At 36.1% G+C, this 121,701-nt stretch overlaps 13 protein-coding genes, 2 non-coding genes and 1 pseudogene across 22 annotated transcripts; 4 read left to right on the top strand and 12 right to left on the bottom strand.

Annotated features, from left to right (window-relative positions):
* Window positions 1–6,786: 6,786 nt before the first annotated feature.
* On the top strand, window positions 6,787–12,615 carry LOC132177212 (auxin response factor 18-like; annotated as a pseudogene).
* Window positions 12,616–13,452: 837 nt separating this feature from the next.
* Window positions 13,453–18,281, bottom strand: LOC132179008 (aspartokinase 2, chloroplastic). The gene is made up of 13 exons (XM_059591613.1): window positions 17,670–18,281; window positions 17,500–17,582; window positions 17,334–17,374; window positions 17,040–17,194; window positions 16,805–16,954; window positions 16,590–16,685; window positions 16,292–16,408; window positions 15,629–15,748; window positions 15,452–15,544; window positions 15,234–15,350; window positions 14,028–14,144; window positions 13,812–13,874; window positions 13,453–13,728 (listed from the first exon to the last, which is right to left on the bottom strand). Exons 1-13 carry the CDS (start codon window positions 18,081–18,083, stop codon window positions 13,573–13,575), a joined length of 1,722 nt encoding a protein of 573 aa, XP_059447596.1. The 5' UTR covers window positions 18,084–18,281; the 3' UTR covers window positions 13,453–13,572.
* A 979-nt stretch (window positions 18,282–19,260) lies between these two features.
* LOC132176890 (pentatricopeptide repeat-containing protein At5g13270, chloroplastic) lies at window positions 19,261–27,770 on the top strand. Of its 2 annotated transcripts, XM_059589049.1 has the most exons (11): window positions 19,262–21,226; window positions 22,593–22,596; window positions 24,266–24,349; window positions 24,580–24,643; window positions 24,833–24,879; window positions 25,578–25,632; window positions 26,046–26,084; window positions 26,278–26,446; window positions 27,007–27,067; window positions 27,164–27,220; window positions 27,449–27,770. In XM_059589049.1, exons 1-11 carry the CDS (start codon window positions 19,546–19,548, stop codon window positions 27,693–27,695), a joined length of 2,508 nt encoding a protein of 835 aa, XP_059445032.1. In that variant the 5' UTR covers window positions 19,262–19,545; the 3' UTR covers window positions 27,696–27,770. The 2 variants fall into 2 exon arrangements, with proteins under 2 accessions (XP_059445031.1, XP_059445032.1); XM_059589048.1 differs by lacking the exons at window positions 22,593–22,596; window positions 24,266–24,349; window positions 24,580–24,643; ... (5 more) ...; window positions 27,164–27,220; window positions 27,449–27,770 and adding an exon at window positions 21,989–22,418 and having other exon boundaries at window positions 19,261–21,857.
* A 235-nt stretch (window positions 27,771–28,005) lies between these two features.
* On the bottom strand, window positions 28,006–31,300 carry LOC132176891 (serine carboxypeptidase-like 45). The gene is made up of 10 exons (XM_059589050.1): window positions 30,958–31,300; window positions 30,742–30,843; window positions 30,535–30,630; window positions 29,959–30,051; window positions 29,780–29,856; window positions 29,319–29,600; window positions 29,076–29,200; window positions 28,527–28,619; window positions 28,304–28,421; window positions 28,006–28,204 (listed from the first exon to the last, which is right to left on the bottom strand). Exons 1-10 carry the CDS (start codon window positions 31,295–31,297, stop codon window positions 28,055–28,057), a joined length of 1,476 nt encoding a protein of 491 aa, XP_059445033.1. The 5' UTR covers window positions 31,298–31,300; the 3' UTR covers window positions 28,006–28,054.
* A 6,195-nt stretch (window positions 31,301–37,495) lies between these two features.
* LOC132178588 (coiled-coil domain-containing protein SCD2) lies at window positions 37,496–44,054 on the bottom strand. The gene is made up of 17 exons (XM_059591038.1): window positions 43,485–44,054; window positions 42,870–43,039; window positions 42,317–42,392; window positions 42,119–42,160; window positions 41,953–42,015; window positions 40,980–41,029; window positions 40,866–40,893; window positions 40,525–40,599; window positions 40,285–40,395; window positions 40,146–40,206; window positions 39,716–39,832; window positions 39,470–39,591; window positions 39,211–39,280; window positions 39,036–39,077; window positions 38,612–38,652; window positions 37,943–38,069; window positions 37,496–37,863 (listed from the first exon to the last, which is right to left on the bottom strand). Exons 1-17 carry the CDS (start codon window positions 43,863–43,865, stop codon window positions 37,745–37,747), a joined length of 1,695 nt encoding a protein of 564 aa, XP_059447021.1. The 5' UTR covers window positions 43,866–44,054; the 3' UTR covers window positions 37,496–37,744.
* Window positions 44,055–45,043: 989 nt separating this feature from the next.
* LOC132178495 (protein NETWORKED 3C-like) lies at window positions 45,044–46,686 on the bottom strand. Its single transcript, XM_059590923.1, has 2 exons — window positions 46,587–46,686; window positions 45,044–45,669 (listed from the first exon to the last, which is right to left on the bottom strand). The coding sequence occupies exons 1-2, from the start codon at window positions 46,684–46,686 to the stop codon at window positions 45,044–45,046; spliced, it is 726 nt and encodes a 241-aa protein (XP_059446906.1).
* A 1,735-nt stretch (window positions 46,687–48,421) lies between these two features.
* On the bottom strand, window positions 48,422–55,318 carry LOC132177547 (RNA polymerase II C-terminal domain phosphatase-like 3). Of its 2 annotated transcripts, none has more exons than XM_059589914.1 (12): window positions 54,307–55,318; window positions 54,041–54,173; window positions 53,850–53,905; window positions 53,696–53,753; window positions 52,152–53,585; window positions 51,060–51,680; window positions 50,802–50,948; window positions 50,440–50,708; window positions 50,233–50,344; window positions 49,895–50,152; window positions 49,600–49,646; window positions 48,422–49,461 (listed from the first exon to the last, which is right to left on the bottom strand). In XM_059589914.1, exons 1-12 carry the CDS (start codon window positions 55,023–55,025, stop codon window positions 49,398–49,400), a joined length of 3,918 nt encoding a protein of 1,305 aa, XP_059445897.1. In that variant the 5' UTR covers window positions 55,026–55,318; the 3' UTR covers window positions 48,422–49,397. The 2 variants fall into 2 exon arrangements, with proteins under 2 accessions (XP_059445897.1, XP_059445898.1); XM_059589915.1 differs by having other exon boundaries at window positions 51,060–51,671.
* A 1,790-nt stretch (window positions 55,319–57,108) lies between these two features.
* Window positions 57,109–59,396, bottom strand: LOC132177770 (acyl carrier protein 1, chloroplastic-like). Its single transcript, XM_059590218.1, has 4 exons — window positions 59,165–59,396; window positions 58,070–58,168; window positions 57,611–57,733; window positions 57,109–57,511 (listed from the first exon to the last, which is right to left on the bottom strand). Exons 1-4 carry the CDS (start codon window positions 59,231–59,233, stop codon window positions 57,386–57,388), a joined length of 417 nt encoding a protein of 138 aa, XP_059446201.1. The 5' UTR covers window positions 59,234–59,396; the 3' UTR covers window positions 57,109–57,385.
* Window positions 59,397–61,388: 1,992 nt separating this feature from the next.
* Window positions 61,389–67,812, bottom strand: LOC132179924 (uncharacterized). The gene is made up of 14 exons (XM_059592733.1): window positions 67,538–67,812; window positions 67,227–67,281; window positions 66,974–67,096; window positions 66,079–66,176; window positions 64,994–65,077; window positions 64,701–64,834; window positions 64,499–64,571; window positions 64,360–64,405; window positions 64,117–64,226; window positions 63,900–64,007; window positions 63,715–63,774; window positions 63,372–63,433; window positions 62,310–62,625; window positions 61,389–62,136 (listed from the first exon to the last, which is right to left on the bottom strand). The coding sequence occupies exons 1-14, from the start codon at window positions 67,613–67,615 to the stop codon at window positions 61,927–61,929; spliced, it is 1,557 nt and encodes a 518-aa protein (XP_059448716.1). The 5' UTR covers window positions 67,616–67,812; the 3' UTR covers window positions 61,389–61,926.
* Window positions 67,813–69,294: 1,482 nt separating this feature from the next.
* On the bottom strand, window positions 69,295–69,367 carry TRNAK-CUU (transfer RNA lysine (anticodon CUU)). Its single transcript has one exon. It is a non-coding gene; the product is annotated as a tRNA-Lys (tRNA).
* Window positions 69,368–69,479: 112 nt separating this feature from the next.
* Window positions 69,480–73,826, bottom strand: LOC132180045 (uncharacterized). The gene is made up of 7 exons (XM_059592891.1): window positions 73,547–73,826; window positions 71,471–71,560; window positions 71,094–71,194; window positions 70,707–70,753; window positions 70,491–70,567; window positions 69,825–70,407; window positions 69,480–69,741 (listed from the first exon to the last, which is right to left on the bottom strand). Exons 1-7 carry the CDS (start codon window positions 73,748–73,750, stop codon window positions 69,551–69,553), a joined length of 1,293 nt encoding a protein of 430 aa, XP_059448874.1. The 5' UTR covers window positions 73,751–73,826; the 3' UTR covers window positions 69,480–69,550.
* Window positions 73,827–76,115: 2,289 nt separating this feature from the next.
* On the top strand, window positions 76,116–77,414 carry LOC132179024 (uncharacterized). Its single transcript, XM_059591636.1, has one exon. The coding sequence runs from the start codon at window positions 76,252–76,254 to the stop codon at window positions 77,146–77,148; it is 897 nt and encodes a 298-aa protein (XP_059447619.1). The 5' UTR covers window positions 76,116–76,251; the 3' UTR covers window positions 77,149–77,414.
* A 3,808-nt stretch (window positions 77,415–81,222) lies between these two features.
* LOC132179626 (protein LAX PANICLE 2-like) lies at window positions 81,223–90,028 on the bottom strand. 2 transcript variants are annotated; one of them, XM_059592367.1, is made up of 4 exons: window positions 88,908–90,028; window positions 88,695–88,745; window positions 88,473–88,545; window positions 81,223–81,491 (listed from the first exon to the last, which is right to left on the bottom strand). In XM_059592367.1, the coding sequence occupies exons 1-4, from the start codon at window positions 89,714–89,716 to the stop codon at window positions 81,333–81,335; spliced, it is 1,092 nt and encodes a 363-aa protein (XP_059448350.1). In that variant the 5' UTR covers window positions 89,717–90,028; the 3' UTR covers window positions 81,223–81,332. The 2 variants fall into 2 exon arrangements, with proteins under 2 accessions (XP_059448350.1, XP_059448351.1); XM_059592368.1 differs by having other exon boundaries at window positions 81,223–81,488.
* A 12,947-nt stretch (window positions 90,029–102,975) lies between these two features.
* On the bottom strand, window positions 102,976–113,067 carry LOC132179259 (putative pentatricopeptide repeat-containing protein At5g13230, mitochondrial). 5 transcript variants are annotated; one of them, XM_059591943.1, is made up of 7 exons: window positions 109,899–113,067; window positions 108,115–108,182; window positions 107,796–107,911; window positions 107,555–107,631; window positions 105,362–105,441; window positions 103,612–103,806; window positions 102,976–103,330 (listed from the first exon to the last, which is right to left on the bottom strand). In XM_059591943.1, exon 1 carries the CDS (start codon window positions 112,478–112,480, stop codon window positions 109,976–109,978), a length of 2,505 nt encoding a protein of 834 aa, XP_059447926.1. In that variant the 5' UTR covers window positions 112,481–113,067; the 3' UTR covers window positions 102,976–103,330; window positions 103,612–103,806; window positions 105,362–105,441; window positions 107,555–107,631; window positions 107,796–107,911; window positions 108,115–108,182; window positions 109,899–109,975. The 5 variants fall into 5 exon arrangements, with proteins under 5 accessions (XP_059447926.1, XP_059447924.1, XP_059447928.1 ...); XM_059591941.1 differs by lacking the exon at window positions 105,362–105,441; XM_059591945.1 differs by lacking the exon at window positions 105,362–105,441 and having other exon boundaries at window positions 103,661–103,806.
* LOC132180143 (small nucleolar RNA SNORD36) lies at window positions 112,962–113,043 on the top strand. Its single transcript, XR_009440037.1, has one exon. It is a non-coding gene; the product is annotated as a small nucleolar RNA SNORD36 (small nucleolar RNA).
* Window positions 113,068–114,796: 1,729 nt separating the features above from the next.
* Window positions 114,797–117,460, bottom strand: LOC132178525 (protein TIFY 9). The gene is made up of 6 exons (XM_059590962.1): window positions 117,197–117,460; window positions 116,936–117,101; window positions 116,750–116,837; window positions 116,535–116,637; window positions 116,262–116,319; window positions 114,797–115,218 (listed from the first exon to the last, which is right to left on the bottom strand). The coding sequence occupies exons 1-6, from the start codon at window positions 117,297–117,299 to the stop codon at window positions 115,182–115,184; spliced, it is 555 nt and encodes a 184-aa protein (XP_059446945.1). The 5' UTR covers window positions 117,300–117,460; the 3' UTR covers window positions 114,797–115,181.
* Between the last annotated feature and the right edge of the window lie 4,241 nt (window positions 117,461–121,701).

Raw genomic sequence — 121,701 nt, 5'->3', positions numbered from 1 at the left:
GGTTATTTTGTAGAGCCATGTAGCTAAGAACATACCCCAGCCGGGCTCAACAAAATATTCAACTATTTTTTGAGGAGTTACAGTATTAAGCAAATTTGCTGAGTAATGTATATAATATATCATAGAAAAATCGTCCACTATCTCTCGTCTAATTAAATAATTATTTTACCTTCTCTCAAGAGTAGTACAAATTGACGATTAGGGCGAGCCGAATGTGTGTGCTTTAAAAAAGTAGGTAGCTAAAATAGATAAATATAGTCTTTTGACAAAAATATAGCAAAATATTTACTGAGCAGAATGTGAATACTCTCACTAATTTGGTTTAAACGAATAATGCCACGTATTGCACCTTATTTTACTGAGTTGATATGTCTGTATATCATTGCTCATCAATATTTGTTAAGTCATTCAATATATATATATTTGTTAAGAAAATAAAAAAAATATTCTTACCCTTCTTGAAGTGTAAGCATTTTTTACAATCATATCCTTCAAATTTTAAAAATTATAATGTTAGTATCCCAATAATTTTCTCTTTTCAATTTCAGGGTTTAAAGATGTCAAAATCTCCAAAATCGTTTTAAAATAAATTTTAAAAAATAGAACACAAGTAGTGGGTCATGTGACCCACGACCAAGGCCAGGAACTAAGGTCCGTTGTGGGTCAACATGCCCATAGCCATAAAGCTTTTTAAAAAAAAAATAAAAAATAAAAAAAAATAATAATAATAATGATAATGAAAATTTAGTATTTTTATTAGTTTTATAGGAGTATAAGGAAGATTTTACCTATTTACTATATGATTTAACCCTAAACCTCGATAGTAAGGATGTAATTAAAAAAAGAGCAAAACATGAGATACTGACATTATAAATTTTTAAATTTTTAGAGTATGATTGCAAAAACGCCTCTATGCCTCACTTATCCTAGGATTGCTTAACAGCATAAATCTTTTTCAAGTGAGATAAATAAGATAGGAGTGAGATATGAATGTAATATCACGACTCATCTAATTTTTGAGTACTTATGCCTCACTTTTATTTCATTTTGCTGATGTGATATTATCAATCAGCTTTTAATTTTTTTTTTTTTTTTAACAATAACTTATCCAAAGACTGCTTGATAGCATTGCATTAATAAAAGTGTAATAAAAGTATTGTGTATGAAATTTCTCTAAATTTATTCTTTTGGTTGCTAGTCTAACATGTTTACTCTAAATTTATTATTTTGGTTGCTAGTCTAACATGTTTAGCTTCAGCTATTTATGAAGGAGCCAAGGACTCATTGATTGGCTGGTGGATGACAAAATTCACAATAGACCAAGTTCATTATCTCACGCTTGGATTATAATTTAATTCTCATGGACAAATATAGTTTTTCAAAATGTTTTCAATTCATCACTTGTTGTGTTTGATGTTTTTATAGTTGTCCTTAATTTTAGTGATATATTATGTTGCTGTTGCTGTGAAATTTTAATTGGTTGTTATAATTAGAAAGCACCTATTCACTGTTTGTTTTTTTTGTTTTTTGTTTTTTTTTTTTGACATGTCCACACAAAAAGGGAGAAGGAGATTCGAATTAGTGACCTCCACTTCATTAAGTATGGTCCCAGTCGATTGAGCTACCTCTTGGGAACACCTCCTTCTAACTGTTATTTGAGGTTATTGAGCAATTTTTAGCACGACTACTCCTAACTTAATTTGATTTTACGTTTTTTTTTTTTTCTTCTTCTTTTTAATATACATATATAGATCATTTAAAATGAAGGGACTAAATTAAAGTAATTGCAGGCATGATAAGATGGCATCTTAAATGAATTGGTGCTCGCAGTCCTTCCTTGCCACAAAAGTAGTTCCTATATGTTGTGATAATAATAGTATGCATAAAGAAGGCAGACAAGGAGAAGACATGATAAATAAGATGGCATGAGCGTACCATACTAACATATCAAAGCTTATCTTTCTATGGGGAAGAAGCTGATGCGCAGATCCATCACATCATGTGCCTTTCTTCTTATGAAATTTACTTGTTCAAATATGTTTTGAATAGTCCACCGCTTGATTGTGCAGGTAATTTTTTAAAGATTTTTTCACACTAGTAATTCAGACAATAAATTACTGAAAATCTCAATCCATCAACTATCTAGTGTCTTATTCTTGTTGCAATTCAATTTAATTAGGTATACGGAGTTTTTTGTTGTTGTTATTTATACCAAAAATAACTATATTTTAATTGAAGTTTCTTAATAATTTACTAGAGATTTGAGATTGAATCTGGCTTTCATTCTAACTAACAAAATTATGGGATAAGAAAAATAAAGGCAAAAAGGAAAATAACGCTTGGAAACGGATCCATGTACAATACAGTACAAAAAAACAAAAAGAGTACAAAGTAAAAATAAAGGCAAAAAGTAAAAGAACGAGTAAACAGTTTCGGCTTGGTAAACGGATCCATTTACAATGAATCCACTGCATGGTCCGTACCTAGACAGTTATGAGACTCTTTTTTTTTTTTTTGCTTTTTAAGGTAGCATTTGAGACTTTGAGTGCAGTGATCATCTCCCTTTGATTGAAAAGAGAGCAAGAACAAGAGTAATGTTTATATATATATATATATATATATATATATATATATATATCTTTTGACAGTTTTAGTTAACTTTTTGATAGGTCACTGGTAAAAAAAAAATCAAAGGATTAATTATGATTTCAACGTCAATATTATAATATAATTGTGAGATAAAAATGTTATATCTAATATTATACTATTTAATAGATTGTTATATGACTACCATACAACTTAGATGATGTAACAATGAAAATTAGCCTTTGAATAACTAAGACTTGTAAAAAAAGAAAAATCAATAGCTATTTTTACTGTCACGATATCTCAATTATATGACAAGTATATAACAATATACTAAATAGCATTTCTCATGCTCTAATGGTCTCCCTTAATTACTAGGATTAAAATCATTTTGACAAAACCTTTGGCTTAGATGAGGATCTCCACATTGAAAATTCAAGTAATTTAAGAGAAAAATATTGCAGGGCCTACATGTTCTAGATAAGTGGGCTCCGCACCCTAGGTGTTATGGCCCTTATGGGGCAATGCATGTAGGTGTTGCAGTTTCCTTCTCTTAAGCTGCTAGAGCTTTAATGACGTGGACTTCCGTTAAGTCAACTAACGGTTAATGAACGGAATGACTAATTTAGTCTTTATCAAAATTACAGGTATCTCTTATAATAAAATTCAAACCCTAAGAAAAAATAAAAATAAAGAAATGAAACCCTAAAGAGATATTAGGTATTTAACCAGTAAAAATTCGAACAAACTAATTTGAAAGAAATATAGCAATTTTTGTTTGTTGGTGTCATTTACTTTTCTTTGGGAATGGAATCCACTCCCCAAAATATAGAAAATGCCATGCCCGTTCGGTGCCTTAGAATGGACAAACAGAGATGAAAACTAATTGACAAGTGGGATTATGCTCATAATCATGGTCGAGAATAAAGCTATAAAAGAGATAAAAAAAAGGTCGTAACTGAAACCGATTTTCTTGTAGCGCTTTTTACAAAACTGTGCGCCCAAGCAGTGGCGAAAGTAGGATTTTCCCAAATCTAGATTTTCCCAAATCTAGGATTTTCCCATTGGGTGATGATGACGGATCACTAACGCTACAAGACGAACCCAACGGACCCGATCCTTTAACTTACTCAATGAACCATCTTGCGTACGTTGCGTGAATATATATATACATTAATACATGGCTCACAGCTCACTGACGCTTGCTCATCGTCTAGTCACTAGTCAGCACCAGAATTTGGTCATATTTAGCGTGATAATGCTTCGTCAACACAATTATTGGTAACCATTCAAGGTTCAAACCTTCGAAGCTTCGTTTCATATGCTTTTTGTAAAGTGTGAGCAGTGTTTACATACATATAGTATCATTTTTTTAACAATCCCTACAAAACTAAACTATCATTTTCACAATATTCTAGGAGGAAAATTCAACTTCAAATTGCATATATATGAGAATTATATGTTTCATATTAGTTTAATAAATAAATAAATAAAAACTTTGTCCACTTATCAGCAAGTTTTAAGTGGAATATTTTACGCACTCCCATAATTGATAATGAAAATCGTTGCTAAAATTAAAATTGTTGAAATGTTAATCCATAATATCTTGCAAAAAAAATTACATTACTGGTGATTCATAAATAATCGCCTTAACAGCCTTGACACAGAAGGCGATCATGCTATTAGATCATATTTTCCTTTATAAGAAAAAAAAAATCGAAGATCTTTCTAAAATGAAAATTATACACTCACATGACTACTAATGCTATATACATGGTAAATCGACATATTTTAGAAGTCACTCTTGTGTCCCTCAAAGAATGATGTAACTATTAAAATCACTATTTGATCAAAATCTAATAATGATCAATCACAAGATCAATGGAGATTTTAATAGTTATATTATTCTTAGAGAGACTCAAGAGGAACACAAAAGAAACTTTTAGTATTACTCTGGTAAATCATGCCCGGTAAAGAAAATTATATTTTATTGGTATAAATACTACCATATTAGGCAAAAAGTCTCTTCTGTTAAAAAAAATACACACCAGTAGGCTATAGTGTAATAAAAAGACAATTTTAGACCTATAAAAGTTCTAAGTGGCAAGAGCTCATTAGTCCATAAGTGGGTAGGGCCATAGCAACTATGGATGGAGCCTATGACCTCTTACCACCTAAAACTTTTATGAATAAAAAATAATATTTTTATTATACTATAACATTTCTCATTTCTTATAATCTCTTTGTTTAGTTTTTCTCTCTCAAAAGGGACTCTATTTTTTATTTTTTATTTATTTTTTAATCTTTTCTCTTAATCAAAAGGGACTCTATTAACTTAAGCGTAAGATGTTTTCCACCGGCCCTCCAAGGTGATGTCACCTCAATAACTCTTCCTTTATCTTAGGGTGACTTGTCGTCGGTCTGAAAATGAAAAAAACTGCATCAACAATTCTCACAAATATCAACCATGAAAATAAAGTAGATTTAAAAATTATTATTGACTTAGTGATCAATTATTATTGGGAAAACTGCTATGCGGTCCATTTCCAAAAGCTAAGTATTACAGCAACAAATAGAAGATGTACACCTAAGCTAGATACAATTAGTAAAATAGGACCTCCAACACCGGAATAAAAACACTTGACAAACTAAAGACACGCCCCTGCCCAAGCCCAACGCACAAGCCTTTGCCGCCCCTGCTCAAAGCCTCACTCAATTACTGTCACCCTTGCCCAATGCTCAATCGTATTCGGTAGATTTTTTTTGTTGGTTTGTTCCTTCCAGCAATGTGAGTTTGTTGCAATTTTTTGTTCCATTGCCTAAGCTGCGTTTTTTCAATTTTGTTGAATGCAATTTTTTGTTCTACTGCCCAAGCTCTGTTTTTTCCATTGCTTGGACTTGCCTCTATTTGATACTCAGAGATTAAATTTAGTGGGTCATTTTTTACCTTTGTAGTGATAGTCATTTTTGGATTAAACGAATGAATTTTTGTTTACTCAGTGTTGTTGTTATTCAAAATTTTAAGGAAATTCCTTTGGGTTTGTTGAAATTTGAAGAATGTATGAAGTTAAGGAGCGACAAAATTTTAAGGAAAATTCCTTTGGGTTTGCCGCCCAACCTAGAACGCTGTTGCCACCCAACCCAAAACACCCAGAACATTGCAGGCCAGCATCCCGGCGTGGGTTTGGAACACTGCCACCTAGAACACCCGCCCAAATCGGGCAGCATCCTGCCCAGAACGCTGCCAGTTGCACACAATGCTGCCCGGAATGCCAACCCAGAACGTTGCTGGGCGTTCGCCAGACCCACGGCATCGCAACCTATTGTGTGCGCCATAATCCATTATGTACATGAAAAAATCGACGAACATGGAAAAAAAAGAGAAGAGAATAGTGTTTCAAATAGAAGAAGAATAAAAGAAATCGGAACCCATTTGATTATTAAAAAGAAGAAAAATTTATTAGGTGTTTTAGTTTTATTGTGTATTTGTGTAGTAAAGTGATGTGTCATTCAACTATTGGATGCTGCAAAGGCGTTGTTTGCAGATGAATTGCATAATAGGGGCACTCATTATTATTAAATTTTGATAAAATTATAATTTTAAAAATTATTTATTTTTAAAGTGATATAAAAGGTAAATATAGAATTACTAAAAAAAGGATATTAACCTCCGGACACGTCTGTTTCCCACTGTGGCACTCAAGGGAGCTGTGTTATCTTAACGAAGATGAGCGCTGATCTGATCACCTCACAGAAGAACAGCGAAAAATTCAAAGCAACAACCGTAGGTTACTTATTTTCTACGCAAAGGCAATATTTTATTGGCGGGTGATCTACCAACCAGGTGACTTTATAATCTCCCTCTTTAATTAAACCACTGTTCCTGTCTCTAATCCTGCCTGTTAATAACAAGACAAATCTTATTCCCGAAATCGGAAACAACTTTCCGTTTGGCTTGAGACAAACGTCGTCTCATGCTAGCCAATTGAACCTCGATACCCCATAATGGCGTCAAGAACGGCCGTGAACCCTTCACGTTTAACATCTCCATTTGCTGCTAAACTAGAGGACAAAGCGGTCAGAGAACAGAGAAGGTACAGTACCGGTTGCCCACGGCTCGACAATAATTCCGTTTCAGGCTTGAAATAAAAAAAATAAAAAAAGTAAATAAAAAAGAGAGAGAGAGTCAGTGACACTCGCTCTAGAAAACGAAAAGGGCGTAATAAAGGTGTGGTGCTCGGACACTGTACGAATAGTAATGGCAGCGAGTAGTAATACCGCAGAGACCGTCGCAGAGGAGTCAGAGAAAAAGGATGGAGATGATGAGAGCCCAAATAGACCTCCAAAAAGCGGTTCTTCAATCGAGGAACTGATATTTTCGCAGAGCGACACCTAAGCCTCTTAGTTTGCTCCTAACCTAGAGTTAGAACACTTAATTATTATCGTTATCTACCAAGGTGTTTTAGAGCGTTTGGATGGTGATGATCATCGATCGGTTGCAGAGGAGGAGAGGCCTGCGTTGAGAATTCTTTGAGAAATGGCGTCTTCGAGTTTTCCGTCGGCCGGTAAAGTTTAATCTTTCTAATTCCGAGGGTTTTGAATTCTATGTTTCGTTGAATTCCGGTGTTTATGACTGTAAAGCAATCTGGAGAGTTAAATCAGTGTTTTTTGTGGTGGTCGATGGTGTAGATTCTGAGGAGGATGCGCTGTACAAGGCGCTGTGGTATGCATGTGCGGGACCTCTGGTCACCGTGCCTCGCCAAGGGAACCTCGTTTTCTACTTTCCCCAGGGTCACATCGAGCAGGTACTCCACAAATTTCTTCAGTTTTTGTGCAATCTCTTTTGCTCATCTCTGATTCTCAATTTTGAGCTGCAATGCGTTTCGTTTAATCCTTATATACATGTTTGTGTGTATGTACGTATGGATAGGTTGAGGCGTCGACAAATCAAGTGGTTGAGCAGCAGGTGCCGGCGTATGATCTTCCTGAGAAAATCCTCTGCCGCGTGCTCAATGTTCAGTTAAAGGTAAGAGCTTGCGGTCACTTGCAAGTTCTTCAGAAGCATATTTGATTTTGGTTTGCTGTTTCCACACATAATCTCATTTACTATTTTTTCTTTTTGTTCTTGTTATTCGATTGGAATTTTAAAATTCAATTGAGGAAGGCTGAACCGGACACCGATGAAGTGTATGCTCAACTTACTTTGGTTCCTGAACTCAGTGTATGTAATTCTGAAAGTGAATGTTTCTGGAACTTTGAAAGTGAACTAAAAATCGTAAATAATGGTAATAATGATGTGAATGTGTTTTGAACAGAAAGGAGAGAATTCAGTGGAGAAGGAGGCTCAGTCTCCTTCCCCTCCTAGGCCTCGTGTGCATTCCTTTTGTAAGACCCTTACAGCCTCGGATACGAGCACTCATGGTGGTTTCTCAGTGTTGAGACGCCACGCCGATGATTGCCTACCTCCACTGGTTAGTTGGACTTTCGTCCCGTGTCTTTATATCCTATTGCTTGGTTTATTTGGTTTTCATTTGAGTTCTGAGAATGTTGGCAATTGCTGGTTGGGTTCTTTTGCAGGACATGTCCAAGCAACCTCCAACTCAGGAGTTGGTTGCCAAGGATTTGCATGGACATGAGTGGCATTTTCGCCATATTTTTCGAGGTATTATTAAGTTTTATTGGCCACATTTATCGAATTCCCTGGTCCATTTCTTGTTTAATGACATTGCTAATAAAGTTCCCATTGTTGTAAGCTTTGATAGTTGATAAATTTTGTCATGCACTGTACTTATGAAATGGTGAAACGTGAATGTTAAATGCCAGGTCAACCAAGGAGGCATCTCCTTCAAAGTGGTTGGAGTCTTTTTGTCAGCTCGAAAAAGCTTGTTGCTGGGGATGCTTTTATTTTCCTCAGGTTTACTGTCATCTTCATTTCAAACCAGTTTCCATGACTCTGGTGTTGGAGTCTTCTTTGTTTGTTTGTTTGTTTGTTTGTTTGTTTTTTTTTTTTTTTCTGTTTTGGTGGCCTTTTTGTATACTTCCCATATGCTTAAGGGCACCTTACACTTTTTTAATGATATTTCTTTGATTATATATATATATATATAAAAATCAGTTTCCATGATTCTAAATCCCAGTTAAACAAATTCTTTGGTTCACTAATGACTACCGGTTGCACAATGTTGTAACCATAGGGGATGTGGCCTTGCCAATTAGTTATTTTAATCATTAGTCATTCATGTCTGATCAGTTTTTATATAATTTTGCTCTCAGAGGTGAAACTGGGGAGCTTTGTGTAGGGGTAAGAAGAGCTATGAGGCATCCAAATAATGTTCCATCTTCTGTCATATCTAGTCACAGTATGCATATTGGTGTTCTGGCAACAGCATGGCATGCTGTTAAAACGGGTACAATGTTCACTGTCTACTACAAACCAAGGTATGTAATTTTTCTTTATTTACATTTTTGTGGAGTGGATTCATTTCTTTTATCACTCAAAGAAATGTATTGAAATTGAATTAATGACATGGTAATAAGTTAGTAAGGTCTTTGTTTGTCCAGATTTTTTAGGATAGATTAGATATCCACGCACTTTATCATTTGGTTGTTGGGTATATAAATTATGATTTCAAAAGTGTTACAGAATGGTGTTGCATTTTTTTTTTTTTTTTTCTTTTTTCCCCCTTATGAGTAATATACATTTTACCATTAAAACTGACAAATGTTTTCTAAATATTAGGGAAAGGAAAAAAAAGAAGAAGAATCATATTCAACCCTGATAACCGGAGTTCATGTGTCTAGAGCTTTACTGCCACCTTCAGAGCTGCTGAAGTAGACGATGAAAATATTGTTGATTGCAGAAATCTTTTGTCAAAATTAGACATTACATGTAAACTAATTGTCTGTCTGTATTATGTAACAGTATATGGTTTTCTGGGAATTCTGATATTTTGATATCATCTAAAATGTATGCACCATCGGGGTATCCATTTTTAGAATATCATGCCCGTGTAAAATTTCTAAAATATGAAGCTTTATACATATTCATGATCACAGAAATGTCATGCAAATTGAGTCTGTGTATGGTGTAATAATATTGCAATTTTCTTTCAATCTTGGCATTTCTAGTTTTTCAATTGATGGCATTCTTGTAAATAATCTGAGTTTATTGTTCCCTTTGATAAATATGTGGACTCCGTCAAGAACAACTGCTCTATAGGGATGAGGTTCAAAATGAGATTTGAAGGTGAAGAAGCTCCAGAACAAAGGTATGAAAAATCTTGAAGCATGCTATTCTTTTTTTTTTTTTTTTGAACTTCAACAACAAAGGAGGAGGAAAACTTGAAAAGACAAATTTGCTGACAACTCTCCTGACATCCCTGTCTTTGTGGTCTAGGTTCTCAGGCACTGTGGTTGGAACTGAGGATGCTGATCCTATAAGGTGGCCTGGATCAAAATGGAGATGCCTGAAGGTACCATATTATGGTGCATAAGCTGTACAATTACGTAATCTCTTACTGCAAAACCTGGTGTTCTTTTGCAGGTTCGATGGGATGAAACTTCTCCTGTTCATCGTCCAGAGAGAGTTTCCCCTTGGAATATAGAACTTGCTTTGACTCCTACTCTGGATCCCCGTCCAGTGTGCCGACCAAAGAGGCCTCGTGTGAGCATGGCATCATCATCTACTGACTCCTTTGTTCCTGCAAGGGAAGGTATAGAACAACTTGCTGACATGCTTCAAATCTCCTTTTATCATCTTATAGTGTGCTTGTAGTTTGTTTAGGCACTAATATAAAGCCCCATCATTTATATGACCAGGTTTGTCCAAAGCTACTATAGACCCGTTGCCAGAAAAAGGTTTATTAAGGGCTGCGCAAGGTCAAACAATGTCGGCCATGGGAGGTTTCTTTGCTGAGAATAATGACTCAGACACTGCCCAAAACCCCACTTCTTTGATTCAATCACAAGGTAAGAATCAAACTGAAACTATTTTGGGTGAAAGAGTGGGACCATATGAATCTTCCTTAACTGATTCTTGAAATTGAAGTATATGAATCCAATTTCAGGTTCTTTGACCCTGCATGAATCCTACCGGTTCAGTTGGCCCTTTATTGATCAAAATCCTGACAATACTGATCAATTGAAGAAGAATGTTTTAGATCAGGATCAAAGATCCAATTCCCTTGCAAGTTCGCAGTTGATGATGTATCCCTCGCATAACATGTTGGAGCGCAGCATGGAACTTGCTGCAGTAGCAGTTGAGCAGTATCCAGGAAACAGGTTGTTACCTCTGCTGCCACCAACAAATATTGAGGATTCTCCTTATCCAACTTTTCTGAATTCACAGCCTCTATTCTTGCGAAAAGAAGAAGTTGTGAAATCTAAAAGAGATGGCAGTTGCAAACTCTTTGGTATATCCCTCAGTGGTAATCATGTGGCAACAGAAACAACCTCGGTACATGCAAATATTATGCATAGGCCACAAAGGCAAATTGTTCTTTCCCCAGGCCAGCCGCAAGCTTTGGTGTCTGACCTACCGTCTCAGCAAGTGGAGTGTCCAAAATCTGCAGAAATAGCAATTAGAGATGATGAATGGGGGAAGCCTTTTCAAGCTTTAGAGCAGCCTTCTAGAAATGTTCAGGGCAGGCTCCAGAGCAGTTCAACAAGAACTTGCATTAAGGTTTTCTCTTATCCATTTAATTTGCAAGCTTAATTTAGATGGTGTTTCTCTTTTTGGACAAGTGAATGCAAAATTTCACTTGTGTTTCCATCTAGAATTTGATCATTTTATATCTCTAATGAAACAGGTCCATAAGCAGGGGTTTGCTGTTGGGCGGTCTGTGGACCTTACCAAGTTTGAGGGCTACAATGAATTGATAGCAGAGTTGGATCACATTTTTGAATTTAATGGAGAATTAATTGCTCCCAACAGGAAGTGGCTGGTGACCTTTACTGATAATGAGGGTGATATGATGCTTGTTGGAGATGATCCTTGGCAGTAAGAACTTGGACTTCTGCCTTTTCTTGGTTTTTCTATTCCCTCCTCTTCCTTTCTGTCCCTCAATTGTGAAATTGTTTTTCTACTTAGCATATCATCATAAATGTGAAAAAAAAATTGAGCTTCTATAATTTTGCTTTAGTTCCAATCACGTTTCTGTTTCTGGATGAAGCAGAGAATTCTGTAGCATGGTCCGTGAGATCTTTGTCTACACTCGCGAGGAGGTACAGAAGATGCGCCCACGACCCTTGAATCCAAAAGTAAATGAAAGCTCATCCATTGAAGACAAAGAGAGGGGTTCAAAATTAGTTGAATGATTGACACACCTTCAGGAGTAGGTCCCAATACAGGTTTGTTATTGCCTTTTTCATTGTTGTGAATAAGCTTAGAGTCACTCAGATTTTTTTCAGTCACACGACTCACACCTTATAGATGGCTGTTCTTTTCAAAGTTACTCGCACAATGGAAGTTTGGTTCAGCTCTAAACTCCGAAACTATTTTAATAAGCCCATAATATTTCTGATGTTTTTTTTTTTTTGGGGGGTGGGGAGGGGGAATCTCATTTTTCTCTGTACGTTCTCAATTCAGAAGTCAGGTTGTGTTTTTTCAGGTTATGAAGCTGGAAAGTGGGATGTGCTGGCACTATCAGGCAACTTTTGAAGCCCTTATCTTTGGCGATGGCTTTATCACCTGTTTACTGCATGGAAAGTGGGATGTGTTCGCACTATCAGCAACTTTTGAAGCCCTTTTCTTTGGCGGTGGCTTTATCGCCTGTTTACTGCATGGATATTTGGTTTAATTCCAAATAGTACATAGTCTTTGGTCTTTCATTTTCTGGGTTGTTGTGGGGTGAGAGAAGGAAAAGTGAAGTGTCTGTGCTAAGAAGCTTCAGGAAGCTTTTCACATTCTGAATCTATGTACAGATAATTGCTTGTATACCTCTTCACGTTCAAGCGTAGGCAAGAGCTAAAATGTAGTTTAGAGATCCTTGTGGTGATCTTTTTGCAAGCATTATCCCCTAATTCTCTTCTGCCTGCTTTGATTTAAGACGTCGCTTCCTTGCTTGTTCCATCTGCTTTGATATTGACTTCGCTTCCTCACATCACATTAGTTTTATGACCTTTATATTATTAACTTCACGGGGGTAAATGCTGGTAACATTTTGTCTTCAGGGAATTGCTACGATTGGAAAATTGTTTCTGGGATAGTCTTCTCAATGCAGTTTCTTATTATTCAGCGGTGAGGGGAGGGGAGAAAAAAGAAAAAGAAAATAATGAGGTCGGGGGGATTGATGAGGACAAGTGCCATCAATTTGAGAGGCTTATGATTTTTCTTTTTCCACGGCTTTACAGTACCACATGGCAGCTTCCCAATCATTTTTCCTCAATTTAGGGAATAAAATTACTTTTTGATTTTCCATAAAAAAATATTTCACAATAGATTTTTTTATTTTCTCTATATGAATTAAATATTATTATTATTTTTTATCACTGCAACCAATGAGAGAGGAGAGAGAATTGTTGAGAGTCTTGGGACATACGAAAGAAATGAGAGAAAATTAGTTTTTTATAATTTAATAATACATGGGCATCTACAGTAGTTTTCAATGCATTGAAAAACACTGTAGATATCATTTGATGTTGGTTATATTTAGGGCTTTTAATATGGATATCTTTTTGTGGTTTTTTTTTTTAGATTTTTCCTAAACATAAGGAAAAGAATGGGCTATGGGTAGTCTCTGCTAGTGCTCTTAGGGGTGAGGATGAAACTAGGGAAATTAAAGGCTAATGTGAAAGAGAAGATTAAAGTTGTGTGGTTAACGTGACATAGTCACCATGCCAGTTTATAAGAGGATGTAATACAATACATAACAAAACCAAACATTTGCCTTGAAATTCAAAGGCGTGGTTTAATAGATGGCAATGGCCAATAGAGATGTTTGAGAAAACAAAGAATCATTGGAAACAAGAATATACTAGGAGAAATACTCAATGACTTTCTACTCGGCGAGACATAGCTGAGCCATTTCCAAATTCACCATCTAGTACTAGTTCAGATAGATCACCACTCTCAAAAAAGGAGTAGTGAAGGGCCTTCACGCATTGTACAGCTTCTCTGTCATTTACTATTAATGAAATATTTACCTGGTTGATAAACCAAAAAAAAAAAAATGTTAGAAAACTAAACGAAAGTACATCAGTATTCATGAGAATTATGATTAAGAGACCTTGGATGCACCCTGTGAGATCATCTGGACATTAACTCCATTGGTTCGAAGAACACGAAATACCTGCCATAAATGAAGCCAATTATGTGATGTAAAAGGTAAAAAAGAGAATCTGTTATGCAAATGACCCAATCTAAAAGCCCCCAAGACTCCAAACATACAAAAGGAACATGACTCGGGATAATCTCTATTACATTACGCAAGGAAATACAACACCTTCTCCAGTATCAACGAGGAACGCTGAACGTTGCCAATAAGAGAGATGATTGATCTGTGCTGCAGTAGATTCACGACTGCAATTTTCTCAAGCTCTTCCACTACATGGTCAAGTTCCTGAACAGATAAGACATCAGTGTAACTGGATTTGGTACTAAAGCAGACAATCCAATAGGACTCAATTTAGACCAAGAGAGAGACACTCAAATAAAGTTTCAATAGGGCAGGTAATTGCGTTCATTGAGTATGTTGGAAGTCCCACATTGCCTGGGTATTAAGGAGATTGGTCATTTATAAGGGTGAGGGGAAACCTCAACTCTTGAGCTAACTTTTGGGTTGAGTTAGGCCCAAGACCCATTTCTAACATGGTATCAGAGCCTAGCCCAATTAATTGGTTGTGGCCTACCGTCACCCATTGTAGCACGTGTTGGGCTTGGATGTCCTCCCGCCACACGTGAGGGGGCGTGTTGGAAGTTCCACATTGCCTGAGTATTAAGGAGATTGGCCATTTATAAGGGTGAGGAAAAACTTCAACTCTTGAGCTAGCTTTTGGGTTGAGTTAGGCCCAAGACCCATTTCTAATAGAGTAAGCCAAGAAATGGTTAGACCACAGTTCTATGTTGCAATTCAAGAATGAGCTTTGCATGAAAATGAACAAAAGAAGAGGGATATTTTGAAGATACATCACTGAAACAAAAATTAAAAAAAAAAAAAAAATGTAAAACCTTGGCTCCATGAAGCTGGTGCAGTGGCACCCAATTATCATTATCAACGTTGATAGTTAATTTAGAGTCCACTATTGAATTTGAGTATAAAAAGACACCAATAACTACAAAATATCATCAAAAGAAGCTGTCCAAATAAGATAATATTAATTAGATACTCAACCGGGTGGCTTTTTTCTGAACTCTATCGTACTGAGCACTGCAACACATCTCACCATTACATATTCACACAGCCACAAATTCACCAGGAGGGTGTGCTTGGCCAGGGCGGAATCAAAAATTTTGATGGGGGAGGCAAAATTATAAGACTTTGTTTCTTTTTTTTTTTGGGGGAGGCGGGGAGGAGCTACTACCTAGGTCCGCCCCTGCACCTCCAACAGGATTGACAGGTAAATTAGTGCAGAATGTTACGTAAACTGCAAAGTAAGATGCAAACTGAGAAAATAAATAACAATAGAAGAATATACGATCATGCACTTGCCTGCTGAATCAGTTCTCTGCTCCAAAGTTTGGATGGATCTAATGTCAAAGATATACTAACTTCACTAGTAGCAACAACATCCACGGATATGCCCAAATCTTCAAAGATTGAGAACACCTACTTGGAGGAAAACACCAAGCAAATAGCATTTACAACTAGCATCAGCCGTGAATGCAACAAGTGACGGAACAAAATCAAATCAAGAAACAATTTCTCACCTTTGCGAGGAAGCCAAATTGACCAAGCATGCAGGTACTAACTATATCCAACATGGTAACATTCTGCTTCAAAACTATGCTGGTCAGCACAGCCTGTAATTCATTTAGGTGAAGAAAATGGTCAGTACTGTTGGATTCCTCCAAAGCTTGGACGGCAAAGTTTCAGCTGCTACAAACCTTCCTCATATCTCTTGTTTTAGTGATGAGGGTACCAGGAGCTTTAGGGTTGTATGAATTCTTGACCCTAACAGGGATATTTCCCTCTCGGGCTGGTCGCATTGATTGTGGGTGTAGGACCTGCATACAGGGTGTGAATATGAATATTTCCCATGTGCCCTTGTTTTCACCCAAAAAAAAAAAAAAATAGCCGAGTCTCAATAATATAGTTTCATCACAAATCTATATATAAGTGCAAATAAAAGTAAAACACAGATATTACTAACTACCAAGTTTGTCCACTGAACAAACTGAACCCTAAAACTGCCTGCAGAGAACTTAGTCGCATCTGGTATTTTAGGATCCAAACCAGGAGTTGGAAAAAAGATGATCATGAAAGAATGCTATATTTACATGTAAAAACTATATATATCTGTATCCATAACAAATTAATGCTCTAGAAGGCCCCTCACATATGCACATATGTGTAAAGGATTGATATGTCCTATACATGAACATCAAAGTGAATAAGCAAGGATCTCTCTCTCTCTCTCTTACATACCCAACTTCTGCATGATATGCATAACAGATATTCTCTAAAAGCTGTGACGCTTTAACCCACTGGTCCAGTCCAGCTTTAATCACAAACAATATCTAAACAGCAAGAAGCAATATAAATATAACCTGAGCACCAAAGTATGCAAGCTCTGCTGCCTCATCGAATGACAAATAAGGTACAGGTTCTGCACGTGGATAAATACTAGGGTCGCAGGTCAAGACACCATCAACATCTTTCCAGACCTGTTGAAATTGTTAATTACGCTGGTATATAAGTTTGTTAATATCTATCAAAAGAAGATGTTCATAAAGCTCCCAACTAAAAATGCTATTTAGATCCAGACAGATAGTATGAATACATGCATGAATCCACACGTGTGCCTATGAGTTCTTGCAGTACATACACTAAGGTTCTTATTCTGACCTGAATTTCCCGCAAGCCTAAGGCTTTGCCAATGGTTGTAGCAGTCAGATCACTACCACCCCGACCCAAGGTGGTAATCGCACAAGATTTCCAGCCCTACAATAAGGGAAGACGTATATCATGCTCACAAAACCACCTATACGCTGATTTAAGTAAAACTAAAACAATATTTACTCCTCAGCAGGAAAATTAATGCAGCAGCAGTTCACTAGGACCTTTCCAAGGAAGCCAGTAACAACGGGAATTGCAGGATCATTGATCCAATCACCATGTAATCTCTTGGCAACAGCTGGGTAAGTTGCTTCCAAGATGTCCGCATTTGTGAAATCGTCCGTGGTTATGAAGCCAATATCAAACGCATCATACTACAAAACGTAACGTAGTTTGCTACTGCTGAAATTAATGGGTTGTCAAACTAATAATGCACAATTGAAGAAGAATATTACGTACTTGGTGTGCTTTAATACCAATTTTATTCAAATAAGCCACAAAGATTCTCGTGGACATGCACTCTCCAAATGAAACCAAATAGTCTCTCGTGCGGAGAGTTAACTCTTTCATCACAGCTATTCCTTTCAGAAGTTGCTCCAGTTCTTCCAAGTGAGCTATCAAATGTCTCCACACAACCCCCAAAAAATCCGATTTCCCCATTAGGATCAAAATATTGGGGACACTGACAAAGACTAATTGAATTTCATAAACAACAAGAAAGACATTTCATGCACTTAAATTACGAGTCCTAACCAGAGATAACAGAGCGATCAACTCCAAGTTCATCTACCGTCCTGAATAATCAAACACCACACTTGCTTATCACGCAGAAATAGCTATAGAGCATCATTTCAATCTCTTATAACATCTAGGATGCAGCTCTTTTAAACAAAAGAAAAAGAAAAAAAACGAAAGAAACCTAAGATGCAGCTCTTTCACAAAGCTCAACTCTTCGATTTCCGATGCCTTATTGACGCCACAACTGACAGCCTTCTCTCCAGCCTTCATCACAACCATTCAATTCCATAATTATTATCCCTCTCAATATAACAAAATAAAATATTTTGTGTGTGCGTGTGTGTGAAATACCTGTAAAAGTTTGTTAGTGGTTTTTCCCATAGCAGAGAGAACAACGGCAGGCCGTTCCTCAGGGAAACTGAGAATAAGAACGGCGATCTCTCTCATCCTCTTCGCCGATGCCACCGACGATCCTCCGAACTTCATTACGCACGTGAAAGCCTCCGCAGTTCCATCGGAGAATCGCTCCTCTATCTCCTCCTCTCTGAGCACAGCCTCTACTCCTCCTTTTATCATCGCTCTCCTCCTATCACTCCTTGAAGAATCTTCAATTGCCTCACATAGCAATCTTGACTGCGAGGCCACGGAATCTGAGAATCTGAGCCGCTTCAATGAGATAGGCATGTGTTGTGGACACAATTTGGAGCTCCTTATAGCTCCATGAAATGGAATTTTGACACCGTGTACGTGCAACGAAGCCGCCATTGTTGCAGGGTGAGGAATTTTACTGATTGCATCAACGAATTTCGCAGTCTAGGGTTTCACCGATTCAGAGAGTACAAACGCGCACAATGTCAAGAGCGAACATGTTATAGATTTTTGTCTCGATTATGATCAAAGAAATGAGAGAGAGAGAGAGAGCCTGCGATGCGGCGGAGAGACGTTTCATTATTCGGTAAAATAGTTGACCGCGGTCCGTGGTCGTCGCTTAGACCCCTTCGATGATATATTTTCAATCAGTTACCGCCAGAATTGGAGTTGACCGACCCAATCTTTTTTTTTTTTTAGTAGTTGAATCAGTTATAGACCATGCCTTATGAAGCAGATATCACTAGTTCGAATCCTCTTTCTCTTTCTCTTATGTGGACATGTAAAAAAAAAAAAAAAACGCTTGTTTATTTATTTATTTTTATAGGCAAGTAATTGAGTGCTAATTTTGGATGTGGAAATGAAAGGAAGGATCCACCATCACAATTAGATATATTTTTATAGAAAATGTTGGTGGTTTTTTCTTTTTTTTTTTTTCTTTTTTTTTTCGAATATTATTTTTTTAGAAAGTAAAAACAAAAAAACATAAAAAAAAAAACTAATCCTTATTTTCCACCCAATTTTTATAAAATAACACCATATAGAAAAACACTAAGAAAACATCTAACATTTCTCTTATATATAGTTTCATGTTGTTTAACATTTTTAAATAATATAATATAATATATATTAGATAGTGTAAAATTTAATTTTAATCCAACTGATATGGCAATTCCATTTTTATGTAATCAATATGACAATATAATCCTATAAAGTTCCAAGGAGTAGCTCAATTAGATGCAAACGACTCTCACGAAGCAAACATCACTTAGTTCGAATTTTCATTCCTAGAGACGGGAAAAAAAAAGAAAAAGGTGGAATCACTTTGATCACTTTCTTACTTGGTCATTTGTGGGTCAAACATTGTGGAAACAACAAAATGTGAAACAAATTGTTAGAAATGATAGATTGAGAGGGATGGTCAGAATAAATTTGATCAGGAAAACTAACTCAAGTTTCCCCGTAAATCCTAAGTGTAAAAAGCCAATCAAATCCTCTTTCCTACCATACATTAACATGCCAAAGTAGTTTCAACGAATCAACTTTTGGGAGATGTGGGAGCACGTTGACATATTGAGGCGACATGCGCGCCGTTTGGAAAAATCGCTCTGTTAAGAAATATTTGAAGAAAGAAACGCTACGAAAATCAATTATTGGGTTATAATCGCAACAATTGTCGCCTTAACACCAGGCTGGGACGCCGGAGCAAAAGCCAGTTGGTGCTTGAAGAACTTGGGAAATATCGGAAACAAGTATTGAGATTTCCTACTTGTTCTGTTCCTCCTCTTGTGAAAAATTGGCTTTTGTTAACGAGTGACCTTATAGCATTCGAAAGCTTCAAAATTTACGAGCAAAGTAAATGTCTTCAATGAATGCCCAAAACCTTTTGCTACCTCCCCGATGTTCTCCTGTGGTAGGCGTAGCTCATGACAAAGTTCCGGCGACAGTAAGATCTGCAAGTTTTGATGAAATCCCTTCATGGGCCACTCTCAAATGCAACCCATCTTCGATTAAAAGCCACCGAATCCAACAAAGCCAAGTTGAAAATGTTCACTTGATTTCTTTATCGAAACAAGGGAAGCTCAAAGAAATTGATGAATTTCTTGAACGCATGGACGAGGCCGGCGTTCCCGTTACTCCCCACTCGTATAAAAGCCTCCTGGAAACATGTGGCAGGTTGCGAGCTTTATCGGATGGGAGATTGATTCACGAGCGGTTGCGAAGAACGGTGAAGGACCCAACTGGATTTCTTGAGAATTACGTTCTTCAGATGTATTGTGACTGTCGTAGCTTCGCGGACGCACAGAAATTGTTTGATGAAATGCTAGAGAGGAGTTTAGTCTCGTGGGCAATAATTATATCTGCTTACGCGAAGGAGGGGCTTTTGGACAAAGCTGTTCGGTTGTTCTCGCATATGCAGAGGTCAGTATCAGGAATTAGACCGATCCCGTCTATCTATATTAGCCTCTTCCGGTCCTTGAAAGATTCTTCTCTTTTAGAGCTTGGGAAACAGATACATTCTCACGTGATAAGAAATGGGTTCGGTTCTAATGTTCCGGTTGACACGGCAATCATCAACATGTATGTCAAGAGTGGTTGGTTAGAAGGTGCCGAGCTTGCTTTTGATCGGATGGTTGAAAAAAATGCTGTGGCTTGGACTGGGTTGATGGTGGGGTACACCCAAGCTGAGAAACTGGAGGATGCCCTGGCATTGTTTGCTAAGATGGTTAAGGAAGGTGTTCCCATGGATGAGTTCGTGTTCTCCATAATTCTCAAGGTGTGTGGCGTTCTGGAGTACTTGAACATGGGAAGGCAAATTCATGGTTATAGTGTTAAACTTGGAATGGATTCCAATTTTTCAGTAGGAACTCCTCTTGTGGACCTTTACGTCAAATGTGGGAGTTTTGAATCTGCTTGCCGAGCATTTGAGAGGATAACTGAACCGAATGATGTTTCATGGAGTTGCATAATCGCTGGTTATTGCCAAATTGGTGAATTTGAGGAGTCGGTCAAGATTTTTAAATCTCTAAAGAGTAAATGCGTGGTTTTAAATTCATTTGTATACACTAGCATTTTCCAGGCCTGCGCTGCACTTGCAGATTTAAATTTGGGTGCTCAAACTCACGCTGATGCAATTAAAAGAGGCTTAGTTTCCTACCTATATGGAGAGAGTGCTATGATTACTATGTATTCAAGATGCGGGAGATTAGACTATGCCTACCGATCCTTTGAATCACTAGACAAACCTGATACTGTGGCCTGGACTGCTATAATTTGTGGTTACGCTTATCATGGCAATGCCACTGAAGCTTTAAGGCTCTTCAATAGAATGTGGGACTGTGGTGTAAGGCCAAATGCAGTTACATTTATTGGGGTTTTAACCGCTTGCAGTCATTCAGGCTTGGTCACAGAGGGCAAGAAATACTTGGATTCAATGAAGGGCGAGTACGGTGTGGACCCAACTGTTGATCATTATGACTGTATGGTCGACATATACTCTCGTGCCGGGCTACTAGAGGAGGCACTTGAATTGATAAAGAGCATGGCTTTTGAACCTGATGCAATGAGTTGGAAAAGTTTATTGGGTGGGTGTTGGACCCATCAGAATCTTGAGCTTGCAAAGATTGCAGCAGAAAACATCCTTCAGCTGGAACCAGAAGATCCTGCTACTTACATTGTCATGTTTAACTTATATGCTTCATTTGGGAAATGGGAAGAAGCTGCTCATTTTAGAAAGATGATGGCCGAAAGGAACTTGAGAAAGGAAGTCGGTTGCAGTTGGATTACTGTGAAGGGTAAAGTGCATCGGTTTATAGTAGGTGATAGACACCACCCACAAGCAGAACAGATTTACTCAAAATTAAGGGAGTTCACTTCATCCACTGAGAATGCTGAAACTGCCCTTTTAACTGAAGAGGAGGATGTCTCCTCTGTATTGCCTGAACGGAAAGCACAGCTTCTTGACCATAGCGAGAGACTTGCTATAGCATTTGGGCTCATATCCACACCAAGCAACGCTCCAATTCTGGTTTACAAAAACCTCCGGGCGTGCAAAGACTGCCATGATTTTGCAAAGCAAGTGTCCTCGGCAACAGGACGCCAAATTGTTGTGAGAGATTCCAACAGATTCCATCACTTCAAGTTAGGGGAGTGTTCTTGCAATGATTACTGGTGATGTGTAAATTAAATTACTCAATACTTGCATGAAAATACCAAGTCATTTACCAATTTTTGCTATTAAATCCTCGCACGTTTTTGGGGTTGTATTTATTTCAACTAATTTTTTGCCGCCATTGGACCAGAACCCAGCCATCAATCTCATGCATAGATCATCACACAATTGGTATAGATTCAGCAAATCCAGCAGAGCAAGAGCACAAGGTTTTTTTCCCTTGAGGCAAGTGGTGGGAACTGTGTGCTAGCCGCCGCTGTATTCACGTGCACGCGTGGCTGCGTTGCACGCTTGGTCACCATTAGTGTGATTCGGGCGTGACGGAATCAATCGGGGCTTGATACAATAATACATCACGATAATGTGGACTAATGCACTTGCGTGTGATTACAGAGATAAAGTTGAATATATTTTAGTAGCATTAAAGTACAAGTGGGCAGGGGAAAAGGTATGGATGGCGAGCTCTTGTGCCTGTGCATGAGTATGTCCAGATTTTGTGTATGATTGCAGTGACACGAAGAGAATACTCTCATTGGCAGAGTGGCTATTTTTTAATCGAGTTGATTATATTAGAGTGATTTTTTTATTTACCACTACAATCCGACATGCATCATGCATGTGTAAGTTTGGTAAGTCGCAAATTTCTATTTAATAATTTTTTAAAAAAAATACAAGTTGTTCATTAAATAAAGGTTGTTTTTGCCCGATAACCAAACAGGGTTCTTGGAATCTAGATATGTGTCGGCACCAAACCAACCACCACATATCCATCATACGTAAGAATATATTGTGTGTCCAATAAATTGCTATTAAAATATTTTTTTTTAAAAAAAACAGTAACACAACAAAACTTGCAAATTGCAATCCAGCTTCCCAATTTATTGTGCCCGCTAAAAGGCTAAAATTGAGAAAAATGGTACGAATTATGGATATTTAGAATATATTTAATGAAGCTAGGAATTAGGATCCACTAAAGCTGATTTGGGCCGAATTTTTATTTTACAACAAAGAAAAATCAGATCCCCTGTCCAATTCCAATGATTGTGTCATTTATGCCATACAGAGATCAGAATCCAACTTATCGGATTAGAAATAGTATAAATGAATAGACAAAAAGATGAAAGAAACAAAGAGTATACCTGTGAGCTGTGGCCGATGGGGATAGTGTTATTGTATATTAAGTTGGCGCCAAAGAAGAAGCTCGTGTATTTGGTCCTTTTGGAAATTGGGATGGATAAATCTTATCCGCTTCTACGGCTACTGATGCCTCACCTAGAGTGAACTAAGTAACTAACCAACATCCTCTGTTGGTGTCTCTACCCTCCTTAAATTTCCTTACCTTTTTTCAGTTCACTCGCTCTCTTTCAATATTTTCACGCAATTTGTCTTCTGGGTCTCATTCTTCTTCTTTGGATTCTAGCGAAAACATAAGTGCGGAGTTTTGTTGGGTGCAGTCGTGGCTTTGTTGTGTTCATTTTTTGAAGGTGGGTTTTGCTAATCTCTGCTTCTGTTCAACATGAACTGGTTCGATTCTACTTATGTCACTCACGCATGTTCTAATTTGGACTTTCTGATATCTGTTGTCTTGTGATGGTCATTCGAGTGTTGTTATTCTTCTTCTCCTTCATTTTTATCATGCTTATGTTGAAGCGTACAGACTTGGCTGAATTCTGTAGATGAGTATGTCTGAAATTGTCAGAATAAATCGAATGCAACAATTCCTTGATTTTCATGGAACCCATTTTATGAATTTGTAGTCTGTGACTCAGAGACCCAGAACTAAGCCAATTACTTCGAAGGCGAAGATGGAAATTATCAAATCCAAGTTTATCTGTTTTTATGTCGACCCAAAACCTCAATTTTCTTAAAGCCTTTAAATTGGGTGTTAGGAATGTCTTGTTTGCTAGATGACAGCCTAAAGATCGCATTTACAGTGTCATGTATATGGCTGCTGGTTTCTTTAGGAGCTCTCTGTATTTTCAAATGGCAACTCTATAAGGCAGTTCAGCCATTTGTGTTTCTGCTGATGTTACATATGGAAAGAAAGAAAATAGATGGTATTCCACACATATGGAATATATCTTTTCATAAATATTAAGCGTACCTTTTCTTCTGTTTGTTTTGGTTTTTACTAGGCATCCTGTGTGGATGGAGAGCAAGTCACTTGAATTTGCTATGTTCTAACTTTGCTTTCTGAGAATTTCGTTTCTTCAAAGTATATATCTGAGGCCATGGACGTTGGAGAAGCTAAATGTTCCAAAGGCTACGGCAAGGCCCCGTGGATATTTAAAGGCAGGCAAGTGTCCAACCCTTTGGTTATTTAAATTCCCATTCTCTGGTTGATATTGTTCTTCTTCTTTCTCGAACAACAAAAACCAATTTGCTTAATTATCCGGTTTCTTCTCAGTGCCTTGTACCAGCTCCATCTTGTGAAAGCAGAAACGGCTCGAGCATGCATCCCGAAAGAGTTTAAATTAGTTGAAGCTTTTGGGTATTGATATTTATTACCATTGTTGTTTTTATGTGAGGCAATAAGAGATATTAGTGGGAGCACTGTATAAATGATGACATAAACCAACTATTTTATTTCCTATCCTAATAACACCAGCTAAATATGGAAATGGTTGCTCCAACTATTACTCTCCTGTAAAGGATAGGGGTGATTTCAGACTTTAAGAATTTCATTTTGCATAAGAAAAATTCTGAATTTACACTTTGCAGGTACACTCTTGGTGGCTTCTTTCTTGCCAGCTATGATGACAGTCCAGCTGGAGTCTTTGATGAGGTTCGACATTATTATTTCTTTAGGAAGTTGTTGATTCAGTTTTTGGAAATTACTTGAAAATTGAGATCATTAATAAGAGTAATCCTGTGGCCGGAAATGGTAAACTTTCCAATGTTTGCTTCAGGAAAAGAATTGATCTTTAACTAAATTCATTTAGTCGTATAACAGTGTGCGTATTTTTTTTACCAGCTCGTGGTGATTGCGGGGCTTGTATGGAACCGACCAACATCTTGCGCGTATGTTTCGCATCCAAATCTTACTTTATAATAAGAAAACATAATTATCATTTCATAGAACTGATTGACCTTCTTCCTTTTTAGCTAGGCACACCCTATGTGCAAGCACACCGACAGCCTAAACTCGTGTGTCCTAGAAATTGATCCTGGGACCTCAAGTTTGAGTATTATGCTAACTGACACCGAAACCAAAGGCCTTTCACGAAATGCACCATTAATTGGTCTGTTAGTGAAGTATCTTGTTGAAAGATTTTCCTAGTCTGGCAGAACACTCTGATAAGTCCTAATGAAGCTAGCAAACTTTACTTTACTTTAACAAATTAGCTGATTTCCACCACTGAAGGCTGGTTTTTTGAATGTGAGACACTTATATTGGACTACTCAACTTTGCAACTTGAATGTGCCATTGATTCTATATACGTATTAGTAGAGGAATCATTGTCTTGCTATGTACAGTCATGTTTGCCATTGCATGACAGAAACAATTGAAACAAGGCTTTCAGCTCACATAAAGCACCTGCTTTTCTTTTTAGTTGGTCTAAAAGCAATGCTTAGAGATTGCAGCCAATTCATAATTTAACCATGCCTCAGAACAGAATTCAAATTTGTTGCAGAAAAAAGTTGGCTGTTTGTACACTATACCATCATAAGTTATTTACTTGAAAGTGAGCATTCTTAACTTTGGCTTTTGTCAGCAGATGGGCAGCTAAGGTGCTTGTGAACAGCAACGAGGCTTGTACTCATGGAAGAAAGGTGGGAGCAAGATTGCAGACTTCTTCTTTGTCCAAATTTAAGATCCTTAAATTTATTACAACTCAAACGTCATGAGTATCTGAACAAAAGTATTGCACTGTTCAGATATTTTAGACAATGTTGGCTGATCATAAAAGTACAATGATGTAAAATTTGAAAAGGAAATGCTTTTAGAACAATCACAGGTTTCTTGAAGCAAAAAAGAAAAATTTTATGGCCCTTGGGAATTGATGATTAATTTCTTTACTTTTTATTTTCTTTTATTAGCCACCTTCCGATATAGGCTAGCACACTCCATAACATTCCTGCCTCCCCTAGCATGGATGTGCCTTTGACACTAAAAAAGTCACATTCTTTCTTTAATTTCCATCCATAAATCTGTGGTCTTCTTTTTTGTTTTTGTCCCCTTGCAGGAAGTAGGGCTTCCAAGTCAGGTTGCCAGGATTTCAAAGGTAGGACCTGGGCCTTTTACTTTCCTATTGCCTTCATGATACTTACATATTCGACTATAGAACCTTTTGTCCATTTTTGTAATGTTCAAGGTGAATGCCTATATGGTTTTCCTGTTATGTATGCATATGAGCATTCATTAAAAAATCAACAATTAATTTATATCTTGTACAATATGATGTCTGTTCAAACCAGAGAATCACAGCAATCACAAGGCAACCAAAGAGTAAAGACATTGGATTTTTAGACGTGATTGGTATGGGTGCTACTTTCAGAAGCCGGAGTGATCATATGAATGTTCAAGAGACCGAAATCAAGGGTCTTGATACTAAAGATACCTGCAATATCAACCTTACAACTATTGGTGAGTCGGTTAAATTGATATTATTGTGTAGTGCTAAGTTCTGGCTACTGTAGTAGTTAACATTGGTCCTTTATCTTTTAGTACAGTATGTCATTTTTTTGATAGGAGAACCCTTAATAGACAAAAAAAAACTTCTTGTAATTTGAAATTCCAGCTTTATAAAATTCACTGTGTAAAATATATAGAATTTCGACTTCGCAGCCTGGTATCTCTCCTCCTGAAGTTGAGCTACTTTGGCTGGAGTTACAAGATCTTTCGAGTGGATTACATGAACAAGGATAGCTAGGCCTCATGACAAACTCTATAGTCCTTGTTGGTTCTTAGCCGATGTGGGACTAAGTCCCATGATTTATGGGACAAGCTTACCTAACCTATTACTTATGTTCTTCCTTTTGTTGGCTAGACGCCTTCTCCTCGTCCTTTGTCTTCCTCATCTAAAACAATGTGTTGCACATCGAAGGAAATATCACATTCCATGTTTATCTCTTAAAATTATCCTCATTCATACTTGTCAATGAATTTGTCATTAATTTTCTTGGTCACGAGCTTGGTGATGGCAGGGCCTGCATCTAATTACAAGTGGAAGGGGCCAGCCATCAAAATGTCTCTTCCAAGTTATAGGTAAGTTTTGCCAAGGGATTTGTTGTAGGAGTTGAGATTTTATTGTAAGAGTCCCAACATCGTGACGGCTAACATTTCTGTGGTGTAAAATTGCAGTGGCCGTACCGAGCATAATCCCAACCTTCTCAAGTATTCTTGCCAGATTGAATGCAGGTTCTTTTTTCCCCTTTGGTCTCCAAATTACTCTTTTGTGCTCGTCAAGCATCACTACGGTCTATCGTTAAGCCTAAAAATATCATTGAGTATGGACAATCCTCATGTCTTATATTATAAACCCACCAAAATTAAAAGACTAATTTGGTTGAATAAGTTAATATTCATGATTTTGATATAAATACTTGCATATAATCGTGGTTGCTTCCGGACTAATGTATGATATAGGGTGCGAGCAGTGCAGCCAGTTGTAGTGTCAAGACCAGGTCCTAAACTCAATAATGACAGAGAACATTATTCAGTACAACGTAGTTACAATGTCGTGGAGTCTACATCTGAGGAACACAGAGATAATGGAGAAAACATCAGCATGTCTGTCATGTTGTCAAAACCCATATTGGCTTTGGAGTTCAGTTGTTTGAAAATGAAGGTAGAAGCTCCCATTGTAGTTTTCCCTTGCTCTACAAATTCTTAGGAGCACAAGTATTGCAGAAATTCTTTCATAGTGCTGTGTACAAGAATATAAATGAATGAAGTTCATTTCCCTAAATTGCCTCCATTTTTTATTTTCAAGTGCGTTTTGCATAGTAGGAATGTGACAACAGCTTCTAGCAATATTGATGAAAATTCATACTAAAAATTACCAAAAAAAAACACTTCCTTTCCCTTTTACTTGAGAACTTTACAAAATTCTTCCACATTCAACAGCATGGACAAATCCAAGGATCCAACAAACAAATAAATGCAGTTTTCACTCTCATATGACTAACCTTTTGCAATCAAACACTACTTACAAACTTGATCTGGTATCTGATACAAGAACTGATCAGTAGATCAGAATACTTCAGGAAGAGGCCGGCCTTGTAAAAATGATTTGAACAGCACAAGTGATCTCTCAGGCTGAGAGAATGGGGCTTCGTGGGATGCTCCTCTAATGGTGGCAAATGAAAGAATATTACCATAAACTTGAGTCCAACCACCGACCTGAAGGTAAAAGACAATGAGAATCTGTTTAGAACAACATACTTCTTAGTAGTAACACTTGGTAGTTATTGAGATTAAGTAGTCTTCAAAAAGATTCACCTGCTGCCCTTCAAACCATACCCTGTAAGGCACAGTGGTTTTCAGCCTTAATTCCTCTGCTAGTCCATGAACTAACTTTCGACTTCCAGTCAAAGGGATGACAGAATCTTGATCTCCACTGTAATTTGAAAATTTAATATAGAATCAACTACAATAATCTTCAAGATAAGTCTTTTCATTCATTTATCCCACTGGAAGATTGTTAAAGGTGAGATGCATTTACCTATAAACCAAGACTGGGATTCCTGCCTTAACGAGTTTTCCCACAATTGAGATTGTTGGTATCTCCAAGTCAAGCAGCTGATAATCGAGGATACTGCAGTGGACATAGAGGAAGAGAAGTTGTTAAAGACCCGATAAAAGAGAGCACTGCACCCGGACAGTCCAAGATTTAAAAGAAAAAGAATGTGTATAACTTCTACACTTCATTTTTCTTCCAGACATAAGACTCTTCTTGTTCTGTCAAATTATTTTTTCTTGCTTACACTTGAATAAGGCACTTTTTCCCACAAAGTATTGGTTTTCTTCTTATAAAACAAGTCCTTAATGAAAATTTAGCAATCTTGAAAGCTACACACTAGACCACTTGATCCACACTACTTGAGTTAATCATCGACTTTATCAATGTGCAAATTCACATCTTAGAACAAGATACTACAAAGTCTAGATAAGTAAAACACAAGATCAACTAATCGATATTCCCTGGCACTATCTCGTTACTTTCAAATTAGCACAAGGTGCATTAAGTTGATTTCTGTTGGAAGAGAATTACGTGCTGCAAACAGCCCATCGGCGAACTCCTACAAGACGTGCATGAAGAGCCATCTGCACATCTCTCCTGTTTAGATAATTAACTGTTTCATCTTCCACACAGACATCTATTGTCTCGGCAACTTGCTATTAGGCAGAAAAACACATAATGAGTTATTTGTACTTGATCATAAAGTAAGACAATTTAAAAATGGAATCAGATATGGAATGGACGGAAAAGCCAACAAATGATAGATGTGCTCACCTGGGGACTAAGGTACTTGGACTGTGAGAACACAGATGATATACAGACATCAAGGGTAACATCATACTTGTCCACAAATCTACTGGTTTCTCTACTCACTTGGCTCATCACCCTTGAACAAATAGGAGAAACATTTCCTCTGTAATATTCGTTCACATATCGCGAATAGTTACAAACAGAAGTGAACAATTTATATGTGGAGTCTGATATCAATCCATGGGACCAGAAGAACTCAGCCCTTGAATTTAAGTCCGTGGCGAATTCTAAAACTGGATTACCCATCTGCAATTAGAGTAAAGTCATGTTTCAGAACAATAATTTACTTGGCAAACTCAAAAGTCCCAGAAGGACTTGAGTGTGTTCATCTGTTTAAAGAACCATGTAGCAAAAGATCAACATTCAGTATAGCATGAGTCGGGCTTTTAAGCGAAAAAATTGAAATTTTAGGAATATATGCTTACAGCAATGCCTTTCAAATTGAATAATTTCTCCTTGTTGAATTGAAGCATGAGTTCTGCTAGTTGAGGAACATAATGACCTGGATATAGGCAGGAAAAGAAAAAGTCACTCAGTTCCCATCCCTCATTATCTGGTTTCATTGAGAATAACATAAAATCGTTTTTGTGCAACAAATGAATACCTGCATAGCTTTCCCCTGTAATGAACAAACTTCTGTTCCTATATAGTGGGAATCTCTCGTACCATTTTTGCAAAAACACCAGATTGTCCCTGGCTATTAACAACAAAGACAAAGATACAGAGTTTCAGAAATCAAAGGTAGCTAGTAAAGATGACCTTTTGTCAACTCAGAAAGTAGAATAAAACAAAACACATACAGTAAGCATTGAACATGGCATATCTGTAAAGTGAAACAACATAGTGCTACACTATATGATATAATGTAGAGAGCCTATCTGTCGAAAAGAATTTTTTTTTGGCTATGTCCTTTTCTGTAGACAGAAATCAAAAGAGTTCCGAGGGAATTGAAGGATAACCCAAAAAAATAGAAAAGGGAAGAAAAAGAAAAAGAAGTTGACTTGAATCTTCGGTATAGAAATTCTGTTTCTTCTTCAATTATGAAATTATTTTTATCTTTCTTCGCTTGCAAGTTTCTACAAGGAAAACTGGGGGAGAAATTCAAGAAATTAGAAAAAAGAAAAGAGAAAAGGAAGTAGTTTCACAGTAAGAATGGAACAATCAAATTGATGAAACATGCCTGTGATCTTGTCATTTACAGCCTCATAAGAGGAGGTATCAGTCGCATAAGAGAACCCAACTCCAATTGGTGACTCCAAATACAACATGTTTGCTTCTGCAAATCAGAGAGCATATATATGCTTAAGAATCAGAAAAGCACTTCACCCAGTAATGCAAACAACAAATACAGAAGAAATGTCTAATGCTAATCGCTGGATTTACTTACCTCTATTCCAGCTATATTGGTTCCTCACCAGTACCTCCCCACTAGGCCTAAAGGGCCCATTTTCAGAAAATGCCCCAACTCCCAAAGAAGAACAACCAGGCCCTGCGTACAAAAAACCAGACATTCAAAATCCAAACAGGCCTAATGTCTCTCTTTGTTGCAAGGACTCACAAAAAAAAAAAAAAAAAGTTACGTTGGTGAGGGAGAAATGGGGACCTCCATTTAGCCAGAGAACAAGCGGCTTGGAAGCAGGATCCACTTCTGCTTCAGCAAAGTAGTAAAACAAAGCTTTCTGTTTTTTATCATCAACGGTCACATAACCCGAATACTGCTGGAACCCGACTTGGGGTTGACCCGGTAACTGTACAATTCTATCAACCTCAGAGGGAGAAGATTCTGCTTCAGTTAGAAAATATAGCTGAAGCAAAGCTACAGCTATTGCCATGGTTTGCCATGGTACAGAAAGCATTGTCAAACCCAGAGAGCGAAGCACCTTGAGAGAGTTTGAGAATGAGAGAATTGAGAACGGGCAACGATGTCGCCCACTGGGGGGCATTATATCAAGAGAGGACTTCCTTTTTTTTTTTCAAAAAAGAAAAATTATTATTATTATTATTTAAACTTTTGTACCTTTGTAAGAATTGGACTCAAGGCATGAAAGTGATGTAAGAGACTCAGATGACAGATAGTGTGAGTGTGAGTCGGGTCCCCCTCCCTCTGTGTGGTCATGATTTGGGCTGAGTCAGCAAATGGGTGTGAGCTGTTCCTGAAAATGGAAGGACATAAATGTGTTTTCAAGTCATCAAGTCAAAGAGAGCACTCCATAGCGTGTGGGAAAGGCATTTGGATCTCTCTGCTCGGGCAACACTATTCGGATAACCCAGCAGAGATTGGTACTTCGGAAATAGTAAGCTCTTATTTAAATATTCATTTTTATTGTCACATGTATACAATTATATATCAGTCTATTAAGAATAATAACGCTATATAATTTGATTATTTTCATTTTCTCATTTTTCTTTTTAAGAACATTAAGGTAGAGTCATCTCCCATAACATTTAATACATAAAATTAATATATATTTTTTATTAAAACTAAAATTACTTGTCTATTAAATAATATTACTCATTAATTTGGACAATACAAATTATTTGTTGAACAAAATGAGACCCGACGTGATTCACGGACGTTAAGAGGGCTAGTTATGGGGTTAGACCAAAAAAATTAGTAATAGTATCGATGTACTGCTTAGGAACTGTGGTAGGATAGGACACATTGATATATACAGTGTAGACTGTTCCACGTAAAGGAGCTTTGTTGAATTTTCTCATCAAATGGTTGAATGTGACAATGAGTATAATTATATCTCTAAGGAAAAAGAGTCAGAAAAATGCTTTTATTTTGAGGAAAAGTATGGCAGAATCATGGCTTACGACGGCTAATGTCAGTTGAAAGAAGCAAAGCATACGTTCTTTTTGGTTTTCCTAGAACAATTTTGGCTTCAGTGACAGACTACACAGCAAATCCACCCACAAGTACAAATCCCAAATCTTTTGTTTCTCACCCCTTTTAACTTTCTTTCTCCACCAACACAGTGATTATCAGTGAATGAATTGAGTGCATGTGTACATACTTTCAACTCTTCTGTTCTTTGTCCTCTTATTAATTTTTGTCTTCAAACATAGAGCTAGCGTGGGCAAAGTGTATGCTTCAGTGAACAGGCTTTCGGGCATACGTATTGTATGTGCAAATACCTGAATATCTAACTTCTAAAAAAAGAGAAAAATTAACTATTAATAAGAATCCATAAAAATCAAAATTAATATATAGCACACACAATTAAGACTTAAGAGAAGAATTATGCTCTTAAATTAGCCAAAAATTGGGCAAGTATATGCACCATGTTAGTTGCAATTTTGGTGAGGAAAGCAAATGATTATGACATGCTGGAGAAAGCAATACTCTTTGCTAGCTTCAGTACTATATGTCCGATTAAAATCTTACGGACTATTTACTTTGTTTGACTTGTCCAATTGGCCTTTTGTTTTATCTCATTTCTGAAGATTCTTTGCCTCATGCTCAAGCACCTTCACAACTCTCTCTCTCTCTCTCTCTAAGAGGAAGTGGAGTGATGGCAGAAAGCATTTTGAGAGAACGTACAGCTTTTTCATTATTATCTTCACTTTATTACCTAACGCATAAGAAACTTTTCACCATTTTTAGTAATCTGGTATAAAATTCTGTTGCATAAACTTGGAGATTACAGACCCATAGTATTATGTAAGCATTTTTCAGGCTACCTCTTTGCAGTTATATGTTCTAAGTTTCTTTTCCACATAATTTTTATTATGGCATCAATGCCTTCAAAAATTAGTTTTGCTATTAACAAGAGTCCTGGCCTGCTTCATTCAAGCTCTATTAATTCCTTTTACTTTAGAAATACTTCCATTTTACTTTTACCCCTCTTCCACTTTGTACCAAGTGAAAAGATCTTGGGGTGTAACCATTAGGTTAGACGTCAGGGGTGGTTGCAATCGCTTCTCTCGATGGCTTCAAGGGTGGTACAATTACCTTCAAAGATTCAATTAGGACAATTAAGAAAAAATTTCTTTTGACTAAAGTGGTAGTGCCACATACATAAATTTTTTGCAAACTAACATAACTCTATCACATCGCACTGCCACGTTAAGGTGTAAGGAGAATGAAAGTAAAATAGGAGTAACTTTTCTTAACCTTATCAGGTGCAATACGAATAATGTAAAAGGGAAATGTTAGTGTAAGTACTTTGTTGTGTTTGGGCCACTCATTGCTTGATTCTCAGTCTCTTACTAAATTCAATCCCTTTAACTTTCTTTAGAATTCTTTCTTCTCAAAGATGCACTTTTAAACTGCCGACATATTGAATTAATTAAAAAAAGGTCAATTATATCAAAAAAAAAAAAAACAGTATTTCCATCCAACCCTTTATTACCACAGAATTAGATAATGATGACGTGAGAGCCAGGCTCTCAGCCTTAAACTAAAAAGAAGAAGAAAAAAAAGAAAAAAAGATTGCCCCTTTCTTCTTGTTTCTCTGTCTCAAATCTGCTACATACGACAAATCAGTCTGTTATTCTATGTTCTGTTTTCTTGGCAACAAGGTAAGATCTCATATTGTATCAAGAAACGTGCAAGCAGTTTCAAAAATGAAATTTTCCAATTCTGCAATATTAACTAGCTAGTAAGATGCCCTTTGCCTTTTCTTCAACTTTTTACCATGTGCAGTTAACCTCTTGTTTGTATGTGTAAATTGTACCAAAACATGAGCTACCTTTTTTTTTTTTTTTTTTTTTTGATAAACGAAAACATGAGCTACTTGTTTGTAGCACTTGGGGTTACTTTTTGGTTTAAAAAAAAAAAAGAAAAAAAAGCAAGAGTTGGGAAATGTGCTTGGAAGGAAGCATGAAGCTTATGCAATCTTTTCTGGACTCTTGAAATGGAAGCAAAGTTTCGCTTTTATCTTTTTTGCAACCTTTTTTTTCCCTACTCAAAGAGGCCTTTGATGATTCTATATATTTTTATTGTATACAAGGGTAAAGCTATGTGACTTTTTAAATTAAGAATACGATATCACTCATATTTTTTGCATGTTAGAACATCACAATTGCAATTCAATCCTTGATTCCTGGTTTTGATTGCCTGACCAAAACACTAAAAATTAACATGGTCTCGCGCGTATGAATTCAATGTGTCACCTTTGTGTGAAGCAACAAACGAAAGAAAATTCATATTGGTATATGTGATTGAGAGTGAGACTCTTCTTTTTCTAGCAAATTTTTTTGTGTATTTATGATTTCATCCGTTACAGTAATGTTTTTTGGTTCATTATTTTTAATGACTCAAAATACATGGAACTCTGGTAAACCTCGAAGCAACTTGACGAATTAGATGGCAGAAAATTCAACCAGGAAAATAATTATGAATTTGAAAGGGGAAGAACTCTAATTGACCAATCAGACTGCATGTCCGAGTTAATGTGAATGGGAAAGAAGAAAAGAAGGATAATGTTGAAGGTGAAAGCTTGAAAATGGATTGGAATTTGGAACCTGCTAAAAAGCTCTCTCTCTCTCTCTCTCTGTCTATCTCTCTCTCTCTCACACACACACACACAGTTGATGATGGGGTCAACAGGGAAATGATTTCCACTTGAGAATGTCGGAAAAAATTTATATTCGTGCGTGGCAAGACATTCCTGCGTTGATTTTTTTTTACCAAAGCTAGACCAACCATTTTGTAGAGACAAAAGGCAAAACCTACAAAAAGCTAACACAGACCCCCACCCAACATTTTCATATTGGAACCCACTCCACCACGTTGCGTTTGCCTTTGTCTTTCTGGTGCCCATCTCAACTAACTTCCGGAAGAAGATGTTAAAAGTATATTTTTGAAGAGTTGCACTCAAAGAGATAATCCGAAATCATCATTTCAATGTAATTATTATGAGCAAAGATTATAAAAAGTAAAGAAACACCTTGATGTATGGTTATCTTATCTCTTAATTTGATATTTAGGCATCCTTGTTTCAAGATGCTTTGCCTAATTGCCGCCCATGAATTAGAGGTCGTCTATTGGATGAAGAAATAATTATTGTAAACAAGTGTGCATTTGGTTTAACATCTTGTCACATGGGGGCATGCACCCTTTTATTGGCCTTTCAATCATCCGATTGCTCTACATACCGCCATCAAAGCAAGTCCAAAGGGAGGGGTTGGGGATTTTTTTTCCCCCAGAATCTTTTCTTTTAGAACTTTATTATGATGCCACGTTTTAAAAAAAAAAAAAAATTAAAGATTTTTTTTGAAAATAAATAAATTCGGGGCTAGTTCTCCCAACCTAAAGGGTGTAGTTCTGCTCCTAACTCTAGAGTTAGATTCTTAGTTTCGTCTTCGAGTGGCCCTCTTCTCGGCCTTTTAGTCAAGAAACTATAGGAGCAAATATGTTTGGATCCATTTTCCAATTTATTAACTGTGTTTTTTAAGTAATTGTTGGCTCTCACACCTCCGTCTGTGGTTTTATTTTATTTGAATAATCAAGTTGTATTTAAAAATGTAGATATGGTTGAACATGTGGGCATATGGGGGCCATGGCACTAAACAGAAGGTAAAAAACTATTAAGATAAGGGGATTAGGTCAAAATCACCTTTAGAATTTTAATATGTCTCTTCTTCCTCATGCGCACCTTTTAACCAAAAGAATGCTTTTCTTTTGTCCTTGTGGTGTCCACCGAGAAGGACAGGGGGGCGCTATTATATACAAGTGCACATGGCCATCGGCCATAAGATTAAAACCTCTCAGTACTTCTTGGCTATAATACTTTACGGGAAGGTTATGGGGCTCTTCTATATTTTAGTTACATGTGAGAACATAACCTGCAGCGCGTGCTATGTGCATAGACTGCGTGAAAGAGACCCAGAGAGAGAGAGAGAGAGCTCAAAAGAAAAAGGTGTATACAATAATTCCGAGCTTCCAACGTCCAATTTACAACGTTCCATCAGAGAGGTGACAAAACGAATTTTCAGAATCATGCTCTTTTTCTCTCTAAAGCCGTTATGGATGTACGAGGGTAGGTTGTCTTTTTTGTTGTTACATTCAGCTCCTGATCATGGAAAGGGCTCGAGGAAAAACAATAATAACAATAGTGTATTAATCATCAAGTTTTTTAGACTCAAATGGCTTCAATTAAACCCTCTAAACTCTAATCTCTTAGGTCTCTCTCTCTCTCTCTCTCATTTGGGCCATTTTTTGTTCTCTCTCTAAGCCCCTCTTATTCGACGATAAAATACATTGTAAATTAATCCAACTCACATGCACAGCTCTAATTCTGGTGAAGAAGAGATAGATTGATCCTGAGTTAGCTTCTTAAAATGGGTCATTTGTTTTGGGATCATGATTGGGCCCATAGGCACCCACTTCTGTGGCCCAACATTTTTGTCTCTGGGACTGGGACCATGGTCCAACTTACACATTTGCAACAATTCACGAGAAGTAGACGAAGCCATCATAATAGCAGACCTGCCCTACACAAGTAAGCCCATATTATCACTGGTAGGCTGGTAGCCACTTACTTCTACTTTTCTAAAACCATGTGCGTTTTACAACAAAGAAACAAATATCCATGGACACCCAACAGAAATTGCTAAAGGACAACTACGAAACAGCGCATGCACTCTACAACACGAGCCAGAACATTCCTTTCGTTTCTTTTCTTTTCTTTCCACGCCAAAGAGAATAAATAAATAAATAATGATATATACTCCGCTCTCTCCAATATTGACGCGGAGCAATTTCATGGTATAAAAAATGGGTGAAGATAAATAGCACGCTGGCAAAATTTTTATTATTATTTTTTTTTTGGCATTAAAATATTAAAAAAAAAAAATTTCCTACTCGCCGTGCTGAGCTCGCCGCGTGCTCTAAATCACAGCTCATAAAAAATAATAATAATACTAAATACTACACCCCTCACCTCGTCTCACCCTCATTCCATTATATTAACATTGATTTTTTTTTAAAAAAAAAAAAACAAAGACTAATAGACACTGCCTTGCTACATCCATTTGATTAAGCGTTTAGTAAAATTGAGATTTAACCTTCAAATGCATTGTCAAACAATTTTGTTTAAAAACAAACGATTTCTTTCACCACAATATATATTGCTCAACCTGCTTTTGCAAATTGCCAGATTTGCTGGTAGAGAAGAGAACACAAAAGTAACAACCTCGAACACCTATCTTACATTTCAGTTCTCAAATTATGCGAGTTCATATCTTGTATACTGAGGGCTACTGCAAGTCTGCAACTTCCATTCAAGGCGTAGCGCTTTCATTAGATACAAGGGTATAATTTCTTCCAAACTAAAAGAAAATCCTAAAAAAAAAGAAAAAAAAAAAAAGGGAGAGGCCAAAACAAGAAAGAAACTAAAGCATCTCAAGCCCGCAGTTGTTTGTCAACCAGTACTCTTCAATTATGCAGCAGCTTTCCGTGCAATCAAAGTGGAAGAATCCTGGTCAATTTCTTTCCGAGATGCTTCCCAAAGTCGATGCTCAATCCCCAATTTCCTGAGCTCCATCAGACCTTGCTCAACTGAAATGCAACATTCGGATCAGTGATAATTCATGAGAAGCAGTTGAGCTCTCACTCTAAAAGAATGAAGTACAATTACCATCAACAGCATCATGTGAAGTTGGCGAATTCCCACTGCGGTTAATCCAAAACTGAAGCCGTTCTTTTGCAATATCCTCCTCAATACGATGAGCTTTGGCTCTTCTCCAGAAATATGTAAGCCATGCCTGTGCAAATGGAACGCGGAAAATACCAGATTCAGCATTTTGAAAATATCTGATTGATCTGTGAAATCTGTTCTATAAAAGTAACAGCAAAAAGTACTAAGCATTTGAAAATTACTGAACAGAGAGATCATTTAAAGCCTTAAACAGTGGCCAACACATCTACAGTACTTCCTAAAGGTGGTGAAAAAGAAACGAAAAGAAATGCAAGAGATGACCCCCAAAGTCACATTCAACATAACCCCCTCCCAACATGTTCTGCAAATAGCATTTAGAAGGACTGGAAGCTGAGCTGAGAATTAATATGAAATACTGACATGGATTTGAAATTTTGATCAGAAACAAAAGCTAATGGCATGATAAATTCAGGCCAGAACAAAGTCGATTCTAACAGCAGTTAAACAAAAGGCAGATAAGAATAAAGCAAGAAAAATTCAAAGTGTTGGCCAGAAGACTAGGAATACATATTGCAATAATGATATAGAGTCAACTAACATGATTGGGATAAAAACAAAGTTAATCAAGGTGAAAAAAAAAACCCAGACCTCCTTGAAAAGAACATCCTCAGACTCCTCTGGGCTTAGTTCTGCAAGAAAAAAATGATCTCAATAGATCAGGTGCTCATATGATAAAAAAATCATGATGCGACCACGCATCAAAGAATAACAAATTTAAAACCAGCCGACAAATTAAGTTAGAATGAAACAATGATTACAAATATATGTACTTTTAGGGCATCGGCTTGCAGTGACTGCAAATTTCATCATAATAAATTGGATTCGATAATTATGGTACTATTTTGGTTCTCTCAAGTGACTGATTGATCATTAGTATTTTGGCAAAAAAAATCTTTTGAATAAGTGCTATTATCCACCATCTTCAATTGATGATATAGGTAGTTTTTCTCAATTCCAGCATGAGGTAATATTTTCTGAAGCAAAATGAAGGGAAGCCCCAAATATGGCTTACCAAATGCCTCCATAAACTTCGGATCACTTGGTGATTTAAAATCTGGAAACATTAGAGGAAAAGGTAAGTACATTTCAGTGAACTGACATTTTACTAAAGAAAATGTGATTTGTGGAATCAAGACAAACTAACTGAAACCAGAGTGCTTGCAGAGTGTCATGTGATCATCACTCACCTGAAATAGATAGTCGAGTAGAGTTTGGTCGACGTTGTTGGGCCAGTGAGAGCACAATGGCTTCCTCAACCTTGAAAATGGGCAACCATTATACATGTTAATTTATCTAGTAGCAGATAACCAAGAGAGAAGCACCAAAGCAGTAAACTCAACGACTATTAAAGAAAGCTAATGCATTTCAGATTTGGTGCTTGAATTTGAGAAATTAACCGCTTTTTTTTCTTAATTAAACAAGTCAAATAATTTATTAGGAGAGAACCTTCAAGGAAGCAAGCTCTTTCAATCCCATTTCAACTGAAAGCATGCTCTCGATATTTCCTTCTCCAGTTAAAAAATCATTGACGTCCTGAACTTTGTTCCTCTTCTCAGGATCATCATCACCTGCTAAACAAAATGGAACAACAATGAGAACATGTCACCACTTCCAACACAATGAAAACGACTACAATCCTCACCCCAGCATAAAAGGAAAAATAATTGCAAGGGCCAATTAGGGTTTACTAGCCTTTTTCCCAACCTCCCTCCTTGGCCTTTTGTCCTGCAGAAAGGACAACCTCAAATGGAAGAGGGGCTAAGGAAGACCAATGTTCATACTTTGACATTGCAATATCCGCACAGATACCTACAAATCATGAAAGATGTTATATAAGATAGGAAGTCAGATGTGATAATGAACTGTATGTCATCCACCTATTCAAGCAAAAACATATTAAAACCAGATAATGAGGATGCACGTTTGCAAACATGTTATGAACCTAAATAATTCATAGTTCACGATAGGTCCTAATTGAGGTGGGGGAAGGGTAAAAAGAAAAAAGGCTTCTGGAATTTATAAGGATTTTAGAACTTCACCACCAGTACGCACAGCTAGTATTCGAATTATATCATAAAACAAAGATATTTAAAGTCATAAAAGAACTATTTCCCTCGATTACCATATTTTGCAGCTAGGCCCCAGTAGCGAGCAAGCCAACACCTCTTCAGAACAACTTCTTCCTGAAACATGTAAAATACAAGATACTTAATCTCCAAATGACAACAAAAAGGCTCCTTTACAACAATGCAATGACATACCATCTCTTTCTGAGTCAGTATCATTCTTTGTGTCATTGATCGAAGAGCATTTACTTCAGATTCAGCTCCATGAAGCTGTTGCATAACAGCTGCAGCCCCATCTTTTGCATTCTGATTCAAGCAACAAACAAAAGCCAAGACTTCAGATGTAGCAGTAGCAGGAGCAGAAGCTCCTCAGAAACTATGGATTCTAAAAGAACACAAATAGGGTGGATATGAAAGGCGTGCTAGCCTACTTACCACCACTTCAGATCGAAGCAAATCAATTTCCTTATCTACTCCACCCTTGGGCTTTTTTGCATCTTTAAGTGCAGCCTGTGAAATAAAAAGGTCCCATCAGAGGGAGTATTTTTCAAAGGAAAAATTTTAACCATGCTCTACTGTCTGATGGGATAACAGTTCATTCTGTTCATGGTCCAATACTCCTGAGATAGGAAGGACTACACATGAGGGCCCACTGAACAAGTATAAGTTTTTACAGCTCAAATCAAGGTAGAACATTAATGAAGTGGAAAAGTCACAACTGTTTGTTTACCATTTACACACTTGAAATAAAGTACATTTCAAGTATCACTTATTACCTCTTTTTGACGCAGCGCAGCTTCCTTTCTGCAGATTAACAACGTAGAATGTTATTACATTTACATTAAGAAGTAAATAAGGCCACACATGAGCTTTTCAAGACTTGAATGTACCTGCTCAAGAGTTTAGCTTCCAAAGATACACCTTCTCCAAGAGCAGCAACCTGCAGACTTGTAATCAAGCAGCAAAGTTTAGACATTGAAATAGCATTGATATATCATATCTTCAAATATGATAATGTGAAAAAGAGTTTTAGATTTCAAATCACCTAACCCTCAAATATTTTAAAAAGAAAAGAGGTCCAAATCAACCAATGATCTTTAGGGTGTAAAATGTATTTTGCAAGGCAACTTTAGCGTGCAGGCAAAATCGTTCATCCTTGTGGGTGGTGTCAGTTGGCTTAACGTGTACAAGTCTTTTGTCGTTGAACAATAGGACTTGGGGTTGAATCCCGCCTATAACAAGGGAGGAGGGGTTTGGGAGAAGGGAGAGGACTACCCACCCATTGTGTAGCCCACAAATCCAATAGGCCTTTGGTGGACCAAAGAAAAAAAAAACGAATCAATGTTTACCAATGACTTACCAGTAAAATGAATTCAGGAAATTCCCTGATTTCTTCTTTTTCTTTACAAATATTTTTGAACAAAAACAAAAATGTTTATGAGATCACATACAGCGTTAAGGAAAGTTCTGCCCCTGCTCTAAGAATGAGCATTGTCAATTGTTTCTTCCAAATGGTTTATTATATTTACCTATAATAATATCTGCTAAACAAATAGAATTATCTATTGTTTGGATTAAGAGAAAGGGAAAGAGCTAACAATGTGGGGGAAGGGATGAATAAATAGAGAATCTAATTGGGTCAAATGTCAAAAACTCAATAAGCTTATAAATTACTTGATGTAATTTTTTCAAGCTCGTCCTATGTTACAATATTGTCAAGCTCTTGCCCTAGGACCTGTCAGGATTGCACAAAGCAGGGAAGCCTCAACCATGTAAAAGCACCCATATAAGAGAAGTTCTAACACATTGGAAACAAAGTACACTCTGACATTATGCCGTACAGCATCAAAACAGAGCAATTACCTGTTTCTCAAGCTCCTTAACTCTGGCTTCTGCTTCGTCACATCTATCTTCCTCAAGCCTGAGCTGTACATCAAATCCAAAACATAGTTAACTACTGATAAGTGAAATAAAATGTATTCATAAATAAATCACTTTGTTGGGCAAAGGCAAGAAGAAAATATTGCACCTTTTCATGAATATTCTCATTCTCTTCTTGCAGAATATCAAGCTGTAAGGTGAGAAGTGGTTAATTTCAAGACAAGCTCCTAGCAGTGACAAAACATTTTTCTGTATATCTAATTAATATACTCACCATTCATATTCAGCTTACATAACAAGCACACACGCACAAACAAAGAAAAGTAAATTAATGTAGTTGACATACTTCATCACAAAGTGCAGAAGCCTCACGATGATCTCCAAAATCATTTGATTTGAAATGTCCCATATCTGATGAGAATCTGTAATTCAAGCCATTAACTATCTCCAACTTATCAAAAATTATATGGAATTCACTAAACAGTTACAGAATCTGAAACATACATAACAGTAGGCCTCAATATCTAGATACAAATATACATGCATATCTATAGACTATAATAGAGCCACCAATCCTAAATTCCAGGAGAATAAGGTATTCATCACTGAAATGAGGAAGTATATTACATGTAAAACTAAAACTGGATTCACAAGCAATTTGATGGCATCCTGAAGTTGTAGGCAAAGTAATTTTATTTATATTTTTACATTTTTTATGGTACTTCACAGTTGATGAGTCCCATTTTTCCAAACTAAAACGATCACCTACAATGATTAAACAAATGAGAATCATCAATTTGTCTATATATAACTTTTTTAAGGTAAGAACATATTTCCTTTTTTTTTTTTTTTTTAATTTTCTCGGTTATTTTAAATATAATGATGCCAAAATTGTCCACCTCTTATTGCTTTGCATAATTGCAGAAGGAGACTCTATTGACGGCAGAGACACCGCAGTTCTCAATGGTGCATTATTTGGGGGTACCAATGGCACCGCCGCACGAGTCGACATGGATGATGGCCTTCCCGTTGACGTCGAGCGAACTGACTGAGTTTCCTCTACAAAGTTCTGAGCCAACCAATTAAAAACATGCAAAAAAAAAACAATTAGCATTTCTACTACACTAAATCCCAAGCCTTCCCTCAAATATCATTCTCATATACAGCAACATCTAAGCCAACCAATTCGCTCATAAAAAAAGCTCAAAACTTCACTAATTCAGCTTCTAAAAGTAAAAAAAATCAAAGCTAGTCTTCGATTCCATAAAAAAAAAATTTCTCATTTGCTCAAGAATATGATAGTTATAGTAAATATCTCTAGGTGAAAAGCCTCGGAAGTAAACCCAAACTCAATGGAGCGAAAAATTTCGATTCACTCGAAAAAACAGAACAAAAACACAATGTAGGACGAAAGCTGAAATCAACAGCTCATGTGAGATCAACGTTGCTCTGCATCGAGCTCGAACCCGATCTCGTCGCACACTAAACAACTGGAAGGTAGGGTTCGAAATTACCGCAGTTGAAGGAGATCTGTTAGTCCTGATAGGCGGAACCTCAGGGTTTTTGGTAGTGGTGGTGGTGGTTTTGAGGGCGGTCCTTGAGAGAGCGAAAGGTGGAGGAGCACTGTAACGGAACCCTAGGTCGTCGCCGTCGTCTTCATCGTCGTCGTCGTCGGCGGTCTGGGAGGCCATAACCTGAGCGAGGCGATGAGCCGCGGCTTTGGCTGCGAAGTTCTGGTTTCGCTTGACGGTCGAGAAGGCGGTGGCGGAGGAGGAGCGCACGTGGGGCGCACGCGACGGGGACATGACCGGTGAGGACGGGTTGGTTCCTGTGGTGCTGGATTCGCTGCTCCATTGGCGAACGTAGAGCGGGCTGTCGGTTCGCTTCCGGTCCATGGTGAATACGCGCGCGTGAGCTTTATAGGCCGAAAACAAATGAAAATGCCGACTCAGTGTCAGTGGTTGCCTAGATCTTCGTGTATTGTAGCTAGCGAAGAGAGTAGAGAGTGACTGTGTATGTTTCGGTGAGAGAGAGAGAGAGGCGCAGAGTTTCTTGGAAGTATACGTGTAATCCACTAATTTGTGTTTGGCGAACCGGGAAAGTGTTTAAATAGTGTGGTAGAGGACTGGTGATCGAGATGTGTGCGCATATTTATGGTGAAACTAATAGCTCTAGAAACGGACTAATCAGCTTAAGAATTGGGAATCAGCAGGATGGACATTCATCAATCTGCAATTTAGTAAAATTTATTATCCGAATTAATTAATTGGCGAGAATCCAAATCATCATATTATCCACAAGTTGTTATACTGTACACATTAGATAACAGTTACATAAAATGATCAGGTCCTATGTTTATCAGATTGTTGCTGCTTCTTTTCCTTATCAGCTTGATCTTTCACTTAATTGATTGCGGAGCTGTCTCAATATCAATTGATCAATCTGTTCCAATAAAAAGAAAAGGTAATTGAGAAGATTCATTGAGTGTAACCACTGCTCTAATTAAAAGGAGTATTCTTGACTATTTGATGATCTAGTTAATTAATTGTTGAGATATTAATATGAAAATAGAATAATTTCAGTTTAGTCATTAATTTTGTCGAGATAAAAAAAGTGTTTGTATAGTGAAAATGGGGTCCATTAAGGATATGGCCCCAAGTATGGAACATAAATGCCGTGGGCACTTCGACTAGTGGTTGGCGGAGATATTTTGCGGCGGATAATGTTGACAAATTCTTCCAAAATTTTCATCGCATTCAGCTGCAGACGTGCTCACGTTGGGAGTTTCGGTAGTGCTATCAACGTGTGTGCGTGTCGGAAGAACGATTATTTGATCCTTGTTTTTTATTAGGAAGAGCATTCTTAGAATTTTCTGTCTAAATTCTCTCTCATTTTTTATCCAAATTTTTTAAAGTTTGAATTAAAAAAAAAAAAACAGCATTAAGGAAACAAGGGAATTAAAAGTGAAAACCCCACCAAAAGATTCAATATTGTCATATTATGATTGATGAATAAGAAAAGTCAAATCAAAGCAAAAGTCACGTAGCGAATTTTCCTGGAAATAGCCGCCCCTTCAGTCTTGATGCTTGAGATTTGTTATGGTGCATGAGAGCCTATGGGTCGCTAGACAAGTCCTTAAAGCTCTATTCTCATCCATTAGCTTCTTGATCTGGGAAAACAGTTCCTTAATGGCTTCTCTCTTCTCATCATTTCTCCTTATCAACTCAGCCTGCTGCCGCAGATTCTCCTCCATCAGCTTCGTCACCTCCAACTGCAATTCGTCCCACATTTTCTTCCTTTCTAAATCAGGCATTCCAAAGTTACTATGCTCAACGCCATTTATAATCTTCTTCTCACTGGAGTTCTTCCTCAAGTCAAAGTTGGAGGTTTCAGCTTCAAAACCAGGATCTTCTGCAACGGGCTGAGGGTGGGAAATGGATGCCTCCAATTCCATATCTCCGGAGTTTCGTAGGTGTTGCACTCGTCTAAAGGAACCCGGTGGAGATAAAAAAGGTCTGGGAATGGATGAAGATTTGAGGTGGTCGTAGTTTTGAGCTAGCAAACGGTAGGACTTATGCAAGTCTTCCACCATTTTTATGAGCTCAGGTCTACTATTGTAGAACATCTCGGCTCTCTTCGCAAATGAAACTCCATCATCTTCTATAATACTTAGCATGAGTTTGGTCTTCTTATCCAAATCTGCATTAATGGGATCGCAGGCTTTGAAATTAGTACTCTTGAGTTCTTCGTTTAAGATATAGACACATGCAAGACTTCAGAATATAGAAATACATAAATAAATAAATTAAAGAATTAAAGGAGAAAAAAACAAACAAACAAAAGGCATATCATAAGTTTCCAATATCTTGCTTTTTTTTTTTTTTTTTTAATAGAGGACTAATTGGCTATTCTACCTAAGCATTATCAGGATATCGGTGAATTCTTAAGGCGACTAATATTAATTAGGTGAAGATTCGAACCTACGCTCTTGCTCATGTGCCTGGACTTCAAGGAGATTTCCTTAAAACAACTGAATTGCCACCACCACCGATGGTCCAATATCTTGCTTGAAATAGAGGAATTTGAATGTACAATTTCCCAAGAATTGCTTCATACATCAATGAGGCATTAGTGGATCAATCTTAACCTTGAACTAAATTATTTGCCTCTTAATTTCCCGTCCCATTGGCCAAATTTTATCTAGAAAACTCAATATTTTTTTTACTACCCACTTTTTAAAAACACGTTACATTCTACTCATAAAATTATTTTATACTCCATTTAAATATTCTGTTTGAATTTGGACTTTGTGGAGTGATACGAGCCGACAATGATACTCAATAAATACCATTTTGTGAAAAGGTCTCCAAATTATAAAACCGGAGGTAACTTTCTTTGCAATGGTTTTGATTAACCATTTTACATACAATTTTCAAATACATAAAACTACCACTGTGAATACTCTTAATTAAATGCGAAAACAAGAGTTTCTCAATCATGTCAAATAATGCGTACATAGGTGTTGCAATGTAACATGATGACCATGCCATAACAAAAAACCTACTATGGCTATCAACTCAAATCCCGGAAAAAGAGACAGAGACAAAGACAGAGACCTGATATGGTAGTTTGAAGCCATTCAGATTGATGAGAACGACTATGGCTATCACACCACCATGACGATGGAGAACGGCCTTCTTTTACCTCTGAAACCATCTTTTTCTTGGGCTTGTCTCTGTGGAAAGTGATATAAACTAAACCAAAAAGAAGGTGAACGACTGAAAAGACAGTATGTAGTATTTGAAATTCTAGACGTTAAGGGACACTAGTTTGTTAGCCACCTCCTGATTTTAAGGATTTCAAATTTGAAACACCCATCATAATTTAATTACAATAATTTTACGATCAGTTGACATATGTGCTAAAAAATAATTGATATATACGTGATTTTGTTTCCTTATACATATCAAAACAAAAATATTTTTCGGGATCTTATAAGTTAGGAAACTTTTCTTCCACATAAAAGTACTCCATGTGAGATACAATACAAATACAAGACCAAATGACTTTTTTTTTTTTTTTTAGTAATATTAGAAACTACATTTTTATCTCACAACTATGTTATAATGTTGGTTGATATAGTAATTCCAACCAATTTTTAGATTTTTTTTTTTAAAACAATGACTTATTTAAAGGTCAATTAAGACTAATTAACACGTCAGTATTATACAATAATTCTTTAAAAAAAAAATATATATATATATATATAGGAGACATTTAATAACCCTTTTAAGGCCTCTTTTTGTGCCCGTTACCCTAAAAAGAGAATAGATAGACATTTGTTAAATAATTTTAAAAGTTATTCTTGTGTCCGTAAAAAAAATGCTGATATTAAAAAATTATTATTCTACTTGACTTGTTTGTTTCTTATATAATTTGCACGTTGTTCAAAAAGCTAAACGTCACTTTAAGTACAAATTAGAAAGAAGCAAAAAAGGGTTAAAATTGTTTGACCCTAAAAAGGAACCATTAAGGCCAATACTTTTTACCTATCATCTAGCTGTTTAATTTCCATAATTATTTACTTTCAGTCTTATTAACGATCTTTGTATTCCCTGGACAACAACAGGGGAAACGAGGGAGGGGAGGAAGGAGTTTCTAATTTTTTGTTTGTTTGTTTGTTTGTTAGGAAAGGAGTTTATATTTAATTTATAAGTATTTCCCCTCCAACGGATCCCAACACGATATTGTTAGCATCAGCACTTGCCTTTGAACTTTAACAACCACAAATCTGAAATGAAATTTCCTCCACCTGGTCACCAGGGTCCAGATTTATGGATCACCTTCCATTTTGGTGAGTAATAATCAAGTCTTTTGAAAGGCGTATTCAATAACCGCCAACATTATGTATTCCTTCCCTTTATGACGATCCGCGTATTCCCTTCTATGGTTGTAAGATTTGAAAGTGACCGCAACCATTTTGGGACAACTATACTATGATAGGCCGAGGGATAAGCACGTATGACCGCCAACATCGTGCAGTTGTTAATTTAATTCTGCGATTGTGACTAGAAAGACAGCATCAACTGTCGGCAATGCAGTGGCCCTAAAAATATGGATCATACCAGCAAACGGGTGGAGCATTTTCTATTTCTGGGGGTCCTCTTGACAGTTTCAGTTTTGTACTAAATATTCAATCAATCAATGCCAGCACGTACAAGTCCTAGGCCGCAAAATTCCACTGGGAAAATCACTTTACGAAGACATTCTTGGCCATGTTGGCATAGCTACGAAAGTAATTTCAGTTTTCATTTTCTTTCACGTGATAAAACATCCTTTTTCTCTGTTCTTGTTTTCTTTTTCTTTTTTACTTTTATGGTTGAATTCTCTCCTTGTTTTCGAGATATCAAAGATCATTTCAGTGTATAGTTTTCAAAATATGCTAGTAGAAATCAATTTACCACTTTCCCCAAATTCACATTTTCTTTGTCTTAAGTGAAAAGCCTAAACCATTAGATTACAAATAAAAAGAAAGCGGTGCGGATCAAATGAATTTAAAAAAATAATAATAATAAAAAATCCTATATCGCCTTGCGTAATGTTTAAGGCAGGCCAAATTGATTCTGTGGCATGCCAAAATTCACCTGGACCATGTAACCCGGAAATAGGGAAACCAAGCAGCTCACTTAGACAAATACTGCAAATTCATCCGCCCGGGCTTTTCAGGATCATTTGCGCAAAACCTTGCCAAAAATTTGAGATAAAACCCAGGTAAGGGAAACAGGGATTTCTGTATACAAGGAGGCTAAAGCAAAGTCTTTTAGTCTTTTCCCATTCAGTCTCTCTCCGTGCTTCAACATCTATGTGACTTTTGCTCCACTATAGTAGTATTTTAACGCAACTCCAGTGGGTCGGTTACTCTTTCATACTGTTTTTATCTCATCTTTCATTTACATTTTGGATCTCCCAACCTCTACAATAACTATTCATGTTCCCATGGGGCTGATGCATTGACTCATAGCACTTGTCAAGGCCTCAAGGGAAATTCTGTCCAAAATCTTGCCGCAACGGGGAAATTTTAGTCACAGCCAACCCCATTCATCTTGGTCAACTACCACACGACTCTATGCTATCTTCCCCTAAATATCTAACCCACCAAATAATGAATTAAGTTGACTCTAGCAGTCTGATATAATCTTAGGTACTCTTTGACTGAACACCTCAGCAAATCGGCGGGCACTAGAAGGGGAATTGCAGCCGCCAGCTATAATGGATGGATAACGTGAATAATACTATGCCAAGCATTCTCAGGTCTAGCCTGATTCTACCCAGCATGACCTCATGATCCATCCGCAACTTCAATGCGATTTCTTGATTTTATATTTATCAGGTTTAAGTTTACCATTGGGGGTTAGGGAGAAGATTGTTTATGGTTTAATGGCAAAATCTCGCTCATTTGCCCTCCGATAAAGCAAAGCTGATGCTTCCACCCTGTTTTTCCACCAAAGGCAAAGGGAAAAGGGAAAAGGGAACGGGGGAGTAGAAGGGATGTCAATTAAAAAAAAAAAACAGCCGAACTTAAAAAAGAACAAAATAAACATTTTTCCGACTTGGAGAAAGTTTTCTTACCAGCCTGGATATACAACAAATCGTCCTGTAGAAAGAGCCCAATTCACCTGTTCATTGCAATAGACACCATGCCTCAGCTTTAAACACATCCCGGGGGGAAAAATAAATAACAAAGCTTTTACCAATATATATATATTTTTTTTGGCAAAGCAAGTTACCAAGTGTATGAATTTCACGCAGATGGGAAGGACTCGAAGGTCCATGCATCTCCCCAAGGTTTTCTATGTTTAAACAAATTAAGTGATGACAGGTCTCAACAAGAGGTCTAGATAGCAGAGAAATTAGCAACAATTACCTTATCAGTCCCAAGAGAATTGGCAACTACATGTGTAACCTGTTCATCTATTTGATTGGTGCATGCGGCACCAAACTGTTCCGCTGTCTGCCACAATGGATGTAGGTGAGGATTGGCTTCGCCAACTGGAAACACCCTGCTAAACACAATACGACAGCCAGCCAAAATCTTCTGCTGTTCCGCAGCTAGAATATTTCTAACATCAACTTCATCTAAGGAATCATGGGAGAAAAAGTTTTGATGTAGTCTCTCAATAACCTACATGAGACAGTTAACAATGATAATCAAGAGTGGTTAATTATTTGCAAATTCTATAGCAAGTTAAACTATAGCCTCACCGCCAAAGAGGATGCAAGAGTTCCATCTTCTGGTCTCTCATCATGGTCAATCTCAAGCAGAGAAGGACCTAGAAGCCCAAATTGGCGTCTGCTACAGGGAAAGTATGTATACCTGCAATTAGTCAATGCATTAGTATAGTGATAAAGGTCCCAAGCATTAAATCACTTCAGAAATCACACATTCTATCTTCAATACAGGTAACTTACCTTTCTACAACTATCAAGTTCAGTTTGTTATGTGGCCAAACCCTCACAGAATCATCTACAATTACCACCCCTGATTCCATACCCAGAACCCCTTCCAGATCCTTGTTTTTTGGAACCCTCTCATCACCATCAAAGAGATCCCCATCATCACCCCTAGAGATAACTCGTCCTGCAAACAGAACCCCTTTCGGATCAAGCACTTTTGCCATCTCCGTAGCATACAGCTTGTTCCCCATGGTGTATAGATGCATCTCAAACAGCTTACTAGCCTAAAATGAAAACAGTAAATTCATTGAGTGCTTCAAATTGAACTCAAGCACAACTGATTATTTAAGCCTAAAAGATTAATAAATCAAACTTACCTTCTCCAAAAAATTCCAAATACCAGGTCTTAGTTTGGTCCACATTCCCATATGAGGAAATCGGAAGAGGTGTCTCTGCGGTTTTTCACGATCCTGTTCCTCTTTCTTTCTCAATATCTCATCATGAACTGGATCTACTTCCACAAACTGAAAAAAAAAAGGTGGGTCGAATTATAAGAAATTTTACAAAATAAGCACCATTCTCCAAGGATTGGCTACCAGGAAAAGTAGGGGCAAAAAACATAAATAAGCTGTTACCTTAGCTGAATTAAGAAGCGTGTGATCTAGATCCAAGACAAGGCAGAGCTTGTGTGTCGCAAACATTTTCTTCTGTTCTTCTATCCTCCTTGCCCTCTCTCTCTGTATAGCAGCTTTTTGCTGGTCATCATATCCTTCAAATAAATGCTCAACATCCCCCCAAGCGTTTTGTGAACGACAGGCAATTACTGCACCTACTTCAGGTGCTGAACTCGTCCCGGATTGCTGGTCCTCAGAATTTGAGCCTGCAGCTTTCTTATCCATTTTGTCTGACTTAACCTGAACTGCTTCAGAGGATATATTCTGAGAAATTATTGGTAGAGTTGAAGATGCTTGAGAAACGGACATAATATTAGCAATATTTTTCAAATTCTTTGTGAACTGCCGAGCAATGTCAGGTACTACAACTGATTGAGAAGGCACTGATTTTGTATCTGCCTGACCCTCTTGCTTTTGCGCACTCAGATTATCCTTACTTCCCTGGGTGCTTGATGTAGGGGGTAATATATTTTTGAGCTGCTCATTTCCCAAGCTTGGACCCTTATGAAGTGCATTGCCATGGAGGATACGGCGAGGATCACGAGGTTTCATGCGAATTTTTCCCAAGTCCTCCTGCATGCGCTGCATTAAGCAAGCATAAAGTCATGCTCAGAAGAAGCATGCATTGTAGTAATTATAAATTATTATGGTCTAATTTTACTTATTAATCAAAGGGGGATGACTCAATAAGACTATACCTTAGTTTTCTGGATATGTGAATGGGATGTAAATCTTACTGAAATTTTTCATAAAGTCAACCATATTTGCCATTATATTGATCAGGCAACCAATTAAAACATTAAAGAAAACCAGCTTTAGGAAGAAAAAAAGAGACTAACAAAAGTAAAATTAAAATCCCTCCTAAAGGTAAGCAACCATATTGCAATGTAACTTACAACAAGGAAAACAGAAGAGGAATATTGAAGTTGCATTCAAACAAAAAGATAAGCCATTCAACCACCACAAAGAACAAACTGACTTAACAAGGCACATGCTTAGCACATATATACTTCCTGCGTTTAGAAGTAGAAAATAGATAAATAAACTGCTCACCATGGGAGCTATTTGTGAAGGAATCTGAAGTGTTACTGCTGGTTTCGGGAAAATTCCTGAGGCCATTGATGGAGCAACATTTACCAAGGGTACTGCTCCCAGTATTGAGTTTGAGTTTGGTGGTAGCGCTGTACTTTTTGTAGGATCAGCAGATATTTGCTGGGATTCTGCTGCGAGACTCTGTTGTTGTCTCAACTTAAGTATATTTATCAGCATAGTTGGATTCACGGCAATATCTTTCAATAAAGCAGGCAACGAGGCTGCGGTACTAGTACCTGTCACTGGCACCTGCTCAGTTCCACTAATTGTCGCACTGGCATTAGCACTACTACTACCAGGAAAATTTACAACATTAGCCATTTTTATTGGATCGATTTCTGCATTCTCCATCAACTGGTTCCTCTTCATTAACTGAGGTCCAACTATACCAGTGTCCTCCAACCAGCCACCGCTTCCAGACACGGTTTTCACATCCCTAATGACTCCAGAATATTCCAACCCATTCCTTTGCCTTTTTAGTGCAGGACCTTCCAAAATAGGCTCCTCAACAGTTTTTTGCTTTCTTGAACTTACTGTTCCAATGGGTTCTACTTTAGGTGCATTATGCATGATAGAGAAGGGGCGCTGGTTAAGATCTAAAACATTCACATCAGGGCTGGCTAACCGAAGCCTAGGGTCTCTACTCTTTGCTGAAGCTTTCACAAGTGTATTAGACCCAGAAGTTATAGCTGCAACACTTTTAACGGTAACGGGTCCTTGCATGCTAGAAATGTCCATGGAGGGCGCATTTGGTCGCCTCATAATGGGTTGATTTACATTTCTTAAATTACCAATAGTAGAAGAACTAGACACCTCGCTAGTAGTGTCACCATCCCCATCATCACATTCTCCTGAAGGGGTTGGGCTAGGAAGTCTGTCACTTGTAAAGAAAGAATTCCGACCAAACTTTTGTTGATAGGTAGAAACAGCTTTGAGGGCATCAGTTTCATATATATGCAATTTCGAATCTTCAGTGTCAACTGGAACTTTAGCTATGGGCAACACCGATTTAGCTATCCCATCTCCAACAGCCATTACTTTGTGTACAGGAAAACGTGATGGTGCTTCCCGTGTGGGTGAGGGGAGACTGTCTGCATCATGATCCTTGTGAAGGTCTAACAGCGGGAGCAGTATTCCTCTACCCTTAAAGCTAGATACTGCCGGTTTTGAGACTTCAGATAACATATTTAGGTTATTATGAACCAAAGATCCAACAGCCAAAGAATCTGAAGATAAGTTATTAGAAGTCAATTCATGGCCAGTGTTTTTGGCTGAAGAGTCAGAATTCTTAGTATTCACTCCATCAATGGCTGGTATTTCTTTCTCTTTATCACCATCTCTAGCACTCAACAAAAGATCAACAGAATCCAAAGAGGGCTTCTTCATGACCTCTATCTGTGAAAATAGACACCAACTTTAGTTTCCATAACATCAACAATTTTCCTAACCTAAAAACAAGGTGAGGGACAGAAAACCATACTAAACTAAGTTACATAGAACCTCACCTCTTTCATCTGCTCAGAGGAGAACAGAGGGGGATCACAGTTGACATCAGAAATTAACCTGTTAAAAAAACGCAACAAAGAAGATAGCTAAACAACTGACAGCACCTGAATTTTCACAGCAATAAAAGAATAAACATCAAGGAACAATAAAAACCTCAAGAAGTAGTCTCTATTCTGTTCCTTTTGATTATTGTTCATGGAGCAGAACACCTGCAATCGAACACAATTGAACCTTGACAATGTTTAAAAACCAGTATCTTTAAAATGATAAAGAATACTTAAAAATTCCCAATTCAAAGCAAATCTTAAAAATGTAGCAAGTTCAAAAAAACCAGGGTGCCTTACAGAATTGACTGCTTGAATTGCAGTGAACGACAATTGAACAAGAGCGTCCTTTGTGGGAACACTAAATTCCAAGAACACTTCCCGCAACCTCTCGAAAGTGTTGCGCACTCGGGAACAAACTTCCCCAAACGATCTACAACAAATAAATCAAAGTAAAAAATCAATGCCAAAGAAGAAACCAATTTCCAAAACCCTCTTAAGTGTTTTCAATTGGGCAATTCACCATCGCACTCTAAATCCAGGACCAATCAAAAAATTTCACTTACTTCTCTGCTTCTATCACAGTCACACTCTTTAAAGCTTCCCGAATCGAATTCACTCTCTCCTCCTTCGAATCAATCTCTGGGCTCTCAACACTCACTCCCCCATTACTCAAAACCGGTTCTTCTATAACTTCCTCGGCTTGGGCCACCTTTTCGACCGGCTCCGAGTCCAAATCAATCTCACCTTCCTCCAACTCCCCTTCCTCCTTCTCCACATCCATCTCTTCCACACTATCATCATCAATCACAAGATTCACAACTTCATCAACCACCTTTGGATTCGCATTCGGCGAAGCCGACGATCGCTTTGACTTCTCCTCGGGCCCAACCTCCTCCTCCACCACGAAATACTCATTCAGAGGCTTGTTCTGCACGGCCTGTGCCCACGCCAGGTTATACAAGCTCGAAGCATAGCCGCGCGAGACCTGGTACTTGTACAGATCCTGCATCGTCCAGAGCCTAGTTCCGGCGGCCTTCGGTTTCGACGACACCTTATTCGTTGTCGGTGTCGTCGTCGTCGTCGTAGTCGTCGTCGTTGTCATCGTCGTACTCTCCTGCTTCTTAAAATCCTCCTCACTGATCTCCTCCACCGAAGCCGTATCAGAAATTTCACCTTCTTCCACATCTTCAACCTTAGTCCCATCCTTTCCCATCTCACTTAGGGTTTCTTCAATTCCCGCACAATTATTCCACTCGCAACAATTCGATCCAGCAACGACCATATATTACAAAATCTTATTCAAAATTCAACACCAATACTTCAGAGATCCGATCTCTCTTCACGGATCTTACAAATTACAAAAAAAAAAATTAAATTAGGGTTTTTTGTTCCATTTCAAAAAGATCCGAATTAGATTGAAATTATGATCGCGTTTAAGAGAAAATTTCTGAGAGAATTAGATGTCAGATCTAATTTTGAGAAGTCAGAGACATGAATTTTTAGATTATTCTCTTCGGATCGAGAAAAATGAAGAATAGAAGAAGAGAGAGGTCAGAGAAAGGAGATTATGATAATGATGATGATGCTGATGAGAGGGGAGGCGTGGACGTGAGGTTAGTATGTTTATAAGGACGAGGTAAATCTAAGACACGGCAGACTTTGAATCTGGACCGTACACGTCAGCAATCCGGAAGATAAAAGGTGACCGTAATGCCTCATGCAGTCATGCTCCCGCTGCTAAATCGTAATTTATATGAATGAGTACGGTCGCGAGGCTTTATGGTAATGGGCATGAGCCTGCATAGGCTCGGGTTCGGTTTGTTTTTCAAAAGAGACACGTATTTGAAGTTTGAACATAATTAGAAAGTTTGTTTCTACGGCCACCTTCTTAGAATGAATTCCTACTTGGGATGCTAATGCTACATAAATTTCGTTCTAATTGGGTTAATGTAACGGTGTTTATAAATTATTTGATTAATTTTTATTTTAAAATAAATATAAAAATATATGAGTATGGTCATTTCAACTCAATTGTATGTGAATAAAATGAAAATTGAGTATTTTGAATTACCCATCACAATTTAATGTCAAATTATATCTATAACTTTTTTACAATTTATTCATATGTATAGTATGAAATTAGAGAATGTTAATTTTTTTAATAACCAAGGGCATTTTCATTCTGTTAGCTAAATATTATTTTGGCTAGTTGGATGCTAAATTATATATATATAATTTTGACTAGTTGGGATGAGCACTATTCACTTAATAATCTTTATAAATTTTTATAAAAAAATTTGAAAAAATATTTAAATATTATAATAAAAATTAATAGTTAAACAAAGAGTTTGATATAGCTACTTTAAAACAATGGGTAATCAGAATATATATATATATTTTTTTTCTATATATATATATTAAGCTGATATGAATAGTACTCTTACCGATTCCAATTACACGTATAAACAAAAATTGTAAAAGAGTTTGTCACGTCTACCAATACCTAATTTTGAATTTGTTGGTAAGATTTCACTGTTTTAGAATAATACGACGTGTCGCGGGGGTAGAAAAAGCAAAAGCAGTTGCCAGTGTGGAAAACAATAGCAGTGATGTGTACTCTTTTGTCCCATATGACAATGAAAGACTTTAAACAAAAAGGAAATGCTGAAATGAAAATTTAAATTTCTTGTTTTGCGCTTTTTATTATACTGAATAAACAAAATGAACATATAAATAGAGATGTGTTATAGTGTAATAAAAAAAAAAAAATGATTTATAAAAGTTTTAAATGACAAGAGGTCATAGGCTCATTAGTGGGTGGGAGGCCACAACAACTACAGATAGAACCTATAACTTTTTGTTATCAAAAATTTTTATGGACGAAAAATAATTTTTTTATTGCATTATAATATTTATTTATAAAATATACCATTAAACAGTTGACTTTTTACTGTTGTGGTGTTGCATTCCGTCACCATTTCTCAAATGCGACTACAACAACTTCCATCACCGTTACTGCCGCGAGTATCACAGTCGTTCTCGCCACCAACATTAACACAACCATTGGACCGGTAACACAGACACGAGACTCCAATCTTAGGCGGAAAAATTTTAGGTGAGTGGGAAAAATTGTGTATATATTAATTGACGTAATAAATGTAACAAAACAGTAACAGAAATTATCTCAACTTTAATTAAAATGGAGAGGATCCAAACTACTAAGAGAGAGAGAAATATATATATAGGTTTTCAAATCACAGTCAAAGACATACATTTTTAAAATAGCACAATTTTGCAATTATACCAAAAGTTTAATTATATTTTTTAAAATTGTGTTTTAAATTCAATAGAACGTTTTGAAATCGTAAAACCAAACAGATCCGGTTCATATTGGAAAGTAGCTAAATCAATACCAAATGGGTTTACATCTGAAACAGTAGCTAAATTCATCGGAATTAATGTAGTCAAAATCAAAAAAATACCCAGTTCTAATTCTTAGAATGCTAGGAGAAGACCACCATTCAAATAAAAACATCAGAAACATTCAGAGGAAAGCAAAAAAAGACCAAATTTCTTAACATGATATTGCCTCAATAGTAACAAAACTGTTTCATCCCAACCAACTAGTTCTTTCTCTAAGCTTCAGGCTTTCTTGTGGACAAGCTTCTCTATCAAATCAGCTGCTTCTTGGACTGTTGTTATATTCTGAGAGCTTTCCTCCTCAACACTGATCCCAAATTCTTCCTCCAAACCCATTACTATTTCCACCTGCATTTGCAGTATTGTTAATCATCATAATCATTCTGATTGAAATGAAACATAATAATTCAAGGTCAAGCAAAACCCAAGTACTGAATTGAGGTATACCGTATCAAGAGAATCAGCACCAAGGGCAGCAAACTTGGACTCTGGGGTGAGCTCGATCTCATCAGACAATGCCAGTTGTTTCTTTACTATCTCACAAACCTTTTGCACTGTCTCCGGCTTTGCCTGCCACATTCATAAATTAAAAAATAAAAATAAATTGTTTGATTAAAAATTATTTTTTATTAATTTAAGTTTTTGAAATAAGTGATAATTTAACATAGTATCAGAATTAAAATTCTGAATTCGAACTTTGTCTCCGTTATTTACCGCCTATTTTAATTAAATATTTCTTGTGTTGAACTTCACTTATTAAAGGAGGGTTTGAACTCGCACGTGAGGAAAAGTGTTATAATAATTTAATCTTTTAGTATAAGTGGTAATTTAACACTTAGATACCAAAAGAACTCACTTATCAAATGACAAGAAGGCATATGCATGTAAAAGGGGGAAATGAAGTACCGCGCAGCAAACAATGAAGCGGGAGGTCCTTAGAGAAGGGAAGACATTCTTTGTCCAGCCTGCTGTAACCATCTTCAGAGTTGAAGCCCCTCCAGTGACCTGCACAAGCAGCATCTTAGGCATCCGGATTTACTTATTACTCGCATAATTTACATCCAAGTATTTATTCATTACAACTGCATATGTGATTTGAAGAACTTGATTAGGGTTTTCTAGAGTGTTATTCTTAATTAAACGGTTCTGATTTTATCTCCTCACCTCTAAGTTAATTTTCCATTAATTCATGTACTTTAAGAACAATACCACTAGAAAATATAGAAGACACGGAGGGGTTAAACTTAAACCACCGATTATCTAAAAGATTTATAAAAACTGATAAATTTAATTATTTAATTAATAATTAAATACTCTCACACTCAAACTCCGTCTCAACAATTGAAATATTTATTTGAAATGAGAAATGAACTCTATAGACGCAGGATATTTAGTCGTAAACCCTAAAAATGTGTCAAAAGGGAATGGATATATCATAAAAAACGGATTACCCAACACTATATATAAGTTATACAATCCCATAAAAATGTGTCAAATGTATGCTCATTGTACACCCTTTTGAATCAGAAGAATAAGAATTGTAGAGAAACATTAAGATGGCCGCAACTATGGCGCTATGGCACTAGTAATATACTACCACACTCTATTTCCAGCCTCCTATTTCAAACAAATGTGCCTGTCACGAGCCGATGGTTGTCTCATTCAGCAGTTGTCAGAAGTCAGAACTCAAAAACCTTTGGTAATAAATTAACAACTAAATTTGTTCCCACTAACAACTTTTCCAGGTTTTTCAGCAACTGTAAATCAATCCCCAAATAGAGGGAGAAAAAGAAACATGTTAAAGTAAACCAGATTTAGCTTCTTCATTTCAACCTATAACAGAAAGAAGTTTTGGGCAAATTAGGGAACAAACCAACCAATAATCAGTAATACCTAAACAAAATCTAAACCAAGTAAACACCAGTAGCACCAAGAAGCGAACCAGATCTGAGATTTACACATAACGAGTTTATTTAAATTGAACGTGTAAAACTAACTTGCCTGATTATTCTTGAAGCAGGGCTTCAGGGAAACTCCGAAGGAAGCAGAAGTGGTGGACACAGTGGCCATTGAAGCTCTCTAGCTGAGGAAACGTGAGGTTACGGGGACGAGAGGGAAGATAGAGAGAGAGAGAGAGAGAGAGAAGGGCGGCTTGTGCGTTGTGAGCAATGTTGGCAAGTGGCGTACACAATACTTACAAGATTCTGGTCTGTGCCATTTGGATTGGATTGGATTGGGTTTTGAGGGATTTTGTTCTCGCTGTGGGACAAGCGTCTAGCCTTTCAGAGCACACCACATCCACTTGGCTGGTTTCCTTAATGAATTTACAGCGTGGAAATAACGTTTCCTATTTATAATATAGAGTATCTATACGGGTCCGATGCGGCAGACGTGGCCCGTGTGGGTAGTTCCGGCATCCGTCGTGTTTACTATTTGACGTGGCTTGGTCTCACTTTAGACTTTTTTAAAAAAAAAAAATTAAAAATTAAAAATTTGAGAAAAATGCTTACGAGTATAGCCCCTTTTCCATTTTATTTTGAGGTGTGATATAGTTACAACTTAAACTTAATTTTGGCCTAACTTCTAAACCAAATTTCGCTCTCTTTAGTTTAAGGCTTTCTCTCTCCTCCACTGGCAATTTTTTTTAAAACTTAAAAGAAAAGTTGAGCCAAAGTTAGGTTTAAGTTGTACCTTTATCATTTTCCTTTTATTTTATTTAAAAAAAAATGATAAAGGTACAACTATTTTGCCCAACTTTTGTCTTATGTTTTAATTTAAAAAATAACAAAATAAAAAATAAAAAAAGTTTCTGAAGCAATAATTTTTATTTTGTTTATTCTTTTTTTTGGTATTTTTTTAAACATAAAAACTGTATTTTGCCTCATAAACTTTTTCCTTATTTTTTTAATTTAAAAAATTAAAAATTAAAAAATTAAAAAAGTTTCTGCAGCAATAATTTTTATTTTGGTCATTATTTTATTTGATACTTTAAAAAAAAATAAAAAATTATTGCTTCATAAACTTTTTTAATTTTTAATTTTATTAATTAAAAAATATGAAAAAAAGTTGGGGTTGTATCATTTCTCTTTATAATATAGAGTATATATACAAGTCCGTCTATGCAGCAAACGTGGCCCACGTGGGTAGTCATAGCATCCGCCGTGTTTACTGTTTGATGTGGCTAGGCCCCACTCTAGACTTTTTTTTGAAAAAAAAAAATTAGAAATTTGAGAAAAATGCTTACGAGTATAGCCCTTTCCCCATTTTATTTTCACCCAAAATCAAAATCCAAATCTCTCCCTCCATGTCCATCTTCACTCTCCCCCACTGATGGGGGCACCACTGCAGACCAGCAAGGTCTCCACCTCTATCTTCACTCTCCTCATTTGAATCTTGACTAATATTCCTAAGGCTTGGACCAAATATGTCGGCCCCATCTCTGTTTCTTAAAAAAACAACTCTTCATCTATACAAATTCCTCATCTGATGAGTTTAACTCATCCACGGAAGCCATGGGCTCCTCGAAAATGACAACTCACCTGGGTATTGCATAAACCCAGTGCTTGAACCAAATATGCCAGTTTTCGTGTTCGACGAGATACAATAATTTTATTTCACAATTATCTTAATTATTGTGAATGTTTCTTTGTTAAGACACAAGAAAAATCACTATCATTTTGGACAAGCATCTCTCTATTTCAAGTGGCATCACATTCCCTATAATGGAGCATGGTCATTTTATGATTAAAAATTTATTTAGTTATAACAGTAATGGCATGGCATCATATTTACTACTTAGCATCATTTACAGTATTATATTTATAAAATAAAATATTGATCATAAAATGACTTCATTTCATTTTAACTTGAAATAGAAATCTTATTCTTTTAATTTTACCATGTAATAATACAACATTAGCCTAAAAAAAATTTTGCCCAACTACTTCCTTGAGAATAAGAGGATTATCGGTCCTCCCTACTAAACCTTTAAGAGTAGTCATACCACCCTAAAGTCATCGAGGGGGTCACAACCACTTTCAACAAGGTGGCTGGAGCCTGAGGGTGATACCGTTGAAGAGGTCTGCAATTTTAATTTTTTTGGCCGACATAGGTGCATTGCACTAACACGTCGATACGTAAAGGGGAGTACGTAAATGCTACGTAGGGATAGCAATACTATTTCTTTTTTCGTGGGTCAACTAGTGGGAACAAAAAAAACGCCATGTGAGTTTCAAATTTTGGAGCCTTTTCTCTCCTGTCGGTGAAAATAGAGAAAAACGTTTACAGCATGATATCCGACAGTCCCTCATTTTCTTCCTTCAATACAAATACCGACCACATCAATGACGTTTCCTATCATGCCTCAAAGCTCGTTGAATCCTTCCATGTCTAGTAAGTAAGAAAACATCCAACTTTCAATGCGTCGTGAAATTGCTACTTCATACGCTTCTTCCCCATACGACCATAAATCACTGTGAAACAAAATGTGTCCACAGACCACACCGCTTGGTTTGATTATGTCAGATGAAACTGGAGAATGGTAACAAAGCCAAAAGCCAAGTACTCTTTATCATCATCGATCTTGGAAATTCTTGGCTGCGAGCTGATTTCTAACTGCAAAGCCAGCACGACTAAATACATGGCATCACCTCTTAACTCAATCCCAATACATGTTACCAAGAGAGAGAACACAGCATGAGTGACTCAAAACTCTTTTTCCTCTGGTTATGAGTCATATTATATTATTTGAGTAAGGAAATTCTTCATTTAGAAAATTGGTTTTGGTTAGGAGGGTAAATAGTGTCAAAAACAATCCTTGCAAATGTATGTCGAACCTCCTTCAAGCTCCCCAATGCCAAAGACTCGTAGTTAATCTTTTCCCCCCGTTTGGGGACAGATCCCCTTTCCATACCCCTTCTGACACAATCAAAAATCTTGCATACCCTCAGCGACAATGCCCATGGGATAAAAACCTGTGTATTAAGACAAAAAAAAAAATGATTATATGGTACCCACAAAAAAGGGCAGGTCCTAATCTAGGCACGTAATCAAATGGGACGCACGACTGCTTTGGAAAATCTTTAATTAGTATCCATTCCCTATTGTCAACAACAGCAAAGCTTAACTGTAAGAATCAAGTCCTCACCAGATCTGAGCATGGTGCTTGTGGGTATTTGGACATTGCTTGAGAAACATAATACTGATCTCTCATCTTGTGTAATACAGTTTTGACTGATGCTGCAAGATAAATAACCTGATCCACCAATGCAGTATCAAAGTCTAGATCTTCAGGTTCTAATAATTCATCAAAGCTTGGGCCATGAGGTTGGGAGATCTTCTTCGCAATTTCTACAGCTTCAAACAACGATCCACCACTGTGGACCGCAAGGCAGAAAGCAGCAACAACCAATGGATCACGAGGCTGGTCAACCAGAGCTTCATGGAATGCTAAGATAGCGATCCTACATTCATAAGCCCAGAATTAGCTTTTAAGGGATCCCAAATTCCTCAGATTAACAGATAAACATCATGTATTACCAAAAAGAGCCAAATATTAACTGTTGTCCACCCCCTCCCCCCACCCCAAAAAAAATCTAGTTTTAAATTCCCCAAATTTATTACACTGATCATTACTCAAATGTCAACCCAGTCTAACCTTTGGTCCAATTATTATGGGGTTGACTACATGACTCTTGGTTCAAAATTTTACAGCATCTAGGGTGTTCTCTCGCCAAAATCAAGTTCTAACTCATCTCAACTTCACAAGGACTGCCTAACACTTCTACAAGACAGAATTGATTGACGTGGAGTTGTGGATAAATGTACTAGAAACTGCAATAGAACTCTCACAGGCACCTCGTTACATTCATTTCTAGATAAATGGCTTGAATATAAGACAGTTTCACTATTTGAACAATTTGCGTTTACTAATGCTGGCATGCAGTTGGTTAAGTGGCGAACTTGGCCACCCTAACCTGCATTAAAAGCCTATATTGCAACAACTAACAATACCACGACAACATACAAGACCAACTTTAATCAAACAGTGCAATAATTAAATAATTATCCGAATGGAAACCAGCGACTAAAATTCTTTCTGAATGCAACATGACTCAGCACACCAACAATAAATTTCACGTATAACTACTTTGTTCTGGCAACCAATTTGGCAATATTCATTGGCTTCAAATGCTGAAAAGGTTCTCACCATAAGCTACAATGGCATGGCCGATTAGGTGCCACACGTTTATCAAGGTTGGAGAACAAAGACTGCACAAGATGTCAAGATCAAACCAAGAAGCAATCGTGTTAATAATGATGAAAAAGAGAGAACCTCTAATAAGAAACAGTTCATTCAGGAAAAAATGATACAAGTAGACATAGCAAGAGGATATGTATCATTGAAAGATTCTCAGACAGTCAGGCTATTATGCAGAATGAGTTAGGAAAAAAAAGTTGATGCCCCATACTATATTGCAACTTGATGTTGCAATGCACTAAAGGAAAGGTTCAATAGTTGCTTATAGATAGGTGCTCCTATGTGCACTTACAAGAAGCATGTTAGATCTCTCATCACGTCTCCGAAAACCTTGGGAAGCAAAATATGATGCCTGGATGGATGATACAACTAATTAGAAGATCTTCATAAGAAAAATATTTTATATATACATATATAAATAAATAAATAAAAACTATTGTTTGAAGTAATATCAACCTATGGACAAAAATTCCTTACTTGGATAGGTAGAAGTATCTCTAAAAGTCCAAATCTCCATAATAACCTCAAGGAAGCTTCTGCAGACCCAAATGCCAGCATATAATTCATCTCCATAAGGATCCTTCCCTACAGCATTTGGAAATGAAGAGAAGATAAGCCTGAAGTATAAACACAACCATACGCTAAGCACCAGAAACCAAGACACAATGTTTTTCTTTCGCCAAGACTAAGATACCTTATCAAGTCGTGACACTGAGCAAGATAATTCTCTTACAGAAAGACCTATCTCTCTAGTGAAACGAAATCCTAAACGGGCTGCAATTCTGACCGCACGTAAAATGCGAGCTGTCGAATTAATAGCAAACAGAGTAAGTTTCCAATTTGTAGTTGATAAAAGACCAATATGCTATGCAGAGTACTGACACTGAAAACTTTGAAGCTTTCAGAGTAAAGTCTTTAATAGCAAACATATGCTCACCACAGTCCTCCACAAAAGAAAGATTTGCAGGTAACACAGTGCGCACCTACAAATAAAATTTTGAGGAGATGAATAATGTAGGGAGTTTAAGTTGATTAAAAAAATTTGGCACTTTAACCACAATAAAATACATGCACACTTTAGCTTTTCTAATATCTTCCATCCCTCCCATATAATCGTACACTATCTTTGCATATGGATCAAACATCAACCTGCAATGATAAAGGAGAGTGTTAGCAATATATAAAACAGAAATAGCGGTAATAGCATAATATATTGAATAAAACCCAAATCACTTTACAAATTAATTTATGCCCTGACATCCACTCACAAATACATACCCGTTAATGGTAAAGTCCCGCTGTAAGCAATTCCTCCAGCGAATATAATCACGCCCATTGCAGCCAGAAGGTTTACTGAAATACTTAGTGAACTTCCAACTAGAATTACCTACAGAGGTGCTAAAACTCGAAACCTGTATCATGATACAGTCTCATTTACTTTAAGAAATATAAGAAATTAGTTAAAAAGATACCACACTAGCTTAATTAAGTCATAATTACAACTTAATCAAGTGCCTTTACAAGACAGTCAACGCCCAGAAATTTTCAATTATAAAACTTTGTGGACATACCTCCACAATGGTATCACTGACATGAACATGGCATATGGGAAATCGTTTTCCAACAATTTCACATTGTGCAAATGTTTTACGGACCTGCATATGGTTGAAGAACTTGGTGAATTAGCACGCAAATTAGCATCCAAACTATGAAGTTCATTTATCATACAAAATAAAGAACTGGATTTTTGAACTAATCAAAATATCCAGATATAGTCAGATTCCACACTGACAACAAATTGCATGGAATTCAAACTGAGAATTCTTCAGAAACCTTCCAGATTATCTTGTGGCGATTCCATCATGGAAGATGGTGACAAATTTTAACTTATTAATGCAAGGATCAGGGCGTTGTGAACCCATTTTGGGGTTTATAAGTACAAACAATATTATATGGAACTTTCAGGTTAGATTATGTCCAAAAAAAGTGAGGGTGTCCACATTCTTGGGTGACCACACCTTTGTAGCCTTGACTTAAGCACAGGCAAGACGCTTTCCAGTCATCACCTACTCCAACCTTAAAGCAAGCGTCAGATATTGGCAAGATAACAGCATGAGCAATGACACAATCCTTATATTCCCATGTATTAGATAAACGATGATAGTTGATCAGTCAGAAAATTGATACGGTCAGTTCCTACATAAGAATTGAAACTCTTTGAATAAAAAATTGCAAGTCAAATTTTTCTATATTATTCATTTGTCTCTTGCAAAGCACCAATGCTCAGGGGCAGACCCAGCTATAGCTTGGGGGGGGGGGGTGCAGAATTTAAAAATTCCCTCTATTTTATTTGTTTTAAATGAGAATATTCCTTTTAAAATTAGCTTTTTACCCCCCAAAATATATTTTTAAATCTCCACCCCAAAACCTAAAATTCTAGTTCGACTGCTCAAAGTTTACAAACTATCAAGTGGGAACAGCTGGGTATTTGTTTAATAAGAGTAAAATCCAATATATGGTGTCTTTATTACCATATGCAAGTACGTAAAACTAAGACTGCTATTAACAGGAGTATAACAACCACATATACATTTTACTCAAATGAAGCTTAACATAAGACACACCTAAAAAGAACACGAATATAGATAGAGAAAACCTCCTTAAGTTCAGCTGAAGTAATGATATCAAAGTCTTTTGGAGTTCTCTTCAGGATAAGATCTCGTACACAACCTCCAACAAGGTAGACCTCATACCCTGCAAGGTTAACAAAATGATCAACTAAAGACAGCCTCAAAAAACAAATAATGCAGTTGAAACAACGGAAAGGAAAACCCCAAGGGGTTGGCTCATGTGGTGGAGGCTTGGTCTTGGGGTTTGCTCCCTTCAAAATCCAAGGTTCAACACCTAATGGGTGCAAACAATTCCTTAGGGCCACACTCCTCGGTGAAAAGCCAGTGATTTAACCAGTTTCGTGTAGGAAAACTTCCGAGAATGCGGTGCACAAGACCGGAGTTTACTCTGTAGGGGTAGGTCCAAAGGGTCCTGCCTTGGAGAAGTTTCCCGACATCGAAAAAAAAACAACGGAAACGAAAACAAAACTTGAAATAGAACATGCGATGTACATATTGTGCCAATTTGCATTTCATAAATGCTCCTAAATCCAAATCAAAAGCATATAAGTATTTGCCAAGCAATATCAACCTTTTTTTTAGCTTCAAAGCCATACAAGAGGCAGTACAAGCATCTTTCAATGAACATACAGGAGAGTATTGCTTTAAACTTGACTTTGAATAATTTTAACTAAGCACAATACATGTTTCAGCACAGCAATCTTTTCTTCTTTTAACTTTTGTTACAGTCACCCCAATCCATCATACTCTACGTGAGCACTTGGAAGGGCAGCAACAGGAGCGAAAGTGGCTGGGATCATATGAGAACATGCTCTATGATGCAAATGCAGCAAAAGTGGAGAACAAGTATAAAGATCCTAAGCTTAATGCACAAGACAAGACAAAGAATCTAAGGTTAGTAGATAAAGAAACTAGATTAACCTTTTTTCCTTAGCCCATTCAGTACCACCCGTGTTGGCTTCGATATCATCCATGTCTCGATCCCTAGTTCTTCAGAATTCAACTTCTTCCATTCATGTCCCTTGCTATTTCTCCCAACTAATTCTATCACCACACAAATTCAAGGCATTCAGTTGTGACACATTACTGAGACTAAAACACTATAAACGTTCTTATCAATTACTACAAAATTAAATTTCAAAATATACCAAAAAAGCTCGCATAGAATTATCACCTCTTCCATGTTTAGCAACCGGTTCAGCCGCCGCAATAGAACCGCAGTGCCGTACCTGCGAGTGAACAAAGTCGTAGCTCAACTCTCAAGCAGAATATTCAAATTCACCAAATTGACCACATCCGAAGGCGTTTGATTGCATCGAAAATTCAGTCAATGAAAGACAGAAAGAAAAACATTGCAGTTTCATCATCAAAAAACAAAGAAAAAAACACTATAAGCCAAATATATAATCAACATTTGATTTTCTTCGTTTATACAAATATGCAAATGTTAATACATGGTTCACAAAGGGAAAAAAATGGAAAAACCTTTCGGGCACAGAACACCAGAGGGCGAGGAAGTATCAGGTGAGTCCTCAATACAAGTCCAAGGGCCGCGAAAGCCATTGATAATCGTAGGGAGGGAATTCACCATGTCATTACAGAAAAATTCAAGTGCTTAAAAATGGATATATATAAAATGAGCTTGATACATTAGGGTTCCGAAAGTTGATACCAGATATGGTAATAGCGGGAAAATTGATCTTTGGTTTGCCGTTTGTTGAAGTAAGAAGATAATCAGAGGGTAGATTTAGTAAGGGATATTCTCTCAGGATAACCAGCTACCGTGCTAGTTTGCACTATCTTTGTGCTAATGTGAATTGGGCTTATAGATATTTTATGTGCCCATATCTAGCAAAGAAGTGTCTATTTTTGGGCTTAAGCCCGAACCTTCGTTTGAGCCTAGACCAAAGGATCCAATCATGAAACTTGATTTTCACAAAAAGCCTCTAAACCTTAGGGAAACCTTTTTTTTTTTTTTGGAAATAACCTTAGAGAAACCTTAAGATAAACCATTTCTATAAAACATAAAGTTCATAAGATTTAAATTAAGAGTAATGTTTTGTTAGAAATAATAATAATAAAAAGATTAAATTAAAGAGTAATGTTTAGTAGACTATTATACGACGACTATATATAATTGAGATGATGTGACAGTAAAAATTAGTCTTTGAATCAATAAGAGCTTGTTAAAACAAAATTAAGGAGTTTATTTTCACTGCTAAATTATCTCGATTGTACTAAATAGCATTTGTCTAATACCATTAATGATTACAAGGGGGGTCAAACTTTTAGGAGGAGATGCACTTAAGACCTCTCAAACAAATAAAATCCGAAAATGAACAATTTTACTGGCGTTCCCCGACATTCCCTAGCAACTATGGTGTTCCCCGACATTCCCCTGGCATCTCTGGCGTTCCCTGACATTCCCCTGGCAACTCTGGTGTTCCCCGACCTTGTCTGGCATTCCCCAGCATCTCCCATGGCAACTTGTGTCGGCGCGTATCTTTCACGCACCACCACGAGCTCTTCGACGCCTCTGCTTCCACTTATGGTGTTACTTTTTTTGGACTTAGATTTTCTTTCCCTGCTTTTTGTCATGTATTTCCATTATGTTATGTAGCTTTCAGTTTAACCCAAATCGGTTGGGCTTTAGACTCTGTATTTGTGTAGGGTATCTTTTTTTTTTTTTCTCCTATTGGGTCTTTTTACATTTCATTGAGGTGCTAGTGGTTTGTTTGGATTGGGTTTTTAAAAATAAAATGAACTGGTTGGGCCTCAGACTCCAGTGTCTGCGAATAAAACCCTTTTTTTTACTATTTGTTTTATGCTAAATCTTCACAATTTCTTTAAAAACTTGCTAAGATTTAAGTTTTTAGGAGTTTTATTACTTCATATGGTTTTATCCATTATAGAGCACCACGACTTTAATCGGTTGTATTCGCTAGTGCCTTTCACTTTTCTAGTTTCCGACTAGCTCACTAAGATGCTCGAGGTCTGTCTGAATTGAGTTTTTCATACTAGCTTGTATTTATTTTTTTGTTGTAATCCCTTTTGATGAATGGATGTTCTTAAAAAAATAAAATAAAAAGATAAAAACAGATTTTGAATTTTCTACGTATTGCTTGGAGGGAGGAGTTGTTGAGGTCGGGTGGTCACTCATGAAGGGACCAAAAGCCCCAAATAAAGCGGGCCGTCAAGCGCCTAAAAGATAAGGGGATGAACTAAAAACAAATCAATACTTACGCCCACCGTGGGGCTCGAACCCACGACCACAAGGTTAAGAGCCTTGCGCTCTACCAACTGAGCTAGACGGGCTTATGCTAATGTATTAAACATTTATAATAAGTACCATTAAAAACAATGTCAAAGTATTCATCCGATAGATGCAATGATTCATAAAGGTTTCATTCCAGTTAAAGCTTGTCGCAGGTCGGATTTGAGGTAGTTTCCGATCGGGTAGATACTGTCGATGCCCCTTAACTTACCATTAGATTTTGATCATCCGAAGAGATTAGCAAAATCCAGCAAGTTAGAGCAGGCGGATTGCTCGGGCTGTGGATACGCTTCACTGTAGAAGTCCATGGAATAGTCATCCATTTCAGGTGTTCCATTATAAATCGGTAAACCATATTCATCCACAGTGTCAACGGGTAAGTTTGAATTCACTACGATGCCATCCGTACGATTAACTGTATAGAAATCCAGGTTAATTAGTAGTGAATAACTATTTTCAAAAAAATGGTTTCCACATAGAGGATTAGTTAGCACTCACAAAGTTGGTGGTTCAGATTCCCCAATAATGCAGGCGGCTCAAGCTGTGGATTGTCTTGGTTCTGTCCACTGTAGAAGGCAGTGGAGAAGTCATTAGATGGGTCAACAATCTGTGGGATTTCTGGGTTCAGTCCAGTGTAGAAGGCCGTGGAGTAATCATTATATGGGTCAATCTGTGGGATTCCTAGGTTCAGTCCAGCGTAGAAGGCCGAGGAGTAGTCATTAGATGGGTCAAGCTGTGGATTGTCTGGGTTCTGTCCACTGTAGAAGGCTGTGGGGTAGTCATTGAATGGGTCAAGTTGTGGGTTGTTTGGGCTCAATCCACTGTAGAAGGAAATGTAGTCGTCCGTCATGTTGGTGCTAATTCCATAGCAAAGCGACGAACCATATAATTCATCCATAGCCGGCAAATTTGCATTCACGGCGTTATCTGTGGCAACGTTGTAGTCATTGATCATGTTGGTGGTTCCATAATAAAGCGACGAATTACCATATTCATCCATAGCCGGCAAGTTTGCCTTCACGGCGTTATCTGTTGTATGAGACGGAACTTGTTCGACGCCATTCTTACCAGCACCGATGAGCTGAAGATTGAATGTATTGAAGTTAGAGGCAAGAACTCAATATTTCGAAAATAATGGTTTCCAAAAGGATCGATAGCACTCACATAGTTGCCATACTGATAATCTTGGAACACTGTAATGGAGTCTCCAACAACTAATTTATGCACCTTGATGAATTCCTCTGTGAGATATATATATATATATATATCAATCATATATACTTCCATATTTAAGTCAACAAAAATTCCACTGAGAAGAGAAAAGAGTAATGTAGAAAGAGAGAAAATTAATATCATGGTACTCGAGTAGACGTTTCTTACTCGTGTCATCGAATATGTACATGCGACTGTGATTATTGGCCCAAAACCTGTGGAAAAAAAAGATGGATATATATTTCGAATCTATAAATAAAACAAGCAAGGTTCAGTTCTGAATCTTCAAAGTTAGTATAAAGATGCAGCTCTGTTTAAATTAAAACCACCTTGCTGTTCATAAATCTTTCGTTAATTTATACATTGAAGGGTTTGAAAAGGACATGTTTTGGCATGAATTCTAATTTTTAAGAGTAATCCTAACTAGTATATTTTTATCTCATAATTATTTTTATAGTATTAATACATCAATTCTATTAACACTTGAATCGGTCTTTGTTAAAAAAAAATAATAACATTTATAAAAAAAGTGTAACATACTAACATATCTCGAACCTGAATTTGAAGCTCCAAACTTGCTGACTGTACATATCAACCAATTGCATGCTGACGTTTTCTCTCCCATCCAGTGTAGGGAGATACATTTCAGCTTCAATCTGAAAAAACGAAAAAGAAAAGAAGAGAAAAGAGTCATGATGATATTTGAGCAATTAACAAGTGCTCATATAACCCTACTTTCCTTGAGATCATATCAACTGCAATTATATATACAGGTTAATTACTTAATTAAAGCGTTAAAGGTTGTTCTATTTTGGAAATCATACCTGCAGGTCACAAAAAATGAACTTGAAAGCTAATTTTTTTCTTATCGTGTGCAAACCAGTATCAAACGAGTCCAGCAATTGATACCAAATTAAAGATAAGAAGCAAACCTTTGGAATCACAATGCGTCCAGTAGAACTCACATCACTTTTCCTCAATTTCTTCTCGAAGAGAAATCTCAGCGTTGATGGATTGATTAGCTGAAACATAGGACTTTTATTATTAGAATATTGATTAAATGATTAAATTTAACTTTTTTTATTAACTTAAGTTTTTGGGACAAGTGATGATTTACCATGGTATTTGAACAAAAATCTTTGACTTTGAACCCTGTCTCTATAATATATTCACTTCTCATTTTAACTTGTTGACTATTATATTATCCTACTAAAACATTATGCTTTACAAAGGGAGACAAGATGAATCTCCCTCTTAGTACTGCAAAACAAATAGCATTTTATGAATATGATAATTAATTCTTTATTTGGCAGAGTCAGAAAACGCCATTTTCTGATTAAAATTTAATAGTCAAGTAATCCTAACCTTTTAGATGTCAATCCATTAGTGTTAATTTAAGCTTGGTATTGTTGACAAGTTTAAGTTAATACGATCACTCTTTTTTTTCTTTTTTTTCTTTTTTTTTTTTTTTGTGGGAGTCGCCACGGAACCACATACCCTCGATCACCATCCTCCGCAGCCACCACCTTCCTCCATTTTATTTATTTTTTTACTTTTTTTTATTCTCTTAGTTTGTATTAAGTTCTAATATTATTAATTCTCAAGAGTTTTTATGCTTATATTACTGAAAAAGGAGGAATTTATACAATAAAAGGATATTCAATAATGAACCTCAAATTGTATTGACACATAACATTAAATTTCATATTAATGAGGAATTGTATAAAAATACATACACAAATTACATTTTTGTTACTATTGATTTGCAAGTCTATATATCTAATTTCTAGCAGCTTGGCATACTGGGGAATAGATCCTCCTAATTTCAAGTTGTATATAATGGTATACATGATGCCTTATGTCATAAAAAGGAAAATATTTTTAGAGAAGGTCAACACGAAAACGACAAAGTAATTTCGAGTGTCGTTTCCTTATTCGTGTTCGTGGGATATTTTTGCATCATAATTTGTCGGAATCCGTGGTCAAAAACAAATCGAATCGTTATCGTTTAATTGACACGGGGCTTAAGATAATTTGTGAAACTTAAAAAAAAAAAAAAAAAACAACAACAACAACAATTAACACGCGCCAAATTAATGTAAGACAGAAAATGACTATGGTTAAATTAGATACCAGAAAATCTTTGTAGGTTTCATTAATCCATGAATATTCTATATATGTAGGAGCATTGCTTTTCCACAAAAAAAAAATAAAAAAAATAAAAATAAAAGATCAGTAGATTTTAGATATGAAATGAAATGAAATATAATCTACCAGCTCAGATTGGAAGCAATCTTGAAAAAATTCACGAGTGGTCAGACCAAAAAGATCAATGCTTTGATCGATCTGCAAATTTATATCTGTAATTGGAGTCCTTTTCAGAATAAATACAGAATAAGAATATGAACCAAACACCCATTAATTATCTGTTATAACATAGAAGCTTAATTAAGAGTGAATAAAACTGTTTAAGCAGATAAATTACTTTATCTTCCTTCAACTAATCCTCATAAAGTAAAAGATCTAGCATATATAGAAGCATGCATGCGTACATGCCTATAACCCTTATATAAACAGGGCTCTCTAGCATATTTACAAACATGCATATATGTCGCTCCTGATCGGGATCTGCTTTCTTTGGCCGGAGATAATTTCAATATTATATAAGTTCTCTTCTAGACATAAAAATTAAAAGTTTATATTAGCATAGTTAGCAAATAAGGTGGTTGAAAAGTACCATAAAATTTATTTTATTTACTTAATAGGGAATATATATATATTTTTTCCCTTTTCCAATGTTTGGTGCATAAGAAAGATAGGTATAAATTAAACAAGTTGTATATGTGAAACTCGATCAGGTTATAATAAACCACCGAGGTGGTCTGTTGAAGCTGACATATATAGAGATCAGCTAGCGCTCAGGTTATTGAGGTATAAAACAAAAACGATACAAGCAAAGTTAGGATGTTGAAGCAGTTGTATAGAGCATCATAGAGAACAAAACTCACCGGGGGCTTTGGCGCCGGAAGGGAAGGCAGAGCCGACGCTATAGGTGGCCTCACTATGGTACGCCTCAGATACTGCCTACGGTGTTGCCTCCTCTTAGCCGCAGCGAGGCTTGAAATAGTACCGAGTTGATCAATATTGTCAGCCATGTCTCCCTGCAATGCCGCGACAGCCTCATGAACATGCACAGGTTCTACGCCAGCCATTGACACACGCACAAGGAAGAAAATTAAAACAGAAGAAGAAGCCTAGCCTCTCGCTATCTAGCTAAGTTCTCTTTCAAGTGACGGTTACGCTTGCATGTAGTCTCTCTGACAGCCAGGTACTCTTTATACAGAAGAAGAAGAAGGCACACATATTTGGCTGCTTTTGCGTGTGTGCGCGTGGGCGAGAGAGAGAGAGAGTGGGGGGGTTCCAGATTGATGTGTGCGGTTGTGCTAGTTTGTTCGTATCTTCCTCTGGAGTTAGGATTTGTGTTTTTAATGCTTGCGGAAGCGGAAGAAGAGGAATTAGTGGGAGTTAAAGGGGTTTTTGGATTTATATAATTACGCGAGAGAAGAAGAGATGCGAAGGTAGCAGAGACAAATGGAGGGAGTGGTTCAACTATCTGTGCACAGGTGTTGTAATAACTCTGCTTGCTTCGACACGATACCAACAATGGTTCAGCTGTGTGCTACGTACGCGCGCATCAGAGCTCTCGTCCAAAGCCCCAAGGGAAGGGATAGACTCCGCGTTTTAAGAGAAAGACGAAGACGAACGAAACGGATTGGCTGCAATTGCAATTGCAATTGCTTGTCCCCACTGCAACCTGCCCTACCCTTACTCTTAATTGAGACAGCTAGAGTTTTGATGGAAACGGATCCTTTTTCTTTTCATTTTGAAATGAAGAAGAGCATGTCCTTTAATTACTTTACGAGGGATAATATTAGTATCTTATTCTATTTTGGATAATATTACCCCTATATAATAAGCATCGGTTTCTCACCATTTTGCTCTTAATTAATTAAGGTCACCGTTTCATCGATCGATTCACCGTGTGCTCCTATCATTAAAAATTGTCAACTCCAGCTCTCTTCCTTTTCTTTTTGTACCGCTTCAAAGGTTTTAAGATGTACTAATTCTTAGACATACTTGATTACTAAATGGACCGCTTTTTACTTGGTGTTTAAAAGCATTTCCGGCATCTCCACTTTTCTTCATTCTCTTAGGATTAGGAGTAAAGACCCTCTGTAATTTTGGTTTTTCTTTTTCGGTTCCTTTGATAGTTGTTTCTTCCCCTTTACTTCTCTCTCATTCATAAATTTAGATTCTTACCAATTATTTGTTTGAATTACTGAAAATTTAAGCAAATAATTGTGAGGCGAGTCTTTGTGATAGAATTTATCTTCCCAAACAAATTATAGTAAGTAAATCTTATAAGAATCCTCTAACAAATACCGGCCAGCCAAAATTGTCGAAATCAAATTTTCATAGCCCATCTCTTAAAAAGGAGGGATAAAATTATTCAACTCCTCTAGAAGGGGTAAATAGACAGGTAGTTATTAATCGTTCACTAACCAAACTAACCGCTAACCACTTAGGCGGTTACGGTTAGCGGTTTTAGGTGCATTCAAAAAAAACACACACATATATATATATATATATATATATATATATAAATGACAGGCTGTTATTAATTGTTCACTAACCGTAACTGCCACCGCTAACCGCTTAGGCGGTTACGGTTAGTAGTTTAAAACCGCTAACCGTTAACCACTAACTACCTATATATATATATATATATATATATATATACACGAAACGATGTCGTTTTTGTATTTAAAATTTTAAATATATATAAAAATGTATAAAAATCTAGAAACGATATAGTATGATATTATCGAATTACCATAAAAACGACATCATTTTTCATTCTTTTTTTTTAATTAATTAATTTTTTTCTTTTAAAAAGCGGTTAGTAACTCTAATAATCGTAAATTTTACTAAGAAGTGCTTGGGAGCCAATTAGCCAAACAAATGAACTCAGAAAAATTTTCAAACTGACATGGCAGATCGTAAATGACATACAAGGAAGATGGAATTGCATTTTTTCTAATTTAAAAATCATTGCCACGTTAGTTTGAAAAATTTTCTGAATTCATTTATTTAGCTTCCTAGAACTTCTCAATTTTACTAACCGCCTCAGTTAGCGATTTTACCCAATAACCAATAACCCCATTTCACCCCTATCCTCTAGAGTTCTGATGGATCCGGTTCCATAATTGTCCAGAACAGATAATTAATGGGGATCCTAATTCCTTATTTCTTGCCGGAGTTTTAATGAAATTAGGACAAAAATTTTCAAAAAGAATCCTGTCCTCGGGGGCCTCTCTCGGTGCAAGGAATTGCAGAGAATATTGGTCTAAGGAAACCGTCACTCACTTGTCGGAGCCTAATGTCAAAACTCAAAAGCGTGGTCCAAATACTTTAAATCCAAGCCCAATTTCGAACGATCTAGTCCAGGCGTTGTCAAGCCCAAAAGGAATCATTATTCATTTTTTACGAACCGACCATATCAAAACTATCGAACTTCAAAGCCGATCCAACGGCGGAGACCGCGTCTGGCCTAGCTTTCTAGAACTACAGATCCGCCCGTCTAGACCACTTACCCTTGTCCTACGCACACTCACACGCACACTCACACGCACAGAGAGTGAGACCCACTGTCATGGCAGCTGAGCTACAACCACCAGAAGCCCTAATAACCGCCGCCCCAACCGCCACCGCGGCGACTACGACGGCAACAACAGCGGAAACGACAACGACAACGACGGCCCCACCCTCAAGCGACCACCCAGGCCCAAGTTTGGCCCCAAAACGGCAGCGCCGGCCCAGCGTTCGATTGGGAGAGATCGGGGACCAGCCCGCCACGCTATCCTACGACTCGCACGTGCGACGGACCAAGCACCACCCCTGGAGGCTCCCCAAGGACCACTCCTCCAAGTCCGTGAAGGCTCGGTCGCTAACCAACCTCGTCAACGGCGGCGATTCCAACGATGCGCAAGAGCCACACGAAGAAAGGAACCAAAACGGCGACGGAAACCTCGAGTTCGCGAACCGGAAGAAGGCGAAGCGGGGCTCCACGAAGCGGGTTCGATCCAATTGGGTGACGAGGATCGACGAGGGAGCGGCGGTAGAGGGAGACAGCAGAGAAGACGGGAACAACGAGGGGTTTAGGGATTTCGATCCGGACTCGGATAGTCCGTTGAAGGACCAAAGCCCGGTCCACTCGGTGGACAACGTGGCGCTGGATTTGTGGCACGGGGTTAGGAGGCAAGGCCGGGCTAGGGTTTCGGAGAGCCGAGAGAACGACGCCGTTGATTTGGACAACTACCCGGAATCCGATTCGAGGGACCGGAGGTGTGGGACGAGCGAGGGGGTGAGGTCGTGGCTGATCGAATTGGGGCTGAGCCGGTACGCGCCGGTGTTCGAGATACACGAGGTGGACGACGATGTCTTGCCCATGTTGACGCTGGAAGATCTCAAGGATATGGGAATCAATGCGATCGGGTCGAGACGGAAAATGTACACTGCTATTCAAAAGCTTCGCAAGGGGTATTCGTGAGTGTTAATGTGTTATCTTTTTTTTCTTTTTGGTTCTTGTAGAACTTAAAAGGTTGTATTAAGCTGGTCTTATAAACCCTCGGTCATGGCTAAAATATTGGATAAAATGCATGTCTGAGATGGTCTGAGCTTCTTTTTCGTATAATGATAAATCCCATTTCCTTTTCTGAGTTAATAATTTTGAAACCGAATGGTTTTGTATGTTTATCTTTTGCTTGGGTACTGCTGTTAGTGATGGTCTGCATGACTTTGATTAATTGTTGTAGGAAATAGGGGGGGAAAAAGATTTGAATTCTTGAGCTATTCTTTCTTGACATTGCTGCTAATCAATGAAAGGAACTATATCTAGTTATAGCATTATTTGCAGATTTTGGAGTTGATTTGATAAAAAAAAATTGATCATTATTGATTGTTCACAATATATAGTATCTGTTACATGCTTATTAGGTTCAATATGGTATTGCCTATTTAGTGAGGTTGTGTTATTGTTTCGACTGACCTTTTCAGTCGGAGGTAAAGTTTTTGTATGTCTCGTCCACTTGTCCTTTTGAGATGCTGACTTTTCACTGCATTGGTATGCGGGTGTAATTGTTCATCACAGTATTGGAAAGTTTCCCAAAGAGATTGATTCTTCCTCAGGTAGCATGCCTTATTTCAAACCCATTGTGCAGGGTGTACACTGATTTTAGAGGAACGAGGGCTTCAGACATGCTGAGAGTATTGGTTTGCTTAGTCGTGCTTGCTTTTGCTTGGCTTGATTATCTCACATGCAATATGGATGAACCTATTATAGATTGTTTGGATGGGTGGGTTGACTATCTTTCTGATTAAGACAATTCATAGTCTTTTACCATCACAGTATGTTGAATTCATATGTATCCTGTTGTGTTGTCTCTTAAGTATTGACCAAAACTTTAATTAACAATATTCTCTTTATGAATTATGGCTCAGTTAATCAGCTAGTAATTTATTACGTGTTTGTGGTACCAAATTGAGTGCATATTGACTTAGAAATCAAGTGTCTCACTCTGCCAAAAAGCGGGCCATTCCTGATACAGAAGAGAATGTACGCATATGGATTGTAGTCAGTTTTGCTTTGTCTTCGTTGGAGAGTTATAAACTTATAATACCTCTTGATTTGTCAATCTTCTGAGGTCCTTGAAGGCTCCTCCCCTCTCTTATTATAGAAGTCTTCAGTTTAGCTGAGATGGACTTTACATTTTTGATTACTGTTTTGAAGAATTTCATTAGGAAATTTAAGCTTGCTCAAGCTGTCTGTTGTTTCATATTTGGTTAGACATAAATTGGGTTGTTTCCTCTTTAGCTTCTTCTGTTTTCTTTGAGGAGATCTTCTCTTTATTTGCTTGTACATCCTTTCTTCTTATTGAGCTTTTCTATGATGAAATTAATCTGAGGATACACTTCTACCAAAGTCATTGCATGAGATTTATTCAAAATTCTGGCTGGTCTCATATAAGGGTCTCTCTTTCTTCCATGCTTGGGTGGCTTAAGATTATTATATAGGCCTTCTCTTGCATAACATTGTTACACAATTTAATTTTGTCTCTTCTCAAATCCACAGTTTGTGAAGGCTCTTTTTCAAATTCTCAAACATAAATCCGGTTTGTGGGTCTAATCTTGTTGGTGATCGGCATCTGCCAGTGTTTATCCTCAGTGGCCATTTGACAGATGTTGCAACATCATAGTATTACATTCGACCATGAAATACATTCATGGAAAGATAATGCTATTGTATCTGTCTATATAGTTGTACATAAATTATCTTTTGGTTATAAGTTGCTCTTTCTTCTTGGAGGAACAACCTTGTACATCAAAACGAATTTAATGGTCCTTTAAAAACAGTGACGTTTTTGTTGTTGTATCTCTGTGTTTTACTGTATATGTTATCATTTCGTTAGATGGTACTTAGTAATGCCCCCACCCCCACCTCTTTGTTCTAGACAATATTTCAGGTAATTTTCTCCATTTTTTGCACGATTCTAGTTTGCCTATGTTGCAGATTGACGCTCATTTCTTGGTTTATCTGCCCTTTAGATCAGATGGTATTGTATTCCTTCCCCTCTCCCCCCTTCCCTCTTGTGCATGCGCTCGATTAGAAACTTACACGCACAATTTTTCAGGTTCTCTGAAATGTTTGGTGCTGTCTGTTTAGAGGAGTAACAACAATTTGATGGCCATCTGGGTGAGGTTTTCACCTTCTAGTAACATAAATTTATGCTTAATGGGTGGAAGGGTTGGTGGTTAAGCCGATGTCTTCACCTTTGCTATTAGGTTGTCTGTCAGATGGTCAATTTTGAAATTGACCATCGGTGACTGTCCGTTCAATCGTCGATAGGGGCTTAGTATCGTCCCGAGGGGTCTCTGTTACAGTATCAGCTATTTAGCAATCAAACCAATTCAAGCTCGTGTGGATGGAATGAGATCCTTTCCATTTCAAATGAGATGGAGAGGAACCAGTTAGTTACAATATAGGAAGGTAAAATGGTCTTTTCAAAATTTTAAAGACAATTTTGCCCTCTTATTTTGATTTCTTGATCTTTTGGCATGTGGTTTGGGGTCCTTGGAAATTTGAAGCTACAATCTTATGATCCTGAAACTGTCAATCTAAGTTCGCCACTCGGCAGTGTTGTGCGTGGGTTTGATCCAATTTGGCCCATTCCAAGGCCCAGCGCCGAATTATACCAGCCCAAGACAAAAGTTGAAATTATAACGTTAATACCAATTTCTTGGGCTAGCATCCAAGATGGTCACCTTCTGCTCCTTAATGGGTTGGGTTTAGTGCGACACGTGTTTCTGAGTTTGTCCAACACTAAGAATCCCATTTATAGGGAAAGGATTCAGGAAGGACGGAGTCGTTCCGTTGCCCACTTCTAATATTTGAGAATATATTATATGGTCTAACTTATTTATTAAAATGTTATTGAGGGGGCAAAACATTGGATCAACTCGTTCGGGAAAATAAATTTTGGGTTCCAAGGGTTAACCCTGGCCCTTTGTCATCATTGGTTGAAAAGCAAGGCTGTCAATTTGACACGATTCATTAATTCGATTTGAAATTAGCGGGTTAAGATTTAACAAAATATAATTTGGATCAAATTGGGTCAGCTCGATTTGACATGATTATAAATGAGCCAATTTTAGGTCAAGCTGCTTAACCCACGGAGGACCCGCATAACCCATATAAATTAATACATTTTTTTAAAAAAAAATATTGACATTAAAACTTTGAAGTCTAAGAATTACTAGCCTCATTCTCATCCATATATATAATTGAGTATTTTGTTAATTGAACAGGTAATGTGAGTCAAGTCAGGTCAGCCCAGCATGACTTGCTTATTGAATGGGTCATGCGGGTCAAGTTAGAGTTGATAAGACTTGCCCGTTTAATTAAATTAATCAGGTTTGGGTTGACTCATATAATCTCATATCCATGTCACGACATAATTTAAACTTGGCACGAGAACACTAATTATCACCCCTTGTTGAAAGTATTATGCAAGTTCTTCAAGTATATATTTTCTGTGGAATAAGATCATTTCAATTTCAATTCAAATGAAATTGAGAGTATCCAATTAGTGTTCTTTAAAAGAGTAAAATTGTCATTTTAATTTTTTGGACAATTTTGCTCCTATAAAATACACAAGATGGGGTTTTCCATATTCGGCACATTCAAAGCATGTTTTTTTTTTTTTTTTTTTGACATGTCCGCACAAAAGGGGGGAAGGAGATTCGAACTCGTGACCTCTGCTTCATTAGGCGTAGTCTCAACCGATTAAGCTACCCCTTGGGGACCCTTCAAAGCATGTTGGGAGATGAGAGAGATGAGAAAATTAAGGCGAAATAAATAGGAAGGGGCAAACTGGATGGTCAATTAATTAGGAATAATTATAATTAATTAAATATCAAGCCCGCATAGCCTGAAATTACATTTGTACGTGTTATGTTATTGACCCCAGAACCATAAACATCGTTTCAGGGTATTCCAAACTATTTTCTCCATCAATTAGAGAAGTGACGACGGGATTAAAAAAAAAAAAAGCCGAATAAAGAAAAATAAATATCAAAATAAGAAAAGAAAAAAAGAATAAAAGAAAAGCGTTATCATAACTTAAACAATGATACAACATGTGGGGGAGGCAATGAAATTACGTGAATATCCCACTTTCAAGCACTCCTACCGTAGTGCAACACCATGACATGATCTGTGGTTGAGGAGTCTTGAAGCAAAGTCACTGCGTCCCTCGGACTCCATATGTTATCTCTCACATGCTGCAACGTCAAGAAAGGTAGAAGCTCTTGCCCTCTACATGTTATCTCTATCTGCTTTGCACCATCAATCGTAATCACACACACACACGTGCACACAATACGTGTTAATTCGGCATGAAACAAACATAATGATAAATTAAAGCACAACCAAAAACAACAATAATAATAATAATAATAATTATTATTATTATACATTAATTAATAATTAGATTAAGATATTGGTAATTAATTTGTTCTGACAACGTACGTTACTATAGGCGGGGAACATCATGTAGCTTTAGAAGGATGTCGGCATCATCCTCCTGAATAAATTACAACGACTTCTTACCAATTTGATGGTGATAAGAAAGAATATTTATAATTCCCTTTAATTTTTATTGGACGTTAACTTCCCTGGTTATTGGTATCTGTATACTTCCCCCATATCCACATCGATCTTTGACATAATATATATCGTAAGGATCATTTCTTAAGTCACTTGTAAGTAAGGACAAAACAATAGAACAAGCCAAGCTATCAAATTAATATATATATATATATATATATATATATATATATAGTACTGTAAAAGATAAAAAGAAAGAAAAAAAAAAAAGAAAAGAAAAAAAAGAAAAGAAAAAAAAAACTTATTAATATTGTGCATAAGGGTTTGAAACTGGACCCGGTTGAAGTTGGGACACGTGGATCCAAGCTAAGTCTAAATTATTAAATTAATTATTCACAATATATAAAAAATATTTTTGGGGCCAAAAATGAAATGATTTATTTAATATTTAAAAAGCATATATTAAACTTATTGGGTACTGAAGTCATGCTTGTCACTAGCTTACGTCTTCCCCATGCTATGCCCCATATAAATCTTTGTTACGTCTACTTTAACCATAAAATTCCTCTATCTAACTTTTTTTCATTACTCCAAGATTCCTCAAAATACTTGGGTCAGCGGGTAGCCAAGGTCATCCAATGTCAAGGGCTGCCCGCCTATGCCCACGATCTTGAACTGCCCGATATTAATCATTAAAGGAGCCCACCCAGACTTCGCTCGTAAGCCAAAATCATGCTACCTTGGACTTTGTTACAATATATATATATATATATATATATATGCCAAGAGATTTCATAATCGATGCAAGCAATAACAATATAAAGTAAAATAAAAATAAATTAAAGAAAAAGAAAAAACGTAATGGATCCAAAAAGAACGGCGAGAAATAGGCACGACTATTATATTCTAAAGCTCCTAAGTGCCTATTAACTATATATGTGTACCTATTTCAATCGTCATGCACGTCTCTTTCACGTTGCTTCAGAAAAAAAAAAAAAGAAAAAAAAAACCCTAATATGAAGGTCAATATTCTTTCATGAAGTTCCACCTTTTGATTTTAATTCGTCTATTTTTGTCTTATTGAATACAATAGTCGTTAAAAAACTTAGCTTAAAGCCTGGCGAAACATTAATGTTGTTGAAAGGGTCTCTGTTGATAATTTTTTAATTGTGCATGCATCCCAGTCACCTACATTATATATGCAGTATCATTTTCATGCCTTTTATCTGTCCTTCATGGGTTTAATTTTTCTTCTATTTTTCAACAACTTACAACTTGCAATAATTCTGTTGTGGATTTCTCCTTCATGCATTGCTTTCCTCCGACGTAAAAAAAATAACATATATATATATATATATGCGGTTTCTATTGTTTAAACTATTTTTTTTTTTTTTTTTTTTTTAGTTTTAGTTTTTTTAATGGTTGCTTCTGCTCGTGGACGAGATGATGGGGGCGTTTTAAATTCCACAAGAGTGCACCACTTAAGGATTTGATGTGCCCTTTCAAGCACCATCGATCCCATGGGAAAAGAGGGCAAATTACGACGGCCCTACAATTAGCTGTCGGAAAGCTGAGTTGAAAGAAGCGAAAGCATGACGAAAGGTGCGATATATTAGGCATGCAGATGAGTATTGAGAGGGACAGGGTGCACACGTGTGATTTTCATGACCCTACGATATGATTGGATATGATGTGCTAGCCATCAACCCTTATTTTTATTTTTATTTTTTTATTTTTTTATTTTTATGTTAAATGAGTGTCAACTAGGCCAAGATAATCTACGTTTGAAGGTGTTTTACATCTTAAAGTCAATGCACTCATATCTTTATAAAATTACATATATATTGATCATCTCCATGTAAATTAAGTTATATATATATACTTTTAATTGATTTTTGTTAACAGTCATCACAAAAGATAGATCGATGTGACGCTAGGTTTCTTTTTGGCAGGCATATATATATATATATGCGAACCTAGCTAGTATGAACATAATGAAGCAAACAATCAAATCGTCATCCAAGAGAGAAAGAGAAGCCCTAATAAAATTTACGCTACGGCTAGGAATTAAATCTAAATTGGTGTTCTTCTTTCACACTCAATCAGAAATGTAATCATAGGATATTCAGTTGCATATGCCATGTGTGAAAGGTGATCAGGAATATTGGCAATATATATATATATGGGCGGCATAGAATGGTTTGTAGATATACACAGCTGACCATATATACATCACCTTAGCTGTGGATGTAAACTATAAAGAAATTACTTATATATAAAAATAAAAAACTATAAAGAAATTCATAGCCCTTCTATGACATAAGTTGACCTTAATTAATAACAATATAACTGGTGCATGGAAAAATATTCACGATTCAAAAGCAATTAGAATGTTTAGTGTCTCACACATTCTAAATAATTGTAATAATTTATATATGCTATAGATGATTCATGATTGTCTTCTGCGTTGGTGTATATGCATGCTTTGATCAGTAAAATACTAAATGACGATTTTTTATTTTTATTTTTTGAGTCGCAGCTCAGAGAGGGAGATTTGGTTCATGGTTGTTGCATATATATTAATGCTGGTTTATTAGGAAATAATTAATAAGATAAGATCCTGTCATAATCTCATCTCCTTGCTTCATGGCATGAAGTGCAAGGAAACAATTGATACAGAAGGATATGCATCCAAGTTATGGTATAAGAGTTGACTAACTACCAGCTTATACATAAATCTTGATTATATAAAAAATAAAACAGAATGTTGAGAATGTTAGACATCCTACCAATTAAGCTAATGTTTTATAAATGTCGTAGGTAACGGACAGATATACAAATGATATTAAAACACGGTTTGATCAAATGAGGAGAAGTATAACACTACGTGGTTTAAATCTTCTTTAATTATTACTTAATACTATGCCGTCTTATATTTTACATTAGATTATGTCTCTATAAATTGATCCATACGAACACGTACGTGCTTGTTTATGTAAATGATCTAATACGCGCGTAGAAATTCTGCTGTTAATAATTAATAGTGTTTGTTTTGTTGGCTACTGGCCTTAATTTGTAGCTTCTAATAAGATAATTTCGCTAGAGTAGTTTTCTTTCTCTCTTTTATTTTTTATTTTTATTTTTTTTGTCCTATTAAATCAAAATTTCCCCAAGCACGTTTAGGTATACTAGATATCTATAAAAACAGACCCATTTACAGAAACTTAATATTTAAACTTAAGATGACTGTAAATAAGTTCTTCTTATATAATTTAATATTTAGCCTCACTTTATTTCTCTCCAAAAAAAAAAAAAAAAAAAAAGACTCAATGTATTGACCCATGTGAAAACAATGACAAACAATTACATGCATTTTTTAAGTACTGCATGCCTCTATAATATCTAATGACCGATGCTCAAAGCGAGCCTGCCATGAAACAATATTCAATTAATAAACATTAATTATTTCCCTATTCCATAAGCATAATGCATGATCGAATGAATATTCCATTTTCCTATATATGCTTCACCACACATGCATGCGTAGCACTTAGCAAAGCAAGCAGGTATAGTGAAATGCAAAATGAATCATATTATATATTTATATATAGCATAGCGAAAAAAAAAAAGAAAAAAAAAAGCAACATATTAACAAGCTATGTAAATTTTTTTGAGACAAGTTCATTCTATCGTCGTCACAAGATCTAAGCTATTTTTACAGACATATTAGATCGTAGTATAGTCCTACATATTTCCTAGTAAATGCAGTATTTTAAAGCTAATGCACCATAAAAGAAATATTTATTTGATTTTCAAACTTGTTTAATTTAAGGTTAAACATTATGTTTATGTTTTTTTTGTTTCATCTTACATTTTATGAATTACCAAGTGTACGTTTGACATATATATGTAATATGTTCAAGACAGAGCTACATCTTATTTTTCAAGAGAAATGCTATATACTATACTCACATTTTATCCTCCATCCAATTGGGTTGATGTGACATTATTCATGAAAAAAAAGATGCTAATGAAAATTGCCACATCAGACTATTGAAATAAGAATGTAATATTACTAATATATATATATATATATATATATATATATATATATATGTAGCATTACTTATTCTTCAACACTACGCGATTGATACTAAAATCTTTTCTTAATACTTCAAAATAAAAGTTACTACTGGCAGTACGTACTCATCTACGGCTGCAAGCTAGAATTCACTAAATCTCATATAATTATGGAATGCAGTACACTAACCTTAATTCGTATCATATATATATATATATATATATATATATATATATATACACCTTACTCACTTTACATCATGACATAATTCCACATGATTATAGATTTCTACGAAAATTATGCAGTACCTATTTAAGGATAATTATTATAGGTTTTTATATCATGCCCAATTATAGTTCCACTTGATTATATATAGGATTTTACAAAAAAATTACATCATGTCAAATTTTGATATGGAATACTGCTATTAATTATATTTCTTTAATCTGGCCAAATATTGGAAAAGAAAAATTATATATGTTTTGATTCTTCAATTCTGATCTAATTAGACTTAATTTGATTTCCTTTTCTCTACCGGTCTGAATTTCAATCCTATATATGATGTGTGCCTTAGATATTTACTACGTCCCCAAGGCACTAGAAATTCTTCATGCAAAACAATGAATTATGTTTGATAGGTATGCTCGAGTAGTACTATATATAAAAGCAGCATGAATTTGTAGTAATTATTAGGGTAAGACGTAGTGGTAGTCGATCGATGATATCATGGAGTGTGAATGAAGCGTTTTATAAAGTGGCGGGACACTTAACAATACAATTTGATAGACAAATTATATCACTTTATCCATGTATCTCGTGCACACTTATTATAGTATATATATAGACCTATATATATTTCGACTAATAATACTATATAGTAAAATTAATCAATTGTGAGATACTTTCACAAATCATAATTAATTAAGCCACCCCCAAAAGCCTCGTACAACCTTGAATATGCTTATAATTATTCCTCTTCATACTTAGATTATAAAAATGCTACTCTTAATTATCCCAACAATCAGATTCCCAATAGCGAAAAGGCTTCAATAAGAGTAACTAATTAATTAATAACATAAGGTTTAGGGTTTGCTATATATGACTCAAATTGGTGGCAATAATGGGCTATTCTTAAGTTGAGAAATTTACCTAAGGTAAAAGGGTTCAGTCAGCGCACATTTTAATTGTTTTATTTCTCTTGCAAATGATACTAGCTAGCTTGTAACAATTAGATTATTGTATTTATTAGTATGTATATGGACTATATATAATGAAATATGAGGGTTTTCTTTAATGAAATTTTCATTCATAGAAGTTCTTGGAGAAGATTGTTTAATTAATTACCACTCTCTCTCTTTCTCTCTCTAAGATGTATCATGAACAAGTATAATATGATGAGCATTCCACTTAAAAGCAGTCTCATATGCCAACTGAAGCCGTGCTCCTAGCGGACAATGACTAAGTTACTTAAAACTCTTATATCTCCTAAGTCCTATATATGGCACTTAATTACTCGTATATCCACAAATTTCACTCCTCCTGGGGGTTATTAATGAGGGATCGAAACTCATTCCAGATAGAACTACATGAACTTTAACGTGGCTTGATTGTAACTGATAAATAAGTCATAAATGGTTCTTTTTTTAAAAAAAAATAAAAAAATAAAGGGGTACGTACTAAATTAAAGATGTTTTGTGGTTTTACTTGAAGAAAAGCCATATTAATTAAAATAATAATTTGTGTAGCATTAGGTTTCCACTCTACGGCTGCCTCCTGGTGTTTCTATTATATGTGTGCATGTGTACCTTATATATATAGATGTGTTCTATATATATATATATATATATATATATATATATATATATATATATATATATGGTTTGTGCGTATTAAATTCATATATATATATAGAAATAAAAAATTATAGTGTATTTGAAGTTTGGTTCGTCTAGCTTTCTCCTGTACTTTTCCAATATGGAGGTATTCCAGAGAAATGAAACGTTACTTTCATATATTTGGTCTTTCACAGTAAACCCATTTATCTCTTCATTTATTTGGGGTATGTGGAAAGCGGGTGGTAGGTAGTTTTCTGAAATATATCCAGATTTCTCCACTTGAACTTTACACCAATCCATCACCAAAAAATCCACTACTAACTAAAACTCGAAGCTTACGACCAATTTGGAAACGCTGATAATTTCCATGATTAGAAAAGTTCTGAGCTCAACCCTTGTTTTACCAACACTAGATATTGAGTTGAACGGCTAATAATACAAAAAGAGAAGATGCCTACCTAGAAATATACTTCCCACCTAAATATGATTTTAACAGAAAAAATAAAGAAATACCACTACACGAACCCATTTTAGTTCTGCTGTTTCTTTCATGTCTCTAACACAAACTGTGTGTCCATATTCATGTAATTAGATCACTTGACAAAATCATAGGTCGGTTTCTCTTTTCGGGGGGATTTTCTTTTTCTTTTTTCTTTTTTCTTTCTTTCTTTTGTGCACCCATGTTTTGTCATTAATCTGACTCAGATATGTGAAATAAACAAGGAACCAATCAATCATGTATAGATAAGCACTTATAATAAAAAGAAGTTGCAGCAATGGTTTTAAATAAATACCTCTGATTCGCTATCCAGTCTCAGCTTATTGACCAAATACTTCATTAACAATCGAACTGTCATCTTTCCATCCCTGAAGATTTGAAAATCAAAATAAGTAACGAGAGAGAGAGAGAGAGAGAGAGAGTTGAGTTTCACGAACTTAAAACAAAGCTTTGAAATAAAAATAAAACAAGGCGCAGTGAAGATCGATGAACCAAAGAGGATAAAAATATATATTACTTGATTCTCAGGTAGCTCTTTGGTATCTGAGGCAAAAATGGTTCTTTTGCTCTGCATTGAGAAACCAAATGAAAAATCTGTTACGAAGAAAATTATATCTATTTATATATAGGATAAAGAAACGAAAGGAGAAATTAGTGGTGGTAAACTTTTCGTGTTCCATATTAATTTGTTAGGCTTGTGATCTTCTTAAATATATATATATGCACTTACTGATTTTGGGAAGCTTGCAGCATAAACCAAATGCCAGAATAGGGCCTCCGAGGAGGATCAATAACTCTCAAGTCCAAGCTCGGCCCAGCAGCATCAATACCGGAGTGGAGTTGAAAGGGGTGTGCAAAATACGACCCAAATGGCATCAAAGGAGAAGAAGACGATGATGATGTAGAGGAGGAAGAAGCAGTGCCTATAATATGCCGGATTGGCCTAAAACCCCAGTTGATATCTTGATGAGGAAAGTTTGAGCTACTTCCCGGGTGCTGAAAAAACAAACTATTGCCACCACCTGGGAAACTTGTAACCGCACGAGGAGCTCTAAATTCCGGCACATGGAAGATAGGGGCTAATGGCCTTGGTTGCTGGGAAGTACCGCCAGGCAATAGATCAAGCTCGAGCAATCCGGAAGGTCTTCTGGGCGTTGGGTCTGCCAGATCATCATGCTTCTTGTTGACGTTGTTGTGGGTGACAGTACTAGTGTGACCGTGACCGCCTATGCTCAATTGTAGCCACCCTTCATCCCTCTCTTCTTGAATATCTTTTGAACTCGAGCCGGCTTCGTTGAGACTGTTAGTTCTTGATTCATCTTCAGCCATCTGATCACCAACCACTAGATCAGATCCTAAGCAAGATTCACTACAATATAATTCATAACCTTGTACACGGCTCATAAGACCGAAATTTTCTCTAAAACCCCCACCGCAATAACCAGCATAACCTCCAGAAAGATGATGATGTTGGTGTTGGTGTTGGTGTTGATGTTGATGTTGTTCTTTTGAGAGGTTTTGAGCACCAAGGATGGTCATATCGGACAACCTGGCAAACCTTTATTACCCTCGTTGTTGATCAGCTCAAGGCAAGCCATGGATTGGAGATTCTTGGGTATGGGCTTTAGATTGGAAAGAGGGATCTGTTGGAGCCATGAGAATGTTTTGGAAATATGGAATTGTAAAAGAGACAGACACCCATTAACCAGCTGATAGGGGTTTCTGTCTGCTGTTTCATCGTAGAAATATCGGAGGACAACGAGGAGAATAAACCTGCTTGCAAATCTCACTTTCCATTAATTCTCTTTGTTTGGAAGCTTGTGGAGATGAAATAGTTGCAGGGAGAGAGAGAGAGAGAGGGAGAGAGAGAAAGAGATGGTGGTCAGTCAGTTAGATTGAATATTTATTATTCTTAAGGATGTCGAACAGTAATTCTTTTTTTTCTTGACTTCATTATTAATACGAAATATATGTTCCACCTGTTCTCTCAAAGGGCAAATATCGGGGGGTGGTCCAGCAAGCAACTTTAGGGCAAGTTTCAAGGACAAAATGACTAGAAAGGCTCCTTCTTTTTGGAATATCACAAAAAGGTCCTTTTTAGCCTAATAGGGATTTAGGAAAGCTAATCTACATTTGGAATGAATAAATCAGACAACAAAGAACCGACCAAGTCGGCTATTTTGCGCTCCATTAGCTGGAAAATCCGAAAACAGGAAAATAAATAATTAGAAAGGAAAAAAACATAGATGCATGTTCTATGATTAGATGGATCATGGTAATTTGATGTAAATAACACATTTCAATGACATTAAAGTAAGGCAACTGATCATGATTACACTTTCATTAATTTGTTGAGAGAAACATCAATTTCAAGTGTTAAAATATCAATAAAATAATTAAATTTGTTTATTTTTATATAATTAATAATTTAACATAATATTAAAACTAAGATAGTGCTTGGTACGTACCTAGCTTGCATAATATGGGGCGTATTAAAGGATATATACTTGTCAAAATGTATCATATATAGTAATGATATTGTTTCTCTATGCTCCAAGAAAAAAACATTAGTATTGTTCTCATTTTCAACGAGATGCTTTCTGAATAGAAAAGTGGTACTCTCCCTTTGACACTTGCTATATTCTAATCAAATAGAGCCGAGTTTGAGTTTGATTTAATGACCAATGCCTGAAATTGAGAGAAGCCTAGGTAGGGAGTGCCCAAATAATTAGTGGCCGGGCATAATGAGATTACCTGTCAATAATTAGATATTTAATGTATCACAGCACATTGGACTTTATGTTATTAAGGGGTAATTATAAACAAATAAATAGGGACTTTGGCATGCATGATGGTGTTTCCCCACAACCCGAGAATCGAAGCAGAGCGACGTGGGCTTTGTTAGACATTGGTTGCAAAAGCCATGTGCCTCCCACCCTCCCTGCACATACTGAACGCCCTCTGAAGTGTCATTTTATCTTCTTTCTTTCTCTCTCTCTCCCTCTTCCTGTACGCTTTTTAGTTTGAACCTCTGTTGTGGTGCCAAAGTTTTAGTTGAAAATTCAAAGGAACTGGTTATTATATTGAACAATGGTGGCTGTTCTTGGCTGCCTGAAAAGCTGACCATTTTCTTTCCAGCCCATCAAACATGGTCTCTCTCTCTCTCTCTCTCTTTCTCAAAAACACCTTTGTTCAAAAGAAACAAAGGGACTTTCCAAGGCCTTTCAAAGACGGGTCAATCAACGAATTCTCTAACTGAAACTGTGGAAAATATAAACACATAACAAGCCATTGATCGAGAAGCAGTTTTTATTTGAGCCCCTCAGTTTTTGATACACGGAGCGCTACTAAAAGTGATAAGACTATTCTGCCCGTTCATAATCACATTATATTTCTTTTGTTTCTAACATTTACTTCAAGCTTTGGAATAATTACTTTGATCTTTCCTTGATGGTATTGGTAATCCAATATTTTAACTCCATTTTTCTATATATATAATATAGGAAGAGTTGTTCCCACAGAGAAAATGAGAAATATGTGTCATGCGCTTCTTCTATATAAAGGTATAGCGCCTGAGATGAAAGGCGTGGCCTCTGGTGACAGTGCATGGGCATGGAATGACTTAAGCTTTGAATCAAAGCATGAAAGCACGCAAGGGGCCTTGATGGCGATGCCTTTCTACCCAAATTTCATCCTCAAGATTCTAAGGATCGAGTAGAATGGAATACACCGGCCCCATTTCTTCCTTACAGATATCTCTCTCTCTCTTTTGTTGGGGTGGGGGGTGGCTTCTATGAAAGATCTAAATCATGCACTATTATTGCTTTTTCTTAACCAAAAAAAAAAAGATTGAAAAATTGCATGATGGTGATAGAGTTGCATTGGAAATCCGAAATGAAGAAAAACTTGGTGAGAGTACTATATAGCTAATCATTAATTACTTGAAATAGGAATTCTCAAACAACTCTTGTTCAGTACATCTTTGTTGCCAATGTAAATTTCACTTGTCCACAAGTCCCAATAAATCATCCATTAAATTAGTCTTCGTTAAAAATAAAAAATAAAAAAAATTCAAGAGTTAATAGGCAGTAAAATTAATGAGAGTATTGTCGTAGCATTAATGGTAACAGAATCGGGCTTTCTAAATTAACTTTTGGATGACCAAATTGTTACTTAGACCGTAATTTGAGTCCATATACTATACATACAGCTGATCAAGGCCATAATATAGGAGAAAGACGAAACAGCCCTTTGTGCGTACTCTGCTCGTGAAGCATGAAACCCTAATGGGAAGAACAGTAGAAAAGCGAAAAAGGATGACTTTGTGGAAAAAAGAAAAGAGCTGAATTGGGGCCCTAAAGGATATAGTACTGACTCATAAAAAAGAAAAAAAAGAAAAAAGAAAAAAAAGCCCATGCCAAGTATAAGCAGCCAAACAACCACCAATAATATGAACTTTCCCACGAAAGAAAAGGGGAACATATAAAGCATGTATTGGTGTCTACGTAATAATCATGCATGGGATCCTCTCATGGCATTTGAGAGAGGAAGAGGAGGAGGAGAGAGATGATATCGTGTATTAGAGTCCATGGGATTTGATTTAGTGCCGTACTAAGAGGCGGAGGGGGGGACACCTAATTATAATAGCTTTTCAATGTGCATGTTCCCATTACCTAAAGTGGGGTTTGCGCTTCTCTTCCCCACTAAATAGATGGGTGGGCAATTGAAGATAAAAAAGCAATAACCTTTAATCTCGTCATCATGCCATCATCAATGCCATCATCATCACTCAGGATATATGAAAGAGTGCGATCCCATACACTGGGCTCTATATATTTTTTGAATTTTCACAGAGAGAGAGAAAGAGAGAAAAGTCTGTTTGCATGTGCATGTGGTATAATGAGTGCCTATGTCAGTCCATGCATGTGAGAGTGTGGGGGATAGTTCGATGGGGGGAGGTTTTTAATTTGTTGAAAGTTGAAAGTTGAAACCAGAAAGAGAGAGAGAGAGAGTTTGTGCATGGCGATTGTCAGGTTCGCTAGCACGGCCATATCCTTGGGCTTTGGAGGCATGTGGATACTAATTTCAGAGCCCGTCAATTGTAGTCAACAGTTTCAATTCAATTTCTTCGATTGTTTCAGAACAGGTCTCTGTCGACTGTCCATCCCCGCGCGAGCCAAAAACTAAAAAACAAAAAAGAGAAGAAATTCTTTATAGGTGCTGCCTAGCTACCGTCTACCGTCTACCGTCGAAGGGTCATAAAAGGACAGAAACATTTTCATAAATTAATTGGTTCAATTCAATTTTTAAAAGTTGTACATTTCTCTTAACATCTGATAAGTACATATCTTTTTAATAGCATACACTCAAAAAAAAAACCACACATGACATTAACTCTAAGGGGATGACTCAATTGGTGGATGCAAACTTTGAGTACTCTTTATAGTCTCATGTTCAAAACTCACTTAGTGCAAACTCTCTTTTGGGGTTAGCCTTTCAAGTGAATCCCGTAACACAACCGGTCATTAGACTCACTAGTCCATGCTGAGAGGGGTTTTAGGTTCGAAACCCACTTAATGCAAACTGGCACTTGGGGCCAACCACCCGAACTTAACCTCCATGCTCAAAGGGGTACGGGGCATGGGTCTCGAAGTTTGCCTAATAAGAGTAGGTACACAAAGTGGCTCTCTCTTAATTAGAGGGGTTAAAAATAAATAAATAAATAAATAAATTTTTAAAAAAAAATTGACACTTTAATATATAGTTGAATTGAAAGAATTCTTACTACCCAATTTGTAGGAAATGTATATCCTGTCATGAAAAGCATATTTAAGGAATCGAATTCTTCTGGAAGAGAAAAACTATATTGTATAGCTTCTAAAACCGGCAAAGGAAAAGCAAGGTTGAGGAACATTAAGTAGGGCAAAGCTATAGTTAGACAAGTTTTTATTTTATTTTATTTAAAGAAATCCCTCACTTAATTTAGAGAAATTTGTAATACATTAAGATATAATGAAGCAGCTTACTAAATCCAGGAAAATTTTATTGCATATTTGTTAATTATGCACATCTCTCATGTACACTTATCTACGCCATTGATTTTGAAGTAGGGTTCCTACAAATGAATATTAATTATATGGCTTTCACAATGCATGTCGCTCTCAATCTATATATCAAACTTTGCAATGTGGGTAGGTATTCGATGTGTCTTGGCTCTCATCATCATATGCACAAAGAATGAATCTAGCTAGCATTTGAAATATGCCCATCGAAGGCAAGGCATCTCAAATAATCAATTTCCTCTTAAAACATATTAGAGATTGCATTGTGAAAAACAAAAATCTTCATTTCAAAGCTTTTTCAAAAATACGTTTGGACTCTTATTAGAGTGAAAAAGTTAAAGAAATGCTTTTGAATTTTTTTACCAAACATGTCAGCTTTTTGTTTAACACAACCTTTTAGGTACTAAAAGTAACACAATCTCAAATGGGCACTTAGAGGATGTTTGAAATTGTGTTGGGAAGTAGAGCTTTTAAAATCATAAAGTGCTTTTTAGAAGGTTTAAACTTTTTTTTTTTTTTTTTTTTTTTTCTAAAAGTGCGTTTTGACAATTTTTAGAATAAAAAAATTAAAGAAATACAAAGAGCATGTTTGATAAATAGAGCTTTTAAGTCAAAAAAAGCTTTTTGGCAAAAGCTTCATTTTTAAGCTTTTGCCAAAAATGTTTTTTTTTTTTTTTTTTTTGGCTATTTTTAGATTTTTTGAACATTTTAAAGCGTTTTAATTTTTTCTCAAACAAGTACTTTTTTCTTCAATGGACTTTTTGAGTGTTAAAAGCACTTTTAAGCCACTCAAACGCAATCCCAAACAGGCCTTAAGAGCTTATTTGAGATTGCGTTTGAAAAATAGAGCTTTTAAATCAAAAAACGTTTTTTGGCAAAAGCTTCATTTTAAGCTTTTGCTAAAAGTGCATTTTGACAATTTTTAGGCATTTTGGGCCCTTAAAAGCGCTTTCAATTTTTTTTATTTTTTTTTTATTTTTACCAAACAGGTACTTTTATCTTCAAATGAATTTTTTTTTTAGTGTTAAACGCACTTTTAAACTCCTCAAACACATACTCAAATAGACCCTAAATATGTCAGCTTTTTGTTTGGCACAATTATCCTTTCTAACACAAACTCAAGCTCTTAATGGCTAGCCAAAGTGTGAACTCATGTGCGGAAGTCATGCTGCTAAATTAGATAACTTGATGTCAATCCACACTAGCCCCAAGGTGAAAATACTCCCAAGCATGCTTAATAGAGAAAGTATTGTTGGAAGACACATGAGTTAAAAGAATCATGTTGCCCTCTTGTTTAATTAATTTTTTCATGGGTTAATTGTTAAGGCTCTAATCATTAATCCAAAAGCCCTAAGATTATTGTTGGTTACTCATTTGGTTAAACCCTTAATCTTTAAGATCGTAATATTTCACTACACTTCCAAATCTAACATTCACAACATTTCACTCTATTGAGACACTGATTCGATGGTAACATTTTCTCTTTTAGTAATTCTAGCTACTCATTTATTAGTATTCAATGATTTAGCACTATGCTAATACATATTATCAACACATTTCAATCCAACCTATTAGTTACTCTCTCCGTGACTCAAACCCGTAACATGGTGTTTGCTTAGATGTAGATTGCTAAGAGTCTAACCATTGATTCAAAATCTCTAAAACTATTAAATATTGATTTGGTTAAACCCTAGCTTAATTCTCAAGATCGTAACATTAACTAGATCTCTTAACTTTAAGAGTTTGCCTTAAATTAATCTAAGAACAAATTGTTAGACACCCCATCTCCCAAATGTTTCTATGCTTGATAAGATAAGTTCTCACCCTACTATACCAAAGAAACTGGTCCTCGATCCCCCGAGCAAATATGTCATATAGTATTGAGTATAGCCGCTTAATTTGGTCCAAATCTCCAATTTTTTTAATCCTGTGACCACGCTCCAAGTAATTAAGTTGCAGCCTACAAAGAAGATCAAAGAAAATGCATACTTATCAGCACTCTGGGCTTCCATATTATGTTATGCATCAAATGATGGTCGAATTATATGTCAATCTTAATTGATGACCATATATACAAATAAAATTAAGGAAGAATATTCCATCACAAAGCTCCATGAGAAATATTGTGGAACTCCAGTGTTTCTTGTTTTAATATATACTTCAAACTAATAATATTCAAATCCTAACTTTCTATTACAAAATTAAATTGCTTCTAGCAATTTAGATAATTAAGATCGTTAATAATAAAGGTGTAGATCGAAAAGTTTCTCCCTCATGCGGTCAATCGATCCAGTTTTCAGAATACTGTTTCGATCATTAAAACTATGTCATATATATTGTGACAAAGGTACAACTAACACTCTCTCTCTCTCTCTCTCTCCCCACAAATTCATCGCACAAACAAAAACACACAACATGCTTTCTTTTGCAATCTTGTGATAGAGACTTGTCTTTTGAGAGAAAGGTAGGGTTGTGTCTACTTTGGTGGTGGATAATAAATTTGTGGGAGGAGATGCCTTTTGTAGGATTGTGAGATAGTTTTGGCATGGCCTCTTACATAGTGGGTTGTGGGGTGATCATTCCAAAGTGAAAAGGGGGCCAACTTTCTATAAATTCCTCCTTTTCGCATTAGCACTTGCATTGCATGTCCCCTTTGAATGCAAGCAAGCTTCTCACGTCTACAGTATTCTCCTCTTTCACATTCAAAAAAATTAAAATAAAAAATGTGATTTGGGCAGCTCCAAATTAAACCCATGCCAATGGGCACTCGATCTTTTTATGCAAATGACTGTGCCATCCCCAAAACGAAGGCGTTTTTCAAACCAGGATTCAGGAATTTGGCACCACGCCTCGTTAGTCTTTCCATAAAGGTGTAAGGCTCTCCCTGGTTTTCACTTTTCACCAGAGTTGCAGTGTTAGCAGTAGGTTAGCCAATGGTAGGAAAGGTGTAAAAAGTACGAGACGATTTCACATAATATAATTCCATGTTTTAACCAAAAAAAAAAAAAAAAAAAAAAGAAAAAGAATTCTCCTACGGACACTACAAAATTTACTACATATTAATTCTAACAAAACTAATAAATTTGGCAACATATAATATAGCCGTTGTTAATGAAAAATGCATGCTACGTCAATTTGTAAAAGCTTAATTTGTAATGAAACTCGTATTAATTAACTCTTACTTTACTCAAATTTGAATTCTAAATTTAAAAAATTAATTATGAATGTTTTAGAGGGTTTGGAGTTGTAAGAAAAAAGAACTCAAGGTAAAGCTTTAAAATTTTTCACATACAAAATCATAAATTTGCATATATGAATATTTTATACTAAAAACAAAAAACTTCCAAACAAGGCTAATCTTTCATATCCCGTCTTTGCATGTGATCACCTATATATTTTAGGCGCTTACTTGGTTATCTGGTGTTACGCACTCATCTGGTCATCCAACTTTGCATGTGGAAAAAGGGCATGGAATTTACCCAAATATTTATATCCACTCATGCATAAGCATTAGTATAGTTTAATTTTTTTTTTTTTTTTTGGCTTCATAAGGTATGATTATAAGGTATGTTATTTCTTAATAGAATTGAACATTTAACATTTGGTCACCATTTTCATTTTAAATTCTTTACCGTCTGCAATTCACAAGATTTAATAGACTTAATTAATTTGTTTTGATTAAATCAAAAGCTTGAACATACAAGTGATCACATTTTTAGATTCTTTGATCCACTCATTTATACAGCTGATTACTTTCCTTTCTGAACATGATTACCACTACTATATATAATCTAATTAGAAAAAAATTTACTTTCTTCTTTCTCTTTTGCTTAGCAGAATTAACATACTGGTTAAAAAGACATGTGGTTTAGAATTACGGAAAGAGTTTGGTGAGAAAATGTTAAAGAAAGATGAGAGGTGCAGGCTGGGCAGCCCAATCAACATATATAGTTAGATAGAGGATTGTTAATTCGTTCATCTCTGAAAGCATAGGCACGCTTGCTTGGTTCGACCAAGGACACATTATATAGGAAATTACGAGTTCAGAGAAAAAAAAAATAGATTAAAAAAAAAAAAAAAAAAGTAACAGAAGCAACGCACTCCCCCCTTTTGCATGTCACCACACCCTAAATATTCCATTCTTTTCTATTCCTTTTTCCTTCTTCACTGCTTCCCACTCACCATCATCACAAAAACCTCATCATTTCGAACTCTTTATTTTTCAGCTTTCTTTATTTTTTTTTTCTTTTTATATATATCCTCCTTTTTCTTGGCCGGCTGATTCTTAGAGATAGCTTTCTTTAGACAACCTACCACTTTCTTCCCTTTTATCATAATTTAGATCCAACTGTGATTATTGGTTTTACTATCAAAAGAGTACTTACAATTACACTCAAATTGACTTGGAGATCACCTTTCCCATTTTCTTTTTCTTCCTTTTCAACTACTCTCTCTCTCTCTCTCTCTCTCTCTCTCTCTCGGTTGGTTTTGAAATGGGTACGACTCAAGTCGCCTATATCCAGCCCACTTGCAAGATATGTTTGCATGCGACATATCTAATTGGGTTATTTATTAGTTTTTAGGCTTGCCAAGTTTATATGTACATTATGCAAATAATTAAAAAAATGCCGAATCCTATGATTAATTTTTATCGTGCAAAGTCAAGTATATGATCTATGGTTTTATCCCAAGTCCTTCCACATGTTTAAGCTTTTAATATTCACCTCAAAATAGATTTCAATTATTGGAATTCACGGTGTACGTATTTGTTTCAAGTCCTTTCTCCATGACTATCTAGAAGTTCAGCTTTGAATTTGAATTTGAATTAAGCCCTTATATTCTATGTAAACCCTATATATAGGAAGCTAGTGCATTGCATCTAAATGCTTCAAAAAGTCAACAACCCATTAGATACACTTCACGTTCCTATACAACAATAATATTCAACTAAGCATAATCATATTCTCCTTCAAATATCATTATATATAACCCATGATAAACAAAATTCCACATGCATGTTCCAAAATAGCTAGGAGTTCACAAACTATACGTATTTTTATTAATTAAAATAAGAAAATCAGTCTTTTCAAAATGCAATTGATGGGCCATAAAAGATAAGTTTAAATTAAGAGAAAGTGTACATTACGGCATTTCCTCATTCTTCTCTCATTTTTTCGTTTTTCAAAATCACCATTAGATCTGTAGGGTCTATGACCCATATACCACATATTTAATGATAATTTTAAAAAATTAGAGGATAAGAGAATGATTGATCGACCATAAGAGGAAAATAAGTATTTTCCTTAAATTAAAGGATAATATATAGGAGATTTTAAATGAATAATTTTTATTTTTTCTCAAACCTCCACATATTTTAAAACAATCCCAAAAAACCCTCTATTTTGAGATAGAAAAAACAAATAATATTAAATACTAAAACCACTTCTGCATGTCCAAGTGGCCTTGGAAGGCAATCAAACCTTTTGTCTTTCCTTTCCTATCACTCATAATAGATGATGGTTTTCATGTCTGCTAGTGCATCATTTGTGGATTCTCAAATATATTGATGATTACCCATAATATCAATTATTATTTCTTAAAAGTAAACAGTGATTTTCTAGATGTAGAACCCTATCAATTATAATTAAATAGTTTAAAACCACACATTGTGTGTGTTGAGAGAGAGAGAGAGAGAGAGAACAAAAAGAAAAAGTGATATATTAAATAGCTACAAAACTTGCTAGTTGGTTCTTCAACAGTGAAGGCATATATTCCTTGGTGGATGTCTACATGTCTCAAAGAAAGTATTTTAAAAAGAGTCTATATCTATCTCTAATATGACCTCAATGAGTTCCGTATTGATTTGTTGCCTAAGGCAACAGTTCACCATTCGTAATCCATGAAAAAAAAAAAAATCCATGAGATTTTCCGAATCTCATTTGCGTACGTATATATCCGGTATTCACAGTAAAATGTTAAAAATTATATTTTTATCTTATTTCACTAACGTGATAGTGTTAAATAGTTTTTAAATTATTATTTTTAACCCAATTTAATCTAACGGCTAAATAGAAATGGCACATTAAAAAAAAAAAAAAAAAGGATAGCGATCATCACTGATCAGTCCCATCTAGCTAGCTTGGATGGTTTCATGATCTGATGAAAGGGGTTTGCTTGTAGGTTGCCTATCCCATGAAATTGCTGAGACATAAAATAAGAATAAAAGGTAATTATAGCCTGCCAAAGGTTCATGTTCTATTATAGCTACATGCAAGCAATCTTCATATATGATGCCATTTTCCCTACACCAACCACCATTGTCCTTTTTGATAATAATCCGACCATGATTATTTAGGCCAATTATAACCTACTTAACAACAAGCCTCCTTTTGTTTTTAGTAACAAGGCAATTTCAGTCCCTACTACGTAAAAGAATAAAAGAGTATTTCCTGAATATCAATATCAATCAGTGTTGGACCTTCCTTCCAAACTCCTTTCCAGGAATTTCAATTTTCAAGAGACACGCAAAGAATATTAGACAAATCTTTGCCTAGGTCTAAGTGTCCCACATCGTAAAAAAAAAAAAAAATGGTGGGAGCGGCTCAGATTTCCGAGCTTAGAGAAACAATGATGATCCATTCCAAACCATAACACCCGCCCCAATGCGCATGATAGATAGTTGATGATAGAGAAGGGCGCGCGGGTGATCGATGGCTCACAATAACGGCTTATTAGCCATGGAAATTCCCGACAAGGGATGGCCATAAAATTCCACGCTTTGCATGGACGTGCGTGGGCCTGTAATGGGCCCCACTTTCCTGACTGCGCGTGCAAAGCCGGACTTCATGGGGGGCTCTCTTGTGGGCCCATGCCAACACGTACCCTCTCTCTCTATCTCTATCTCTCTCTAATTTTCTATTACCACCATCATTGTCTTCTGTTACTAATCCACATTGCGTATAATTTTTAAATATTCAACATGCCCTTTAAGGCTTCGATGCCTCTTCTATTATTTTTTTAATTCTACCATTATGTATAAGTTAAATAAAGCTTTTAATCTGTTCTACCTTTTTTTTTTAGTTGCACTAATAATTTACATTAATTGTGACACTCCAGTCGTACGTTAAAAAAAAATTATAATATTTATATTAATGATTTAAAATTTCTCTCTAGAAATCTTATTATATATGGGTCCCTCTGTTTTCCAATTGATAAAAAATGCTGTTCGTGCGGTATAAACTTAGTTTTTTTTTTTTTTTCCAAGTTAAACATGGATGATGGGTTGTCATGGTTGAGTCACGTCGACGTTAGATTAGTGATGTAAAGTAAAAAATATAGTAATGAGAAGATGAATCTTGCAATGCGAATGGCTCCCCACTTATTAAGATAGATGGATAGCTTTATATTCTCTTCTCTAATACGACTGCTAAGATCTTGACAGGATGGCTCATCTTTGTAAGGTCAACCTGACCAAAGAAAAACATCATGTGTAAACTTTGTAATTGTTTTCCTTTTTCCTTTTGCTTTTTGGAGCGGGGATAGAGGACCACGTGTAAACTTACAAGGGAATTTTCATGGCTTGTGAAATGACAACAGCTTAATTTCTTCCACATTTTATCTTTCTGAAATTTGACTTGAGTTTATAAGTATTAAACCAATCGGTTTCCAATAGAAATTTATACTCAATTATTAAATGAATCAAACTTGTACAAGCTAAACGAGATTGGTATAAACTCATATTATAAAATGAAAATAATTTTAAGTACTCAAAATTCTAATCTTAAAGTAGTAGATATAACTAGAATCATTATGATCATATCGTGTGCGTGTTGCACGTGTCAACACATGCACCCATACAAATTTATTTATATAAATTCTTTATTGAATTGTGTAAAATCTATAAATAAGGTTGTAAGATATAATATAATATTTTATCATGTAATAAAATTATATTGAATTATACATACAATTTTGGCAAAGTCAGTTTTTATTAGCTCATAAATTTAAATTGGTTTGTCTAATTAATTCAAACTACATAATATTAATAATAACTAACTAATAATCAGCATAAATTTTTGAAAAAAAAAAGAAAAGAAAAAGAAAAGAAGTGTAAACAGTGATCATAATCATCTCATATGAAGATTGAATAAGTTAATTAAGTAGCTCGTAAATAGGTTCGAATTTGTTTGAAAAATAAATTAGCCAAATTTGAACTTAAACATATACTCTATTCAATTCGATTGTAGCCTTATGTACACTCATAAGAATAGAGTAGTGACACAAAGATGGACCAAAAGAGTCTAATTAGTCAAATATTGATCATGTTTAATTAGCATCAAGACTTTCAACATATGCTCACAGCTAAAAAAAATCTTAGCAACGTGTTTTTGCAATTTCAATGGTAACTATGAATTCTTATTCAAAATGGATTTAGGGTTTGATGGATATCTTACTCAAAATTACCCAACTCGAGTCTCATTGAGTAGTTGATAACTGAAACAGAAACTCGTCTTTAAAAGGATCATGCAATAGAGTATGTGTATGCGTGAGAGAGAGGGAGATAAGTATATATGCATGTGTTTTACCTTCTCCGCAAAACTTGATGAAAGGACAAATTATTTTTTTTTTTTTTTTGCTAATAGAATGTCTTTTTCTTTCTATTTTTTTCCCCTGGGGAAACAACCCCGAGAACAAATCAAAGTTCATGAACTAAATCATATGCATGGATATCATTTTATGATTGCATGAAATTTAAATCTGATAACCAAGATTGAGATGCTCAGAAAAAGGAGAACCAAGATTGAGAGAGAGAGAGAGAGAGATTATGATGATGACGAAATTATGCGCCCCCCACCCCCAATTCACTCAATCATTGTGTTGAGATAAGATCACACCAGAGTGCAAATTGTATATTACATTGATTTCAGTTAAAAAGGAAACATCACTTAATTAGGAGGGGGCCATCACAAAACATCCGCAGTGAAGAACGGAATGGTGTCCCTCCGTGAGAGCTCAAAACTGTCTGTATCCTCACAGTTGCTTTACAGCCAAAAAAAATTCCGTCTGCTTTCCCTTCCCATTCAATCTTAATCTGCATAAAAGAAAATGGACCCATTGAATTTCCACGACGCCCAAATGCAGCTGAGTGTACGAATGAAGAAAAATCCTTTCTAATAATTTTTTTTTTTAAAAAAAAAAAAATTCTGGCCAGACAAAAAACTATTATGCATGGTGGCAATGTCGTCTATGTGCCTTGAAACAATCATCAGGATGAACTAATGCACGCAATTTCCAAAAGAATTCTTAGCCGTCTGTGAATAAATTCCATATTAAAAGCACATATAAAATAGAAGTTGCGATAGTCAAACATACCAGATCAGTCATAAAAATGGGCTGTTACAAATTTTGCAACTAGAGCTACCTTGACAGTTCTGCTTCTGCAGCTGACCTCATCATGTAATATCTATTGACTGCTATCAAAGGATCAAGCCCCATTTCTTATGGCTATGACTTTTCCATTCAAAGCCTAAAACAAGTTCCACAGCAGTCATTATCAGCAACCTGAAACTAAAACATAAAACAATAAGGGTATTTTGTTATTTGACTGTTTTGGAAAGATAGATGAGGAAAAAAACAAATGCTAGCTTTTGCTTGTAGTTAGAGCTATGACAGAAAATGACACACTAATAGGTGATGAGGAAAGCTGTACTGAAAAATATTGCAATTCTTGAAAATGGATGACGAGTTAAGGCCAAGCCTTAAATATGCTATTAAGAAAATGCAGAATATTTATAAAATGTGGCATGTATTATACGGTGAGACATGCTTCTAAGGAAGTGATTGACTTACTAATGGTACAAAATTTGAAAGGGAAATAATCGATGATCTTCACAAATTTAAATCTTTAGACAACATTTTGGTCTTGCTCATGTTGAAAGCAAGCATTGAGTATCTTCATCATGTCTCTGACAAGGATTGTTTCCTAGTTTTATTTGTAAGCAATCTTCCAAGAAATAGTCATAGAGAACAAATATTTAGCTGACATGTATATATTATAATTTATTAATCAGTTGATTTGAGGAAAAGATAAACTCTAAGTTTCTTTGAAAGTGATGGATAAAACTCCTCCATTTGAGGGTAGATTAGAACTCAAAAGTTATTCTTACTGGGACAAATTGCAACAAAGTCAATTACTAATTCAAAATATATTGAAATAGTTGAATCACCCAGGTAATTGTGGCAATCACAGACTAACAGGAGAACTTTTTAGTTGGTTTGTCAATGGTGTTTTTGAAGTTTAATTTTACCAACAAATTAAATTATCTGCTCTCTAAGATCAACGATTGCCTTCCAAAAGCTAACATCTATCAAGCAAAAATTTGCATAGTTGTGAAAATATTCAAGATCAAATTTCTTTTCTGGAAATGCAAAAGCATACTCCATCCACAATAGATTGAAAATCCTGCATTCAATAAAGAATATTCTCCATGAGGAAACACTCAAACATTTCATATTAGGCTGATAACAAAGCTCTAGCATAAAATCTCGGCACAATTCTTTGAAGTAAATATGTTACCATGGACATGAACCACATATATGAATGCTTAGAATTGCCAAGTCTAACTCCTGACAAAAACTGATAGGCTTAGTAGATATGTTAAAGTAGCAGTTGCAATATAGTAGTATATATTGGTGCCTGTTAACATCCCAAGTTAGTTGTGATGTGCATGCTCTATTCTCAATTCATAGTTGTGATGTGCATCCTCCGGTCGCTGCCTTTAAATTAATCGTAAAAATATCAAGCCTCCCATTTACTCCTGGCCATGTCATAAAGAAGAAATTGGAATCTTCTGAACTTATTATCTTGCCAACAATTATTTTTCTCAATCCACTACCACCTACAGCTAAACTACACTATCAGTTAAAGTAGATGATTTTAGAAATCTGAATCAAATGCTTAAGTTTTCTGAAGACAGTGGTATTAAATTCCGCAGTTACATGCCATTAACTAAAAGTGAGATATAACACCAAATATTACATAAGTGGAAATGTGACAAATGCAGTGCAAGAATATGGTTGATATTTCTACACAACTGTCATATATCACCAAAATCGTCCATACCTGGTGAAATAATAAAGAAGTATGTTTGTGCATCCAGTCAAGCATTTAGATGCATTCAATCGTGTTCCCCTTTCTTTTTTCTGTGTAAAAATTGAGATCCCATATATATCAAAGAGAACTTTTTCCCCCTTTCTTTAATTGAATATTGATGTAATTAACTGAATATGAACTTATGCATATATCTTATGTATCTATATTATATCTGTGTATAGCTTATGTACATATATACAAGTGTGGGTCGGTATGCATTAGTGAAACATGTCAACAATATTATTTTCTTACTGGCAAAAATTAACACACTCTAGATAAATTCTGAAAAAGAAAACTCATATCACTGTTTATAAAATGAATATCAGGCCATGAGACTGAAAACAAATATGGCTCAAGGTCATAAAATGTCCATCTTCATCCAAACAAGACAAAATTATAAATAGGGATTGAATGATTTCCCATTCCGCACACAAGGATGATGGTGATAATGACAACGTATGCCAAGAAATTCATGGAATGACATGCTGGTCAATTATGATGATGAGTACCAATTAAATATTCGCGACTTTGAAAGATAATTAAAAAAAACAAGGACATAAGGCAATAGCATGGCATCATTACATGGTACGCTTAATTGTCATTACTTGCCGTGCCGAAAACGAAAGTTGAGATCCCCATGAACATTATTTATCACCTTATTTCTCTTCTCCCTCACCCACCACCCAACCACCCACCCAAAAATAAAAGGAGAAAGAAAAAGGGTATTTAAAAAAGAAGCATACAAGAGGGATCAAAGCTGCCTACTTGGAGAAGAGTAATGTAAAGAATAGCTAAACTGCAGAAAGAAAGTGGAGTACAACAAGATCCAGAGAACTTGCTAACCATATTGAGTGCACATAGAAAGGACTTTAGTGCAAATTCTTGAACTGGAGCTACTTTCGGAACCAGAACTTTAGTTTTTCTCTTCTTTTTTTTGTTTTTGGATGAATACTATAGCTTTTTCAATGCTAAAATAAAATGACTCCGCAGAGGTGAAGAAAGCAAATGAGATAGAAGAAAAAGGAGACAGAATCCGACACCTACATCAATATGAGCTCTGCTATGTGGTAGAAAAATGTCAAATAAACAAGCAATTTTTATTTATTTTTTTTAAAAAAAATAGGTTAATTGCCTTTTCACCAACTGCTAACTCATTTGACAAGTTGCTCCCCATAAATTACCACCTGTCACACTCAGCAGCATCATTGAACTGCCATTCATTAGCTTTAAAAAACCTCCATTAGTCCAAAATCATTAAAAAAAAATATGAAATGATGGAATATATCCCAAGTGTAGAAACTCAATTTACATTAATACCCCTTAAAATTAAACAAATTTTAAAAAAAAATTAAAAAAGAAGCTATCAACAGCACAAAAAAATAAATAAATAAATAAGGCTCGCTAATTCTATGTGGGTGGTTCGATTAACCACCTCATTTTTTTTTTCTTATTTTAAGAAAGTGGGATAAGACTTATATATATATATATATATATAAACTATAAACTAAAACTAAAAAAGAAAAATTAAAATAAGAAAAAAAAATGGGGTGGTTGTCGAACCACCCATAATATGAAATGATGAATATATCCTAAGTGTAGAAACTCAATTTACATTAATACCCATAAAATTAAACAAATTTAAAAAAAAAAAAAAAAAAAAAAAAAAGAAGCTATCAACAGCACAAAAAATAAATAAATAAATAAGGCTCTGCCACCCCTATGGGTGGTTCGACAACCACCCCAATTTTTTTTCTTATTTTTAATTTTTCTTTTAGTTTTTAGTTTTTATATATATATAATTCTTAATTTTATATTTAGTTTTTTTTTTTTTTTGGGTTAATTTTTGTATTTTTTTTATTTGATGGTATTTCCATCATTTAACGTCTAAAAAACGCATATTCCATCTAATTTAAATGGTAGAGTTTTTTGTAACAAAATGGAAGTTCAATGCGATTGAGTGTGATAGGTGGTAGTTTATGATGGCAACTTGTAAATGAGTTGTAATTCGAGGAGGAAAAAGATAATTAACTCAAAAAATTATTATCATCCTTCTTTAATCAAAATATAGATTGAAACTTTCCAGTAGAAAGTGGATATTATATTCAATAAAAGGACTACTCAATCAACTAAACCTGCTGTACAACAGATCTTGAAGAGACTTACACACTGTCCACCAAAAACAGGATCAAGGAGAGGAGAGTTATATACAAGTCCTCTACAACCATGTGCACGATACATACCTGCATGTTGTGCATAAACAAAACCGTCAATGTATACAACAAGAGTTATACAGCATTAGGTAATTTAAGCGAGTATAAGCTCTCAGGAAAAAAAATATATAAAATCCTTAAATTTTTGCAGAATTCTAGATCAGCTATAAAATTCATAGGTTTTCTTGAATTACCAGAAGCAATTTCTTTTGGGAATTGAATGATGAGTGATGCTCTCATCGAGATCAATCAGGATAGAGTGTTATGGAATCTGAAGGAAAACAATCGAACACTTTCTTCTTTGGATTATCTGTAAGGAGAAAAGAACTTTCAACAACCTAATTAGTGAGTGATACCAGGCCACACATATTGGATTATAAACATTAGACCATACTGAGCATAAATAAATGTCTTACTAGGAAATTGTAGAAACATTTTGAGCATATAAGATAAAATGAAAGCAAAGCAAGCAAAAACAACAATTCTAAACAAACAAATTATGCAGAGTCCTACCTTCACACCTTGTGTAGCACATCTTGTTACATGGAGTTATGACCCATTCATCATGTTGAAGATCACAGCTGCAAATAAAATACTGATGTGAGCCTTTAAAATGGCACAAGAATCAGGTCTACCATCCATCATTTTGAACTATTATTAAAATAGGACAGAAGAGCCGACTTTTAGATCTTTGGTACAATGATGCAGCACATCAGGCAAAACAAAGAACAAAAGTTGACCACATAAAAAAAAATAAAAAATTTAGACAAATTCACATGCACTTATAGCATTAATGAAACTTCAAATATATTTTCACCAATTTCTTGGTGATACTGGAAATTCTCACTTCACGAGATGATGGGACTCTTAAACTCAAATAAAATAGGACCTAATTTTAGTTATCTTAAGAGCCAACTGTCATGCAAAATGCCAATTGCTAAATTCCAGACATTGATTAATGCCGAAAGCACTTATCTTATCATGGTTCATCTCTTTTAATGAAGATGATTATGTACTTACAGATTTTAGTCTCCTTTTACGGCTGCCTTCCCTTCTAATGACAGATAATTTCAAGCAAGAATAGTCCCTCGGTTAAACATCCAAACTTACTGACACAATTGTACATAGGGGCAAATGTAACATAATACTACATTAAACCACACAAAATCTAGTCTCTTCACAGGGAAAAAGTCCTTCCTCGATCTCAATAAAAAGGTAGGATAATCAAAAGAGACATAAACCAAAGAGATGATTCCAATCTCCAAATCTCAGTCTATTAAACTTGAAGTGCATCAAGCATAAATAGACAACCAAATTAAGAAGTATATGCACAAAAAATATGATTGTCCAACGCACAAAAAACAATCTTTGAGGCAGAATATAACAACAATCAAGGAATCATTGTACATGATTGGCCTACAAATGAGTAATGAAAAATATATTGGTTGCCAAGAACTGAGTCTTACAATCAGAATGTTATATTTAATTCAGACATCCTTGAATTATGAAGACAACATTTTTTTTTTTTACTTTTTAGTTATTTTGCTTCTCCAGTCCTTCCTGCTAACCAAACATAGAGTTGTCAAGTAATTACACATTAGTGATCAAATGGTTGTGGCATAATCACCACAGTCCACAGCTGAAGCCAGGTATGGGTGAGTGGGAATAATTCTCCCCACTGAGTTTCCAAAACTTTTAGGTTCAACTCAGAATTTCTAAAATTCTTAGAAAACCTATTGTTTGCACCCCAATTTTTTGAAAATAAAAGGTGCAATGACTTTGCAATACTCAAAAAGTTGAGGATTTGATTGTCAAACAAAATCATAATATTTCAACCAATCTTTGTGATGCCAGTTGAAATTCTGTTTATGTGTTTTCCAAACCTAGGCCATTTTCTATCTCAGTTCAATGAGCATATTCCTTTAAAATGAATAGGTGACCAAAAATATAGAATTTCTTGTTAGTGTTCTTCCTGGTTGATTTGATTGTCTTTTCTTTCTAAGATTTTTTTTTTTTTTTTTTCACCTTCATTTTTTGTTGCCTAACAAACATAAAGGGGCAAAAAATCAAAGAAAATTTGTCTTCGCTTTGAATATTCAAGTGGCAGAAGTGAAGGAGAAATCCATTGCTTGTTTTTAATCAACATCAATTAATACTCAATTTATAGCATACATACATATAACATAAATAGGTATATATTGTGTCAATTACTGTTCATTGCCGCCACTGAAGAAATATCCTGGCTCCCTAGGACTATTATTTTTTACATGATAAAGGAAGTAGAATTAGTGAATTACCTAGAAGACAGCAGTTCCTGCCAGCTTATTACCAATGAACCTCTGTGATTATGAACTCGCTTATTGAAGATCATCAATCACCAGTAATCACCACAAGAGCAAATCCCATCCTGAAAGTGATGGAACCGATTCATATCTCTGACAATAATTTCTCGCTGCACAACCTTGGATATTAACTTTACTGCAGCATGACAATCCACACATATTCGGAGATTTTTAATGATACGAATAGGTCTTCCAGATGGCGTTTTAATTAGCCCATAAGCAAGAGCTAATCTTTCACTGTGCACCCAAAGGAGACGCTCCTTTTCATCATCATCCACATCAAGCAAAACTGCATTACGATTAGGAACATATCCCGCCTTCCTGATTTTCATGTTCAATGAATCCAGCATCGCATTAATCAGTTTCATGTCAGGATGTAACGTATCTCCAACAGTGAAATAATGAACTATTCCCTGGTTCTCAATCCAACTTAGGCCCGGTTCCTTCTTTACCCCTTTCCTTTTCATGTCTTTCCTAACTGAAGCCATGTTTTCCCACCTCTTCGCAGTAGCATATATATTTGACAACAACACATGGGCAGCCTCATCTTGGGGATCCATCTCAAGCACACGCTGTGCAGACATTCTTCCAAGATCAACATCGTTGTGGATAACACAAGCTCCAAGCAAAGCACGCCAGACCATAACGCTGGGCTCAAATGGGATTTCCTCAATCAACTTGACAGCCTTTTTAAGATGGCCTGATCTCCCCAGAAGCCAGACCATACAAGTATAGTGCTCTATACATGGTTCAATGCTATAATCCTGCGCCATAGAATTAAAATAAGTTTGTGCTTGATCTAACAGCCCTGCGCTGCTACATGCTGATAGAACACCAACAAAAGTTAACTTGTTCGGTTTACACTTCATTTTTTGCATCATTTCAAAAACTTTTAGAGCCTCTCTCCCCAAACCATGCATAGAATACCCTGAGATCATGGCATTCCATGAAACTTCATGTCTTTCATTTAACATGTCAAATACCAAACGGGCATCTTTAATGCTGCCACACTTGGCATACATATCTATCAAAGCATTAGCGACAACAATATTCTTGTCATAAAAGGTTTTGACTGTCAAGGAATGAATCTGAACTCCTGAATCCAATGCTGCTAGACTTGCAGAAGCACGAAGAACACTAGAGTATGTCACTTCTGTTGCCTGCACTTGGTATTCAAGCATGTTTAAAAATAACTTCAGTGCCTTCTCGCCATCACCTGACTGCACATAGCCAACAATCAGAGTGTTCCAAGTCACGTCATTTCTATTGGGTGATTCCAGAAATAGATCCATAGAGTTCTCCATCCTTCCACATTTAGCATAGACATCCATGAGGGCATTGGAAACAAACACATCCAAGCAGAGACCAACTTTGAGTACATGGGAATGGATTTGCTTCCCCAAAACTAAACCTTCCATAGTTGCACAAGCTTGCAGCAAACTTGCAAATGTAAACTGATTAGGGACAACAAAAGCTTGCCTCATTCGACAAAACAGGTCAACAGCTTCTTCACTCCTACCACTTTGAGCATAGCGTGCAACCATAAAACTCCAAGGAATCACATCTTTTTTAGGGATCTCCTCAAATGCCCGTTGAGCATCATCAATGTCCCCGGACATTGTGTACAGTTCAAGTAATGCAACACCCACATAAATATCCTGTTCATAGCGAGTTTTCAACGCACACCCATGAACACTCTTTCCCGCATTAAAGGCTTCTAGTCCAAGACAGGCCTTAAGCACACCAGCAAAAGTAAAATTGTTTGGCTTGAACCCTGTTATCCTCATTTGAGAAAAGGCTTCTAACGCCTCTTCAAAACAACCATTCTCAGAATAACAAGCTACCATACCACTCCACGAAACAATATCCTTGCAGATAATTCCATCGAAAACCTTTCTAGCATTAGCAACGTGCCCACTAACAGAGTAAGCATCGACAAGTGCGGTCCCGACAAATGCATTAGAGTCATGACCAAGCTTCCAAATACAAGCATGCAATGTCCAACCTGGCTCAGCCCATCCCATACTCACAAGCGTCTTCAAAATCGAGGAAAAAACAAAAGGATTAAGCTCGTGACCCTCCCTATGTAACCTAACGAACAAATCCACACCCTCAGTGAATCGAAACACCTGCGCGTACCCCTGAATTAACGTAACAAACGAGATCGTATTTCTCTCGGGCATTTCGTCGAACAGTATAACAGCATCACACAACAGCTCAGATTTCACGTAAATGTTGAGCAGAACGTTGTAAGCGAACAAGTCCAAACAGCCGCCTCTTTTCAGAATCTCACAGTGGAGACCCTTCCCTGAGGTTGGGTCAGCGTTTCGGATACAATCTTGAAGCATAGTGGCGTAAGCGTGAGAGTCGAACTCTGAGCTGGGAAGCTCTATAGAACTCGCGCACGGCTGGGCCAATTGGCCCGCTTGGGCTGAGAAACAGCGTCGAGGGAAGCATGGCCAAGCTCTGCAACTTCCACAATGCGTTGCGAAATTTACACAAGAAGGCAGAGTTCTGTGACAAAACAATCTGATCATGCGCGTTGGATTCTCAAATCTCAAGCTCACAAATTCAAAGATCTGAAAACGCAGAGCTTTGAAGTTTGAAGCTCAGTCTCTGGTTCTGGTAAATCAAATTTAGCCATGTGCAGGGAGCAGAAGAGACGAGATTAAAACGGTGCGTTTCGAGGGAAGCATGGTCAAACGGTGCGTTCTGAACTTCTGCGCAAGTGAAGACTGTTTGGGCGAAGACGGCGGTCATGCTTAAGTGTAACCCTAAAACGACATCACTTTTGGTGGTCTTTAGGAATTAGGGTTTCCGGGGTCCTCAGTCTACGCACTATATAAGGTGCTCTATATGCCTCTGACTATCCGCGTATTCGCTGATGGACTTTCAGCGCCTTCGTTAGAAAGTGTTTCGTTTTCTTATTTTCTGTGTGCCCTTCTCTGATTTTGTTTCTCTTCGTTTATTTTCTTTTAAATTTTGGTTTTGATTATGTGAAGGCGAAGATGAGGATCTGAGCAGATGATGAGAGATTTAGTATTAATACTGATTACTCCATGAAGCTATCAATAATCGAGCTTTTTAAAACTGATGCTCAGCCAAAATCATTCCTTCGCCCTATTCACAATTCCTTTCATTATTTCTAAATATTTTTTACGTGTTTAATTGATTATTTGCTTCGTTTTTCCAATCAATTGCCGTTTGAGTCTTTCCAGAAACAAACAACTTCGTTGTTTTTTGCATTTGAAATATTGGGTAATAAAATTACTTACAATAGAATGGCAAGATGATAGTAGGAAGATGGAGAACATAAGAATGAAGATGATAAGCAAAATTAGATTAGAGAGTCATAGATCTGTTTATAGGTTTTGAATTATTTATCAAATATCAATTGCGTTTAATTTATTGTCCTCAACGAGTGTGAGGATTGGGATTTATTATTATTATTAGGCTCATTAAATTTCTGTAAATCTTATTTTCGTAACAGATATACTCATCCCATCCCATGTATGATATCGCTATCCTACTTAAAAGTTCTAGACATCAACAACCTCTTGTTGTTTGAATTGGTGGCAAGATTTTTTCCGTATTTTTGTACATTATTTGTTGATGGATGGATTTATGGTTTATAATTAATTAGCATTTCCTTTATTAAAGGATTTGTTCAATTGAAGTCCATTTGAACTTAGCCCAGCCTAGCCTAAGTGTCAGACAAAACATGCTGTTCTCTGGGCTTAGGTTTTGGTAATGCATAGATTCGGATCTACTCTCGTACAAAGCTTTAGTTGGGCCTTCAATCTTAGAACATAGCTTTTGACTGTCCGCGTGCGTCGCGCTACTTCGTACTTATGGTCGCCAAAAAAAAATAAAAGAAAAATAAAGGCTAGTTTGGTAAAGTTTTGAAATAAAATAAATAAAATATAGCATAAAAATTAAATATTTGATTGATAAACGTGGGTCAAATATTAAAAAATTGAATAATGTTACATAAAAAATATTTTTTAAAAAAATGTGTCAGACTCCACAGTGGTCATTGAAGCCGGTCTTGACGGTGAACCTATAATTGTTCATTTAATTTAATATGAATTTCCTTCTTTAATCAAAATTAAAAATGCAGTTATTAATGCTTTGTTGAACTTTTTTCACGTTTTTAAATATGTTACAAAACAAGATGTTTTCAATTAAAGTCTACTCTACGGCCGAATTATTAACATAAGAGAAATCTCATGGGCCTAACTTGGGAAATACCGCCATCAGACTCATGGGTTGTTGGTAATGATTTTCACGTGACAGAATAACATGTCAACGACCGCACTTAGACAATATTAAAGCCAAGAACAAGAAAACTTCAAAAGGGTACGTTTCTCTCAAATAAAGAACGTTATGGGGAATCTTCAACCCCGGATATAAACACGTTTGGATCAAATAACACTCAACCTTCTCACTTTCAGCCTACCCAAATGGAATTTAATATGCCTATCCATCTACCTAAACCAAAAGTTTCTTTCACCCGATCCTTATTTTATTTTATAACTTAGGGAAAAAAAAAATGTAAAAATTGGTTTACCTGCTTTCGAATATCAAAATGTTATGAGAGTTTTATGGAGTAATTATACATAAATTACAAATTACTCTTTGAATTATAGACTTGTGATGATTTCCTTCCCACATTTCTTATATCTAGTAAAAAAGGTGGTGGTTTTCAAATTTCCCACATTTCTTGTTTGAATCCCATGACAAACATATTTATCGAAGCGTAAAAACAAGTCATCATGAAAGTGATGCTCCATCCGCAGAGAAAAGGGAAAATTCACGTGAATACAGGGCGCTTAACTTTATTGCACGGCATAGACAAAACGACCCACCGAATCCAATTTAGGGTATGGATTAAATCATACGGAATTCAATCGTAGTAAACATCTGACACAAACTATATAACTTGATAAATAATAAACAAATGGCTTCAAGTCCACATGGATGACCCACGGGAAAAGTCCAGAGGAAGGAGGCAGACTAGTCATAGACAAACAAAGTACAAACACCCATATTACTAAAAACGTGAACCACCTCTGCGGTCTCTTCGGTACCGAGCTATTCTATTGGTACACCCCCCATCTGCCTAAACAGGAGGAAAAAACAAGCTTACTAGAATAAAGCTAAAATCCTTCAAACGACAAAAGCATTTTACAACTACTTGTGCTACAGCGATCTTCTGTCATGGGCAGAAAACGCGTATTAGGTGTAACAAGCATAAGGCGAAACTGAAGTCAACCTGCACAAAAATCAAATCCACGTGTCATTCATTTAATGTGGAACAACCTGTTATGCAATTTCTTACATTAGAAGACACAACACGTTACAACAAAAAAAAAAAGACACATAAAACTTTGACGTGCATAGAAAATGTCTTTAGTCATGGTCATCTCTGGTCGGCAACGGCATGGCAACCCCAGTCAACAACCGCGTGCATAATTTATCGATCGAGATTTGCATCAATTAATAGATTTAAGATTCCAGCAACTTATACCTTTCGCCGATTGTAAAAGGGACAAATAATTGTAGGGGTTCTCCAATTAACTATAGAGATCTCTAATAATTGTATGTCTAATAATAGTCCATGTGATGTGAATCCTTTATTTAAGAATAAAATATGTTCCTTATTGTTACGTACAAATAAGGCTGATTAAATTTAGAAAATGTGGGGAGTAAAAAGAATAAAATTAGGAAACTGTTTACTAAGATAATCCATATCAAAGAGGGGGAAAGATATAGCTCCCAACCACCGCGAGATATGAGTAAATGTTAGTACTTGTATCCATATGTCAACAGAAGATATCATATCCCTTTAGATGGAAGATATAGAAAACTCAATCATGACTTCAAATCCTGTTCCCTCCTCTGATTACAATAACTGATATATTCTTCGGAAATGTATCTAAAAATCACCTTATCCATTAATTTCAATCAAATTACTTGCGGCGTAGAATTTTTTTTCTCAGAATTTAGTAGTTAAAAAAAAAAAAAAAAAAATCCTTGAAATATTCGCACAATATTCTTTTACTGAACAATTTATGTTCCTTGAAATTTCAAACATTCCCATTTCTTCCTTTAAAGTTTATTACGTTATTAGTTTTAATGACAGAAATAATTATGTCACTAGAAAATAAACATATGAAAGATTAATTCTTTTAAAGTCTAGGGACAAAAATTGGAATCTCCTCTATATTTCACCAACAGAAGCACAATTTTAAAGAGAACAGAATTTTAGCAACATCAAAGCACAAGAAAAGAGTAATATCCAAACATGGGTTTTACCTCTCTTTGCGCTTCTCTAAGAATCTTTGCAACGACTTTCTTCGTGCAATTGGGAGATCTGCAATAGTCACCAATAATTCCCTCATTTAGAAGACAAGTATTTTACTATATAATTTAGCATTCTGTGCAATGATTTTGAAACCCCTGCCTACCCATTCAATCTGCGCCACAAAATACCCTATTATCATTTCTACCACTATTGCTAGTGAAGAAGTTGCTTCAATATTACAAAGTTTAAACTTCCAACAGAAGTGAAAATTAACTGTCACTAACCTCCGTTCAGTGTATCGAGCAGCTGTTGTTGGTCGCTTGAAGGAGCTGCAAGATTCATCGAATCGAATGTTCTTTCCAGAGCAAGCTTCAAAATGTTCTCCGCCTATACAAGTAAAATCGTCCCCAATTACACCCAAAAAACAAGAACAAGAACAAAAACAACGATAACCTTGGGAGGGGGGAAAAAAAAAAAAAAAGGTTAAAATTAAGCAAACCTTGTCTCGAGGCGCTTCGAAAACCGAGACAGTCCCATTGTAGAATATCGTTAAAGGTGCTGTTTCTGAAAGGTTCTCAGAGCTAGGCCTGGAATAGAATTTTTGTTTCAATGTAAATTTTCCATGGTTCCAGAAAAAGAAAGAGACAGAGGAAAACAAGAAAATACATGTGAAATTATCGAGTACCTGAGTGTAGGAGGAGTATAGACAGGTAAAGCGGGACTCGAAGGCCTCGAAACCGAAACCTTTGAAGGAATCGGGTTGCCGCTTTCGTAGCCGTGGTTCACAGAACCGGAGGAAATCACGGATTTGAGAACTTCAGTGTTGATCTTGGAAATGGGGCTCTGCATACCTGCAAAAGAAGAAACGCAACCTTCAACACCTACGCATATATAGCATAACACATGATAGGGAGAGGTAAAGAAAGAAATTGTGAATCAAACCGACCTCGAATGCTTCTCTGGCGATCAAGAAACTTCTGGAACTGAGATTTGGAAGAGCTCTCTTTCTCCATTCCGAAGAAATCGAGCTCAACGGTTGCCCTCGACATCTTCTTCGTGCTTTTTAGAGATGAATGAGTTTGGGTTTGGGTTTGGGATGAGGAGGAGGAGGAACGTGATATTTGAAAGGAATGAGAGCGTTATAAAAGGGCGTAAATGATAGTCACGAGGTTCATGAGATTTGAAAAGAAATGACAGAGCGACAGACAGAGGAAGCGCCTAAAGCTCTAAATGCCACACGTCTTCCACGAGGTGTCTTACAAGGGTCCAACTTATTTATATTAATACAACCTAATTTTTGCAATATATTTTCCAGCTTCAGTCTCTGCCTCCTGTTTGCTGTTTGACTCCTGTATTCTTGGCCTAAATTTGTTGAATATTTCTTAGACAGATATTTGGAGCTGTGGTCTAAATTTACTTGTTTGACAAGTTTGCCCCTAATTTTGCTATTATTTTTTTAAATAAATCGTTAAATCAGTTCTTCGAATTTGGCCCTTTCACTTCTTTAAATTTTAGTAAGTTATATATCACTTTATATGATTCCTTATCTCATAAATAAAACTTCCAACCATTTTTTTATAAGATAATTGTGAAATTACATATTCACCATCTTTTATAAACAAGTCATTCATTCAATCCGATTTGAATGGTGGTCGACCACCTTAGATTTACCTTCTCTTTTTTAAAAAAAAAAAAAAAAAAAAAAAAAAAAAAGAAGGTAAAATCTGTATGAAATGAATTATTTATCACGTAGAGATACTAATTTTAAATCTCAAATAACTATTAGTCAAATGGTCAGAGCCCATTAAAATGGTTCAACAAATTTCCTTTTTTGTAATATTTCCGGTATGCAAATATGCAATGCTGTTTCCTGGTCTTGCTAGCGGACGCTACATGTAATTTCCGAAAGGACTAGCCTTTTCTAGATGCTATGTGTAAGTTTCAAGGTGTTTTGTCCAACTTCTTTATTGGCTTTTGAATGGGTCTCGCGCTTTTACTTGTTTTTGCTTTTCTTTTCTTTTTTTTTGTCTTTTTGCACTATTGTTGAAATATGAACAATATGAATCACATTTCTATAGAGACCGAAATTGGTTGAAGAAGTTGATTTGGCATCAAGTGTTAAATATTTTTAGGTTTGGAAATGGACAGCAAGCAATTGAGCGAAATGGTCTTGGCTTTTGAACAAACTTGACCAGGCTTCTCAACTCATTAACTAAAAATTCTCAAATGTTAGAATCCCAAAACGGTAGCCCTCAATTCAGGTTCGACGATTAATACGGTTGTCCTCTTTTTTTTTTTTTTTTTTTTTTTTGGCACATGTGCAGTGTGCTGGCGGTAAAGAATGGGGGAATAGTATCTCCTATTTTAAGATTCAAATTAGATTTTACATTATCTAAATGTGCATATGGTATTACATTGTTTCAAATTATATATATATATATATATATATATATATATAAAAACTAATAATTATTATTATTCTCTATTTTCGCTTGAAATGCAAAGAAAAATGAGCTAATTTTATACTTGTTTGATTTGCGGAATAAACTCCCAGAGTGGAATGGCTATTTTTATAGAATAATCATTTTTTTGTTTGGTCTGTGAATAATTATTCCCATGTGAATGACTAATATCATACACACAGGAATAGTTCCTCTAAAAAAAAAGGAGGAATAGCTATTCTTGATGGAATGTAATCGATTTTCCAAAAACACCACCCATACCTATTGGGATGGTCGGCCACCCATAGAAGAGGCTGAAAGTGGCGCTGCCACCCCAAAGCTCCTCTAAGGAATAGGAATAGTTAGTCCATTCCATTCTCTTTTATTCCCAATAATAACTATTTAATTTCTTAATGGAATACGCATTTCGCGAACCAATTAAACGAGCCCATATTATTATGCATCCACTTGCATTTGTTTAAATTTGAAGAGATCAACTTATAAAAATTGGAATCAGGTCATTATTCATTAACTCTAACTAAAAGTCATGGAATTATGGTGGAATTTTTGCTTGTTTTGAACTATATATATATTCTAAAAAAATCAGAAATAGTATTAAAATTTAACTCCAAAACCCTCTTCACCCTCCTAAAACATCTTAGCTATTGTATTATGAACAGGTCAAATATTAACAAAAAATCAACTAATATTATACACTTCTTTTGTGTTAGACAACACCAATATTACGATTAAAAAGTTTTTAACTCTCAACTTATTAATTACTAAACAATAGGCCATATTATTTGATCAGATTTATGCCCAATTTTGTACCCCTTAACTCGTCATAGATTCAAAATTAAATAGATTTGTAAAAAGTTTATATCCATTCTTTAAATGAATCTAACGTTGAAAACAAACAACTCCTCTCAAGGGCCCGCCCATTGTATATATTGAAATAAGATTCACGTGCAATTTAGACAATCCCATCATCAGTTCTGTCTAAAGCAAGTTGATGGAGATTAGGTCCCATTTGCCCAAATAGTTTCGGCAGGTTGTTGGAAAACCGGGGGGCAGCAAAATGTTTTTGTGCGGTTGGCACTTGGCAGTGCATATTGCCCAAGTCAAGTGTGTGAGCATTGCGCCACTGACCCACGATAGCGGGTAACGTAGACGCAAACAAAGAAGCTCAAGAAGCATGTGACTCAAACCCCTTCAGTCACGTGTGTGTAGACTTCCCTAGGACACAACCCATTCCCATTTAAAGTTTTGATAGCGTGACAGCAAAAGTCAGTCGTCCACCGTAGGGTCACAAGCTCGAGATTCCCCAAAAAAGCAACACTTGGCAGTTGGCACAGTCTCTCTAGAGCATTGATAATTGACCAACCCATTATTTATTTATTTATTTTTATTATTTTTTAATTTTTACTTTTCTTCAAAGGCCGACTTCAAATGTTCGAACATCAAAACAACGTGATCAGACTGGCGTTAGTGATATCCACCTAATCCGAAGAAGTGGGCCCTCCTATTATTACTTTTTCCCACCTCTCCACGCAACAACTGGCTTCGGCTACTGATATACGGGCCTTTTGTCTTTTGGCAAGCATATTGCAATGCGATAAAGTACAAAAGATAGGCAACTTTAACGTGTTTCGTGGGATAGGAATCTGAAATTGTGCCGTTTATATCAGTAAGGTTGAATAATTGTAAAATAAAAATATAATATATACTATTATTTAGATAATAATAGTAGATTTTAATAAAAACACGAAGAAGATATGCCCACCCCAAATATTTGGGTCAATTTTAATCTATTTTTATTAAACCGGCTGAAATGGGTGGAAAATGGGTTATGTTTGAGTCCAACCCAATGTGATATCTTTATTATTAAACAACTTAGGAGAGTTGTGTCGTATTATCTACTTATTATTTATAAATTTAATCTATTTAATTAAATAAGACAAATTTGAGTGGACCTATATAGTAATATTAATAATGTACCTATAACTTGACCCTACATGAATCCATTCATAAACACAAATTATTAACAAGATATGTTGCATATTATTATTTCAACTTCATTTTTTTTTTTTTTGCGAAGTACAATTGTTTTCTAAACAAGTTTGGATTACATTTTTTTTCAACCTCACTCGAAAGTTGTCGTGTGTCTTCCAAACATGTGTTTTTTAAAATACTAACAGGAGAATAAGCCACCGTTAACAATAAATTTTTCCCATTAATAATTTTCATTTTTTTTTACTGCCATCACTCTCTCAGCACGTCTCTCTCCCTCTCACTCAGGCTTCCAAGTGTTTGATCCATTCTTCTTATTCCTCTTGGACTGACAGTGTGGAGGAGATTTAAGAGTCAGAGAATGTGATTTTTGGGCAAGTTTGTATGATAGAATCAAAACGGATCAAATAGACCTATAAATTAAAACCCAGCTCACCCTTTCCATCTCGAACAAGACATCAAGTGCCAGGAGAGACAGCGGCAAACCCAGAATGATAAAATCATTTTGTCAACCCAGAAGAAGAAGGAAAAAAAAAAAGTTCTATCTCAAATTTTTTACCCCCAAGAACAAAATCCTCTACCAACTAAACCTAATACATTAGTTTGAAGTTGAGACAATTTGTGATTTTGTGTGACATCTGGAATCTCAAGCAACATAAACCACAAGATGACATTTTCATTTGTTTTTATTTTTCCCCCAGATTTCCCGGCAGCCAAACAAATACCCAAATTTGACATGCACAAAGTGTGTCTCCTCTGGAGAAATTAAAAGTAGTGAAACACATTAAAAAATCAGAGCAATATTACTCCAAGCAGAATTTCATTGAACAGAGCAACCCCAATTCCTTCTCATTTCACATAAAAATTCCTTTTAGGCGTGTTACCGCACTAGAGCACACTTGGCGTGAGACAAATGGTTAAAAAAAAACGTTATTTCGTTCAATATTTGACATACTCCGCATTAAGGGCTCGTTTGGGAGTGCGATTTCAATAAGTGCGA

Source organism: Corylus avellana, chromosome ca4 (assembly GCF_901000735.1).
Source record: "Corylus avellana chromosome ca4, CavTom2PMs-1.0".
Lineage (NCBI taxonomy): Eukaryota > Viridiplantae > Streptophyta > Magnoliopsida > Fagales > Betulaceae > Corylus > Corylus avellana.
This window is presented reverse-complemented; position numbering and strand designations above follow the sequence as displayed.

Bases quoted from the DNA above. Each gene is read 5' to 3' on its own strand.
- LOC132176890 (XM_059589049.1), top strand. From the start codon at position 19,546: ATGTCTTCAATGAATGCCCAAAACCTTTTGCTACCTCCCCGATGTTCT. The intron at 24,644-24,832 runs GTTCGACATTAT...TTTTTTTACCAG, and splicing joins CAGCTGGAGTCTTTGATGAG to CTCGTGGTGATTGCGGGGCT. The intron at 26,447-27,006 runs GTGAGTCGGTTA...TGGTGATGGCAG, and splicing joins TATCAACCTTACAACTATTG to GGCCTGCATCTAATTACAAG.
- LOC132179924 (XM_059592733.1), bottom strand. From the start codon at position 67,615: ATGGCTTTCGCGGCCCTTGGACTTGTATTGAGGACTCACCTGATACTT. The intron at 66,177-66,973 runs GTTAATCTAGTT...TTAACCTTGCAG, and splicing joins GAATGGGCTAAGGAAAAAAG to GGTATGAGGTCTACCTTGTT. The intron at 64,227-64,359 runs GTGAGCATATGT...TTAATTCGACAG, and splicing joins TTCTTTTGTGGAGGACTGTG to CTCGCATTTTACGTGCGGTC.
- LOC132177770 (XM_059590218.1), bottom strand. From the start codon at position 59,233: ATGGCCACTGTGTCCACCACTTCTGCTTCCTTCGGAGTTTCCCTGAAG. The intron at 58,169-59,164 runs GCAAGTTAGTTT...CTGCTTGTGCAG, and splicing joins CCTGCTTCAAGAATAATCAG to GTCACTGGAGGGGCTTCAAC. The intron at 57,512-57,610 runs GTATACCTCAAT...CTGCAAATGCAG, and splicing joins GTGCTGATTCTCTTGATACG to GTGGAAATAGTAATGGGTTT.
- LOC132180045 (XM_059592891.1), bottom strand. From the start codon at position 73,750: ATGGCTGGCGTAGAACCTGTGCATGTTCATGAGGCTGTCGCGGCATTG. The intron at 71,561-73,546 runs GTGAGTTTTGTT...CCTATGTTTCAG, and splicing joins TTCCGGCGCCAAAGCCCCCG to CTAATCAATCCATCAACGCT. The intron at 71,195-71,470 runs GTTTGCTTCTTA...TCGTTTTTTCAG, and splicing joins GACGCATTGTGATTCCAAAG to ATTGAAGCTGAAATGTATCT.
- LOC132178588 (XM_059591038.1), bottom strand. From the start codon at position 43,865: ATGGACCGGAAGCGAACCGACAGCCCGCTCTACGTTCGCCAATGGAGC. The intron at 39,281-39,469 runs GTTCTCTCCTAA...CCCATTTTCAAG, and splicing joins AAGAGCTTGCTTCCTTGAAG to GTTGAGGAAGCCATTGTGCT. The intron at 37,864-37,942 runs GTAATTGTACTT...GTTGCATTTCAG, and splicing joins TTCACATGATGCTGTTGATG to TTGAGCAAGGTCTGATGGAG.
- LOC132178525 (XM_059590962.1), bottom strand. From the start codon at position 117,299: ATGTCGAGGGCAACCGTTGAGCTCGATTTCTTCGGAATGGAGAAAGAG. The intron at 116,838-116,935 runs GTACTCGATAAT...ATTCTATTCCAG, and splicing joins TATACTCCTCCTACACTCAG to GCCTAGCTCTGAGAACCTTT. The intron at 115,219-116,261 runs GTAAAACCCATG...ATTTTTGTGCAG, and splicing joins TTAGAGAAGCGCAAAGAGAG to GTTGACTTCAGTTTCGCCTT.
- LOC132179259 (XM_059591943.1), bottom strand. From the start codon at position 112,480: ATGATCAGATTGTTTTGTCACAGAACTCTGCCTTCTTGTGTAAATTTC.
- LOC132179626 (XM_059592367.1), bottom strand. From the start codon at position 89,716: ATGACCATCCTTGGTGCTCAAAACCTCTCAAAAGAACAACATCAACAT. The intron at 88,746-88,907 runs GTAAGTGCATAT...TTCTCAATGCAG, and splicing joins CTGCAAGCTTCCCAAAATCA to AGCAAAAGAACCATTTTTGC. The intron at 88,546-88,694 runs GTAATATATATT...TCAAATCTTCAG, and splicing joins AAGAGCTACCTGAGAATCAA to GGATGGAAAGATGACAGTTC.
- LOC132178495 (XM_059590923.1), bottom strand. From the start codon at position 46,686: ATGGTTTCAGAGGTAAAAGAAGGCCGTTCTCCATCGTCATGGTGGTGT. The intron at 45,670-46,586 runs GTCTCTGTCTTT...CCATTAATGCAG, and splicing joins GCTTCAAACTACCATATCAG to ATTTGGATAAGAAGACCAAA.
- LOC132176891 (XM_059589050.1), bottom strand. From the start codon at position 31,297: ATGCCCCCCAGTGGGCGACATCGTTGCCCGTTCTCAATTCTCTCATTC. The intron at 30,844-30,957 runs GTCCCCATTTCT...TTTTGTACGCAG, and splicing joins TGTTCTCTGGCTAAATGGAG to GGCCTGGTTGTTCTTCTTTG. The intron at 28,422-28,526 runs GTAAATGCATCT...TTCAAATTACAG, and splicing joins ATCCCAGTCTTGGTTTATAG to TGGAGATCAAGATTCTGTCA.
- LOC132177547 (XM_059589914.1), bottom strand. From the start codon at position 55,025: ATGGTCGTTGCTGGATCGAATTGTTGCGAGTGGAATAATTGTGCGGGA. The intron at 53,906-54,040 runs GTAAGGCACCCT...GTTCGATTGCAG, and splicing joins CAATTCAAGCAGTCAATTCT to GTGTTCTGCTCCATGAACAA. The intron at 50,949-51,059 runs GTAACAGCTTAT...TTTTTTTTTCAG, and splicing joins CGCTTCTTAATTCAGCTAAG to TTTGTGGAAGTAGATCCAGT.
- LOC132179008 (XM_059591613.1), bottom strand. From the start codon at position 18,083: ATGGCGGCTTCGTTGCACGTACACGGTGTCAAAATTCCATTTCATGGA. The intron at 15,749-16,291 runs GTTATATTTATA...CCCTGTATGCAG, and splicing joins TTGCATACTTTGGTGCTCAG to GTCCTACACCCACAATCAAT. The intron at 15,545-15,628 runs GTTTGTAGCAGC...AATGAATTACAG, and splicing joins AAACAAGAGATATGAGGAAG to GCTGTGCTGACCAGCATAGT.
- LOC132179024 (XM_059591636.1), top strand. From the start codon at position 76,252: ATGGCAGCTGAGCTACAACCACCAGAAGCCCTAATAACCGCCGCCCCA.